Source organism: Mirounga leonina, unplaced genomic scaffold (assembly GCF_011800145.1).
Source record: "Mirounga leonina isolate KUSES-001 unplaced genomic scaffold, KU_Mleo_1.0 Mir_129, whole genome shotgun sequence".
NCBI classification, from domain to species: Eukaryota; Metazoa; Chordata; class Mammalia; order Carnivora; family Phocidae; genus Mirounga; species Mirounga leonina.
In genome coordinates, this window is record NW_023270323.1 from 43,210,315 (window position 1) to 43,354,493 (window position 144,179).

The window sequence follows — 144,179 nt, forward strand, 5'->3', positions numbered from 1 at the left end:
AAGTAAAGTGTTCACACCAAGAGATGTTTAGATTCCCTAGTTGCAAGGTTTTAAATGGCGTGCTTTTTATCTTGGTGAATTTCAATTAGACTCTGCAATGGGCAAGTCAGGAAGGGAATATTAATGATGGGGGAGAAGGCTGGGGTGGTGTTCCATTCTTCACAGAGCCAGCTAAATAGGAGAGCAAATGTTTGTTTAGGTTGTAGCCCGTTAAATGCTCATTCAGAAAGTGGTGATTAATAGGTTAAAAAGAACAGCTTGAAATATTTACAATGTAAAGGTTTTACTCTCCTCACATAATCTTCAAGGCAAAGCTAAAATTTACTGTAGATTAGCAGTGTCTGTTGTTAGGAAAACTGCACCATCTAGGAAAAACATCTGAATTTTTGGTTCATAACTAACGAAATTGAAGTGTTTGGCACATATTGACTCTGAATGTAATATGAGAAAAACATATCAGCATACTTATCTTTTTCCCCCTTTTAAAGTGTCTAACGTTTATAACAACTTCTTGAAGAGATAAACACCCGCTCTGCCTCGCCTTAGTGGGATGTGCGTAACATTCTGTCTTACGTGCAGTACAAAAAGGAAAATATCTTTTCTCTCCTTTTTTCTGTTCAAGTTGCACGTTTGGATTTTATCGCCTCAGATAAAATAGAAGATAAATGAGACAGATCAAACACAATACTGAAAGTGTACTATGGGAGTGGAATTACAACAGGTCCCCTTTACCAGCAAAAAACCCTACAGGGGGACAACCTCAAACCCTGCGAGACTTCATCTGCCCTCCGCCCCCCCTCCGTGCCCCCACCCCAAGAACTGCAGAGGTAGTAGAAGCACAGCATGTACCTTTTTGCTGGGGTGGGGTGGGTGCGGGGGTGCGGAATGTAAACTTTTTTAGAGCTTTGTTGGTTGAGTTTGATCATCACGTAGGGAGGACGCCGGTGAAAAGACGTTGGGGAAAAGAATTGCCGGGAGTGAGCGGGAGGTTTCCCCAAGGTGCAAAATCTGCAAATGGACTGGAGAGAAGTTTCCAGCCCTCTGAGCTTTGAGGGGAAATTGGTCCTGATTGCAGAGTGTGAAGGAATGAGTGGTATACCAAGAGGGCTCAGGAAATCAAAGAAACTTCCTGCCGTCTGATTCCACGCAACGTGCGTTGAACTCGATCCTGCGTGGATGCGCTGATGACTAAGTAGAGGCTGATTAGAGTCCCCTCGCCCTCCAGCGGGAGTGGTACCTCTTTACCTCTCCTCAGCAGCCACGTCGCTCCAGAGCCAGGGGGTGTTGGGGGGCGGGCGGCAGGGCGAGGCCCCGGGGATCTAGGGCCGCACAGACACGCTGCGTTCGCGACTCCGCACCAACACCCACTGGCAGCCCCCCTCCCAGGAACCTCGGGGCCTCGGGGGAGCCCCGGCGGGCCGCCGCGGGGAGCAGTCGGGGCGGCGCGTGGGCTCCGCTCCTCCGGCGGGGCGTGGGCGCGGGGAGCAGCGCTCGGGGCGCACCGGGCAGCTTGCCGCCGCCCGGGCTGTGCCGCCGCAGGTGCCCGGCGGGGGGTGGGCGGTTACCCCGGATCCGGGCGGGGGCGGGGGGGCGGGGGTCCCCGCGTTCCCGGGAACCTCGTTAGCCCTCCTCCCGGGCCTGGCTCCTCCTCCTCCAGGCGTGGGGCTCGTGCCCGCCACAGCCCGCGCGCACCGCGCCTCGGCTCGCGTGCCCCCACCCCGCCCGCTCCTGCCAACGCTTCCCCTCCTCCTCTTCCTCCTCCTCCGCGCATCACCGCCACTACGGACGCCTTTGCCTCCGTCTACTCCTCGCACCGCGGCCGCCGCTCTCCGCGCTCCCCTCCGGCTTCCACGAGCCCATCGCTCCCCGCTCGCTCGGCTGCTGCAGCCGCCCGCTCGCCCTCTCACCCGCGCTCTCTCTCGCTCTCCCGCAAGTTTCCTCTGTCCTCAGATCGGGGCAAAGGGAGGAAAACAGCCGATTCTGCTTGCTGCTTCAGGTAAGGTCGCTCCCGTCGGTCCCCGGAGGGACCCCTTCCCATTTGCCTTTGCCTCCGGCGCGTGCCTCGTCTCCCCCACCCCACTCTCCGAGGCTCCCTGAAGCCCGGCAGGTTCGGGTCCCCTCCTGCTCCACAGCACATCTGAAAAAATAATTTCGATACTCATCGCCAGCAGCGTATCTGCCAACTGCAATGAGACCCCAGACGCCCGCCCGCCCGCCCGCGCGGCAGGCAGCACGTCAGCCTGGCTCTTCTCTCGTCTCAACTTTGCACGCTGTGCTCGGCGCTGCGTGCGGGCCGCGGCGGGACCCGGGAGCCTCACGCTCCTGCCCCGATTGCGGTCCTCGGCTCCGGAACAGCTGTCCCACGCGTCGTTTCGCAGCACTTGATCCGCGCCCGGCTGCCTCCACGACGCGGCCTCGGGCAAACTGTGCCCGGGCAGGGAGGGAGGTTCTTTTCTTTTCTACTATTTTAGAGGGAGTGAAGAAGACAAGACGTGAGGACTGCAGTTCCCTGTAATGAAAAGAATAATCGAAAAAGTGGGCTGGCCGCCCCTTGCTTTCCACGCTGGGGTTGCGGGGGTGGTCTTGGTTGTTGAGGAGCTTTGCCACCAAGTACCCATCTCTCCTCCCCTTTGCACCCTCCCCTCCGACCCGGTCTCTTCTCTAGCTCCTGTATCAGTTCAGGGTCCCGTGTGTCATTATTACGTGTGTGTGAGCACAAAACAGTTTGCTGCCGAGGGGGCTGGGTGTAAGTTCCTGGCAGAGCAAAGTCTGATTATCTGGTCATCTTGCTGTCAAAAGAAAAAAAAAAGAAAAGACAAGAGACCCCCCGCACCCCTCCCCCCCCACCCCCCATCATCACACCCTACACTCGCTCCGTTGGACTAATTCTATAGCCTTAACTCCGATTCTCAGTTGAATTGACATTCTTTGGGGCTATTCGGATGGTGGAACTGAATGTAATTTTAAGTGAATTTTATTTTTCTTCCATGGCTTTACAAAGAGTGGCAATGAAGACGAAATTGAACACCTACAACATGCAGTTGCTGCTGCTGCTTTTCTTGTTGTGGGACCCAGCCAGGTGAGACGTTGATTTATTGTATTTGATTTTTTAAATTCAGGGTAACGGTGTGTTTCTTGAATGCTATCAATGCTGAGGTGGCCTTTGAGAAGCTGAAGTATTTTGAAGAGTCAGTTCTAATGAAAAAAGGTTGTATCAGGAAACTGAACTATGAAGTGGCAGAGGCTATAAAAGTTCACTGCTTCTTGTTTTTAGTGCTAAAATACAAAAGTAATCAGAAACATTTCCTTAAAAAAAAGACAAGGAAAGAAAAGAAAATCTCCAAAGAAAAGACTTATCTTTTGAACGGCACATTCTTGCAAGGAATTGAACTGGTTAATTTATATGCGTTTATAATAACACCAAGATTCAGTAAAATAGCCAACAGTTTTTCTTTAAGCTAAACAGAAAAGCACAAGCTAAAATGATTTGATTAACTTATTTTTTTCTTCTTTTCTTCTTTCTTTCTTTCATCTTTTTTTTAATGGTCTTGGCTCTTTTAGTCAACGTAGAAAACCCAAAGGATGTGTGAGTCTTTAACCTCTAGGTGGAGGTAGTATACAACTTCAAAATCACAAACAAAAAACAAAAGCTTGATTTATTAATCAACTTTTCATATTATTGATTTAGAGATCTTTTATTCCTAAAATGGTTACTGTCATAAATAGTACTTATTTTAAGCATGTAACTAATTTTGTTTTGCCTATGTTCTACAAACATGAAATTAATTCTTATTGCTTTCCATAACATCATCTTAATTGTAGTCTTTTCTGATTTTTCTCATCACTGGGCATTTTTTATTTACGGTCTAAATTTAGGAAATGATTTTCAAAATATTAGGGGACTTAAAATATAAGAGTTATAAGAATGTTCATGTAACCATTCCTTTTAAAAATAATGTCTTTATTATATCTTTATTTCCCTTTTAATTTTTCATTTTCCTGTCCAAGTAATTGTCAAAGTATGAAAATACTTTCTAGAATTGAGAAGAAATCTCTTCATTAGGCTTATTTTTAATTGGAAAATAGCTCCTCATGTAACACCTTAATACTGAATTTAGAAAAAGAATATGACAGGTGATCAAATAACACTTTTCAGTGAAAACCTCTATGTGGAACTTTATAATTATCATAGTGATTGGTTTTAAAATGAGCTTAAGGTAATATAGAAACTTTTGGTGCTGGAGTTTTGATGAACTAATTTGCTTACATAATTTTTAAATGTTTATCTTTATATCAGTGTGTTAATATTTTCTCTGCCCTCAAGGTAATATTTGTTTGAAGTTGGTTACCAATTTTTTTAATGTATCATGACTATTTTTAGTTACTGGCTGTGTAATCATTTAAATGCAGATGGACTCTGTCAATCATACTTCATACAATACACCTTGATCAGAATGCAATTACGTATAATCTTTGATTTTAAAGGAGTGAACACACCATGGTCAATTATTAATCATTGACGATCCTAAGTGCTTAACCATATTTCCCTCTACTAGTTTTCTGTTCTATATTTGACCAGTAATGCTCATGCCAGTATTTTATTCTATTATATAAATGATTCTTTTTTGGGGCCAGTAATTTAAATCTCTGAATCATTCTAGGGGAAAAAAATGGCAGTGAAAAGGGACATTGTGTTTTATGCATCCAGTTCCTTCTGCACCAAATTGCTGGATGTCACAAAATCAGGTCTCTGGCTTTCTGATGGAGAAATAATGGAGGAAATCATGGTTTCTAACCCCATGCTGGCGATATTTTAAGACCATTTGTTCTTTCCGCAAATTTATCACGCACAGACACAAAAGTAGCGAGGCATTTTAATCTTTAGGCAATCCCTATCGCTCTCCTCAGAGACCAGTCAGGAGGGGTACTCCTCCAAGGCTCTCTGCAGCCCTGTGTGTGTTCCTGTTCCTTTCAGACCCCACCTCCACTGCCTGGCTACAGTGGAGTCTGGAATACAGCCAGCGGAGTTTCCCTGATGTCTATATTGCACTTGGCCATTGGGTGGAGGTATACCCAAAGTAAGAAAATAATCTTGGTTTAAAAGAGAAAAATGACATACAGAAAAAAAAAAAAAAAGAAGAAAAGAAAGGCATTTATTAGGAAGATAGAGAAATTTTCTGCCTCCAAGGAGGCGACTTATTTTCCAATTAATATTCAGAACACTGAGTATTATTTCAGGAGGCATTTTGGTTATTGTACCTTTCTTAATGCAGAATAACATTACTAATAGTGTCTGCATGTGATCATCTACAGTCATAATATATTCTAGGGGTTGGCGTTTAGGAAAAAAATGAATATTCCACACTGAATGCTCAGTGGTAGAAACCTGAAATAATTTTGACGTTAAACTTCCTGATAATCTTGTATTTAGTGTCCATTTTCAGCAACATGTTTATCTCCTCCACAGATATTCTGGTATTTATAGAAGTGATAAAAGGAGAAAATGGGTGGCCCTAATCTCTTAGAGAGACTTAAAATTCAAACCAAGGAAGAAGAGCATGTTGGCACTTGTACAACCTACATATGTGTGTGTGTGTGTGTTTGTGTGTGTGTATATATATATCAGCTTGTAAAATTATCTGTCTAGGTTGGTGCTGGCTAACATCCAAGAAGACGAAGCTAAAAATAACATCACCATCTTTACAAGAATTCTAGACAGACTCCTGGATGGTTACGATAATCGGCTTAGACCAGGACTGGGAGGTAACAGTAGTTTTACTTTTTTTAAACTCTCATGAAATAATGCTTTAAAAAGTTAAGAGTAATATTCATAGTCTATTACATTTTATATATGAATTCATGTATTAAAAAACCATAAATAATAGAAAGGTATATGAAATAAACATTATCTGGGATTCCTTTTTACGCACGCACAATGTACTTAACATATTTTTTAAGACTGCCTAAAATCACAGAGAGCCCAGACTTCCTGCATGAAGAGTTCTTAAATTAGTTTATTTATAATAGGTAAGTTTTTCAAACTTAAAGTATATTAAAATGAAACGTTACTGGGCAGCTATTCTTGTGTGGTATCCTCACATTTTACAGATGCCTATTTTCACAGCAGTATAGATATGAAGAATTGAGACGCATTAAAAAAAGTATCTGGGTTATAGTTCAACAAATACACAGTTTAGGATTCTATGATGGTGTTTCTTTACACATACATATGATATTTCTAAAATTAGCACTGGCTTGGCATTCTTGAAACTTGCAAAGATATTTTAGCTACACATTAGCTGTAGACCTAACTTTATTGGACTGTGGCACAGGTTGATTTTGAATTTAAATGTTAATTTTCAACTCAGAAAAACAAATCTGTTTTTATCCATAATGATAAAGGAAACAAGACTCGGCTAAAATGTTAATTTTTTTTAATATGTTAAGTTTTAACTATCCTCTAATTATCCTTAGCTAGGTGATACTAAGGCGATTAGGTGAAGGTAAAGTAGGTGTGTAATTCCTAAAGGAATCAAATATTTGATTTGATGCCTAAAGGCATCAAAATATTGTTACCCATCATTTATAAATGAGATATATATCTCCATACACACATTTATCACCTGTATGTTAAACTTACTTGGATGTTTAGTTTAACCATTAATTAAAAATTAAGAAAAAATAGTTGAACAGTTGATACTAATCGAAGATTTATATAGGTCGCCAGGTTATTACTGGCAACTTTGTAATATGAAATTGCTTATAAAGATGTGCATTGACTAAATGCCTAGATGTTTATATACATACTTTCTTTGAAAAATGTAGGTGTTGGTTAATTCTATGTATATTTGCCAGTGTATGGTTTGGAGTGTCTAGGAGTCCGAAAAAGTCAGAAAAGACCCAACTTATTAAATAAGATGCCATTTAATGCTGTGAGTTTTTACTGGAATCCCTGTGAGGTGTATCTCACTTTAAGAGAAGTACAGGGAGGAATAATATTCAGAAATATGGCCCACTGTATCATTCAGATCAAAGTCAGTTGTTTAATATACACTTAGTTTTCTAAAAAGAAAAACTAAAAGGAAAATAATATTTCTTTAGTAATTAATATTTCTAATGAGCATGAATATAAGGAATCAGTCTCTATGTTAGCATATGACAGTGAGCTTTTGCCAGACTCATACTGTAGAGGTATGCCCAGCATAAATCTGTCATAATTCATGATGGTGGTTTAAGAGGTAGATTGCCCGAAGGCAGATATTTTTCCTAAGTCATAGATTTTATTTTTTTTAAATAAATAATGTGCTGTCAAAAATCTTAATATTTGAACTAGACCTTGGGTTTTGTGTCTGTGAGTTTTTAGGGGAAATATCTACACTGTGGGTGTGAAGCTGGGGAGTAGAAACTACCTGTTTCAGGACGTGGGTCTTGCCATTTAGCTCTTCATATTTCTTTTGTAATGTCTCTTACATTCTTTTTTTACTTCTACTGTCACCACTCAAATATGGATCCTTGTCACTATATTACTTGTGTTAAGTGGCTCTTCTCTTGTCTAGTGTCTTCCTTCCCCAATCCTTCTCTGATGTTGGACATATGCTAATATTTCCCAATCAGATTAGTTTTCTTTTATTCTTACAATGCTTTCCACATATCCCTCACTTTTCTTTTTTCTTTTAAAGATTTTATTCATTTATTTGAGAGAGAATGAGATAGAGAGAGCATGAGGGGGGGAGGGTCAGCGGGAGAAGCAGACTCCCTGCCGAGCAGGGAGCCCGATGTGGGACTCGATCCAGGGACTCCAGGATCATGACCTGAGCCGAAGGCAGTTGCCTAACCAACTGAGCCACCCAGGCGCCCCCTCACTTTTCTTGATCATATACCTTCAGGGGCTTTCCTTTGCCTTCAGCAGGTGGCAGGAATAGAAGAAGATAGTAGAAGGAATATAGGCCTTGGAGGCAGATAGGTCGAGGTGGAATTTCAATTCCATCCACACACAAAGCTGTGCCTTGGCCAGATAATCTCTGTTTCCTTTCATTTAAAATGGCCGTGGTCTATCTACCTTTCTGCATTACAGGGTTGTTGAGAGGATTATATAAACAAAAAGTGTATACAAGCCCGGTGCCACATAGTAGCAATTCAACAAAGGTCTAGTTCTTCCCTCCTCCCTTAGATTCCTAATGTGCCAGTCAAGTTTTTCTACATTCTATTTCTTGGGCTTCATTTTTATTTTGCCTCCTTCTCATCCTCCACTTCAAATGCATTTGTTCACTTTCTCTTGATAATCCATCCCTATCTGCTCCCTTGGCCTTTGCTCCTGTTATTTCCTCTCACTGGAAGAATTTTTCTCATCCTCTTTGATGATCGAAACCTTTCCTTTTCTATGAAGACCACCTCAACACCTCCAGTAAAGATCTTTCTTTTTTTTTTTTTTAAAGATTTTATTCATTTATTTGAGACAGAGAGAATGAGAGACAGAGAGCATGAGAGGGAGGAGGGTCAGAGGGAGAAGCAGACTCCCCGCCGAGCAGGGAGCCCGATGCGGGACTTGATCCCGGGACTCCAGGATCATGACCTGAGCCGAAGGCAGTCGCTTAACTGACTGAGCCACCCAGGCGCCCCAGTAAAGATCTTTCTTAACTGAATTGAAGCACCCAGATTCAGTTTTCTCTCTGTTGGATTTCTTCAGCCGTTGTGGGCTCTGTGTCTCATTTGGTACTTGTTACGTGCTAGCTTGGATTATTTATTACCTTTTTGTGTGTCTCCTGTTACCTTAACAAGATTGTAAGCTCGTTGAGGCAGGATATTGTATCATAAATCCTCTATGCTCTCAGCAACGAAATGTTGATTTGCATATTGTGGCTATCAAATAAATGTTGATTGCTTGATTAACTTTTCTATGACCAGTTAATCATCTATAAAATGGGGCTACTCCTATTTAGCTGACCTTTTAGTTAGAAGTGTTGAGGTGTTATGTCGGGCATCATGCTGCAGGATGATAGTGGGGCTTAGTAAAGACCTACCTAATTTTAGATGGTGAAGATTTAGGTAAAATCCCAGCTCTGGTACTGAGGAGTCCTATGACTTTTAAATACTCAGCCTCTCTGGGTCCACATCTGTCATTGATAAAGTGTGGTTACTCATACTATTCTTAAAGTATTTGATGAATATGAAATACAATGGTATATGCAAAGAATTTAGCACAGTGACCGGCATATAGTAGAGAGTTAATAAATAACAAAACCTAAAGGACTTTCAAATACTCTCTAAATGTACTGTTGTAAATTTAAATTATTAGGATTACTTCTGCACCCCACATTCTTAGCCTACATGTTCATATGTCATTTCAAATAGAAAGTCCAAGGAAATTATTTGCATCATTATGTACCAGAAACTAGTAAGAAGGAAAAAATGGGTTTCATTCAATTTTAATATATCAAGCTGAACATCTCTATTGATGAAAAATCTGGGTAATTAATCTCAATTATTATTTTCTTTCCCTTATAACTTTAATATAAATGAGTATATAGGAAAGAACAATCAGTTTTGGACTGTGAGTTAGAAAAACTTCTTTTCACTTGGCTCTTCCACTTACTAGATTATACCCTTGCCAAGTTACTTAGGCATTCTGCCCCTTGATATTTTCTTTGGGAAAATGGCAATAATGGTATTTTATCTTGAAAGAAGGAGGGTAAATTGAGATTCATATATATGATGAGGATTATACAGTACACTGAGTGATAAAATTTTAAGATATTTTATGACTAATAATAGTCTCTTACATCATGCCACTCAAGAGCTCAGAATTCTGCAATCGTTTCTACTTCATTCAGAATAAAAATCAGGTTTCTTGTGGTGGTCTCCAAGGCCCTATATGATCTGTTTCCTTATTCTTTCTTTGACCTCACCTCACACAACTCACCTTCTTGCTTACACTGCTGCAGTCACATTGGCTTCCTCTCTCTTCTTTGAACGCACCAGGATACTCCTTAGAACTTTTCCCCTGGCTCTTCCCTCTTTCCTGCATAGCCTTTGATCTCACCTTCTCAACGAGGCCTACCCTGACCAACCAAATAAATACTATAACCTGTCTGCCTCTTAATAATTCTGATCCCACTTACACAGCTTCCTTTTTTCCCTTTTTTTCTTAATACATATTATCCTTTAATATCTAAGATAATTTATTTCCTTATCACTATTATGTCAATTGCTTATTTTTGTCTCTTTTGCTAGAATGTAGGCTCATTGAAGTCAGGGATTTGTGTCTGTTTTGTTGCTCGATTCACTGATACATGATTTATCCCAAGCATCTAGAACAATACCTGGCATATAGTAAGCACTCATATATTTCTGGATTGAATTTTAATTTTATTCCTTTGTTTTATTTTATTTTTACTGTGCTATCATGAAAAGAATTGACTGTAGAACTTACCTGATCCTTAAATTAGTGGAGCAGTTATCTTTTAATTAACACACTGGCCTTCCACTATTAGCATCAGCATATTTTAAGCTGACATCTTGGTGAATTAGAGCTATTATTACACCAGTTACTCAAACCCTGACTTAATGGTTAGCTGTGATTCTGCCCTGAACGGTGTGATTTTGGGTGATTCATTTATCCCATCTGTGACTTAATTTACTCATCTGTGGAATGGCAGGAGAGGATCTACCTATTCTATTTATATCTCACAAGGATATGATGTGGTTAAAGTAAATTAACATTCTCGAGAGAGCATAATGTGACATACAATTGATGAGCGTTAGTATTGTCAAGAATATGAAGAGAATTCTTCCAGAAGAACATCTTGGGAGGTAGTGTCCTTTGAAAATATGCCATGAAAATACTGGTAGGTCTTGTACATTGGGTAGGCTTCCTTCTTTGTGAGCCTGGAAACTTGAGGTGGGCTTGCCTTGATATCTACCAAGACCATGCATTTAGATTAGCTAGAACTAATAACTGAATTAATTTTTCCTCTTGTCTTCATTTTAGCCATTAGAGCTAACAACTTGGAGTATCACACATGGATTTTTACATTCCATAAGAGGCTTTCAAAATGTTAACTGAATAAAAAGAGCAGCATTTGTTTTTTGGACCAATTTTATGGGGTCATTGGAGAAATGAAGGTGTAGACAGGCCTCGTACATTTATGACAGCTAACATCCACAGTGCTCAACAGTGACAACTATTAGAAATGACAAGGCTTGGTATCTAAATTATAGATTCAATCTGGAAAATCTAGATTGAGTACCATGCTTAACTGCATTTTGAAAAGCTGTTTCGAGGAGGATGTCCAGATAGATTTTTTTTTCCTTCCATGCTCTTGTTTTATACTCTGAAACTTTGAGGAAACTTTATGCTTAAAGCCATGAAAAATATGATGTCAGATCACAGGCTTAGGGTCTGAGGGTCAGTTTCCAACTTCACTCTTGGATGTTTACCTTCAGGCTGTAGAGAGATGGATGACAACACATTTCTATGAATGTTACTACTCTCAAATTTACAAAAACAAAATATAGTCTATTCAGTAGGAAAAATTAATATAGAAAAATCTGATCTCTTCCAGAACCTAAGAGGAATTCTGATCTCAAAATAGCATCATATTACCTTATAAAGTAATGCTTCAGATCATTGCCTCTGGATACCAACACCTTTGGGTTTGAATTCCGTTGCCACCATATGATAACTACAAAACTTTCAGCATGCTACTCAATCTCTCCTTGCTTTGGTTTATTTTATTTGTAAAATGGGAGTAAAAATATGGGACTTACTGGTTTGTTGGGTATTTAATTTTTTTTTTTTTTTGACATTCAAATCCTTTGGACAGTATATGGCAAGCAGAGTAGGAACTCAATACATGTAAGTGTTATTGCTCCTGCTATTGCAATAGAATGCAATAGAGAGCATCAGCCAGTGTTTCACTTATTGTATAAAAGCTAAGACTTCTTAAAAAATGATAAATTTATAGTACACATAACCCAGTCTTATTTTATTTTTTAAAAGATTTATTTATTTATTTGAGATAGAGGGAGAAAGAGAGAGAGAGAGTGAGAGAGAGAAGGAGCACGGGGAAGGGGCAGAGGAAGAGAGAGAGAGAGAAACTTAAGCAGAGCCCACGCTGAGCGGGGAGCCCGACTCTGGGCTCCATCTCAGGACCCTGAGATTACGACCTGAGCTGAAACCAAGAGTGGGACGCTTAACCGACTGCACCACCCAGGGGCCCCCACATAACCCAGTTTTAAAGAAAGGAGAAGTTGTAATATTTCTTATGTCATTAGGTTCATTTTGTAGACACACCTTTGTATATGTACAGAATCTCTGGAAACAAAGCCAGTCACCAAAGAGGTATGACATATGTATTGCTCTTTATAATTATTATCATGGCATGTAATAATTTGGCATCGTCAATTCATGGTAATAAATTTGCCTACAGGAGAAAAGATATAGTTACAGAAGAAAACCTTATTATATGACATTAATGATGATTTTAGGGACATACAACTGAAAGCGTGGTCATCAACCTTACCTGGGATTGGGCTAGGTCCTTGAATGGCAAAAACTCTGGGTCTTGCAGCCACAGAGTATGTGCCTGATGCTTGACAGCGTCTTTAGAGGTGATGGGTGATGGAGGCATTGGGACTAAAAGAACGTACAAAGAATAGTCAGAAATGTCTACATAGAACTGGGAGTGAGGAGGAGGGGAAAAACGGGTTGCAAGATGAGCCCGGAAAGAGACCTTGAGTGTTAAGAAGTTCTGGTCTCAAATGGAGGCAGGATAAACTCCAGGGGCAGGCCGCCCCTTCTCTGTAAAGCTGTGATATTTGGCATTCTGCTCCTCTTTCAGCAGCTGTGGTTGGGGCTGACGTTCCCCAAGAGGCCTGAGGCAGCTGAGAATATGGTCTCCCTCCCCTTTCTGACTCAGCCTTCTGGGGTTCCCTGCAGTGTCTGGAGTAGGATAACCTTCAGAATAAGCTCTAGTAGGGAAGAGAAGATTTCAGAGCCTTTTCTGCTCTCAGCCACCATCTAGTCCACCCACTTGAGTTTGCCCAAAGGTCCCAGGGAACGCTGCATTTGATTATTTCGTGAGTGAGGAAATGGAGATCAGCTGGGGAGATTTCACCCAAGTATGCAAAAGAGCTTTTGATACAAGTGTAAAGGACCATTATCATTTGTCATTTCCTGTCTATTTAAAATGATTTTGTGGGAGGCACAAAAGAAAAAGCAGAAAGGTACTGGCTGCCTGAAGTGGGGAGCTTTGGGGAGGCTGGAAAACTCTGGGTCTGACCTCCAAAAATCAGTTCCTTCAGTTTTGTCTGGGACCTGTTGTACTACTCTCCCTCTGGCATGGAAGTAATAGGGCTTCATCACAGTGCGTGCTCGCTTAAACTGGAAGCATGGGAACGTTAGGTACAGTTTATTGGATTCTTTTAATATTTTGACGCAAGACTAAAGAAAGTGTTAGCGTTTCTGCACACCCTCTCTAACGCTGTGTTGTTTGTTCACTCCCCGTCAGATGATGGCAGTAAGGCAGGCTTCTTCAGAAATGGTTAGATTGAGGTAGTTTTGCAGAATTCTTTCTCAGTTTGTTGTTTGAAAGGTACATAGCTTGTGATTTATTTTATAGGAAAGGCAGACTGTATACATGGTAGCAAGGGTATGCATTAGATCAGATGGTGGCACTTTCTTCCCAAATAGCATCTCTCCAGCAAAATTCAGGGTGACATCATTGAAATGCATGACCAAAAGAAAACTACTTGGGTTTTCATAAACTAATGCTAATGCTTTGTTTTCACCTTAAAACATACTTGGTTAGCCATTTTTTCTTTCAACCATTGCTGCTAGAAAATCATCGCCCTCAGTCAGGATTCTGAGGGATTATTATTTTTGCTTTTTCAGGCACAAGCATGCCTCACTCACTGCATTTTCTGGCTAACATTTAAGCTCAGGTGCAATCAGCGTTTCTCTTTTTACCCCCTTAACACAGTGGATAAATTGGACCATAGGCATGACCGATCCATTTGTTTTAGTGTTATTTTTTGATTGCTACAGCTCAATCATATTATAGAAATCTATATTGGTAGTGGAGATGGCCAAGTGAACAGCTTGGCCAGTCAGCAATTCATTACTTTTCAATGCGTTAACATGGAAAGAGTCAAATTAAATTATTCTAGTAATCTGTTTCTTAACACATGTCTATTGAAGGCTTATGATGTGCCAGACATTCTGCAGAATATAAAGATGTACAGGGTGTGGTATTGGTCTCTGGTGGTTGAAGTCCCTCAGAGGACAGATAAGGTAGATACACTATGATTCTCAAAATAACTTGAAATATTACAACATGTGTTCCATTATGAGAACATGCTATTGAAGTTTAGAGAAGTAAGAATGCATTTTTCTTGTACCATATAACCGTTCTGTATCTATAATCATGTTTCATGCATTCGACTATTTCTTATTAAGGGCCAAGTATTTGCTGAGTCTTATTTTAAATGCTGGAAATATTTTGATGAATAAGACCCAGACTTTGCAGAAATTCATGTCACACCATATTTTGGTTCTTTCTGCCTTTCAGGTGTCCTAGATACTGGTTTCTTCTTTCCCTCCTTAATTAAAAATACCATATAACCACCCTATGTTTTTTTTTATTGAACATTATTGATGTCTTTTCTCATAATGGGAAGAGTGATTTTTGGTATACTTACTGTCAGGCTGAAAATTTAGTCTGTAGAGGAGTATAATAACATCCAGAGAGCATGTCTTTTGGGCTCTGTGGCAGAGGCGTTGAGGTTATTTATGTTAAGAGTAGCATTCTCAGAAGTAGTAAGGTAAGTGTTAATTCCAGTTGAAACTTCTAGACATTTCTCAGTTCTCTTTTTAAAGAAAACTTGTTTGGCCTTATTTTAATTTCTTTTGAGCTAGAGATGAGTTAAATAATAACTAGACATTCCTTGTGAAATAAAACAAATAAATTACATGATATGTAATGTAATGAGTATTAAGTTTATTTCTTTTGAATTTTTAATGGTCTTGACACCATACAGAATTCTGAAAACTTGTTTTTAACTTGAAATATCTCATTGCTTGAGGTACAGATCTTATCATTTAAAAGTAATGTATAAGAATAACATTAATGTTTAAATCTAAACATATTTCATATAGAAGTTCATCATATCAGAGATATCACTTATGATGAGATATAAATTCTCAAATTCTCCATAGTTGTTTGCATTTTAAGGAAGTTTGAGCAGTAGTTTTGATATCTTTGTATGTTTTTATTATACCTTTTCAAAAAATTTAAAAACTAGTATATAGAAAATATGAGTCCCTTTCCATCTTAGTTTGACGTAAGTTATGTTGTCAATTTTTATTTTATCTTTCTTATGTGCCTTCTTGTTTATTTCAATATTTAAAACATGTTAAAACAGAAGTTTTCACATAAAATTAAAAAAATAGCATTCCATCATAAGAGCATTATTTTAAAAAGTATCTTTATTAGCATTCAGAATGTTAGTTTTTTTTAGGGGAATGAATGCAAAATGTAGCACAAAGATTGTTACAGGAGCATTTGTGATGACATTCTTTCTGCATAAATGTATTTCAGTATTCTTGGAGGATATGTTTAGTTAGGACATTGTTAATTTGATTTAAAACACAATGAAAGAAAACGTATGGCTCTTCTTCTGATATAGTACCCACAGGAAAAATATGTCAAAAAGAAGATACTGCTATTTCAAATATTTTTATGGCAATGGTTAGTAAATTTTAACAGATTTTAGGGATATTTCAGGAATATGATATAACGAGTAGTACAATTGGATTTTGTGTCTGAAAAGAAAAGTCTTTGGGTCACAAGATTAAAGAAGGTTGAAGAGAGGATAAAAATTATAAATGTTTTTTCATAGCATTCCCAAACCTGTATTTAGACTATGTTTTGTGGGGATACCTATGGTATTTTTGTAAGTATTAGGGAGACATTTGACTTTTATTTAAAAAGTAAGAAGATTGGGTGCTTTTAGAATGGTATGTGTTAAAAGCTTTCCAAGACAGAAAAGATCTCCAGACTTGAATTGGAGGAGTGATTTGGAGAGGAAGAGGAATGTCATGGGGGACTTTTAGAAAAGGATGAAAAAAAGATAAAAAAGCGAGAGGTCCACTTTACCTCTAATTACTCATAAGAAGATTTTAGCGTTTGAAGCAGAAGATGCCAAGGTACTACTTAGATATTTGGGTTGGAGAGTCCAGATGTAGTCAGTTATATGAACTCTTTAGAAGCCTTTATGATAGAAATTAAGCAAATCAGCCATAGTCAGAAAATTAGGGTAAATGGAACAAATTCATTTTTGTTACCACGATTACATAAACTCTCCAGTTTCTCAGGAAAGGAAACAGTGGGCTAAAATGCCAGCCAGATTTACATGGAAGATTAAAGTTTGGGTACCAAGAGAGAGGGAGGCTTAATTAAAAGAAAATGGAATCGCAAGGCTGGAGTTCAGGTCGGGTAGAGGGGAATATGGGAGGGTAGATTTAATTAGTTATCTAGGGCATGTAAGAGGATAATCATCGAAGCAAAAAATGTGAGGCTGGCTGATGGTTGTGCTTTGTAGAATAGCATAAGAATTGTCCAACAGATATCGGAGGAAGAGAAACTGTAGACCCTTAAGAGAATAAGTGGGGTGGCTTGAGGTGATGAAAATGTCATAAAGGAATGGGAGTGAATGTAGAGCCATTTTAAAGGAAGTCGTCATTGGAGCATTCCTGGGAGAACAGTAAGTCTCTTGACAACTAAAATTAAAACTAAGTATCCTTTCATCGTCTTGAGTAGCTTCTGCCTTAATAATGATAACAGAATTGCAGGATCAAAGATAACTAACTAGAAACTATATATAGAACCACATGATTAGTGGTGCTTATATTAAAGTATGTCGGCATTTAAAATAGATTAAATGTAAAAAAAAAGACTCATTATTCTTAAAACATACAAAATCGAGTAATAGTGTCTGAATTCTTAAAGGACCAGGAAGATAAAGTAGCGAGGAGAGTATTTCTGTAGCAGAAGTCTTTTCAACTGCCCTTCTTTCAAGGTTCCCAGATAATCTGAAGGGCTCTTGAAGGTGTTTTTGGCTGCCACCAAACTGATGGTATGACTCATAACTTCAGTGGGCAGGGTGGGTCATTTAGGATTTACATTATTATCTGTGAAATACGGGGCTGTTGGAAAGTCCCATGGGACCCAGCTGCTGACTCAGATTTATACATTTAGATGCAGTTCTGCTTGTTACACTGGTGTTGCCTGCCTTTGTCACTCTCCTTTGACTGCTGCCACACCCAATCTAGATGTTGTCATTTTTGGTGATAGCTTCTAATATAGGCATCTTACTCTCAGACATCCGATTGCCACCAGGTGCCGAAAGCAGTTGCAGGTCCTGCCTTGGAACAGCTGGGGGGTTAAGCAAAACCTACCGGCAGATAAGGAAAGTGGGCAGGTGCATGTTTAAGTGAGTGGATATGAAAGTTAGTGGGGAGGAAAGCACATGTCTCCTCAAATCCTTTCCTTTTAGGGAACTGTGTTGTCATCTGTCGCTTCTATAATTTTCCCCACCTGGTCGGAGAGGGTGGTATAACACTTTACCTACTTCTGTTTGAAGACATTAGAAGAGGATATAGTAATGCCAAGTGGCTTTTTATAGTGCAAATTTGATGCCAGTTGGAAATATAGGAGGGAGCAAGCCTTGGAATAAAACAACAAAATATAGGTGAAAGAATATTGTCATAGCCTATATCCGTTAGGGATGTGTTTGTCAGAAGCTAACAGAAAAACCTATCGACAGCGACTTCAATGGGGGTCAGTTTTTCTCGTAAAAAAAGGTCCGTAGGTAGATGGCTTCGAAGACTGAGCTTTTAAGTGATGGCACAAAAATTTCAGGAACCCAGACTGTTTTTATTTTTCCACTACCTCTTCCTTAGCATTGGCTTCTGTCCTTATGCTGTCACCTCATGATCCTAAGGTGGCTGCTGCAGCTCCAGCTATCATGTCCACGGTAAAGCCTGGAATATAAGGAAGGGATGGCACTAGCTCTGTTAGTTCCTTTCATTAGAAAAATAAACCTTCCCAGCTCTTGCAGCTGATTTCCACTTTTAACTCAGCTATTTCAAGCTAGGAGAGCATCTGGGAAAATTGGAGATCTATTAGAAAGAAGGAAGATGCATTTGATATTCAGTAGGCTTCGAGCAATGCCTGTCACATCTACTGATGCTAATAGAAAAATTACTTAATCTCTTTGTGCCTCAATTTCCTGCTCTGTAAAATGGAAAATATCAGTTCCAATGGTTAGTTGATTTATCCGAAGTACTTAAAACTTTAATTTGCATATGAATAACCTGGATAGTGATTGTCAAAATGCAGATTTTGATTCTGTCTGTGACTGTGGAGCTCAAGATGCTGCCTTTGTAACAAGCCCCCAGGTGATACCAGTGCTGCTGGTCCTTGGGCTACACTTTGAGTAGCCAGGAAGTACTCAGCTAAGGCTACCATGTTGTACAACCTTCAGGGGCCTCCATAGAGAATATAATGCAATGGAGAGGTTCTTTGAGTGCTCACTAAATGTTGTTGTTGTTGTTGTTATTATTATTATTATTATTACTACTACTACTACTAGTCATGGTTTACTCTGACAATTAGGAATTCATAATTTCTGTTTCTAAAGGTTGTGGTAGTAAACCTTATTTTGATCAGAGCATAATCACAGACAAATTTATTCCTTATGATATGCTTTTACAACATTGCTAGTAAATATTAGATTGACCATTAATTCCTTTGAATATGCTGCATAATATTAAATATAATTTCTTTATTTAGTTATCAGTATGCTCTAATTCTACCATATTCTGTAAATAAGAACATATCCCTGTAAAATTGAAAACACTAATCTCTGACAATGCCATGGTGGTATTTGAACTCTGCTTAATTAAAATATGTTGGATATTGTAGCTCTTACTAGTTGTGGCAAAAATAATATTGACATGAAGGTTGTAAACTAAACTAGTAAAAATAATTGATTATAAAAAACGAATTTAATCCTTAAATATAGTATTGTGGTAAATAAAATTTTGTCACGTGTGTTATCTCCAGGGTAGAAAAATAATAGAACTCTCTTCTTGTTGTATTTTCTATTTAAGATGCTTCAAAGTTTTCTTTTTGGACAGATAAAAAATGTGATTTCCTTTAAAACATATTATACCTGGTTCGTATTTGAGTACCTGCCAGAGACCAGATTATAAGTCTGGAGGATCCTAAATTCTTAAATAACTGATTCTATTTTAATTTTAAAAGACACTGGGTGGCTCAGTCGGTTAAGCGTCCACCTTCGGCTCAGGTCATGATCCCAGGGTTGTGGGATCGAGCCCCACATCGGGCTCCTCGCTCAACGGGGAGCCTACTTCTCCCTCCCCCCGCCGCTCCTCCAGCTTATGCTCTCTCTCTCTCACTCGCTCACTCTCGCTCTTGCTCTCTCTCTGGCAAATAAATAAATAAAAGTCTTTAAAAAAGTAAAATAAAATAAAATAAAATAAAAGACACTAAGAGGGAAAGGGCCTTTGCTATGATCAGAAGAGGCTGTGATGGCAAAGCAGTGTATAAAAACATGAAAACCACTATTTATATACGAAAAACCCCTTTGTTTTTATAAAAGCTCTATGACCTTGAGCAAGCTTGTTAGCATTTCAGTGCCTCCGTTTCTAAAACACGAAGAGGAGGAGATGTAGCTAAGGCCTGCGATGTTCCTTCCATCTAAAATTTCTCTCCTCTTTTGTGGCTTGTTTCAAGGCAAATAGAGTAGAAAATAAGGTTCTTGGAATAGAAATCTAAAACCAATTTTTTCTTCATTGTAGAGAGATAGAGTATGGGCCTGAATACAAGCAAGCAGAATAAGGCGGCTAACCCTCTAAAGTCTGGCCTGCCAAGGAAAGTACAAAGGCTGTTTGGTCTTCCAACTGCCAGCAATTAGAGGAGTTTGTACAAAACTAGGTAGTTTCAGTGCCTGAAGATTTCAATTAAGAGCTTCTCTTAAAGCTGAGTAAGGTTTGATTAGGAAGTGATTGGTACAGTGAGGTAATGATAAATGTACAAAATTACATTGACCAGTATCAGGGTTTATGTTCCTAAACATTGTTCTACACTCTTGGTGTAGGTGATGTGAATGGCAGCATCTCTTCAAAGCTTACCCTCTGTGACTTCTCCACTCTGTTTGATATTATAGATCTACCCCTCTTGAAACTCACTCCTGTTAGCTGGGTCTTGGTCTTTTTCCCCTTCTTTATCTGTCTCATTCTTTGGTTTCTCTTTATCTTCTCTCTTCTTAAATGTGCTCCCCCAGGTTCTGTACTTTCAGCACTTACCGCTTATCACCTTAATGATTTTCTCAGAACAATCTCATTCAATTCCTTATCCTCAAATATTGACCCATATGTAGACTAGCTCTGGTTCTGAAGCTGTTTTCTGATGTGGATTTGCTTATTGTTGTCCAGATGAACTCCCTTCTATGACCACCCACGGCTTTCAGGAATAAGTCCAGAGCACTTAAGATAGTCTCTCCGGACTCTGGCCTCTGCTCACTTTTCTCTCCTCGTTTCTCGCTCCTAATCACTACCTTTCACCAGGTGGTTTAGATCAACTGTCCTTGTTTCAGTTTTTATTTTTATAATGCATTTGGCTTTCTCTAGCCTTTACACAGGTTTTTGCTTCTATTGGGGATATACATTATCCTTTCTTCAGGTTCTAGCTTAGACGTCACTACTTTCTAGCCGCCTTACAGGACTGTCACCCTTACACCCACACACACAAACACACACCTCTGTGGAACAAGTCATCCATTACTACATTTGGCATAACATGAGTGTGATGTTTTGTAACTCTGTGTTCCATCTATTGGAATCTAAGATCTCTACAGGCAGAGATTTGTGACTCCTTGTCTCTTGTTCTAGCCCCAGTACCACGTGTAGGAGGTAGGTAGTAATCGTAATACCTGTTGAATAGATGACAAACTAATGATGAACTGTATCCTTTCATAGATGGATTTCTTAAATTTCCAGAGACTAAATTCATAATTTTATCACCTAAAACTGCTTTTCATCCTGTGGTCCCTAATGGAGTCCGTATTTGTCAATCCATAAGGGCTAAAAATCTATTGAGAAAAGAATGAGTTGAATTATAGAGACCAGACCTGAGGCACGGATATGCCTTGTGCGAAGGTGGCTGAGTTTTATCTGACTATTACCATATAAGTGTTTGAGATAAGAGTTGCCAGATATTCCACTTATTTTTCAAAAGTGGAAATACCAGTTTTTATGAGAAGTTTCTTAATTTTTAAAGGCCAACCAATTCTAATTTAAATCAAAACAAACAAAATCTTGTGCATCCCGAACAAAATACACCTGAGTATTATTAGTTTACAGCTTCGGGGCCTAAACCAAGATATTTTATAAAGGTTATGAAGGAATCAATTGGAAACTTGTTAAATACAAATTTAACCAATCCTCAAAAATTTGGGGGGCTTTGGTTTGGGCCCAGGAATTTGCATTTCATCAAATGTTCTTGATTCTGATGCAGGTGTCTGGATTCACTGGACGCAATCACGTGTCTTTGAGTTTCTGTTTAAAAATGATGGTGTCTTCTTCATTCTCTCAGAGTACTTTATTTGTATCCTTTTAGTTAAAAGTGAGAAATCAGTGTGTATAGTAAGATCATTCTGTTACCAGATAAGTCTGGTAGCATTTTCCTCAATAACTTTAAAGAGGGGCTTTTGTGCTCTACTCTTCTGAGCTAGTTGTTTCATAAGGGTCAGAGACCTAGGTTTGTTTATTAAGTTGATTGGTCTGAATTAATTGGCTTATGCTGTGGTAACAACTCTTAAGCTTAAAAACATCAAGTTTTATTTCTCTCTCATTTATCTTGCTTACGACCCAGCACTGTCCACTGAGGGTGGATGGGTCTGTAGGGGTTGGGCTCTCCTATACATCATCCTTACTTAGGGTCTCAGGCTGATGGATTTCCACCGTTTAAAATATTGCTGACATTGTGTTAGGGAAAGGACACATGGTCAGAAGCATAGTGTTCCTTAAACCTTCTGCCCAGATGTGACACTGTGTCACCTCTGCTCAGATTCTTTGCTCAAAGGAAAGTATATAGACATGCTTAACTTCAAGACTGAGGGGAAGTACAACTCAGAAGTAGACTTGGAGATACTTGGCAGCTTAATGACTACCATAATTAGCAAGAAGTACCCCTTTCTCAGGGGGCAACTCATCTTCGGTAGTGACAGCGAATACACCGTCTGGTGGCACAGATCATATCTTGTTTCAAGATACATAATTTATGACCTGTGTTTTGTGTATCACATACATAGCATGTTTATTCGTTGTTATGCTTCTTTGACAAATTGACTTGAGATACCTTCAGAGCCTTTCCCAGCTCCCAGGAATAAAGAGCTTTGCCCCTTGGGCTGTAAAACCATAGCCTGAATTGCAGGTATTCAGGAGGAGATAGTCTTTGAAGTGTTAGCCTGAAATCTCAAACCTCTGTGACAGTAATTGGCAGGGAGAGTGGAATTCAGTGGATGAGAAACAGAGGCTCTGTGGTTCTAGATCGCTCCTGTGTCCTCGGTGCCTGGCATAGTACCTAGAATTAATTATTTGTCAATGTGAATCCAACACTTCTATACATAAAAATACATAGACACAGCCTTCTTTAGGACAGCTACTGATCTGGGGTTTTCACATACATTTTAGGCATTTAACAATCAGTTTTATCTTTAAATTTTAGTGATTCAGACATCTGGCATCCCTTACAATGAATCATCTTTCTCAGAAACAATGTTGATTGATATATGGGTTCAGTGGCTGGGCTGAATGTGGAAGTCAGTAGCACTTACTAGAGCCATTAGGATGGGCTTGTACTTAATACAGGACAATAGATGAATGCACTGGCCCTTGCTGTTACTGGATTGGGGACTATGTGAGCGATGAACAAAAGGCTGTGTGGGTGCTGTTGTCTGTGGTGATATGGCCTGACACTGCATTCCAGCACTGAAAGCAAAGCTCCGGGAGAGCCACTGGTTGCATAGGATAGAAACAAAAACAAAATGACACAAATGCTTTTCCAAAGCCTGAGTGGCCTAAGTCTAAAATGTTTTTTTATGTTGAGATTATGCAAAACCATTATTGGCTTCATGCGGTCTATTTAAATTTCTCAGTTGTCTTGTGGAGGCTATCTAATTAAATATTATAAAATATTGCTAATCGTAATAAATTAATAATAATACCTAACAGGTTTCAAGTGCCAGGTGATATGCTAGGCACTTTACCTATGATTTAATACTCATTATTAGTGCCATTAGTTGGTAGGTAATTTGATGATCCTCACTTTCCTAGTAAGAAAAAGAGAGCCAGAGACCAATTATCTGCCCTTCGTCACATAATTATTTTGTGATAGAGTAGGCATTCCAATGGATGCATCTTTATCCAGAGACTTTGTCTGATAAATCAGAAATTAAGAACCCCCTAATCCAACAAAGGTGCTGAATAGCAATGAGAATATCTCTGTTTGTCAAGAGGTCGTTGTTTATTACACTTGTGTAACCATTAGCCTCTGGATAAGTACTTCGGGAAAGAAAAGGATGGTTTGTAACACTACTCATTTATTTGCTTGGGGATTCTTATTACCACATTTCTCAGTCAGCCTTGACTTTGACATATATCTGGGACTTGGATCTGAGTTGAGATATGAAGAGACAGAAAGAACATTTATTAGTAGAAAATCTCTTAGGGCATTGGTGAATTAAAGCCAGGCTCTTTGATTTTCACTCGGCTGGTTTTACCCCTTACTTGATGTGAGTCAGAATTTTTACTGTTACTGTGCTCAAGAATAACTAATGAGGACACAAGATGACCATGTGGTTTAGGTAGATAATTAAACATTGTTCGGTACGTAATATATTGGTCCTTAGATTATTTGTACAGTTAATAATGTACTGATGCGATCATTCATATAAATTTCAGCTTTGATTGGCTTGTTGTAAGTTAAACTTAAAGAATAAGACATGTGAAAAGGTATAAGTCTATGGAAGCCAAAGAAATGAAGGATTGTTAAATGTAAGAGATCTTTTTCTTAGATGCATTTTCTTTTGCCACCATTTGACTCATGTTAGTCTTATGAGGCAGCGTAGTATACTTTGGAAAGAGATCAGGCTTTGGAGTCTGATAAACCTAGGTTTGTATTCTGGCTTTAGAATGTTCTCTTTATGCAGTTTTTGTACACATTAGTTACCTTCTCTGAGCCTCAGTTTCTTCAGAGGTAAAATAGGTATAAAATAACTACTGTTCACAGGACTGTTAAAAAAATTAAATGACAACGCGTGTGCAGTGTTCCCATGAGTATGTGGCATGTGGTAGGTATTCATTAGTGGTCAACTTCCCAGTTGCCCTTTGATTTTTGCTCACATGTCATAACACGGAAATTTGTTCACAATTTAGGAAATAATGAATTTAAATGAGAGATCCTTTAAAAATAGGACACGAGTAGCTATTATAAGAGCGTTCATGAAATTAGATGCTTTTTAACTACTTACCTTGGGGTTAGCTGTATTAAACTTGCCCTTTATGGGATGCCTTTTCAGTAGAAGTTTGTTATAGAATCAAACTTCAGAAATTTGTCAGAATCTGTGAATCACATGGTATTTCTTGTCACACACTGGAACTAAAGGAAAGAATCTGCCTTTCAAAACTATGTCTATGGAAGTGCAGAACAAACCAGGAAAATAAGGTGTTCTGGGAAAACATGAGCTAGCAGGGAAAAGATAGTCTAGTTTCTTCTGGCTTTTCTTTAGAAATTCAAATTCCCATAAATACGTTGTATCCCCTGTGTATAAATATAATTAAATACTAATGGTATGACAACAGAAGGGGTTTTATTGGGTTTCTAATCATAAGTACCTGTTTCTTCTAATCTTAAAAATGATACCTTTTTAAAATGATTGAAAGTATTATGCAATAGACAATTATTAAGACTGCTACCACAACTACTGTGGTGGATAGATTCTAAGTTTCTAATTCTAAGATGTCCCCCATGATTCCTGCAGCAAGTTTTACAAGTCCTTTAAAATCCCTGGGGCTGTGAATATATTTAGTGTCATGAGTAGGCTTTGTTATATGGCACTTTGCCTTTAAGAAGGAGAGATTATTCAGGTGGGCTTGACCTAATCTTACAAACCATTTAAATCTGGTTCTGGAGGTCAGAGGTGGAGAAGTCAGGGAGAGTTGAAACAGGATAGGGAGTTAACGTGAAGGAGATTATCTACTGCTGGAGGGGAACACGTGGCAAGGAATGTGGACAGCCCCGAGGAGGTGAGACATGGCAGCCAGCAAGGATGTGGAGACCTTAGTTTTACAATTGCGAGGAGCTGAATTCAGTCAACAATTTGAATGAGCATGTCAGCTGATCTGTCCCCAGTCTCCAGAAAGGAACAGAGCCCAGTGATACCTTGACTTAAGCCTCAGACCCAGAGCAGAGAACCCAGTTACACCAAGCTGGATTTCTGACCTATAGAACTAAGAAACATGTGTTGTTTCAGGCTGGAATAATTTGTTATGCATACAAATTTAATACATTTGTGATTAATTAATTAAAATATACCATTTTCTTAAAATTGTTTAACCTGTGCACCAGACACAGTATATTTCACAAACATCATTTCATTTAATTATTATAAAAAAACACTGTGAGATTAGCATTCTAAACCCATCTGTGAGAAGATTGCTAACACATACAATTTAAGTACTGTGTGCACGTCCACAAAATTCTTAGTGTATAACTCTGATCTGAACTTAGATTTCTCTGATTCCCAGTTTTGGCATCTTACATGTCTCATAATTGTGTAGGAATGGAATTTCATGGAGATGATAACATGCCATCTATAGGATGAGATATGACATTGATGTGATACTCGATCTACAAAATATCTTATTTATGAAACCTTGGCAAAAGATAAAGAAATTTCATTTTATTTTTTATGTGGCAAGATTATCCACTGTAGATATTGTAATTTTAAGCCATTATGTATGAATGCATTTTTCCTTTAAAACTGTTATGGGAAAGTTGAATTAGGTTCAACAATGTTTTTTAGATGTCAGTTGTTGCTCAAAATTGATGTTAATCTGAAGGAAATTACATATTCTGAAAGGATTGACTTTTAAAGTGCATTATTGATCATTCATAATGACTATTTTTATTTTTATCACCCTTGCTTAAATTGAATAAATGCCTTTGGAAACCATTTTAAGATTGTTAATGGTTTTGTCTCTTTATTAAATATTTTACGAAATCATCTCAGAATATTAACTTTATAGCTGAAAGGCTAAATTATTACACATTAGAAATTCTATATAATAAAGTGTATTTTTTCTTTAAGTGTTCCACTGCTAAATTCATCTTTAAGTTAGTTAAAAGTCATTATATATTCTCAAATAGGTCATTATCTTGTGTTAGTGCATTTCTGGCTCTTTTCTCTCTGATGACCTCTTCTCTGTCAACACATGTAGATAATTCTTACTCCCATTTTCATTCCTGATGGGGGTCTCATCTATTCCCAGGGATTTAGCTGCCCTTATGTGTTCACATTTCTAAAGTCTTTTCTTAGCTTGGAGACCTCACACTTGCTGTACCTCTGCAGGTGTAAACATCTCCTAGTTCTGCCCATCAGTGCTTATCTACTGGCTGTCTCCACAGACTTTTAACACTCCCCCCTGCCACCTGTCTCCTTTCTGACCTGTTGAAATACTTTATTCTTTCATTCCCTACATTCATTATCCATCCTTTGTCATCTGTCTGACCCACTGCTGCTTTACTCATTTTCAAAAACACCTGATTTTGAGTATGTCTTGCAGTGAGTGCATATATAACTTGTTAGACTAAGTGAGCCAAGGGTGGCTCAAAGGTTTCTGACTTAAGCACATTTGGTGGAAAAACACTTAAACAGGAAAATCTGAATTATTGTTATTTTTGTACATGCCTCAGCTTCCTGAAAAGATTATGAATTTCTTGACTGTAGGAACTAAGTTTTCTTGTCTTATCCCCACAGCACTGAGCACAAAACCCTGCACAGAGTGTCACTCAGTAAATGTTTAATCATTGAATAAGCTGGTTTAACATCATCATCTTTGTCCTTTGGCAAACCATAGTTTTGCTGCACGTAAGTCGGCTAAGGCTTGAATCTCTCTCTTCTTAATAATGACCAGCAACCATATGGCAGATGCTTATAACCAGTCATTAAAAGTTTCGAAACAATCCCAAATCATTTGCTTAGTAGCATTTTATGGTTTTGTTGTGATGATATCATCTAAAGATGTTTGAATCTAGCTCTGTTTCCAAACTGTGCTTTTCTTGTTGGATAGAATATAAGTTAATCTCTACCGTGCAAATTTTTTTTTTTTTTTAAGTGAAGTTTCTTTTTTCAAGCTTTAAGGAATGCCATCTTTATTATTTTTGGATTTCCTGAATGTATCTTATTTAGGAATGTCTCTTTCCTAAAGAGCTATAAGGCACTGTATCTAGTTTCATTGCCCCCAGAAGTAGGAGGGCAGGAGAGGGCTTTTCATCAGTTGGTTTTCTTCTTTCCACCCCTATCTTTTCAGGGGTGTGAGTGGAGATCCCACTGCTCTTGCTGTCACTTAGCATTGCATTGTAAGTACAAATGAAAGTCACTATATGAGGAGTCCTTCCATGCTGAAAGTAATGACTTTTGAAAAAAAAAAGAATTCTGAACAGTAGGAAGACCATCAGATGCTTTCCAAATGTTACTTGGTTTATTAAAAATATATTAGAACCAGGCAATTGTAGGTATGTTGTTTAACATATACAACACATAACCAAATAGAGAAAGGTAGGACACTTATTGATTATATTTGACAGGGCTGCCAGTGCCTTTGTCTGGGTCCTATAGGGTAAACTATAATGAATATCACGAGCGGCCACAATAAAAAGTGGACCCCAAAGTGGTAGAAAATGTTAAGTCCCATTAAGGTTTAAGTTTAAGAATATCGCCTTAAATTTGGAGTGAGTGATTTGCATTAGACTTCACAACGTAAGTGGAGAGAATGTGTCAGAGAGTGTTAGGTCTCATAAGGGATTTGTTTCAGAATATCCCCTTAAAATTTGCAGTGAGTGATTTTCATTAGACTTTAGAACATGAATGGACAATTTTTGATAAAATTCTGCAGATCGGTGTCTGTAGTTTCATAGACTTTGGGTCAGGAGGAACATATTTTGGTTAATGCCTCCACTACTTACTATCTTTATGACTCCGTATACACTGTAATATTTAAGTTCTCCAAGTTTCGATTTCCTGTTTCAAAATGAAGATAAAATTGCAGATCGCAACGTTTGTAAATAACAACGTGTCTTGATGATTGAAAGAATGGATGAAGAAATGAGCTGTGTTTGATGGTTAATCCATTACCTGTGAACACAATTCATCAATCCTTCTATACAGAACATTAGTGTAGCTGAGATAAATAGATCTGTCACAGATGGTTAAACAGGAATTCAAATGGACAAATTCTAACAAGTAACCAAGCTAGTACATAAGATCCTCATAACTGGCATGGCATGTAGGTAAAAGGACTCTGATAGAAGAGTATGCAGAGAGTTTTGTCTGACACGAATCTAGATCAGTTGCATGGGAGACAGTGGCTATACTTGGACCTAAGGTCAGGAGTGTCCTTGTATAGCCAGTTCTATACTAGAACCAACGCAGCAGATATGTTAGCCTGGAATCCCTAACTAGCAAATGTGTGTAACTGAGATAATAATTAGAACACGCTAAAGGAAATGCCAATTCTGTGTGCAGAAGCGCTGGGTGGGGTGGCAGGAGGCCCAGGGGGTACCGAGCTCTGTGGTTGGGATGACGCTTGTGAGGAGGAGGAGAAAATCCAGTGAAGCCTAATGACCTGTCTCTGCAATGGCAAAAACAACTTGAATGAGCCAGTAATTGTGCAAAGAAAGGCCTCACTGAGATCTTCACCGTCCCCCACCCGCCAAGCATCTTCCTTCCCTCTCTCCCTTCCCTTCCCATCCTCTCCACTCCCTCTTTCTCTGCCCATCTGCCCGGTTCCTTCAACAGTTAAATAAAATCCTAAATCGTGAATTAAAAAAAAAAAAAAAGGAAAGAAATGCCAGCTTTGTTTGTCAACATCCTCATTGACTTCATAGCTGTATTTATTTAGCAATGCCCTATTGTCATAAAGGAGACTATGAGAAAATAATTTCCTCAGTATTGCCTACCACAATCCAACTAAAAGTATGATATACAGAGCATGCTTTACTTGAATGTTGCAAAGCAAAACACACATGCCAAATGAAAGCCCTGTACTTTTCAAAGTCAGAAAAAACTCCTGCTGACACAGCATGGCATATTAAACAACAGCCTCCTCTAAGGAGCTGAGTGTAGGGTTTGCAAGTGGAGTTGAGAAATCAGAAGTTATAAAATATTTTCACCTAAGAAGCATCATTACATCCTGGGGCTTCTGAAGCTCAGAGATAATCACAGAGAAAGAAGAACGAATTAGTAGCAAGAATTGTTCAGTTAGGTTCAGCACTGCTTCCCTAACTGGAGCAGAGTGTCGTCATCGTCATCATCATCATTAATTGAGTGCTTACTATGTATGCTCCAGGCATAGTGCATCTGTAAGTGCATCTGATATGCTAACCCATGTAATCTGATATATTGACCTTAAGTCATATAACCATTTCAGTTGTACAAAATGAAAGCTCTGTGAATGCAGACATTTTAGGCAGTGTGTGTCCTCTGACCCGAGAACAGTGCCTGGCACTCAGTATGTGCTCATCAAGTATTAGTTGAATGCACAATTGAGGAAACTGAGGCACTAGTGAAGTGAAACTCAACATTTTGGGTGAAAAGCATGTAGAATTGCTCCTCTCCAGTTGTTGAGGGTCTATGAGGCCAGTATTAAGATTCTTTTATTTCCTTCCTAAATCCCCAGTCAAATAGAACCTAGACATAAAAAGCAGACCCATGGAGATCAGAGTGTCGGTTTTGTTACTGACAAGGCTAGACTGGAGAATGTGACTGAGATGTTGGGTATCCTCAGTCTCCCTAATACTTCACCCCAGGGACTGTTTGGGCCTGAGGATGCAGACACATACTCCTGGCCACTGTTCCACGTGTGTAGAACCCCAAAACATAGAACCAGAAAGGGACACTGTCGGCTCTGTCTCTAGATGACAGGCATAGACTGATGTATGTTTAGCATGGCAAGAAAAAAGAACAGAGGGTACAGTTCTCCTGGGGCAGGTAGATGGTAAACCAGAGAAGGTGGCAGAGCTGTGACATGTTCAGTTCCTTCCCGTGACCTCACTTGTCATAAAAATTACTTCTCTCTCAGGGGAGGTATGAACGAGTAGTTACTGGGGCTGGAAGCGTTATTTCTTTTTTCCTCAGTGGGCTTCTTTGGATATTGTTATTATTGTTGTTATTATTATATTTGAGTATAGTTGACACACAATGTTATGTTAGCTTAAGGTATAGAACATGGCGATTCAGCATCTCTACACATTATGCTATGCTCACCACAAGTGCAGCTAAAAAGGGTTGTTTCAAGATGGTTCCCTCTGGGTAGGGGAAGGTCTGTGAAAATGTGAGGAAGGGGAAATAAGCATTCTCTCTAACACTAGATCAAACTTCTGCCGGGCAGCCGTGTGGTCTTGTCCTTCCATCTCCTTAGGAAAATAGACTAGGCTAATTCTGAAACCATTAGATTTGTCCCTGATTGTCCTATGACAATCTCTGCAGATCCAGGGCTCCTGTAAATCTCAGTGATTAGATATGCAGATTCTAAATCCCTCAAAGGCTTCCTTATTGTCCTACAGCTGCTGCCAACCCCCCGTAATTGCCTGATAAACATCGAGGAGAGGAGCTGGTCGAGGCCATCAATTTGGGAAGCTGGAAAGCATTGGTCGCTTTCTGCTCAGTGGGTTTGCCGTACCCGGTAGATAATTGCAAGATGCTTTGTGCCTGGGCAAGAGTGTGAAGAAGAAGAAGCTGTGGCAAAAAGATTCTTGAATGGGAGATTTCAAGAAAGTCAGAAGATCACCTGGCAGACTGGCTTTGGCAGGTTTATAGAGAAGGACTGGACAGGATAAAATCAGAGGTCTTGGGAAAAGAGATTACAAGCTGAACAAAGGAAAGCGGATTTTGATTTTTGGAGAACTCCAGAGTTATTAAAGTTCTGTGAGGAGCATAGTAGAACAGCGGTTGATGAAATTGATTTTAGAAACTTAAAAGGGTGCATTTGGAAGTAAGTGGTATTCTCCCATGAGGACTGATGTGGGCTGGGGCACCGAGGGCCGTGATCCAGCTAGCAGTTAACAGGGACATGATGTTGAAGCCTTATGTGAGGAAAGAGATGTTACATCCCAGCAGGTTCAATGAAGCTGGAGATGAGTGCTCATGGCTCTTGGAATGGGTAATACATCGGTGCCGTTATGAGAATAATGGAAGAGAAATGTAAACAAAACTGTTTTAACCACATTTAGTTCCAAGTGGTCTAATAAGCTGATGGCACATATATTAGAAAGAGCCTTTAAGAGTCTTACGGTTGAACCACCATTCTAATTGACCCAGTTATACTTTAAAGTAATGCAGAAAATGATAAAAAAAAAAAAAAATGAAAACAAGGCAGAAACCTTGTAGCGTATTAGACCATGATGTAGTTTCTTCTAATAGTGCTCTGGTAGTGCCGTGCTTAGCATAGTCCTGATTATTTGAGGGTTCTTGTGGTTAGGGGGCATGTTTGGCAGTGGGAAAATCAGGAATCCTACATACTTAAATAAGCCACCCTGCAGGAAGTGCTAAAGTGAATGCTTTGTACATGTAACAATTCTTCTCTTATTTTCTTTAATTTAATGATAACTTTGATTTAAAAAGAAATTTGAGAATCCATTTAAGAAAAGTTATTTGCAGTTAAAGGGTCCACTGGGGAGAAAATGGAGCATAGCCTGACCCCAAAGGATATATTATCTCTTCACTGAGCTTGCAAAGGAAGGGACAACTGCTGTTTAAGGCACCATTTAGAAAGACAATCTGTTGAAGTATTTTTAAAGCATGATGGATGTTTAATCCTCAAAAATATTGTTTAGCTCCTTGAAATGCTAGGAGTCTATTGACTGCTGTACATTCCTCCATGTTTAGACCAGAAGAAGCAAACAACTGCAGTTAGAAGGACTATTCGGGTTAAGAAAATACGGACAAAAAAAGAAAGCAAGAATTTGGGATTGAAGCATTTAATATAAATTGCCAGTGCTGATATGACTCACCAGGCAAATGAGAAGAAAGTGAGGTGTTGGCGTGGGTGGAGGGTGCCTCCGAAGGGAGTAGACCAGGATATTTTTATCAGAATGCACATATTAAGAGTCTACTCAGTTGATGGCTGCCTGTAAGGTATGTATAAAGCGAGTTAGTGTGTGTAATTATATCCAGGCCTTTCCTCCTCCAAGGAATTTTGGAATCTAAGACACAAGGGGTGCCAGGTCTGACATAGATGGGGCAGAAGTAGATGACAAATTCAAACTGAAATGAGCTAATGTGCAGAAGAAGAGGGACGAGTATAGGTATTGCATTAATTGAAGGCCAAGAACAGGGGTCAGGCATTAGAGAAGCTTAGGAGTAATTCCCAGGAGAAAGTTAAGAATCAAGATATGATGAAATGAATTAAAAGGATAACAGTTAAAATTCACTCTTGTTCCTTGTGTTTTTCTTGCCTTTTTCTATAAAAAATTATGAGCCAGTATCTTCCTTTGAAAATTTTTGTAAATTAGGATTAGACTCTGGGAATAACCTACCGCTTGATAATTACTTTCTGCTTCCCAGTCTCCAAAACTTAAATCCTTTCCTACACCTAACAGAACTTATGATTATGCAGAACTGTGTAGTGCATCAGGTTGCTGTTTTCGGTGTGTCACAGTGCTAACATCCAAAGTGTTGGACTTAGTGTTGGACATGAGTTTCAATCCTGGCTCTGCCACTTACCTGCTGTGTAACCTTGGACAAGTAACAAACTTTTCTAAATGTTAGTTTCTGCATCTGCCAAGAGAAGGAGGAGTACCTATCTCACAGGGTTTTGTGAGAGGAGGCAAGGTAATGAGTGCGAAATACTTAGCAGAGCACTGGCAGATAGTAAGCATTCAGTAAAAGATAGCTATTTTTAATGCTTTCTTTCATAAATGTATTCATTGATTTAATAAGTATTTATTGGGTGCCAAGTACTGCCAGCAACTGTTTTAACCCATTAGAATGCATCAGTGAGCAAAGCAGATTACTGTTCCTAAGTTTACATCTTTGTGAGTGGAGCAGAAATAAACAAACATAGTAAATAAGTGCAATATATAGTCTGGACGTAAGTGATGAATCCTATGGAGAAAATAAAAATAAACAAAGAAAAGTAGAGCAGGGACATGAATAGTGGGGAAACTGGGAGTAAGAGAGCATTTTCCAGTTTATACAGGGTCGTCAATATTGGCCACATTGAGATGTTGACATTTCCATGAGGATTTAAAGAAGGTTGAAGGAGTCGCCTATATGGACAGCTGGGAAAAGAGCACTTTAGGATGGGGAAGGGTGCAGTCAGTTCTAGGCTTTAAGGTGAAAGTGTGCCTAGAGAAAGGAGGCCAAGTTGATGGTAGGGGAAATTAGTAGGAGATGAAGTTAAATATGGAATGAAGAGGATGGCTGCATTGCTTAGGGCTTTTTGGCCATTATATGAGCCTTGGCTTTTACTCTATATGAAATGGGTAATTATTTCAGAGTTCCAAGCAGAAGGGTGGCATGATTCCATTCCATTTTCTTACGTTTCATAAGATCCACTCTGTGTGAGGTGATGAAAGTAGATTGTCCAAGGGCAAAGATGGAAGTTGGGAGACCATTTAAGAGGGCATTATTGTTATCCAGGCGAGAGACGGAGATGGCTTGGACCACAGTGGTAACATAGAGATCGTGACAGGTGGTAGGATTTGGGATATTTTGAAGACAGAGCCAACAGATTTCCTCATGGATGGATGTGGAAAATGAAAGTCAAGAATAATGACAAGGTCTCAACCATCAAGACCATCAAGAATGGTTATAATAAATACAATAATTATTTTCTTACAGTTTGTGGCTTCTTGTTTTATACACTTAAAAAAGAACAGTGAACTCACTTGTGCTTCTTTGCATCCTCCACAGCATTGTGAAAATGATATGCCCAAAGCTGGTGCTGAGTAAATAATTGTTGAACCTTTGGGGGGCATGGGGACAACTCTATTGCTCAGAGAAAACATTAGGCATGAAAAAATAGTAGTAAGGCCTTTCAGAGAAAACTTCCTTACAGCTTGATCTAGGTCCAGCCCTGACTATTCATCCCCCATCAAATTGTCTGATCCAGGCACTCTGCTCCAGACATTCTCCAAAATCAATATGGATGCACACAGCCTTCTTGATTGCAGACAGTAGTCTCCCTTGTTAAGAGCCTTAGTGGTGATCTGACCTCATTGTTTTTTGGCCACATAGAGTCAAGTATTATGCATAGGAGTGGACACTGGATGAAATTACCTGACTAAGTAAGTCCTAAAAAGTCTAAATTTCCTCTTACAGGTGCAGAAGGAGATTCCAGTTCTTCTCTTTATGTGGTGATATATTCTTAGGCACTAAAGAGAACTGCCCAGTATTTTCTGGAAATGATGTATTTCATTTCTGCATTGGATTTATATTCTTGTGAACATTTACAGATGGGATATATAAAAACTTTCACACTGAGAGGAGAAGCAAACATTATTTCTGGGAGGACCAAAGGAAAAATAAATTATGTAGCCCACTTACTGTTTCTGTTTCGTCATCGTAATCAGTGAGTCACAAATATAAGCAGATTGTTGAAGCTCAACAGTTGTAAATAGAGTTCAGAAATGTAGTGTCCGTTCCAGACAGGAGAGCTGAGGGTGAGGAATATCAGGGCACAAATGAAATACCTTGATTTAGCTATAACTGTCCCTGTCACTATAAACTGGGTGTTTTCATTGCATGAGGTGCAAAGGCTCATTTATCAGTGGTTTTCTGCCCTTCCAGCGAACGGCTAAGAGTCCCACTTCTGAACTCAGTGAAGGCAAACATGGGGTGAATCTCTTTGATCTATTAGCTGGGGTTGTACCACAGCTGCCTTTTAAAACTGTCTGGAGAGTTGAAATAGCACTTTAAAAGACTGCCAGGAATGACCAGAAGAAGTAAAGGTGAACAGTGGGAATCATTTTCTGGTAAAATCCCAAATGTATCAACTTACAAATTTATATAACAAGTATTTTTGTAGGAAGTGGTGCTGGAATCTGAATATAGGATGGAGGGAAAATCAACTGTTCATAACATTGTATCAGAGCACAGAAGGAAAAGGGATAAAATGTAAGTGCAAATGAAAGAAGAATAAAGCAACTTGAATACTTACATTGAAATATTTATGTGAGGGATGTGATCAGAGCTGAGAAATTAAAGGTATGCTCTACACTAATAAATAGTAAATCCAATGTTGATTTCAAATATGGTCTGTAGTTGCTATTTTTGAAAGGTCAATTTTTCCTGCGTAAGTCTTGAATGTTATTACATATATATCTTTCCAAATATTCTGACTTTAAAAATTTTGATTGCAAAAAAAAAATTCTGGTATCTCTACAATTTTTTTAGTAGCAATGGTTTAAAATAAAAATATTTTCTTGTGGGGCACCTCGGTGGCTCAGTCGTTGAGCGTCTGCCTTCGGCTTGGGTCATAATCCCAGGGTCCTGGGATCGAGCCCCACATCGGGCTCCCTGCTCTGCGGGAAGCCTGCTTCTCCCTCTCCCACTCCCCCTGCTTGTGTTCCCTCTCTCACTGTGTCTCTCTCTGTCAAATAAATAAATAAAATCTTTAAAAAATGAAAAATATTTTCTTGTTTGAAAAATGTGTAGATGTAATTAGGATTCAGGGACAGGCCTAGAACAGATCGAAGTAAAACGATGCTGTGAATCGCAAAGAATGCTGAGTTTGGGAACTTGAATTAAATTAAAATGAGCATTTCCTGACCACATCTAGGTGTAGCATCCAAAACAATTTTAAAAGACTACCAGAAAATTCTGTCATCATTTTAATTTCATCATTAAATTTTTAAAAATCTTTTCATTTCTCTCTTGCATCTAGTGAATCTTTTCTGTTAAGTTCCTTCTACTACCAGTTTCATTTTGAGGTCCAAATTCTATGCTGTGATCTACTTCCTTAGGATTTTCTCCTTAGGTAAAAATCAAGGTTTACTAAAATTTCACCAAAGGGGACTATCACAAGTATAAATATTTCATAAAGGTGATAGCTATCCTGCTTTTCTTCTTAGCTTGCAACTGTGAGACTATAATAAAATGAGTTGAAGTGATGGAAGGGAAATGTTCTGAAACCAAAAGAAAAAATAGGTAAAAAGGAGCATGCCTTGTCGATAAAAGATTGGCTTACAAAGCCTTTTCTGACACCCCAGCTCTGAGTTCACTCCTGCTGCTTTTCTCCTTACCGTCCCCCACTCCCAGCCTTCTCACACCGCACTTTCACACATTTGATGATTTTTACCATTTGCGCACACTTCTATTTATTTGTTTCTTTTCCCTCCAAGACTATGGTGGCTACATACTATGGTCCTCGTCTTTTATCTAAGTGAATTGCATAGTGTACCAGGCACTCAATTATGTTTTATTTTGAAGGAAGAAAAACAGGAAGAAAGAAAGGAGAAAGGAAAGAAAATTCATTTCTCCATGTCTTTCTACAGGTAGCTCTCTTCAGAAGTACCAGATTTCAGCTAGAGTGTTATGTCTTTTGATTTAAATAAGGGGCGGTTCAACACCAAAATTTGTATATTTATATGTGTGCACGCACACACATACATATAACACCTGTTAAAATCTTTATCCCAATATAGAATACAGACACATTTATATAGGGCATGTATGTGTGTATACACATGATAAGATACATATATGATATATATGATAAGATGAAAACTATATATGTGTGTGTGTCACATACATATCCATACAAAGTTTTCATGCTGAAGTTTCAATGACATTATGTTTTGCATAAAACTAGCACTGATTACCTAACTAGATGACAGGTTTCTTTATTATTTCTGTATTATTATAGCCCTCTAAATACGTAACAAGGCTGGTGTCTGACAGGTGTGTAATAAGTGTGTATGGTTTAATTTTACTGGTACTACTGAAGATACCAAACAGTTTTAAGCTAAATGAAAAATCCTTGTATTTTTGAATAACATTTTATTACTGGAGTAGTTACAAGGATGAGATGTAAGCCAGAGAAAAATGTTTCAGTGCAGCTCTGTGCCTTATCAGCTATTGAGTTTAAATGAGGGATAAATTGAATATAATTATGTATAGTTCATAGGATGATCATAAAAATAAATATTAACTATATATATATATTTTAACTATATATATATATATAATTAATCTAGTCCAGGCATACAGTAAATGCTTAATCGGCAGTTCAGTTCCTTTTATTATCACACAATGGGAATTCAACAGATAGGACAAGTCTTAAAGGTTGCTACCTAAGTTTCCAAAAGTTCCTAATTACAGGTTAAGTGTAGAGTAGTCATAACATTTTCCAGTGCACATGCCATCAGGAAATAGCATCCAGTGACAGGTGATAAAGTTAATTACTTTAGGAGATTTCTTTTTTCCTTCTATACCACTTTAAGCCAAATTTATTTTTAAGGAGAAAAGTGATACTATCATCAAATTAGAATATCAATAAGCTCTGTGTTGTAAGTGCAGTTTCTTTTGAGGCTGATCCAGGAGATTCAGGGGAAGATAGCAATGGTTTGTACCAGTGCCAACAAGGCTCCCCATGCACTTAACTTTGTAATGTTGTAGATGAAAAATGTTGGATTTTTGAATGTGAGAACTGCGTTCTACTTGAAAAAAGCAAGTGATCTAATGTTTTTAGCACATAAATCTAAAACTCTGCCTTAAAATTTTTCTATATATGATTAAAGTAATTCAGAATTTTACCACCACCATAATACTCCTACATGTAATTTATTTCGGATTATCTAAGGCATAAAGAGAAACTTGATTTATTTCATATTTAAGTGTGTCAGGATTCATAAGGCCTTATCCTTGATCATAATCTGCTGTCCATTTAGAGTTGAACAAGAGGATCAAAATGAATTTCGTACATATTTCTAAAGAAAACGTAAACTACATGATAGCAAACAATGAATGATAAATGATTGTTTTTAGGATGTTGCTTTATATCATTCTATGATTATCTGGGATGCTCCATGTTACTCATATAAAACAAAGTGCTGGGAGCTTTTGAGTAGTGAATAGAGTGGGGGGAACACAGGACCATTTGATAACTTCTCATGCATTAAAAGTTACAAGGTGATTTGATTATTTCATTCGAAGGAGTAAAAACTTCTGGAACCAACAGAAAGACTAATTAAGTACCCCAGGGATGGCAGGGACAACTTCATAGAGGATGTGTTGTCTGAGCTTACTTTTTAAGAACAAGGATTAATTGAGAGGACGCTTTATATGGAGGAAAAGAGCAAGTGTGAAAAAAACAAAGAAATGAAGGAGAATGACATGGATGGTTGTATGGCTGAGGTAGGCATTATAGAACAGCATTGGATCAGGCTGGAATTGTGGACAAAGACAGATCATGAAGGGTCTTATGTGCCATGCTCTAATCTTCAAACCTGATCTTTAGGCAAAGGAGAGTCATTGAAAAAAAGTTTGATCAGATGATCAGAGAAGAAACATCACACAATTTCTACTTAGGAGGGAATACTCTAGTAGTATCATGGAAGGTAGATAGGAGTTGGCAAAATGGGTGGCAGGAGGACTAAAGGAGGCCATTCCAGAGGCCATTGCTAGTGAGGATGGGAAGGAAAGGAAACTTCAAGAAATATGTAGGAAATGTAATCAACAGAGCCCAGTGAGCAATTAAAATGTAGAGTATGAGTAAGGAAGTCAGACTGAGTTTCAGAGTTTGACAACTGACGTGGTACCTTTTACCAAGACTAGAAATAGGCAGAATTCTGCATATTTGAAAGCCATCTTCAATATGAGCTTTTGAAATTGTTTGGATTGTATTTTCCAATAGTTATATTACATTTAAATGCTTCCCTTCTACAAAATAATAAAGAAAGAACAGAAAAGTTATTTTGCAAGATAAACATTATTTTGCTGTCGACAGCAGTATTCTGTGGGGATGGGGAAAAGATCATAAAATAAAGTCAGTTGTCATGCTTTAACTTATGTACCTTTTTATAATAAAGAAAATGAAGGGCGCCTGCGTGGCTCAGTTGGTTAAGCGACTGCCTTCGGCTCAGGTCATAATCCTGGAGTCCCGGGATCGAGTCCCGCATCCCGGCTCCCTGCTCAGCGGGGGGTCTGCTTCTCCCTCTGACCCTCTTCCCTCTCGTGCTCTCTGTCTCTCATTCTCTCTCTCAAATAAATAAATAAAATCTTTAAAAAAAAATAAAGAAAATGAATACAGTAAGGTTTTTGATCCCTTCATATTAGCAACATATATGAATTATATTTCTTAGTGCATTAAGAATTTTCAATTCCTGTTGACATAAAATAATTCATTATCTTAAAAATATAAAAGTTTATCTTTATTATATGTTGGATATGAGGATCCTTTCTTATTAATATGCATTTTGGGAGCAAAATGTAAATTTATATGAGCATAGTTTTCATTTTTAAATTCTCACAAGTTAGTTGTTAATCTGGTTTCTATCGGTACTTAGAGAACAACTAATAAGCTCCAAGTTACTAACTCAGGAATACTAGATTTGTAATAGCCTGTGCCCAGACTGAAATATGGATTCTTAGTGTTCTAGCATATCCCCTGTGATCTAAATATCATCTTTTAAAATTTGAAAGAATAGGGTCACTAGAATCTCCTCACAAGAGAACGTAACTTGAAATAGTAGAAGTGATATCTTTGAGCACATCTTCTGTCTTTTGCTTGTCAGAGTCCCACACTGAGAATGTAGCAACTGCTTGATGAAACATTACCTTGAGGAACATAAATTGCTTCTGGTACCACATACAACTTTCCTTTGGAAACAGTCTCTCCCTTGTCTGTGAGGCTGTGGATGTCTCTGGACTGTACTTAGTAAACCCTTAGTAGCTATTTGTTAATTGGGCCAAATCGCCCCACTAAACTGATGGGAATCAGTGTGTATTCAGTCTCCCCTTTGCTTTCCTATTTGATTTCCTTTACTACTGCTTTGGGGAGAGAGGTGTGTCTTCAATTTCCTCACCAGAGTAAGCTGAATCATTAGATATTAAAGAAAGACATTTCAAAGAGAGAGAGAGGCACTAAGATGTTCTACCTGGTGATGGTTCTAAGGGCCAGAATAGTCAAAAACCCTTTTGGGGATAGATGAAACCTGCAGTGATTTTAATTCAGGTTCATTGTAACTCAGAATCAATGACTGTCATGAAGGGATGTATTTAGTTTACTCTTTCAGGACTTTTTGTTTCCTTTTCATAAGCATATAGTCATCTTGATAGTTGTTCAGAATTCTTTTTTTTTTTTTCAGGATTCTTAAATGAGCTATACTTTTTAAATTAATCCATTTTCATTAGTAGGAAAAAAACAAGGTAAACAAACAAACAAAAACAAACAAGCAAACAAAAAAAACAAGGTAAAACAAAACTACAAGAACAAACAATATATAAAGAAGCAACAATTAAAAAGCACCAGAAATCTAACACTGAGAGGGAATGTCATATATTTAATATATTTGATATATTTCTAAATTATCACAAAGAATCTAAGACCAAAATGTAGAGCTATAATGAAAAATGATTGTACTGAAACACAGTACATACGGGTTTTATTATTGTTCTTCATTCTTCCTACTTTTATAGGCACTTTGCTGACCATTCAAATGCAGCTCTGTACTGTTCACCATTACTTTTTATCAAACACGTACTGAGTGCCTACTGGGAGGAAGGTATTGGGCAAGGTACAACAATTCCTTGTGGTAGAATGGCAGTAAATTGCATTATCAAATTCAAAGTTTCCAGCTTTTAATAGGGAACACTAAGCGCCATATACACAAAAGTCACTTAAGTATTTTTTGGCTTTAACAAAATTGAATGATGACAAATGGCACATGTAGGTGTTATGGGAGTCATCCCAGGAAGCAAAATGTCTTTGTTGTTGCTGAGAGAGTTAAAGCAAAAGACAGCAATGACTAACTTGTTTTAAAATATATGCGTGACACTCTATTTATGATATATGATAAGCAAAATTATTAGTATCCTGATCTTCTTGAAGGGATGTCCTCCACAGTTTGATTTTGCTCTCAGGATTGTGAGCTCATGTCCTTATTAATATCACTCTTAATATCCAAATTACAGGGGTAAGGACAATATAGCTTCTTGCTCGGATAGTTAGCTCCCAGCGAATACAGTTAATATCTCTCCTGAATAATAATATTTAATTATTATCATTTTTTCCTTCTTCGAATAACTGAATGATGTTTGCATTTAGCTTTGGTTTCTCTCAGAAGCAGACTGTAAGATATGCATCAACTTCGGAAGTCCTATCAGGAGGCACTAGAAGAGGAGATGGCTAAGTGACAAAGGGAAGGGAGGGGAGCCAAAACAAGGTACAGGTATTGAGCAGGTTATTGATGAGGACTAATGGGATTTGGTCTCCCCTCCCACTGACGTCCTCTAGGAAATGTGTGGGACATGCCTTAGGGGTATCTCCATAGAGGAGAGAAAGCTGAGCTATATTTCCTCCAACACCCATCAGTCACTGATTGATGGTTTGCTCCCAGGAGCATGAGCTTCTGTGCACTTCTGGTCTGTCCTGCACAGCCAGAGAAAGCCCCCAGGCAGAGAATCAAAGGTGATTGCAGCAGAACACCGTAACAGGTAGAGCAATTGTGATTGTCAAGGGAGTATGGACAAAGAACTGGCAGCAGATGTGACATTGGTCTTCTGTGGTTATATGCTATTTTAAATGTTGTTAATATAATCACTTAAATATCAAACTTTTTACTTGAAATCATTATCTAGTATACTAAGAGTGATGGACAGATATTTTGCATGTAACTTGTAATTTCTCTCCTTTTCAAGAACTTCCTTAACTTTCCCACCACCAGACCTAAAAATATGCTTCCATTCCTTTCCACACTCTTTCTATTCACTCCTGATATAACCAAGGATATTCCCTCCTCCTCCTTCCTTCCATGTATGCATTGTCAGTCCCTTAATGCTTGCACTGCCTGCTTACCCAGGAATGTTCCTCTCTCACTGATCTTTTTCTCTCTACCCCAGTCCCTCCATCTGTATTGCCATGTGCTCAAACATCTTCCACCTTAAACAAGCACAGAACTGCCTCTTTTCCCTCACCTTCCTCTGTTGCTAGAGTTCTCTTCCCCTTCACAATCAAACTCCTCAAGATTTGTTTCAAATCACTCTAGCCTTTTCCTCTTCTCCCCCTTCTCTCACTCCATGCTAGTCTCTCCACACATATTCTTTCCTCCACTAATGGCTCCCAGGTCTCCAAATGCAGTGAATATTCCATACCTCAGATTACTTCATCTCTCAGCAGCAGTGACTGTCCATCACTCTCTTCTCCATAGGGGTTTAAATTGCCTTTGTAATACTCTTTTTTTAAAAATATTTCTTTATTAGTTCCATCCATGTTGTTGCAAATGGCAAGATCTTTCTTTTTATGGCTGAGTAATATTCTACATATATATGTATATGTGTATATATATCTATGTGTGTATATATGTATATATATATCACATCTTCTTTATCCATTCATCTGTTGATGGGCACTTTGGTTGCTTCCATATCTTGGCTATTGTAAATAATGCTGTTATGACCTTACAGAAATACTGTAGGGGAATACATTTGTATTGCATTTATATGACATCAAATTAAATAAACTAGATGAAATGGACAACTTCCTAGAAAGATTCAAACTACCAAAACTAACTCAAAAAGGAATAGAAACTCTGAATAGACTTAGATAAGGAAAGAGATAGAATTAATCATAATAATATAAAACTTCTATCAAAGCAAATGGCAGGTTTATATGACTTCGCTGATGAATCTTACTAAACTTTTATAGGAGAATTAATACCAATACTTCATAAATTCTCCTTAAAAATAAAGAAGAGAATTCTTAGCTCATTTTATTAGTCCAGTATTACTCTGATACTAAAGTGAAACTAAAATGAAAGACCTTGTAAGAAAAGAAAACTGTAGATGAATATGCCTTATGAACATAGACGTAAAAAATGCTCAACAAAATACTAGCAAATTAAGTACAGCAACATATAAAAAATTATGCACCAAAACCAAGTGAGTCTTATCCCAGGAATGCAAAGTTGTTTTAATACATGAAAATAAATTGGTGTAATATACCATATTAATAGAAAAAAGGGCAAATAATTCATGATCATATTCATATTCCATGGAAAGTATTTGGCAACACCTAACACCTACCTATTCATCAGTTTAAAAAAAAAAAAAAAAACCTCTCTATAAACTAGAAATAGAAGGGATTCCATTTGTATGAAGTGTCCAGAATAGGCAAATCCATAGAAACAGAAACTGAATTATTAGTTGTCAGAGCCTGGAGGAAGGGAGGATAGGGAATCTGTGCAGGGTTTCTTTCTGATGATAAAAATGTTCAAAGTTTAGATAGTAGTGATGTTGTACAGCCCTATCCTAAAAACCACTGAATTGTATACTTTAAAAAGGGTGTATTTTATATTGTGTGAATTATATCTCAAGAAAACTATTATAAAAAAGTAAGAGACTGTATGGGTGAATGGGTAGAAGCAGTGTTACTATAGAGAGATCATGGTAGCTTTAACAGTAGTAACGGAGAAAGGGTGAGAAGTTGTTGGATTATAGATATCTTGGAGAGCCAACCAGACTTACTGTTAAAAACAGAGAAGTTGTGGATGAACTAAGATTTGTGACCCAGAGCATTGGAACAACAATCAAATACAATAGGGAATCATTAGTATGATTGGTTTTGGAGAGACAAATCGGTTTTGTTTGGGATATGAGTTTAAGAATCTATCAGATAGTCATGTGGAAATGCCAACTGGACAGTTAGGTAGAGGAGCCTAGACTTTAGAAGAAAGCTCTGACTCAAAATAGAATTTCAGGAGTCCTTGACTACATGAAATAAATCATCAAGAAGTATAAATAAAGAGGACCAAAAACTGAATGTTGGGACATTCCAATATTAACAGGATGCTGGTATAGGAGTAAAGCAACCAGTAAGGTTGGAATAAAATCAAGAGATTATGGTGTTCCAGAGACCAGGTGAAGAAAGTTTCCAGGAGAGGGAGTCTTTTCTTACATGTTCTCATAGCATATTATCACGTCGGTAATTATGTATTTATTTGATTTTGCATAGTATCTCTCTTCTCTAGGCTATCGCATTATGATAGCAGAGGCTATGTCTACCTCCAGTGACTCTGAACTAATAATGATAATTCATTTACTCATTTATTTGACAAAAAATTATCAATTATGTCAGGGGTTGTTCTGTGCTGGGGTTTTACTTTTCTGAGCAAATGAAAGTCCCTGTCTTCGTGGAGCTTAACTTCTAGTGGGAGCATGTAGACCAGTACTATCTAATAGAACTCTCTGTGATGATAGAAATGTTCATCCTGGCTATCCATTGTGATAGCAATAGTTACATGTGGATAAAATGTGGCTAGTATAACTGAGGAACCAAATATTTTATTTTAACTAATTGAAATTAAGTTTAAATAGCCACATGTGTCTATCCTATTAGTAGATATAGGCAGTAAACAGTAAACATAATAAGTCAATGAACATATAGAACCAGGGAGAAATGTGAAACAGTTACACTTTAAAATAGGATTTGACAGAAATTTAGGGGGCGCCTGGGTGGCTCCGTTGGTTAAGCTTCCAACTCTTCGTTTTGGCTCAGGTCATGATCTCAGGGTCGTGAGATGAGCCTGGCATCAAGCTCCGCTCTCAGCATGGAGTCTGCTTGAGATGCTCTCTACCCCCCCGTGCCTCCCCCCTCTCCCCACTTGCACATGTACTCTCTCTCTCTCTCTAAAAATAAATAAAATCTTAAAAAATATAGTATGGTAAGATGGACCTCGTCGAGGTGTAACGATTTCCAGTCCTCTTTCATGTTTTATGTTTTGTTTTATGCCCTTGCAAATCTACTGCAACTGCTCATTTCCAGGCTCTACGGATCACTTATACTAGTCAAAGAAAAGGGCCTACTTCAGCATCTTTTAACAATACTCCTTTAAAAAAACCCAAACTTTATTCTCTTGATTTCTACACTTTCCTTTTCTCAGTATCATTTTTTTCTTTTGCTTTAACCATTGTAACAACATGTTCCAAACTGGATACGTTGTCTTCAGTCTCCTCTCACTCAGTTTGCCCACTGTTACAAATGTAACATAACATTTATAGTACAGTATCCTTGCAGGTAAGATTCTCCCAAAGTCCTTCAGTGAATGCCCTGATGCCATATATAGAGAGATAGCATCCTCAACATTGTGGCACGTCAGGTCTCTTTTGATACATCTTCTCTTTCTTTACAACTTGATACCCCAACCTTCCTACATATGTTAACTGTATTCATGAACCAAACTAAACTCTTTGCAAAGGATTTTTGAAAGTGAGTTTGGTATATATACATGATGAAATATTACTTGGTCATCAAAAAGAATGAAATCTTGCCATTTGCAATGATGTGGATGGAGCTAGAATGTATTATGCTTAAAAAATAAGTCAAAGAAAGGCAAATAACATATGATTTCACTCATTGTGGAATTTAAGAAACAAAACAGAGAAACATATGGGAAGGGGGAAAAAAGAGAGAGGGAAACAAACCATAAGAGACTCTTAATGATAGAGAACAAGCTGAGGGTTGATGGAGGGAGGTGAGTGGGGGAATGAGCTAGATGGGTGATAGGTATTAAAGAGAACACTTGTGATTGTGCACCAGGTGTTGTGTGTAAGTGATGAATCACTGAATTCTACTCCTGAAACCAATATTGCACTGTATGTTAATTAAAATTTAAATAACAATTGAATTTTATTGTATGCTGCATTATCCAATGAAGAACAATTTTTATCAATTAATTTCAGCCCTTCTTGAAATTATTTATATGTTCATTTTGGATATCCTTCAGGGCCATTTATTATTTTTTCCTATGAAGTATTTCAAACATTCAAAAGAGTACAGAGAGTTGTATGATTTATTTCATGACCAGCTTCATCAACTCTTAGAATTTGCCAAAATTGAGATCAGTTTTAAAAGAAGGAAAATAATAGAATACATTAGAAACCCCCTCTGTAACCCTAAGCAGGTTATTCCCCATTTTCTTTCCCCAATGATAACTGCCTTTCAAATCCTGAATTTGATGATCGTTCCTAAGGATCACACCTTTTTTTTTTTTTTAAGATTTTATTTATTTATTTGACAGAGAGAGACACAGCGAGAGAGGGAACACAGCAGGGAGAGTAGGAGAGGGAGAAGCAGGCTTCCCGCCAAGCAGGGAGCCCGATGCGGGGCTCGATCCCAGGACTCCGGGATCATGACCTGAGCCGAAAGCAGACACTTAATGACTGAGCCACCCAGGCACCCCACACACCTTTTTTTTTTTTTTTTAAGATTTTATTTTCATTATTATTTATTTGTCAGAGAGAGAGAGGGTGAAAGCAGGGGGAGCAGGGAGAAGCAGGCACCTCACTGAGGGGGCCTGATGTGGGACTCGATCCCAGGACCCTGGGATCAGGACCTGAGCTGCAGGCAGATGCTTAACCTTCTGAGCCACCCAGGTGTCCCAGGATCACACCTTTAACTACATGCAGTCCTTATTTCTCCTCAAGTACTTATTATTAACCTCATGGTGTTTTGCCTTTGGAAAAATCTATATAGAAGATCCTTTTTTGCATATTTTGCTATTGGCATTTCTAAAGCCAAGAATTTAGCTTATAAGCAATTATTTTGAGGTAACTCGTGGTATACGTTTCTGTTAAAAGCCACTTACTGTTTGTTCAAAAGTTAAATTTTGGTTTCCACTGAAATAGTGCTTTCCCTAAATATATTCTTTCCTTTTGCTTGATGTAAAGTTTCTTCGCTGGGATCCAGTCCCCTAGGCTTTCAACCTCTTTCTATCAATGGGTAGTTTGGACACTGTCTTCACTAATGACAGTACCCATTTCGCTGTTCATGGCCATTTGTAATGTTGGTGGCATATTTTGGGAAAAGGTGTATATTCTACATGAACTATAATTAGAAATTATTTGTTAATTCAAACGTAAGACACCTAATATGTGGCAGACATTGTGCTAAGCACTGTTGATAGGACAGTGGACAGAAAGGTCATAGTCATTGTTTTCATGAATCTGAATCCTGACTGGGGAGATAGATCAAACAAAACCAAAACCAAAAAGTGGATAAAAAACATTAAGGCATGAAAATAATGGCAAATTCTAAAAAGTCCTAGGAAAAGGAAGTGTCAGGGAGAAAATGAGGGAAACAGACTTACATTATACAGGGGGCATAGTGAACCTCTGCTCTGAGGAGAGGACATTTAAATAGAGACTTGAAGGCAGGTAAGCAATCAACTAAGAAGGGAAGAGAAAGAGGCAGTAGCCAAGGTGAAGGTCCTGAGTCAGGACAGTGCAAAGTTAGTCCACTCAATGTGATCAGGGCTTGAAAAGGTAACTCATGGTACTTAAAGTGAAGAGACTGAGGTTGCTGCCAGAATATCAATTCATGTGTTTACTCTGTGACAGACATCTGTCACACGGATCTGAATATTATAACAGGTATTAATTAGCAACACAATTTAACCGTGTTCTAAATCCATATGGGAAAACAACAATTAACCAGAAGATACTATGGACTTTGACAAATTAGTGTCACAAGATCCCTAAATAACCGATGTGCATAAAATCTTACTTCTTTTCTCCTCCCCTCCTCTTTCCTTCTTTTCCCTTCTCTTCTCTTATGGAAAGCCAAATCATAATCAAAGACAGCATTTTGAATATAGAACCTTAGAAAGCTGTGTTAGATGTATCAAACATTTGTAGTCATCACCCTAAAATATTTTACTAATTCATGTTGATTGTTGACAACTCTGTTGCAACAACCAAGAATCACTTCCTCAATCTCCTAGCTATTGGGTATTCATGGTCAGTGTTTGCCTTGCTGATTTTCCTTTTTTTTTTTTTTTTTTTTGAACTTGCATAGCTGGAGAATATTCCTTGCAATGCATACATTCTTTCACTGTGCTTATGAAGTTGATAAACCATGAAATCATTTATTTAAAGTAATTTTGCGTGTCTGTGTTCTATGTCTTTAGGTGTTGCTCTTACTGCTTAGAGCTTTGAGGGTAATCTTATTTTTCTCTTTGGATTCTTAGCTGCCATTTCCCTGCAGCCACAAGGTACTGATAACAACCTTCCGTACCCTTTACTTGCCATTTGGCATATAATGGATATTCTTCATATCCTTAGCATGAATATATTCACACAGTTTGTCATCTCTCTTCTCTAGTTTTGCTACTCCGCACTAAGGAGAATGATTTCATTTACCTCTATTTGGGTGAAGACTACCTCGGCATTTACATTTTTCTTCCCTGGAACATTTTAAATCAATATCTATAATGACTAAAGTTTTACTCAATTGTTTATTGAATAAGTGTGACAGTATTGATTTGGTATGAATAAGAGGAAAAAGCAAACAAACCTGAGTCCCATTTTCATAATTTCTTTCTAATAGCTTATATAATTCACAACTAGGACCAGCTACATAATTTGTGAGGCCTTGTCCAAGATGAAAATGCAGGGCCCTTCATTCAAAAGGTAATTAAGACTTTTAAGAGAGAAAAACAGAACACTAAAGCAAGCGTGGGGCTTTTCTGAGCACAGGGCTCTAGGAGACAGCACAAGCTACATGCCTGTGAAGCTGACCTGTACAGGTCTTTGGGGAAGCTGGCAGCTGAGAATTAACTTTATAAACATATTTATGTCCCACATGAGTTTTGTGGTAAAATTTCATGAAAACAGTTTTTGGAATAAAATAGAATAGAAAATAATAAAGCTGAATAAATATATTTATTTGAAACACTACATGTTTTTGGTGCAGAGTATTATGGTGAATAGAAATATGTAGTTAATGAGAAAACACTTCTAGCTTTGGTTTACCATTAGGGCTTAGGAGCCAGATTGCTTGGGTTCTAAAACCTGGCTCTATTTACTCTACCAAGCGTGGGTTGTTAGGCACATTTCCTTACCTTTCTGTATGTACATAAGTGTACGTGTACAGATTGAGATGATAACAGAGAACCTACTTCACAGGATCATCATGCAGATTATTATATTTCAAGACATTTGAAGCCTAAGCATTCAAAGTCTGCTCTGTTATTTCCAAATCCTTTTGGCTTTTTATTTGGGTCTTAGTGGATACAATATCCCCAGACTTAGTTTACTCTCTCTTTTATGGTTGTGAATTAGTGTCCAGTATAGTATTAAAAATATTTTGTGATCTTGTTTCTGTGGAATTACAAATTTGATAGTAGATGAGGCATTCAGTTCATGATGATAGAAATTAATGATGTATTGCTTTTTTCTATAAGTTACATTGGAAGAATTTTTCTTTTCAATCCTTTTCTTTGAGCCTCTCCCCCATCACCATTTGGCTTATTTAAAATCAGAGATCTAAATCACCTGGTTAAAAGAGCTATCCAGGTAATTGTGTTACAGTTAATAAGTTACATAATACTTGAATCTAACTCAAGTCAATCTTAACATTTCATACATTTGTAAATACCTTTAAAGACAAGTTTGTTTGGAAGTAATCCATTGTGATTAATGTCTGTTAATTGCTTTTATTTTTATGTCATTGAATAATGAAGCTTTTTATATTAACTTGAATTATATTTATTTTTAATAAATAACAATTCATTTCTGTGCTTTACTGAGAAGATATACTAATTTCCAATCTACAGACTAAACCTCTACCATCATGAGGTACCATCTGAAATATTTAGTTTAAAAACCAAATTTAGGACTATATCAAACAGCAACCATATTAACACACTGTATTTTTAGTACTGGTAGTAAATTTATTGTAAACTAGTTCAGTTAAGAGAAATTCTAAGAAACTATTAATTCTCAGAAATATGTTTAAAACAGAATGCTCTAAATCAGGCATAGTTTCCAAGTAAGAATGCCATAATACTTATAAGCATTTAGCATTTAGGATTGTGAGAACCTATGAAATAATTGAACAATATAGAAATTTTTGTTGTTGTGAAGGTTGAAAAGAAAGTAAAAAGCCATATTCCTAAATACCACACAGCTTTCTAATCATTCCATGTACTTGACCCCTTCTCTTTCAGTGGTTCTCATTATATATTATCTATATTTAATCTTTTTTTCTCATATCAGACAGTATTACTGAAGTCTTCACTAACATCTACGTGACCAGTTTTGGCCCTGTCTCAGATACAGATATGGTGAGTTTTTCATTAAATAGTATTTTTACTTCATATTATGTTCCCATTATATGGGGGGAGGTTAGAATAAACAAGCATTTTTAGTGTTATAGAATTATGTGTCTATCTCATGCCTAGTCGAGCCAAATACTTAGAGAGTTAAGGAAACTTGTTTGTATCAATGGTATGCTATTCCTCCTTGAGTGTTTATATAACCCTTTACATTTTATATTCTTTTCAGAGCTTGCCTACCTAGCTACAGTGTGGTAAACAATTAGTTAAATACAAATAATCATGTTACTGAGAACCAGTTTCTAGGATTCAAGCACCTGGTTGGCCTTTGATAAGTAAAATCTGTATGGTTTGGAGACAGCCACTTCTTACAGAATGTGCTCATGGTCAGTGTTATAAATGCAAACCTTCCATTGGCAGTAAGTGAGGTGGGTTCCTTCTCAAATTATCTAAACACATACAATACCTACAAGCTACATACATAGTAGGCATATATAAATCAATCTAAAGAAAACTAGAATCTTGACATTCTTGGATTCAATGGAATTGGTATTTATTTTTCTCTAAAATGAGATGGGTAAAAAGAGGGAAATTGGTCTGTTGGGTTAGAAACTGGCAGGCTAGAAACATCATAGATAATTAGTGATTAAGCATCAAAGTTTTAGTATTCAGTCTTCCATTTCTACTGCAAACTGTAGTGCTCAGTAATAGAAATTTTTGTTGAAGTACTTTTCATCCACCTTCCTTATGGCCCAGGAAGTGAGAATTAGAGGAACTGCCCTTATCCTTTCTTTGCTTGGTCATCCTCCATCATGTCACTTTTCCCCAACTTCTTCCCTTTCTCTGACAACCCAAGGGGAAGGACACCAAGTTTGGTGGCTTTTCACTGGGATTAATACACAAAAACTAAGTTTTCCTTTAATGCAGACATCACCAAACATTAGCCAGTTCATTGGGACCTCTCTACCTCTTCTTCAGAAAGCAGATTCGCCTTTTCTATCATTGAAAACATTCGTTTTGTCTTCCACCAGAGTCTCTTCGCTGACTTCATGGTCCTTTTCTTAAATTGACTTGGATGGCTGAAACTGTAAGGTGACACAAGGATAATGACCCCCAACTTTGGGGACATGGTTGATACCAAACGCTGGCAGGTCTTTGAAGTTCTTTCCAATTCTAATGTGAAGACTTAAGTGTTGTATGTCCCCCTCTTAACTCTAGGCTTTAGCCACAATTCCACAGCAACAGAAAAGAATCCTGCTTTCAACATAATCCTCCATCCTCCCTTGCAGTCTTCTGTGGTGACCTGAAATATTAATCTGCCTCTTTCCATAGGTCAGTTTTAAATGTACAGGAACTTGAAAGGTGACGGAGACATATTTAGCAAGAATATGCATTCCAAACATTATTGGTTGGCTATAAAGACAATGTATCTGTGCACTGTCTCAGTAGATGCTCCCAAATATTAGAGAGACTCAGTGAGAATGAGCACCTAACCTCTATATGGAATCGAGGAGAGTTAGAATTTCATCTGACACTGAAAAACTAGCAAAATAGTGTATTCGTAGTTCTTTTATGGTGATATTTGGTGCCTCATTACCAGTCAAAACAGAAAGGCAAATAATATAGGACACCAAATATCATAGTTTTCAATGTTGTGTATCTTGTGTTGTTAATATTAGTGCTCACAGTTACTTTTAATGTTTTGGGTTTTTATTTTTAATTTTTTTTGCAAAAGAAATTATTCTACCTAAAAAATCAATAATAGAAAAATATATACCTCTTTTATACATATGAAATATTTGTTTTCTGGAGGTTTTGGACAAGCTCACTCATATATTTTTGGCAAAATGTGTAAGGTGACTTTTTTCCAGTGGTGACAATGGATTAGACTAATCCTCCTCCTCTTTGTTCTCACCATACGGTCGGATTCCTAACACACATTTAGAAAGCAGGTAGGTTCAACTCAAAATGGATTAAAATCTTGAACAGAACAACTGAAACCATAAGACCACTAGAAGAAAACATGGGAGAAAAGCCACTTGACATCAGTCTTAGTAATGGTTTTTTGGATCTGAGATCAAAGGCAAAAATAAAAAAATGGGACTACATCAAACTGAAAAGCTTTTTCACAGCAAAAGAAACCATCAACAAAATGGAAAGGCAACCTACACAATTTGGGAAAATATTTGCAAATCATGTACCTGATAAGGTGGTAATAACCAAAACAAATAAAGAACTGATATAACTCAATAGCAAAAAAAATCCCCCAAACAATCCTATTTAAAAAAGGAAGACAAACTGAACAGACATTTTTACAAAGAAGATACACAGATGGCCAAAAGATACATGACAAGTACCCAACATTACTAATCATCAGGAAAATGCAAATCTTTACCACCATGAGTTATCACCTCACACCTGTTAGTATGGTTGTCATTAAAAAGACGAGATTAAGTGTTGTTTATGATGTGGAGAAAAAGGAACACTTGTGCACTGTTGGTGAAAATATTAGTTGGTGCAGCCACTATGGAAAACTGTAAGGAGACTGTTTCTCAAAATTTAAAAAGGGAACCCATTTTTTAAGATTTTATTTATTTGAGAGAGAGGGTGAGAAAGACAGCGCACAAGCAGGGGGAGCGGCAGACAGAGGGAGAAGCAGGCTTCCTGCAGAGCAGGGAGCCCAATGTAGGGCTCAATCCCAGGACCCTGGGATCATGACCTGAGCCGAAGGCAGACGCTTAACCGACTGAGCCACCTAGGTGCCCCCAAAAGGGAACTATTATATGATTCATTAATTCCATTTCTGGGTATATATTCAAAGGAAATGAAAACAGGATTTCAAAGAGATTTCTGCACTCCCATGTTCATTGCAGCATTATTCATAAGAGCCAAGAAATGAAAACATTATATATATTATACATATATATAGTTCATATATAATTCATATGTTATATATATGCGAATATTTTTTGGCCATGGGAAAAAAAAACAAAATCTGGATTTGTGGCAACATGGGTGGACCTTGAGGGTATTAAGTGAAATAAGCCAAACAGAGAAAAACAAAAACTGTATGATATCACTTACACATGGAATAAATCTTTTTAAATTCAAACTCAGAAACAAGAGTAGATAAGTAGTTGCCAGGGGTTGGGGGTGGGGTAATAGGGAGAGGCTGGTAAAAGAGTATAAATTTTCAGCTACAAGATGAATAAGGTCTGAAGATCTAATGTAAAACATGGTGACTATAGTTAATAACACTATTGTATAATTGAAATTTGCTAAGAGAGTAGAGCTTAAATGTTCTCACACACACAAAAAGATAAATATAAGTTGATGGATGTGTTAATTAACTAGATGGGGGAATGCTTTCACAATGTATATGTATATCAATCACTATTGTGTACACTTTAAATAGCTTATAATTTTATTTGTCAATTATATCTTAGTAAAGCTGTTAGAAAAAAGGAAAAGAAACTGTGATCACTTAGGATCATTTAGTAAGTGTTTCCATGTAGAAATTCCTTGCAGGCATTTGTTGGGAAATTTATATGTTTTTACAAATCCTAAATTCTGGGAAAAAATCAAGTAAGGAGAAAATGGGAAAAGCATTATAATTCTCCAGCAAGAATGAAAGCTTAACAGTCAACATAGGAAGGAATCCACTGATGTCAAGGTGAAATGCAGCTCAGGGAATGCTGACATGTGAAGTTGAAGACTCAAAGGTTAAGGACAGCCTGCCCCAGAACTGGGACAGGATCACGTGCGGGTGAAGCAGTCATTATCAGGCAATCATGCTCCCAGCGGTTATGGGTCTGTGGTTCTGTTTGCTGCTGTCATTCTTAAAAATAGGGTACATTTTAACAAGCTGATGCAAAAAAAATAAAAGTAAAAAGCTGGTAGCTGTTGTTAGGTATGCGGTCATTAGCAACAGAACAAATTTAAACTCTTTCAACTGAATTGAATTAAAAATTTTGCCCTCTTCAGTGAATCTAGCTCAAGAACTTTAAAACATTTCAGCAGGCTCCAGATCTGCTTCATATTTGGGAGGACCCTCCTACACATTATATTGAACATTAAAATGCACTCACAATCCAAATGATATAGGTTAAATTGAGCTAAAGTAGAGTTGTAGTTGGAAACATTTAAATAAAAAATTACTTTGATTTTTTTACTTTTCCTTTTCTATTTTGTGGTGTGTGTGTGTGTGTGTGTGTAATGTGCATGTGCACTTGTATGTAGAGATAGTCCCTAAAATGAAGTACCTATTTAACATCTTGATAGGCTCTTGAGACATTTGAAGGCCCTAGACCTTTTTCCTAATGATTCATTTTCCTTGAATTACCTAGCCTAACATGGTCCTATAGAATTCTTTTGGTCATGTCAGATTTTCTACATTATTTCCATCTTTTTTTACCTTGTTTACTCAGTCTTACCAGTAGTTGGCTTGGAGGAAGTCTGGTGAATTGCAAGACCAACAAGGGGGCACATACTTTGTCATCAGAGTCCAGTCAGAGGAAAGGATCTATAACAGTAGTATGAACAGGGAAAATCTAATAAAGTGAATTATTAATTAGAACAAGGTGCTTTAATAATGAAACAGGGTAAAAGAAGGCTTTAAGTAATTCAGAACTAGTAAATGCAGAAAGCAGCATCTACCTTTAGGGGTGAAGCATCAGAAACAAGGAACACACAGACACACACACACATATTGTAAACCTATTAGGGAAAACAGAACTCAACTTAAAAATATATACATTTTATAAAGAGAAATGACTTGGTCTTCATCATCACCAAATGGAATGATTTTCAATCTTGATATTACTTTTGCTGGAAAGCAAGATAAATAATGAGGAAAAATTTGAATTTATGTCAGTATAGATAGCCAAGAAATGAAACTTATATGTAACACTCTAAAGAGGAAGAAATTGATTATATGTGGAAGGAAGACACATTATTATTAACCATACGTGCAAGTGGACATGAAGATATCTAACTCACGTCTTACAGAAGCAGTTTGGTAATGAGAAAAAAGTAAAGAATAAATTTAATTTCACTTTTAATAGCTTAGCTGATACACTCATTTCTCTGCAGTGTGCATAGACCCAAACCCCTACATCCTGTTCAGGTCAGTGATGTAGATTCGTTGTGACATTAGCCTGAGAGGAAACAGCGGCATAGCAAAAAGAATTAAGAACCAAAAGAACACATGCACACACGTACACTCTGCTATCTCAGAATCATTAACTAGTGTGATTGTCCAAAGAAAGTTGCAGATCTAAATTATAAAGATTCTAATTACAGTGTCTGCGATTAAGTTTAAAAATCTTTTATTTCAACATTAAAAAAATTCATGAGTAAGAAGGTAATTAAAGCAGGGAATGTACTAGTAGACAGTTGACAAAGTTTGTAGTGGGCATGTGCATTTTAGCAATTTATAACTCATTCCTCTGTTATTTTGTTTTTTCTTTGATCCTTAGTTTCTATATAGGTCTTTTCCCATATTAGTAAACATTTTCACTGTGTGTGCATATTCTTCAGTCATAAGTGGTATGGCTACCAATAACTGCACTAAAACCTAAACTAAGAACCTCAGCCCAAATGGTAATCTCTTGCAGTGTTAGGGTTAGAAATGGATCAGTGCAAACTTTGAAATCACCTCAAGATTTCTGAACCTGAGTTTCCCATTAGGCTATTAAGAAGCAAGCAGTCAGGTCAGTGTATTGATCATTTAAATCCCCTTGGTTAATACTTTTCTGTCCCTTTGAAAACAGAGTGCATTATCTCTTAGACTTGCCAGAAGCTGTGGAGATATTATGTATTTTGGTGGTTAACGTCTTAAGGAGGTTTAGAGAGTTATTAGATCTCGACACTTGGTCAAAAATTGACACGGGACTTAGGTGTTAGCCCTTATCAGAAGTTGTCATTTGTAAATGTAGCTAGATAAGGAAACATGTTATAAACATGGCAAATACTGTTTACCACAAGTAATGTAGTCATTTTACTTCAAAGTTGGCATGTAGAAGTTGATTACTGGAAAGTTATTGATATTTTGGAAGGATAGAAATTAGACTTTGAGAGCATTCATTCACTCAATCAATATTTTCCAGTATCCTCTTAGAGTTTTTAATAATGCCCCTTAAATTGTGATTCATAGACACTTGGATTGGATTTTTTCCTGGGTTCCTTCTACAATCTGTGGAATCATAATTGCTAGTTGTGGGGTATGCCAGTCTGTGTTTTAACAGGTTAAGGTATTTGACTTTATGCTGAAGGCAGCAAAAAGCCATTTTAGGGTAGGGGGTTGGGGTAATATAGAGAGCATGTGATGGAGTCAGATTTTCTGCAATCCAATAATTTGTATTAGAGGATAGGGAAAGGAAAAAATAGTTTGAAAGCTGTTTTATTACACACAAGAATGACTGTGGACTGGGCCAGAGTAGTGGTACCAAAGATGGAAAAACTGAAAAGATTTAGAAGATCTCCACATGGTAGAATTAGTTAGACTTGGTGATCTGTTGGATGTAGGGGTTGAAGGAAGCACAGGATGAAGTCTTGGGAGATTGGGTGGGTGGTACCATTCACTGGGATACGATACACAGGAGGAAAACTTTACTTTGCTGTTGTTTTGGTGTTCTGACTATGAGTACTTAGGTTTTGGATACACTGAGTTTGGGTCTTTGTGAGAGATTTGATTGGAGATGTCTAGGTGCAGACATATATCCAGAGCTTGGGAGAAAGGCTGGAGTGCAGAGGGTTTGGGGAGCCATCTGATGGTAGTTGAAACCATGGGCATGTATAGCTTGTGCAAGAAAGAGATTTCCAGTGAAATGGTCGTTGTACTTTCACAGAAACTCTAGAATACAAGAGAATAAAACAGATTTTAGAGGAGACTGAGAAGCAGCTATGGGTGTCTGTCAACATGAAAGGGGATTTCCTTCTCTGAAACAGACTGTTTTGATCCTTAACAACAAAGGTTAGAAACCACTGCTTTTCTTCCTTATCAGATGCAATGATGCACAATAGTCAGATATTTGTATCACTTACAGCTCTCTGTCAAGGTAGGATTCTGTACACTGATGGTGATATTGTTCATTTGGTAATCTACCCTAGGGAGGGGGTTAACAGTTTCAGAAAAGAGGGCAAATAAAGGCAGTTTGACGAGCTTGACTCCATCCTACCTTCCTGCAAGAGGGAGGGTTCAGGTGATAGTTCTCTTGACTTCCTATGGAGAGGGGCATTGCTTGACATTCCCCCATTCCTTTTTGTAAACCAAATAATAAACAGCTATAATTTCTGAACATGAAATGATTTTTTAAAAATTAAAATTGCAGAGGTTGTGTGTTTTTCCCCCAGGTTTCAAGGGTAGAATCTGTCTTCCGGGGGGAGCCACATAGAATTTGTTTGCCCTAGTCAAGAATAATAAATATTGTCTATTGGTGCTACTCCCGTATATTTACTGTTACGTGTAGGTTGTTGGCAGACACAAAAGGTCTCAGATCCCATGGCAAGGATTTTCCCAATGGTTTCCTACAACACCAGGAGAATATAGTTGAATACCAATGCAAGAGAGCGCTACAAAAATAGGGAGAGAACAAGGGTGTCATATGTTATGGAAAAGCCAAGAAAAGGATTCAGATGTGTCATTAGATGAAGAACACGGAGGTATTTGCTGATCGTGGTAAAAGCAACCAGATTGCAGTGGGTTGAGCATGTGGGAGGTGAGGAAATGGAGAAATCGTGGAGGCACCATTTTTAAGCAACATGGTTGAGGAGAGGAGGCGAGACAGAGGGCAGTAGCTGTAAGGCATTATAACTATCAGTGAGGTTTTTCTTTTTAAAGATTGCATTGAACTTCTCACTGTTTTCTGAACATGCCATTATCTTTAACAACTCTGTGGAGATGTTTTTCACTTTTCTTGTGATGCTTCCCTCCTCCTTTGCCAACCAGAGATCTTTCATTTATTGAAGGCCAAGCTCAAATTTCATCTTCTCCCATGTCTTTGTCAGCTACTCCAAGTAGGGTCAGTCTTTCTTGTCCTTGTGTTCCACCACATGGTGCACTCACGTTTTTATGCCTTTACATACTGGATTATAAAAATCTTTTATGTGTCTTTCTTCTTTACTGCCGTCTGAGCCACTCTAAGGCGTGAGTTGTGTTTGTTCATTTCAACAAGACTTACTAAGTACGTGCTCTGTGTCTGCCACCATGTGGGAGCTGAAATCCCTAAGTGTAACCAGTGCTTGCCCTCAAGTTGTTCACAGTGATGTGGGGAAACAGCTAAGAAAAGTTATCAACTTTGAAACAGTGGGATCATGCTTTTATTGAAGTATTTATAGATGACAGTGTAGTAGAGGGTATGTGGGTATAGGATATCTATATCTGAGAAGGTTTCTAGGAAAAGATAACTGAAGAGGACAAATGAGGGAGTGTTTTAGCACAAACTGGAAGGGCTGGTTGAATTTAGTAAAATGCAAAAATTCAGTGTGACTCGAGCCTACAACGCTTTAAGGGATCTGGCGGGGGGGGGGGGGGGAGATGAGGCTAGAAAAGAACACAGAGCCAGATCACGAAGGCCTTATGGCCAATTGCCCAAAAAAGAGCTGCAAAACCATCCCCAAATGAAACTTTAACTAAAACACAGTAGATCTCTTTTACCAGAGGATTGGTTATGGCATAGCTTTTTTGATATGTGTCAACATTCTTTAAAATGTAACTACTGTAAAGAATAAAAGACTACTGTGGTTAGTTTAATATAGTTACACAAGCACACACATGCAAACATTACACACTTCACACTTGTTAAATTTAAGGATTGGGGTATTGTGTGCAGGTGACTGTTTGCCATAAGATATCTGGGAGCTTACCTACCATATGCCTTCTGCTGATGCCTTTCTCCTTATGGAATTAGAGCTCTTCTTGCCCAGAATCCTTGTTACTACATTTAATTTCTAATGATGCCTCTCTTTCATTCGTTCATTGACTAATTATTATTTCCTATGTTCCGGGCAGTTTGTTAGATGCTGGTGTTAGAGCATTGAAGAAGGTGATCACAGTCCTTGTTAGCGTGAAATAAAAGTTGGCCAAATGTAGGGACTGGCAGGGAAGAGCCTCTGCAGCAGAGATCAGTCAGTTTGGGGAGTTAGTTGGAACATCACACATCAGAGGCCCCACAGTATCAGTATTGCTCCAGGCAGAGTGGAGTGGGAGGGTGGGGATTGCCAAACACCAGGCTAGAGAGGAAAGGGAGGGAGAGATCATGCTGGGACTTGGATGCTGTAAGAAAGTGTCTGGACTTCACCCCAAGGGCTTTAGAAATTCAACTGACCAAATTCAACAACACTTCAGTTTTGGATCTCCTTCCCCCTGCAACATCGTGACAATATCTTGAGTGTACCCTGCACCTTTCTGTTCACTTTCAAATATCAAAGAGTCCGGTGCAGGCCAATTCAAACATCAGTCTTTTATGCTAGTTAGATCTTCTTTCCTTTTTGCAGCCATGTTCACAGCTAAGGGATGTGCAGTGGGCAAAAGGCTATGATCTGCTCTTCCTCTCCTCTTTCTGGGTCTGCCAGAGTTGAGGCAAGGGAAAGAGAGATTATTAAAATGGAGGAAAATATGTTTTTACTTAGCTTGTCCTGTTGGTGGTTCTCTCTTGGCAATTCGTTCCATTTGTCTAGCTGGCAAATGCAGGCTCTCTCATGGAGCGCATTTGTGACTTCTTCTCAGCGACCTCTTTAGAGCCCAAAATACCACCACACAGGTGGCTTATTCTTTAATGGACTTTCTGTAGCTCAGCCCACGCTCTTGGCACTTTACTTTGTGACCTTTTGCTGCTGGGTGTCCCTCACTTGTAAGACGGTCCTGTGGTTGAGTATGGGGAATGGGGGGAGAAATATATTTTGAAGGTGATTTATATCAAGCTACCTTCCTTAATGTCTAAACTGTTTCTAAGAACTTTACACATATTGTCCACTTTGTCCTTATAAGAAGTAGGTTTTATTATTACCACCATTTTATAGATAAGTCAACTGCAATAGTGAGATTAAAAAACCTGCTCAAGTCAAGTACTCTAATCAACCCAACCTCAGGGCCCAAGCTCTTAACATCTCTTTTATATTACTTAATTTATTATTTTTGTTATCTTTTGATCTAATGTTTAAGTCAGTTTTCAATGTGGAAAGAGGACTTTGACAGAGATTCTAAAACTCCATTCTCAGCTCTGCACTTAAATTCTCTCTGTAACCTTCCATCGTCCGTGACTAACATCTATTTACTGGTCTATAAAAGATGGAAATCTCACTCTGACGTCCTGCCTTCAAGGATTATTTTTACGTATGATGTAACAAAAAGGGCATGGTGTTAGGAAGCACAACTGAATTCAAAGTCTGGCATTCTCTCTCTTTTTAAATGGTTACGGTTTCTGAGGTATTTTCCACCTGTGAAATTAGGATATTTTGCATATTTTAATATGGTTATTGTGAAGTTTAAAAATTATATTAAAGTGAATTGCAATTAACTAATAACTATTCATCATTTTGAATATTTTATTTAGATATATTTTGATAATCTACTATCAGATTCTGAATCTGTAGTACCAGTTTTTAATTTGTTCGTGAAACTTGCCTAGCCCCTAGTTGCAAAGAGAAAGTCTAGACGCCTTACTTGCACAATGGTTAGAGCGTGCAATAGCTGTGGTATTCTGAGTCTCTGTTTGTGTGAGTTTCTTTGCATAATAGGGTTTTATGATCTTGTATTAATTGATTGGCACTCTGCTGCTCTGTTCTAAAGCTTCTCCTTTTTTTTTTTTTGCAATTTTTGCAATGCTAATACTGGGCTACATGTACTGTTCATACCCCTTTTGAGTACCAGCTGGAAGTGTTTGAGCTTAACCATTCTTGTATATTCCAAGGGTGTTTTTTCTTTAATAGCTACATACCTGCTTCATGAACCACATTTTTCTTTGTTATAGAAGAAATACACTGGTTGGAATTTACTCAAAGGAGACTAACATTTATTAGCAAAAAGGTAAAATGAAATAAATTTTGGTACTTTAAAATATGTTCAGTAAATCAAGGTAAATGAGAAATCACCCCAAGAGCAGTCCTGCAATTTGGTTATGTTTCAGTGAGTAGATCGAATTCTTCAGAAATTGGCTACATGCATTGACGTATAATTAATGTAGACAGGCACTAAAAAATACTCTGCCTTCACTAAGTTAACATGCTCTTGAAATCATGTTTATACAATGAACTGTGCAATAAAGAGTGATTTCCTTGTTTGCAATACCAATTACGGAAATAATACTTACTGGTAGTTAAAACATTGGACTGGAAATTGTATCCTTATATGGGTTCTGCCCCTACCAAGTTTGGAAACAGGAAACTGATGCAATTTATCTATAACCCCATCTATAAAAAAGGAGAATTTGGATGAAGTTTCCTTTAAAGAATTTTTCAAATCTTGAGGTGTGTGGATTCTTCAACTCTTCAGTCTCACCCAACAGTCAGTCACGTCTCCTGAGCATAGACCATGGAATAGCTGCATGCTGATGTCTTTGTGAATTTTTTGGTTTCTTTCTAATTTTGCTTCTTAGTTGTTTGTATATTCCCTGAGGGACTTTGTAGTTGATCTTGTAGTTATTTATTCCTTTTAGAATCTCAATTCATGGGTCCAAGTCTTAAGTTTATATGAAGAAATTGCATTATTTTTGATTTCTGGCAATTTTCTTGTAACGCACGAATCAAGCAATGACTTACTCTATTAGTACATATTCATGGCAAACCTGAGGTTTATTTTAAGGAATCTTTCAAGAAAATTATTTTCAAATGCTGAGAATTTAAAGGTGATCAAGTGCAAGTAATTTGGAAATCCTGTTATTCTTATGCAATAATGGATATGCAATAAATATTATTTGATTGAAATACTCCTTACCCTGCCTTTTTAATCTAGAAAATAAAACCGCAAAAACTAGTGAATCAACTGTATTTATTTATATATTTATATATCTGTACACTTTTTATTAATATATTAAAATATAAGCACCAATGCAGAAATTGGAAAAATAAAAGGTAAAACGCGTATTATTTCATAATTATATTTATTTATTAAGTAGATTTATTTTTGCTCTCACTTAAGATTGCTATTCATAATATTTTAGCAATTAATCTATTTAAATGTACTTTATTATTTTTTTTTAATTTTTTTTTTTTTGGATTTTTTTTTTTTTTAAGATTTTATTTATTTGCAAGAGAGAGAATGAGAGACAGAGAGCATGAGAGGGAAGAGGGTCAGAGAGAGAAGCAGACTCCCTGCTGAGCAGGAAGCCCGATGTGGGACTCGATCCCGGGACTCCAGGATCATGACCTGAACCGAAGGCAGTCGCTCAACCAACTGAGCCACCCAGGCGCCCTGCTTTATTATTTTTAAATATCTTTCTTAAGTACTTTAAAATAATAACAAAGATCTGATTCTAAATTTATATTTTAATACTCATTTTGATTATTTGTAAATGAAAAAGATATATAAATTCAAATTTAAAAAATGCATCATTGGCTATTGGTTACTGAACCATCATGCTAATTTTTAAAAACTCATCCACCAATTCTAGATGCTTCTCATGTTCTGAATGTTTAGTTTTTAAAACAACTTGCCACTAGCAATGGCCTTATGCCACAGTAACCAGTATTTCAAGGTACAATATGTGCTTAAGATGAATGTCATCATTAAGAAACAGTGGTTATAAATTCATATTTTAAATAGCCTCATTGATAATTATAAATTTGCTTTGCAGATTTCTTTTTAGACTTGATTAGTTCACTATTCTTTATGTGGCTAATGAAGACCTCATGTTAGGCGTAGAACTGATATTCCTTGTTTGCTGTTGTTGTCCACTTGCGCTTGTGTAATGATTAGTGTTTTCTTCAATCCATGCTGTCATTTCACAATGATCTTTTGAAGCCATTTATCTGTGTTAGAGTTAGTTTAATCAAAACTAAATACTATAACTTGCAAATTCACCTGATTCCAAATCATGAAACACTGAGAGCAAATGGAGGAGACATCACTTGACCATTCCTCTTGTGTCTTCTTCTCTTCCCATAGAATGGCTTACCTATATGACCAGCATTGACTTATGGGCAGAGTGAGAGAGCCAATATCATTCTTTTTTTTTTTTTAAGATCTTATTTATTTATTTGACAGAGAGAGACACAGCGAGAGAGGGAACACAAGCAGGGGGAGTGGGAGAGGGAGAAGCAGGCTTCCCGCGGAGCAGGGAGCCCGATGCGGGGCTCGATCCCAGCACCCCGGGATCATGACCTGAGCCGAAGGCAGACGCTTAACGACTGAGCTACCCAGGCACCCCGCCAGTATCATTCTTTATATTATCTATTAACAAAGCTTCACTTCTTATATTTAGATAAGAATTCTATTTAAAGATAAAGATTCTATATTTTCTTCTTACAGCTAAAAGGATGTACATACCACACTTTGTAAACCAGTGCTCTAAGCTGAATATCCTGTTTGTGCTTGCAGTATCTCTCTTCATTTAGCTACAATACAGTTGATTACAGTTATATTTACTGACTTAAAGCCAACCTGTCCCCCTGATATTAGACCCATGTAACTTTCATTAGAGTCACATGATGAAGTAAGGTTTCATATGTTCTCAAACTCTTTATTCATTCACAAAAATCTTTAATTTTCTCTTACGAGGGCTAGTGTGAAAGGTTGCAGTCATGGCCCCCATTCTTTACCCCTTTTTATATCCACATCTTTTTCCATTTAACTATATAATGCCCTTCCACTGAGAGTGGGGTGACTTGCTATAATACTTGTCACTAAATTCAACCATGTGACTTGCTTTGGCCAGTGGGACGTTAACAGACATTATACAAGTGATGACTTGAAATGCCACTAGGGTTTGTTCTTTGGTACTTCTGCCATTGTCATGAGAAAGATAAGCCCAGGGTAGCCTTGTGGTCCCTGGTGGAGAATAAGAGGCACATGGAGCAGAGCTGAGTTGCCCCAGTGGTCCTACACAATGACAGCCTAAACCAGCCAATGGCCAGTTAACCCACAGATGCACGAGCGAGAACTGCTGAGGTCAACAGAGTCCAGGTGAGATCACCTGACCCCCAGTCTTCTGGGGTAATAATAAATGGTTGCTGTTAAAAGCTACTTCATTTTAGGTGTTTTTTTTTACACAGCAATATCTAAATGATATTAACTAGTTTCTAGGTTTTACTGATTAAACTCTGATTTCCCTTAATGCCATTTACAACCTCAGGAGTAGGGAGAGTACTTTAACTTCCCCATTTGTACCTTCTGTTCACTCTTCGACCCATTGCATTCTGCCCTCTGAACTCTCTTTTCTAAACTAAGCTCAAGATCTTTCAGCACTGTTTGACACTGTTTATTTCTACATGCTTCTTAAATTTTCTTTTTTCTTAGTTTGGTATTTTTCTTTCCTGCTACTCTGTGTGTGTGTGTATTTGTGTTCTTCAGTGGTTCATTTTCTTTAATTTTCTAGAGTTTTTTCTTCTTTATTTTCATAAGTTAATCATGACATCTATACAAGTGATCCCTTCTATATTCATAATTTTAATTGTCACTGCTAAAAACAATATAGCCTGGGGATATGTCCGATATATTAGTGATCAAGTTAAATGTAAATGGACTGAATTACTATTATCTCCAAAGCTGTTTTTAATAAATTGGAAATGGTATCTTCAGAACATAGTCTCTTATTAAAACACAGTAAAATTAAGCATCAATGACAAAAACATAATTAAGGAAACCAACATACTTGGAAATACAAAAACACTTCACAGTATTTCCTACATAAAGAAAAAGAAAAGTCATATGGGAATTAAAAATTGTCTTTGACTGAATAATCCTGAAAATACTATTAATTATACTTATTATATAGCTGTAGTAATCATGACTTTGGAATTAATGCAGGGATAGATAAACAATAGAAAAGAAGAGAAATCTCAGAAACATGTCCATACCTATATGGACACTATATTAATGAGAGAAATGCCATTACAAATCTGTGGAGAAAGATGAATCAGTCAATAAATGGTAGTAGAAAGTTGTTTTTCCATTTGAAAACAAACAAAAAAATAACATTGAATCTTTATCTCATGGAATACATAATAATTCCATGACCTAAAGATGTTAAAAAGCTGAACTTTTACATCTTTAGAAGAAATGTACAGGGATATATTTATGATATTTGCATACCTTTATAATCTTTATTATAATTCTTACTGAGTAGTATATTTAATAAAATATTTATGTGTAGAAAATGTAAATAATTTCTATAACTCAATAAGAAAAAGGCAACCTAAAGGGAAACTGAGTACATGAAATAAACAGACTCTTCCTAAAAAAGTTGAGTGTTTAATAAATATATGAAAATGTGCTGAATTTCACTAGTCAATAGAGAAATCCCAATGGTAGCAGTATCAGCCATTTCACACTAATCATAATGGCTAAAATGAAATATTCTACTTATATCAAGTTGTAGAGAAACAAGAGAGTTCATGTGTATAGACCTCTAGGATTTCAATTTGAAAATATCTTGTTACGTTGAGGATGTACATATAATACATTCCGGTAATCCCACTTGTAGATTTACTCTAGAGCAGTGGTGGGCATACCGTGGTCCATGGGCCAAATCCTATCAATTACCTATTTTTATGGGAATACAGCCACTCTGACTCATTTATGTATCATCGGTGAAGGCTTTCACACTACAGTAGCAAAGTTGGGTGGTTGTGATACCACACGACCTGTAAAGCCTACAGTGTTTACTAATTGACCCCTTGTGGAGAAAGTTTGCTCTGGTTTAGAGTAACTCTTAGGTCTTTGCCCTAAAAGTGTAGTATAATAATGCTTATAGCAGTATTGCTTGCCATAGTGACAGATTGGAAGTAGAAAAAAAATTAAGAACATAAAAAAGGATGAATGTTGTGAAATATTCTTAAAAGATAATGCTATGTAGCGATGAAAATGAATCAAATACTAGATAGGTTGCCATGAATGAATTGTAATAATGTAACTAAAAAAGTCAGGGTTAGGAAAGTATATACACTATGTGATACCATTTACATAAATGTTGAAAATGTGACCTGGAAACACATATATTTATGCAGTAAATATTTAAGCACATGTATGGGAATGATAAACACCAAATCCAAGATAATTATTTTCCCGGAGAGTTAGGGGAATATGATTGAGGAGGAATAAATGAGAGAGAAGTCTTCAGTAATATTTGTGACGGCATTTCTACCGGTAATAGTTCCAAGATGTTTAGGATAGTCTTTATATTCTCATACATGTCTGAAAACTATCTAAGATAATACACAAATGAAAGCCACGGTGCCTTTTGTGAAGATTTGCAGGCTTGTCTGGAGACAGAGGAACAAACATAAAATTGCAGCATGGTATCTTATAGTAATAGAAGGCTTTACGAGTAATGCAGATACACAGACATCTGGCTGTGTATTTTCTGGATGTTCAAAGGACTGGGAGTGTGATTGTGAGTAGTTCCTGACTCACGCAGGCAGGAAACTTACTTTAGGTGAGAAATGGTAAGAAGTGGAGATTGTTCAAATTGCTTACAACACAATGTGAGTGCCTGGTTGGAGTGGATGGGGAAGAAAAAGGCACAGATCATTCTCGATAGGTTGACAGACACATTCGGGACACCATGGATGTTCAGAAACAGGGTTCCTGAAAACACTTTTTCAAAAGAACTCGCCTGAAACTTCCTGTTTATAAACCTTGCGTATCTCCTATGGGGTAAGTCTGCAGGAAATGATTGCCTTAGCAACAGCTTCTGAAACAGATAAAACCTATCATAATTTTATAGAAATGGAACATTTGAGTTTGATGTTTTATCAAAAGTTGTAAAATGCATTCAATTTTCCTGGACAAATAAATGTCTTATGGATTCAGATTAGGCGTGGATTTGAGGGAACCATAGTTGGAAAGAAACACTTGCATAAAAACTTAGATAGTGAAGACTCATCACTTAATCTAGATGTTTTTTAAAAACTGTGTTATATCTATAAGGAATTAAACATTTTAAAATAGGACTAAACCACTGAGAGTGTGTCAATTCAATCATGACGTTGTCTCCTAAGGATCAGGGACACAGCCCCGAGCCATTGCTTATTTCCTGTTCATATGTCATGGCTTATGGCTGATACTCTCTTCATCGATTCTTTTTGAGAGATCACTGGAATCGTTTACTTAATTAAAGTTTGTACAAATAATTTGATATTTTCATAAGTATATGGCCTTTTTAATCTGTCCTTTTTTATATGCGTAATTTTAGTTGAATGAAATTGCCATTTGTTACGGTGTTATTTCAAATGTGATGACTGACTTTGGGCTCAAAGGAAAGTTTCTGAATTCCCATTCTCAGGTGTGTAATTGAATATTTTGGTGATCTATCATGTGAGTGCACAAACACACATTGACAAAAATTTTAATATCGAATAGATTGTCAGTATTAATCACAATTGTGAATTGTACCTCTTGTCTAAAATGTATACATTCTCTTCTAAGACAGAAAGAGAGAGAGAGGAAAGCAGGGAGCAGGGGAATGAGAAAGAGAGGGTGAGAAAGAGATATTGATTGATTAAGCTACCTTAAAGTGTTGGACAATGGTAATATAGGAATGGACCACTAGCTCATCTGTATGAATATTCAAAAGTACATTTTAACCTGAGGGCATTTACTTGCAAAATATTTGTATTTTAAGTATTACACTAACTTGTCTAAGTATTTTTACTACAACTAATTTAATAAAATAAACTCTATTGACATTATCATCCCCTAATACATTCTTGCTAGCAATATGGTATCTCACCATTTTTTAGGATTGAAAAAGAAATATGATATTTTGTAGTTCCTTTGGCAACAGCAGATGATGACTCATACAGATTTGACAGTATGTTTAATAGTTGTTTCTTTTTTCCTTCTTTTTTTTTGGCTACTGAGAAGGCTGCCTGCGTACTCTTTCTTGAGATAAACTACTTAGAACAATAACCAAGACCCTGCTCCCAAGCATGCTCCCCTTGTAAGTTATAGGATGCAGAAAAGCAGTTTAAGACCTTGTTCAATTGAAAGAAGCCAGAATAAAGTAGATTTATTCTTTTCTTTTTCTAATATGTAGCTAACTGTGTAAACACACATGCTAATCTCATTGTAAGTGACAACCTTTATTGATAAATAATCTTTCAAAACTTACTTCTGTCAGTAATCTCTCTTTTTAAACTATTTTTATTATTATTTTTGTTGGAATTTTATAGTGACCTTGTATTTGAAACATTTATTATTTTCCAAAGAATTCTATTTTATATTTCAGGAATATACAATTGATGTTTTCTTTCGACAAAAATGGAAAGATGAACGCTTAAAATTTAAAGGTCCTATGAACATTCTTCGACTTAACAATTTAATGGCTAGCAAAATCTGGACTCCTGATACCTTCTTTCACAATGGGAAAAAATCAGTAGCTCATAATATGACAATGCCAAATAAGCTTCTTCGAATCCAGGATGATGGGACTCTGCTGTACACAATGAGGTATGTTTTCAGGTTTGGTATGTTGCATTTAAATACTGAGAAATCCACGTATTAAACAACCAGCCAACCTAGCTGTCAAGTATTAGCACAAATTGAACATTTTTATAACAGATTATTGAGGTACCCATAGCATGCTTTGTAAATCCCTGGATATTAAAATATGATAAAATAGGGGCGCCTGAATGACTCAGTCAGTCAAGCATGTGACTCCTGATTTCTGCTCAGGTCATGATCTCAGGGCCTCGAGATTTAGCCCCGTGTTGGGCTTTGTGCTGGGTGTGGAGCCTGCTTGAGATTTTCTCTCTCTCTCTCTCTCTCTCCCTCCCTCTGCCCCTCCCCCGCAACTCATGCAAATTTGTGCACATGCTCTCTCTCTCTCAAAAAAAAAAAAAATAGTGTTTATGAGATTGATTCTCATCTTAGTGTTAAAACTTAAGCATCTTAAGTTTTAAGAATTGATTGTTTTTGGCTATTTCTTTTTCACACTACTATTTTAATTAAGTACAGCTTGAATATCATGATTTAAAATGTCCTTTATACCATCATGTAATTTTATTTTTAATATTTCATCAGATATGCCATCAAAATTTTAAGTGATTTAAGCAAGGTTTTACTTAATATTTTGATCCTCCTTATAAAGTTAATCTAAAGAAAAAAAACTTTTTTTAAAGAGGTAGTTTTTATTTAACAAGGTTTACAAGTACCATAAGCATATGTATTAGATTGAACAATAATAATTGCCATTTTGTAAGTCAGATAGTATCATGTAGCATAAATTTCATATGATTCAACCTTTAAAAAATTATCTAAAGAAGGGCACCTGGTTGGCTCAGTCAGTTAGACATCTGACTTTGGCTCAGGTCATGATCTCAGGGTCCTGGGATGGAACCCAGTGTCAAGCTCCCAGCTTGGTGGGGAATCTGCTTCTCCCTCTCCCTCTGCCCCTCCCTCACTCATGCTCTCTCTCTTTCTCTCTCAAATAAATAAATAAAATCTTTTTTAAAAATTAAAGAAATATACAGTTGCTGACTGTATATTTATATAGTGTAGCAACTATTCCATTTTAACTCTTCTCATGAATTAAGCTTTTAAAATAAGTTACATATATATATATGTAACTATATACATACATACACACACATATATATATATAAGTTATATATAACTTATTATATATATATATATATATATATATATATGAAGGGGGTGGAAATCAGAGGGAGAGACAAACCATGAGAGACGATGGACTCTGAAAAACAAACTGAGGGTTCTAGAGGGGAGGGGGTGAGAGGATGGGTTAGCCTGGTGATGGGTATTAAAGAGGGCATGTATTGAATGGAGCACTGAGTGTTCTACACAAACAATGAATCATGGAACACTACATCAAAAACTAATGGTGTAATGTATGGTGATTAACATAACAATAAAAAATTTTAAAAAATAAGTTACTTATATAAGAAAGAAAACAATCACAAATCTAATAAAGTGATGTGTAATCTAAAATTTAAATGCTTAATAAAGGCTTTAAAGCATGGGTAACTTTTACCAGCATTAAATATAGATTAGACATGTGTTCTAGACATCTGATGTGTTATTATTTCATATGAAATGTTAGGTGGTGGGTTTCAGTTGTGTAAGTTATTTAAGAAGGGGCAAAAATACAATCTTGATCTTTAAAGAAAAAACTCTTGAGGATTCATTACTAAATGACCATTGCCGAAAATAAAAGTGCTAGCTATTCTTTGCCTCTCTCTCTGAATCTTACAATACAGATGCAGTATCCCGGTTGGTTTTACACTTTGAACATTCCTGTGGATTAAGACAATGATGGAAATTTTGACTTTAAACAAAATGTTGGCAGAGAACACACAGTTTTGGAAAATATTGCATGGAGCTCTACTTACATACTATCTTAGAAGTATATAAGTTATAATTAAATGTTGGCCACATTTGTTTTGCTCATCATAAGAGTCTTCTATAAGTTCAATTTAATACCATTTCTATCCATTTTACCTGTGTGTGAAATGGAATAATTGATGACTGTCTTTATAAAAAGTTTGCTATGATTAATCTTTTTTTTGCTATGATTAATCTTTAATCCATGTACCTGTATACAGTATGTGATATTCATTCACAGTTGACATATTTTTGGAGGGAGTTCCTGTGAGCTAGTATTGAATTCTTATATCAGTTTTGCTATATGGTTGCTGATGACATGAAGGAGGAAAATAGCATTCTTTTCATGATAGAGATTTTTTTTTCTTCTAGGATTTCGAATGTTAATGGTGAAGTTAATGTGAAAATAGCCCTTCAAAAATGCGTATATAACTTCTTTACTTCTTTACTTCTTAATAAAAAAAACCAAACTTCTTCTTAACAAACCAGAGTTCCAAATGTTAAGTATATTTGTAAATAAATATTGTTATTTGAGCTCAATTTTGTATATGCTAATGTCTTTTGAAGGATCACCTAAATATGAAAGAGCAAAAACATTTAAATGTGAATTAGCCTAATACAATGCTATAATGAAGGTCCTACCTCATCCCTGATGCTGTTGACAACAGTAAGGAGTAATTTATCCTGACTTATCAATTTACTTAAACAAAGAGTGAAATTTTTGCTTTTAGGCTTACGGTTCAAGCTGAATGCCCAATGCACTTGGAGGATTTTCCTATGGATGCCCATTCATGTCCTCTGAAATTCGGCAGCTGTAAGTATGGGGGTGAAGTTACGTATTTTGGGTCTGTAAAATCAAGGCATAGTCAGCAGCATTGCTTACCTGTATAGTTTCTTCTAATATTATGGAATGCTTAATATTTGCCCAAAAAAAGATACAGAAGTAAAAGCCTTGCTGATTTCCCTCAAGGAACTAATTGGCTAGCCCTATCGCACTCTCAAATACCATTATATTTTAATCATGATGTTTAAATTATCACTTAACTTGGGGCGCCTGGGTGGCTCAGTCGTTAAGCGTCTGCCTTCGGCTAAGGTCATGATCACAGGGTCCTGGGATCGAGCCCCGCATCGGGCTCCCTGCTCCGCGGGAAGCCTGCTTCTCCCTCTCCCACTCCCCCTGCTTGTGTTCCCTCTCTCACTGTGTCTCTCTCTGTCAAATAAATAAATAAAATCTTTAAAAATAAATAAATAAATAAATAAATAAATAAATAAATTATCACTTAACTTTACTGCTAATAAAGAACATCATGTGTTTTTGTACATGGGGAAAGGTAGTCCAGGAGCTCCTTGTGAAGGTCAAGACCATGTCATTCACCTTCTTTTCCAAGGCTAGCACCTTAAAAATGCAAAATACATTTTTTTTTTTGTAACCAAGAATGAACTGTAAAGGATAGATGGTATTGTTTATTAAGGTAGTAATCAGCCTGTTGCAAATGGTAGGCACAGAAGCTGGCTCTGTGCAATTATTTTCCTACTTTCCAACTAATGGAAGGGCTTTTTTTTTTTAATTTCCTAAAATAAATTTTAAGGAGATGATGTAACTGGACTGCTATGTGCAGGCATCTTCTGCTTACATAAAATATTTCAGAAAAGGCTCTGTGCATTTGACTATTCTCTAGGTTACTGAGGTTATATCTTGTATGTCAAGCAGAAGCGTTCACTCTCCCGGAATAATTGAAAAGAGGGGAGGTCAAATCATCTCCGTAGGCTCACACTTAGGGCAAGTTCACAATAAATTCACAGACACATCTACAGCAGCTTCTCTCTGGTGTTAGCTTGTCCCATCACCTGACCTTTTCAGAAACCTTGCTCTTTCTGGTATCACCATCTCTATCCATTCGGGGCACTTTTGACTTTTCATTCACGTGAACAGAAATGCCGTTCCCGGGCGCCTGGGTGGCTCAGTTGGTTGGGCGACTGCCTTCGGCTCAGGTCATGATCCTGGAGTCCCAGGATCGAGTCCCGCATCGGGCTCCCTGCTCCGCGGGGAGTCTGCTTCTCCCTCTGACTCTCCCCCCTCTCCTGTGCTCTCTCTCTCTCATTCTCTCTCTCAAATAAATAAATAAAATCTTAAAAAAAAAAAAAAAAAGAAATGCCGTTCCCTCACCTGGTTAAAAATATGTATGATTGAATAGGTGCCGTCACCCCACAGACTGGTATCAAGTGAAAGAAAATAAGAATGATGGCTAAGATGAATGCAAACTCCTCTAATTATTTTGATGACCATAGTTTTGTGGAATGAGAAGTTCAATCTTGTTGATTCTGTTCATTCTTACAAAAGGTATCAGCCCTCAGTTTTCTTTGAGAATCTCTTCTTTGTTTAACTACAAAACCTTCTTTTATTGTCATGGGAGCCATCACTTCAATACTGGCATTTTTCCCAAAATTATTTAACATAGTCGATCATGTTATATGACGTAAACATGATGCGGAAAAAACTACAGCAGATGCAGCAGAGAAAAACTCATTTGCATTACATAAATGGCATTAAAGAGAAAATTGAAAAGCCTTGATAACCAACGAAAGGATTTATTCAAAATGCAGTAATGGTATAAAAAGGAAAGGGATTTTTCATTGGACAAGTTAGTGCCATTAAGGCACCAAATATAAATGATGTGATGTCTTAATTCTGAATATGAAATAAATATGCCTGAAAATATTTTAAATAAAATTAAAAAATCCCTTGTAGTGTATCTACAGGACAGTGAAATACTGCATGCGTGACTTTCTGTATCTAGAAGTGATATGGACAACATGCAAAGTTTATTGTTAGGCATTCTCTAAGTAATTGCTTTTTATTTCATTTTCTTCATGTTTATTTTCCGGCACACTGAATAAACAATTTGATTTGTATATTCTTTTATTTATCCTTGCCAGTAGTAAGTGGCTGATACGTGTTTAAAAGTATGGACTTTAAGGGCCACCTGGGTGGCGCAGTCGGTTAAGTGTCTGACTTGATTTCAGCTCAGGGTCTTGAGATCAAGCCCTGCCTCAGGGCTCCTCACAGAGCATGGAGCCGCTCTGCTTGAGATTCTCTCTCTCTCCCCCTGCCCCCACCCCCGTTCATTCTCTCTATCAAAAAAACAAAAACAAAACAAAAAAGTATGGGCATTAAGCATGGTAAAATAGATTAACAAGCCAATCCAAGCCTTAAAATGTTGGCCCAGCAGATTTTGGCAGAAGCAGCCATGGCTTTTTCTTCTAGTCTTTTATTCCTCTCTTGCTTGAAAGCCACCTAAAATGATAGAATTTCTGGAAATTTATCATTGTTCTTTTTTTTTTTTTAAGATTTTATTTATTTGCGAGAGAGAGAATGAGAGACAGAGAGCATGAGAGGGTGGAGGGTCAGAGGGAGAAGCAGACTCCCTGCTGAGCAGGGAGCCCGATGTGGGACTCGATCCCGGGACTCCAGGATCATGACCTGAGCCGAAGGCAGTCGCTCAACCAACTGAGCCACCCAGGCGCCCAATTTATCATTGTTCTTAAAGAAGCATCTTTTGTATAAGTTTATAATTTTGAATTCATTTTTGTTTTGCTTTATTTCTGTTGCCTCACATCTTCATATATTTTCTTGCTGTTTAACATGATTTAAAAGTTCCTAAAAGGGAGTCTGGATGTATTCTGTGCATTAGTCCAAAAGAAATTGTAAATCATCTTTTGGGATGAAAATTAGTAATTAAAAATGATTTGGAGATTTTTTTCTGGTTACCAAATACTAAGAATCAGTCAGTATGCATTTGATGTTTAATGCAGATTATGATTCAAAAATGGGTTATTTAACAAAATTAAATTTTTCAATGAAAATTTGATTTAGAGATGGAATTTATAGTGAAATTTGTAAAACAAACTATCTTTCTCTCCTTTATACTTTACTGAAAAACACTGCAGTGGTCTCTTGGTTTATATGTGTGTTGGTAGATCAGGAGTGCTTCTAAGCTGCATGACTTTCTGCTCTGTCTTCTCTTACTAGACTCAAAATCTAAAAAACATATTCTCATCTAACTAATGAAATGCTATAATTGCTTTTTCATAAAAGACATGGGGCGTATCAGTCACCTTCTTTAGCATATTCTTGGGCTCCTGTGCAGATTTCCAACTTCCATAAAAGTAAATAACATAATTAAAATATTATGAGTTTATGGATTAGCAAAAACAAACTGAGAACTTTTTCTGGGTGACAGGCTCTGTGCCAGGTGCAAGCAGTGTAGATATGGACAAGATAGAGTCCCTGCCCCTCAGTGTCTCACTAGTTTCTTAAAAATGTCACTGCATTTGTAGGGTTCCATTTTCTTTTCTTTATGTTTAAAAATAAACATCAAATTTAAAAAGTGGAATCATTATACTTAAGAAAAGTTCATAATTTATTAATATTCACAACTACTAATGTGTATTCATAGAAAAAAAAAACACAAGCCACTTGATAATGTGCAAATGGATTGCTAGGTATCCATATTACTAATCTCCCTTATTTAATCGTAGCAGCAGAATCATCAATGATTAAATAATTGAAATTAATACAAATTTAGACCTTAGAGTAACTAGAATTCATTCATATGCAAACTATAGGAATATATCTGCTATTAAAAAATATATATATATACACACACATATATAAAGATACACATCTACGTATTTTTAGAGTCCTATTTTCAAAAATTGTTTCACAGAATATAATTTAGTTATGGATATAGGTGAATATGTGTATAATGAAAACAGTATTTCACTGATATGAACATTTAGTAGTAACATGCAGAAATCAGACAACACTGTAGTATATCATTAAAAGACCACACAACAGGGCGCCTGGGTGGCTCAATTGGTTGAGCGACTGCCTTCGGCTCAGGTCATGATCCCGGGGTCCTGGGATCGAGTCCCGCATCGGGCTCCCTGCTCTGCGGGGAGCCTGCTTCTCCCTCTCCCACTCCCCCTGCTTGTGTTCCCTCTCTCGCTGTGTCTCTCTCTGTCAAATAAATAAATAAATAAAATCTTTTTTTTTTAAAAAAAAGACCACACAACAAATAAGACACAAACTCATAAACATTCACTTTATTGTGACTGATGCTTAAGTGTGAATTGGTCTGTTGTCCGTAGACCTTGGATCAAGGTAAGTAGCAGGGCCACCCCAGAACAACATTATCAAACTAGAAAACTTGGCGGGTAAATGAACTTTCCAGAGTCCCGGAGATCTAGGGGCAGAGATATCGCTGGGGACATCTACTCCTTTCTGTCTTTCGATTGAGTGTAACTGTGATGTTGAGTTTTGCTCAAGAACCAGGAGTAACTAATGCTTTTAAACATCCCCATGAGCAAAAGTACATAGAATTTCTTCAAAAGGTCAGTAATATAGCAGGAATTGTCTGTTAATTCAGCTGTGGAGAGACTTCCCACATGGAGAGGTCAGCTGTTTCCCACTGGGACAGCCATAAAGGAAATGCCAGAGCCAGAGAATGGCTAAGACAAGATATGTTGCCTGCCCTCCAGGGCTAGAATTACCTAACTTCTGCTAAGTTCTACATCTTTGGCCAGATAAATCAGAACGTTATACCTGGTCTGTATGTGTTTTGTCTCCTGTCAGTCCATAACTGGGATGCTGTGAAAGTATAGTCCAGTGAAGTCTGTGTGCATTAATTTTAAAACGAACATTTTTTAAGGAGTATTTATGTCTTGATGAAACTATAGCATTCTGATTTATTTTACATGTTCTGCAATAATTAGTTCTCATTCTTATAATGGAATGCATTGTATCATGATAGCTGTCATTTAATTCTTAACTAGGTGAAGTTTTTGAAGAAAAACTTACAAAATGAACTACAAAAATAGCACTTAAAATACAATGCATTTCATCAGTATTCTCATATGATAATAAGTTACTTTTATGTCCAGAGAGTGATACCATTTTGAATTATAAATGTTATTTCATGAATGATTGCTATTTCCAAATAAACAATTTAAGTGGGCTTTAGGCGTTTATAACCTGTGTACTACAATGTCTTCATCTACTACCTTGGAACTATGGAGGACATTTTAACCATCTCAGGGCCCAGTGATTTTTGCAGACTCCGAAGAGAAATTTTCTGTTCACTTCTCAAAGTAGTTGCAATGGAAATACTTTATGGTCATGATTTTCTCTCTTGGTCCACTTCACACTCTTCATATTGAAAATTGCAGATTTCAAAGATATTTTTTACTCTACAAAATATGATCTGTAAATATCAATTTTTATAATAAATAGTGATTCTATGCAATATATAACCTTTGATGTTGCAATTTATTGATGGTTCTTACTAAAGTGCTTGAGTTTTTTTTTTCTGACTTCCTACAGATGCATATACAACCTCAGAGGTCACTTATATTTGGACTTATAATGCATCTGATTCAGTACAAGTTGCTCCCGATGGTTCCAGGTTAAATCAGTATGATCTGCTGGGCCAATCAATTGGAAAGGAAACAATTAAATCCAGTACAGGTTAGTAAAATGATTCTTAAACTAGTTTCTAAGAAAATTGATGGGTTGAAGTCACTGAAATATGTTAGTTTGCTTAAAAAGTTTTGTTCTTGGGGTCCAAGAACTAGCAGCATAGATTGTAGGAGCTTTTTACATATTTACAGTGTCAGACCTGACCCCTTACTAAGTCAAAATCTGCATTTTAACAAGATTCTAAGGAGGTTTGCAGAAAGTTTGAGAAGCGCTGGTCTAAAATATACTGTCAATTCAAAAATGTGTGACTTTGCAGACAAGCCAATTTTATCTTCAAACAGTGTCACAGTTTTCCTAGTTTTCTAATTCTTTTCCTCCTATTCTGGATAATTTGTGACTATTCAACTCTTGATTTATGGATCATTACTACTGGCCTTTGTGGGAAAGCTGATGCCCTTTCTAAGGGCCACAGCCGCCATGTTGAACTAATGAGTTTACCTCTGGCAGATGTAACCCCAGATAGCAGAAAGGAAAGTAACTCTTAGGATCGGATAGAAATGACGGCAGTAAATTAGAGTCGACATACAACATTGAGAGATTCAGAATTGGTGACAGGGTCAAAGGTGGAAAATTTGGGCCAAAAGCCTGACCCAATCTTAGAGATGTGGCCAAAGACTGACACTTTAAAAAGCCAGAGAGTTAGAACAATCAAAGCAGAGACCTAAAATTGGTACCAGTAAGAATGAGAGACCTGAGCAAGTAAGATAATTCATGGTCAGAGAGCATTGCGAATCCTGTATCTCCTTGGTCAGTAGGCATGACCTGGAGAGAAAAACAAATGTTGTACCTTGGACATGTAGTGCAAGTTTCTTGGTAGTATTAAAATTCTCTTTTAAATATTCTTGCTATGTTAAAGAGGCATTTAAAGGCTTATGCATTTCATGTTGTATATGTGATAATTTTTTTTTTTTTTAATCAGGGACTGTTCCTTCTCAATCTGTTCCATTTCTAAAATGTTCAAACTATTGACTATTACAGTTCCTTAAGCTTCTTAAATTTTTCTTCTAGGTGAATATACCGTAATGACAGCTCATTTCCACTTGAAAAGAAAAATTGGGTATTTTGTGATTCAGACATATCTGCCTTGCATCATGACTGTCATTCTCTCCCAAGTGTCATTCTGGCTTAACAGAGAATCTGTGCCTGCAAGAACTGTGTTCGGTGAGTGAATAGCTACACACTCTCTTGTGTAGCACATTATGTTTTGTAGCATACTTTCAAAAGCATTCTCTCTCTTGATACTCACACCAGTAATTTGTGGTGTGTGGGGCAGGGCATATTGGCTCCACCTTATAGATGAGGAAGCTGAGGCTCAGAGAGGCAAAATACAGAGTCAGTGCCACATTATTAATAAGAGATATAAACACTACTCAGATCTTCTGGAAATACATTCAGTCTTCTTTCTGTTTTGCTCCTCTTTTCATTTTGCTTTCCACCATTTGTCTTCATGTTAGTATAAGGAGAATATTCTTAGAGGTTTTGAGTTGGAGTATAAAAGTACCATATTTCAGGGCGCCTGGGTGGCTCAGTTGGTTAAGCGACTGCCTTCGGCTCAGGTCATGATCCTGGAGTCCCGGGATCGAGTCCTGCATCAGGCTCCCTTCTCGGCAGGGAGTCTGCTTCTCCCTCTCCCGCTACCCCCTCTTGTGCTCTCTCTCTCTCTCTCAAATAAATAAATAAAATCTTAAAAAAAAAAAGTACCATATTTCTAGACTTTCCATGGTTTTTTTTTGCCTTGTTTTGTTTTTAGATGGACAAAGATGATATTTGTATTTTAGGTTAGAGAGAGAAAGGGAAGAAGAGAAATAGACCCCTCATTCACTAGCACTAGTGTGTTTAATAACAAAGTTAATTCTCTTGATTCAAACCATGCAGGGGGCGGGATTCAGCTTCTTCCTCAGTCCCTCCCCGCCCTGCTCTCTCTCATGCACTCTCTCTCTCTCATAAATAAATAAAATCTTAAAAAAAAAAAAAAAATAAACCATGGAGGGGAATGACTGCATTTCAGATGAATGGACTAGGCTGAGCACATTTTGTGCAAAGCAGATTGTCTTTTTGTGTTTGGTACCCTCATTCATTTAGGTGAGTTTTATTGAGAATCCAGTCTGTTGGATATTGCACCAAGCCCTAGAGCTCAAATACATGTATAATATAGTCCTTACATTCAAGAAGTTAAGTATAGTGGAGGGCAACAGAATAGGCAGAAAAGATAATGGCAACACAGATTAATGGGTTATACAAGAGGTACATACAAGTTGTTACAAGATAACAAGAGAACTGATTAAGTAGCTTAGTTAACATTTGAGCTAAGTCTCTTTTTTTTTTTTTTTTTTTATTTTAATTCCAGTGTATTCAACATACAGTGTTATTAGTTTCAGGTATACAATATAGTGATTTAACAATTCTATACATTACTCAGTGATCATCATGATAAGTGTCCTCTTAATCCCCTTCACCTATTTCACCCCACACCCACCCAACTCCCCTCTGAAATGCTTTATTTTAAATGAGTAACTTCAGTTAAAGTTATTGGGCTAAGGCTTGAAGGATGAGTGGGAGTTTCTCAGACAGATGAGATGGGGTAAAAATCCTAGCCTAAAGAATCGATTGTGCAATAACATCAAAGGATGAAAGCACTTAGTGTGTTCAGGACAGTGAGCTGTTTCACTGTCAGTGTAGATACATTAGACAGAATCATAGTTTGAGGCCTAGATGAGAACGGCCTTGTAAGCCATGCTAATACAGTGTACCTTTATCTTATAGGCTATAGCAACCCATTTTAGTATTCTGAAGGCATAAATATGTAAAACTTTTATAACAATGCCTGCCATTTAATACATGCTATATAACATTTCCACTGAAAACTAGCAAATTTTGCCGAGAGAAATTAAAGAATACCTAGTTAAATACCTAATTAAAAACCTAATTAAATGGGAAAGACATCCCATGTTCATGGATTAGAAAACAGTACTATTAAAATGGGAATATTCCCTGAAGAGATCTATAGATTCAATTCGGTACCTGTCAAAAGTCCAGTGGCCTTTTTTGGGCAGAAATGGAAAAATCCAACCCTCAAATTCATATGGAATTATAAGAGGCTCCAAATAGTCAAAACAATATTGATAAAGAAAAACAAAGTTGATGACTTCACGCTTCCCAGTTTCAAAACTTAGTACATTACTTACTACGTTAATCAAAACAGTGTGGTAGTGTGATAAGGATAGGCATATAGATCAATAGAATAAAATTAGGATAGAAACAAAATCAAACATTCATGGTGAATTGATTTTCATCAGATGTGTTAACATTTTATGGGATTTTCAGCAAGGATACCAGCAGCTTGATGATCACCACATTCAAAGGAATTAAGTTGGACTCCTACCTCACTCCAGATATAGCAGTGAACACAAATGGATACAAAACTTTAATATAAAATCTAAAACTGTAAAGCTGTTAGGAGAAAACATATGATAAATCTTTACCATCTTAGATCTAGCAATGGATTCTTAGATTTGACACCAAAAGCATGGGTAACAATGAAAAAATAAATAAATTGGATTTCATTAAAATTAAAAACTGTAGTGCCTCAAGGAACATTATCAAAAATGTGAAAAGACAACCTACATACGGGAGAAAATATTTGCAAATTGTATACCTGATAAGGATTTAATATCCTGACTAAATAAAGAATTCTTAAAACTCAAAAACAAAAAAACCAAAAGCTAGATTTAAAAAATGGGCAAAGAACTTGAATAGACTTTTTTTCTAAAGAAAGTATACAAATGGCATACAAGCACGTAAAATGATATGAAACACTGGACATTAAAAAAACGCAAATAAAGGAGCGCCTGGGTGGCTCAGATGGTTGAGCGTCTGCCTTCGGCTCAGGTCATGATCTCAGGATCCTGGGATCGAGTCCCGCATCGGGCTCCCTGCTCCTTGGGAGCCTGCTTCTCGCTCTGCCTCTCTCTCTCTCTCATGAATAAATAAAATCTTAAAAAAAAAAAAAACGCAAATAAAAACCACAATAAAATACATTTTACACACACCGGGATGGCTCTAATAATAATAATAAAACAAAACAAAAGACAAGAAATAAGTGTTGGTGAGGATGTGGAGAAATAGAAACCCTTATATATTGCTGATGGGAATGTAAAATGATGCAACCTCCGGGGACAGCAGTTTGGCTGTTCCTTGAAAAGTTAAACATAGAATTAATTCCCATATGACCCACCAATTCCGCCTTGAGGTATATATCCAAGATTAGTGAAAATATATGTTCACATGGAAACTTGTACACAAATGTTTATAGTAGCATTATTCCTAATAGTCAAAAAGTAGAAACAATCTAGATTTCCTCCAGTAGATGAATGGATGACCAAAATGTGCTTTATATTTACAATAGGATATTATTCGCCCATAAAAGTGAATAAGTACTAATAGCATGCCACAATGTGGATGAACTTCAAAAACATCATGTTAAGTAAAAGAAGGTGGACACAAAAAGTCACATACTGTATGATTCCTTTCATAAGAATTATCCAGAATAGGCAAATCCATAGAGACAGACAACAGTTTAGTGGTTGCTAATAGATGGAGGCAGGGGAAATGGGGAGTCATTACATAATAAGAACAGGATGTTCTTCTAGGGTGATGAAAAAGTTTGAAACTAGAGAGAGGTGGTGTTTGGCAGAGCCTTGTGAATGAATAAATGCCACTGAATTGTACCCTTTAAAATGGTTAATTGTATACTTATGGATTTCACCTCAGTGAAATAATTTTAAAAAGTCATGAGTTGAAAAAAAAAAAAAGCAAGGAATGAGTGCATCAAACCTTTCCCAGGATTTAGACTCAGAAGTATCTTTTCAGATACCTACTTCAAAAATTGCAAATTTTTTAATCAAAAACCAAAAAAAAAATCATGTGGGCCAAAAATAAGAGAAAATTTCCATTTAGATGGTTTAAACAATAAAATTGCATGATTTTCAGAGCACAAATAATACAGAAGAAAATTTTTAGGAACAAATTATACAATTGATGTTGAATGGATATTCCAGAAAGATCTAAATTTATATGTAAATATATAACAAGTCCGATAAAATAAAATAATGAAGTATTTGTTTAATAAAGGTTGTGAAGAAAATAAAATATTGAGGCGAAGACAGAAATTTCATAATATAAATCACAAAGATGCATGTGTTAAAAGAGGCCAATAGTAGTCTACCTAAACACAGAGGAGAGATAAATAGATGAATAAATATTTAACTTTGAATGAATGGAATGTGTTAGTGTCAGGGTTGCTAAGTTGTACTATAACAAATGTACAAAAGGTTTTAAAGATTTGTTATAAAAGTAACATACATAAAATTAAAAATCCAGGCTATATTTGAATGTGTAAATTTTATATGAATTATTTACAATACAGGTGTAAGGATCCAAAAGTCAGATTTTCATATTGATTGAAACCAGTAGGTGGTAAGAGCATTTTTAGTATTATCTCTGCCAGTTATTCTGTGTGAAGTTTGTAATAAATGCAATTCCGTGTGAGTGTGTGTGTGTGTGTGTGAAACAAAAATCTTACATCTTGCCTGGAATGGGCCTTGAAAGCTGCCTATCCATTCTACTCCACACCCTCATCGCATCTTTCACTGTTTTCTGCCTCTTTTTGAGTTGAACATCATCATCTGACTGATACACAGCAGTTACCTCAGCCAAATTTCTGCCCTCTTCAAATTTCTCTCTCTGAATTCATAGTCAGGTTTACAAGCTAGTGAGAGATCATTAAATCATCTGTCCTCCTCATGCTTGTAAGGCTTTCTGTGAAATGCTACAGTTAAGAAATTAATATGCCCCGAGAGACAGCTGTCAAATTTTTCAACCTTTGAGATCTGGTTTCATGCTGTGAACAGAATAAGAAAGCAGAGGAAAAGAGATGGTAGGCATAGGAGTTGAAATTACAATGCACATCCCTTGATATCAGAGACTTTGTTCCATTATATTGGGTTTTATCTATTCAGTTTTTTGTATATTGCATTTATTTTGTGGCTGAGGAGCCTTCTTGATTTTTTTCAAAGATCTTTCTTTGAAGGGACTGCCTGTGTGTCTTGTGATGATAAAAGCCTCCTTTGGCTTTCTCTGGGTGTTCATGACCAATTCATTGAACACTAACAAAATATTTATTGAGCATCTATTTTTCAGCACTGTTGTAGATGTTTGGGGTAAGTCCCTAAATAAAAACTGAATAAAACTGTCTTAATGATGAGGTAATTGCCCTCTGTTGTCAATAGTATAAGAAAGGACTTGGGAAACTTTTACCCTTATACCTCGGGTTTTGTGCTTTCAAAACTCCTGTGAGCAGATGGTGCATTTGCAATATACCAACCTCATTTTGTGTTTGTATAAACATATATATTCCCTCATTTTGTGAAATTGGCCCTGGTTCTTTTAGTTGATTAACAATATTCAGCACTTCATATAAATGAGAAATAATCATAAGGAATTTGCCAATTATTATCTCCATATTTGAATCCAAATCATTTTTCAAAATGTATGGATAAGTTTATGAATATATGATTAAGTTTATATATGAACACGTGAATATATGAATAAGCTTATGTGTAAGAAGTATGTATTGGTATTTTTGTCTTAATATTATATTCGGTATGGAATAGAGAATTTTAGCTATTTAGAACTAAAATCAGGGGTGCCTGGGTGTCTCAGTTGGTTAAGCATCTGCCTTTGGCTCAGGTCATAATCTTGGGGTCCTGGGATCGAGCCCTGTGTTAGGCTCCCTGCTCAGTGGGAGCCCGCTTCTCCCTCTCCTTCTGTCCCTCCCCCATGCTTGTGCTCTCTCTTGCTCTCTCTCTCTTAAATAAATAAAATCTTTTTTTTAAAAAAACTAAAACAAATAACAAATATCTGTTAGGGTTTAGGTTTGTCAGGTAAAAGAGTACAGGAAGTTCAAATGCTTTTTATTTCATGCATCGTTCATGGCATATGCAAGGGCCTTAGCTACTTATATGAATTTTGGAATAATTAAAATCCCAAAAGGGGTATGTTTTGATTGCTCATTTTTCTTCTTACTTCTATAGATTTCCACTATTAAGTTTGACTGTTTATATCAGGGAATCCCAAACATAGTGGCTTGAATATATGAAGTTTTTTTTCCATGTGAAAGAAATCCACAAGTAGATGGTCCAAGACTAGTGTGGCAAAACTATGGGTATCAGGGACTCAGTCTCTGTCTTTCTTCTTTGATACCCTTAGCATGGAGTTTTGCTTCATAGGCCAAAAAGGCTGTTGGTTCTCCAGCTATCACATTCATATTCAGGAAACAGGAAGGAATAAGCAAAAATGTCAAAAGACCTCTTCCAGCTCTCTGTTTGCCATTAATAAGCTTTCCCAGAAGTCCCTCCCAATAATTTATTTATATATCATTAGCCCAACTTGGTCTGATAACTGAGACTCTGAAAAATTGCCATCTGGAATAAATTCAGTGTTCTAATATTATAGACGAACTAAATATTGGATTGTTAGTTCGTGGGTTCTGCTACCATAAGAAAACAATAGTTGTTTGCTATAAAGGCTAGAAAATTAAGAACACATATTCTGGAACCACAGTATCCTCGTTCAAAATCTGGCTCTGCTATTAATCAGTTAGTTCACTCTTGGTAAGGTTTTTTTAACCTCTTTGCACCTTAGTTTCACCCTTCGTAAAATTGGGATGATAATATCTCCCTCATAAGGTAATCTATGGAATAACCACACACACACACACATACACACTCACAACACTTAGAACAGTTCTGGCACATATTACTATGTAATTACTTGTTATTATTGTTACTATTTATCACCTACTACTAAATTTTCTCTTTCTTGTCAAGATATACATTAAGGCTGGTCAGATCTTGTTTTAGTTTGAGTAGCAGTAATCTCTTCCCAGGGTGGCATATTTCAAGAGTCTTGAACTCTATAAACCTCTGGGGAAGACAGATCTGGGCAGGAATCCAGCTTCTTTGACATATTAATGTTTGGTTTGTTTGAAGGGAATTGAGAATCTTTCCTATTCCTTTATTTAAGTGTAATATGTCAGTGTATGTTCTAAGTCAAGCTGGCTTGCATCTCCTTGTTAACTTCATTCTTAATTAACCATGAGCTTGTATAGAAGTAGACAAGAAACACATCTTAGATGTGCATCCCATCTCAAAGTCCCATAATTGAGTCTTACTGGTTAGACAGGTTCACATTCTCATCCCTGATGCAACTTTCATGGCCACGCACACAGTTATTAGCAAGGCCACTCCTTGGGTCAATGGGTATTGTCAGATCCACTACACAAATGGAGAAGGAGTAGTTCCTAAAGGAAAGAAGAATTGCAGGCTTCTATTAGAAAGAAGCAATTCCTTGCACATCCTTACTCTGCTCTTTGTATCTCATTTATATCTCATTTAGCTCTGTGATGATGACCTTGATTTCTACTTCACTGAGAAAACTGAAGCAACGAGAATGAACCTCCCTAGAATCCCATAGCCTCATCTGTTCAAGCATCTACACTCACAAACTCTGCTTGACTGCATTTCTATATGATGCTGACCCTTCCACCTGTGCACTAGGATACATCTCTTCTCAGCTGCTTTAAGGACATCATTCCAACAATCCTCTCCATTCTCTCTAATGTCAGCAGTGTCTGCTATCATTAATCATCCTAACAGGAAAACAAATATGGTGTTATTTACCCAATCCTCAAATCAAATTCCCATGACTCTACTAAACCCCTGGCTTCCATCTCATTTGGTTGCTCTCCTTTTCAGTAGTTTGACTTGGAAGAGTTATGTTTATTTACTGTCCTCAAGTTTTCTTCTCCTCTGATCTCTCAAACCTACTCAAATCAAGCTTTTGTCCCCAGTGCTCCAGCAAAACTACTCCTGTTGAGGTCCTTGTCATTGCTAAATCCAGTGGCTGATTCTCAGGTCAGTTTACTTGATCTAATAGCAGCCTTTGACAGGGTAGTTTCCTCCCACTAAATGAGAAGACATTTGTTGGAAAGAATTTCTGCATTTGGTTTCCAGGATAGCCACATACTCTTGATGTATCCCTTACTTTTTATGCCTTCCTAGTCTCCTTTGCAGGTCCAAACTCTTTCCCAGACCACTTAAATATCAGAGGGCTCCAGGCTCAATATTCAGCCATTCTCTTCTCTGTATTTTCTACTTTGGTGACCTCATCCTTTATCATGGCATACTACAATTTTCATGTGATAATTACCAAATTTATAGCTTCTGTCCAGACCTCTTTCCTTTAGACATCTTCATCCAGTGGTCTTTCTTACTTCTCCACTTGGATTTCCAGTATACATCTCAAACTCACTATGCACAAAATTGAAATTTCAGTCCTCCTCTCCTCAAAACCGGTGACCTTGCTTATACCCTAGACCGAACCACCATCATTTCTCTCCTTGATCACTGAATGTCTTAGTCTGCATGGGATGCCATGACATAATACTACAGACTGGGAGGTTCAAAAAACAGAAATTTATTTTCTCACAGTTCTAGAGGCTAAAGATCCTGGATCAAGGCCCAGCAGGTTTGGGTTTTGCTGGGAGCTTTCTTCCTGGCTTATAGATGGCTACCTTCTTATTATGTCCTCACCTGGCCTTCTTTGGTGTATGCACATGGGATTGAAGCAGGAAGACAGAGAGAGGGAGAGAGCTCTCTGGTGTGTCTTATTATAAGGATACTAATCCTATTCAATCTTATTGAATCAGGACCCCATCCTTACAGCCTCAGTTAATTTTAATTACTTCCTTAGAGACTCCATCTCTAAATACAGCCACACTAAGGATTAAGGCTTCAACATATGATTTTTGGAGGGACGTAAACATTGAATCCATAACACTGCACTAGACTTTTTACTGTTTCTTGCTTCCACACTTGTGGGACTTTGTTCCCAACATGGTAGCTATTGGGATACTTTCAAAATGTAAGTCAGATCATGTCATACCTTTTCTCTAAACCCGTTGGCTCACCATTATACTCAGAGTAAAAATGAAAGGCCCTTCAGAGGTCAAGAAGTCCTAATGCAGTATGAACTCCCTCTACCTCCAACCTCCACTTCTGCTACCCTTCCTGTCTCTTCCCCTTCCCCTAACATCCATACTGGCCTCTTCCTTATGAACATGGTAGTCATTCACTTATGCACTTTGTCTCTTCTCTCTGCCTGGACCTCTTTTTTCCCCAGATACCTGTGTGGCTCATTCCTTCCATTTCCTTAAGGATTTTCTAAACTCTCATTTTTTCAAAGACTACCTAACAGTCTAACTTAAAATTGTTAACTGCTTCCCAATCCTTTTTCTGTTCCCCACCCTACCCTAATTTTGTCTTCATTGCACATATCATCTTTGAATATGTTATAGAAAAATATTTTTTACGTAATTTGTCTCCCCCTCTAGAATTTAAATTTCAGGAGTGTGGTTATTTTTGCTTCTTTTTTAAAGTGATATAAAATAAGTAAGTTAAACTGAGATAATAAGTAAATGCAATTTTTTTTTAAATAGGTAAATGATAGATAAAGAGATACTAACATACATTCGTGAATTCAAAAGAGGTAGATTGGCAAAAGCAAAATCATATAAACTAAAAGGTAGTTCTCTAATTCTTTAAATTTGGAAGTCAGAGGACTATTTCCAAAAGAAGTTCGGATGACTATTGGTAAAAAAAAATAAATCCAATGAAAATTATCCATTGCAATTGGTTAGCGAACTGTGTTTAGAAGGAACACAGTGCAGAGGGCTGCAATCATTCTGACATTAATTGTAAGATCAGGGGATTTCCAAAACTACCCTCAGGTTTGATAATTCCCTGGAACTTACAGAATATACTGAAAGCTGTCACACTCACAGTTATGGTTTATTACAGGGAAGAGATACAGACTAAAATCAGCCAGGGGAAGAAGAAGGACATAGAGTGCAGGCAAAGTTCAGATGCAGCACTTCCATTATCCTGTTCACATAGAGCCATGGACAACATTACTTTCCTGGCATTGATATGTGACAATACATACAGAGCATTGCTCACCAGGAAGACTTACCTGCACCTTGGTGTCCAGAGTCTCTGCTGGGGCTCTGTCACAGGGGCATGATTGACTGGTCTTGTGGCCATCTGTCTCCAGCTGCTTAGGAGGATAAGCTGATGTGGCCTGCTTTAACAAACAAACAAACAAACAAAACCCCCCCCCCCCACACACAAAAACCACAAAACAAAAAAAACCCCCAAAACACCCTAAATCTAGTTGTTACTGGCTGGCTGTCCCATAGCTCCCAGGCAAACTAAGCCACTCCTCTCAGGTGTATCATTCCAAGGCTTTGAGATTACCTCCCAGAAGCTGAGGGCAAAGGCCAGACCTCTCTCAGGGTAAGGTTAAAATTTTTATTAAACATACAGTATACATTATGAAACCAAATGTTAAATATCTAATTATTAAATTGTCATTTTGAGTTATCAATATATCTGCTTAATTCATGTCTCTCATTTTCTCCCTCTCTTCCCACATTCTTACCTTCCCTTTATCCGGTTTCCTTCATATTGTCGAATTCTCTCAACATTTACTCCTACTGTGCCGTATTCCTTTCCCCTCACCAGCATGTCCAACAAGTCATTTAATATTAGAAACATCTTGTTTACAGTGGGACTGGTGAGTGAAAAACATGCTTCTTCATTTAGTTCTAGAAAGCAATACATCGAATGGGCTCTGTGCACCTGGTATATGAAACACAGCTGCATATGGAAGGTGGTCATAGAATTGGTACATAAGAAGAACATTCCATTAAAACTTTGAGAGACCAGTCATCTGTCGGGCAGAAAATTCCCTAATAATGAGGGGGTTGTCGCTTAATAAAGAGAATCATGATCTGAAGTAGACAAGATCTGAATATAAACTTTTTTTCCTTAATAATACAGCAGCTAACACTGTTGAGTGTTTACTGCATGTCTGAAAAAAAGTATTGCATCAGGAACAAAGAGAGCTTCTGTCAGGTCCTGTCTCCACTTCTAGATTAAGCAAGTGTGGAGCCTTTTTAAACATGATTTTCTCCACTGTAAATGGATGTAAAATGTGTGCCAGCTACCTCATCAAGGTGCTGAGAGGATCCATAAAACAGCATGTGCCACAGGGCTTATTAAGTCTTAGAGTAAACATAGACTTTCATTGTATACTTTATATATTCAACAAACAGCAAGTTTGAGTATTTCCTGAGAACCAAGGATACTGTAGGATAGTCTCTGAATCCAAGTGATGTGTGTGTGTGTTTCTTTCTTTCTTTTTTTTTTTTAAGATTTTATTTATTCATTTATTTGAGAGAGTGAGAGAGAGAGCACATGAGAGGGGGGAAGGTCACAGGGAGAAGCAGACTCCCCGCCGAGCAGGGAGCCCGATGCGGGACTCGATCCTGGGACTCCAGGATCATGACCTGAGCCGAAGGCAGTCGCTTAACCAACTGAGCCACCCAGGCACCGTGTGTTTCTTTCTTGAATTCAAATTCCTTTAGCCAGAGCTTATAATCTCCAGTTCTACCACGTTTCAGCTACTTCCCATATTCGTATACAAAACCATTCTCTGAACCAGCTGCTGAATACCATAGGGTTACATAGGACATAAAAGATGATAGATAGATTTTACATATAGAATATATCTTCTATGTCATAATATATGTATATATAATTGTGGGCACATATTTATATGTATAGATGCTAATAGTTTTCATTTTTTAAAAAATCAGAAAATTTGGTGAAACAGGGACTCTGTATTCTTGCATGACAACACGGAAGTAGAACTGAGTATCGACAGTCCCTTCGGACATGCAATCTCTAGTCTGCCACAAACCCTGCCATTCCCTGTTGCCCACCTTACCTGTGTATTTTCCCCACCTAGTCCCTGTGGACACTGGAATTTGCAGCCTATGATCAAGGCGTGAAGAGATAGGAAAGAGTATTCCACAAGAACTGGACAAAAATCAAAAGCAAGGTGAAAGAAAGTTGAACTCACAGAAACAGAGAGTAGAATGGTGGCTGCCAGGGGCTGGTGGGTGAGGGGAATCGGAAGAAGCTGGTAAAAGGGCATAAACATGGTAGCTGTGGTTGATACGACTGTATCGTATTGAAATTTGCTGAGAGACTAGAACTCAAGTGTTTTCACAAAAAGGGGGGGGGGAGGTAAATATGTGAGGTGATGGGTGTATTAATTAACTCTGGCATGGATTCTTTTGCCATATATATCAGTTTGCCACATGGTACACTTTAAATATGTTGCAAGTTTATTTGTCAATTGTACCTCAATAAAGCTGAAAAAAATTAATTCAAAAAAAAAGAGAGAGAAAATCAGAAAATCTCTTGGGCCAGCCTTGGAAGGAAACATAGATGCTTTTAATTGTGAAATAGCGAGAAGGTGGCACCGGGAGTAGAACGCCTGGGTGGTAGCGGGACATGAAACCAAGTAATGGAAAGCGGGTGCAGGGCATGCACAGTCTCTGCAAAACGCATTCCAGATCCCTGCCTTCCACAAGGCTTGGGCTGCGCAGTGCTGACGGGAGACACACCTGGCATCCCAGAATTGACTTTGGCACAAGGTAGCACATGCTAATCAGCAAGCTGCCGGCCCACCAGCCGCCCTCCTTCCTGCTGTCAGAGACGCATCCTAGTCAGCCGCTGCCAATTAGGAAAGTGACTGAGGCAAAACACATTAATAAACCATGGCAAGGAAAATTAGAAAGCCTTGCTAGTCCTACTCTGGAGGCAGATTTAGAAGTTGTTTCGGGATTCTAGGTGGCCTGGTTAAGCTTGATTGATGAGAATGAAGTATTAGTAAGGGCATGGGAAAAGAACTAAAAGTGTATGCTAATGTTTTGTCTTTTTTTTTAATTTTTAGATTTTGTCCAGGATGTGCAAATATCACTTCAATACAGTTATAACCATTCAAGTCACGAGGGCAGGTTATCCAGTCCTATTTTCTGCACTGAAATCTCATAATAATGAGAAAAAAATTATGTAATAGCATTTATTGAGCACCGTCTATTGGTCATATACTTTCAGGCACTTCACATTTACTCATTATTTAATCTGAAAACAAAACAAAACAAAACTCCAGTTAGGAAAGTTGATTATTCCCCCTTTTCAGACAAGAACATTGGAACCGGAAGGTATAAGCAACTATTTCATTATCAGACAGCAGGTCAGTAACAAAGAAAGAATTTGACCCTGCAGCTCTCTGACTCCAATGCTTTCGTGTTCTCCTGCACTGTTATGTTGTCAACCTACTTTCTCCTTCTTTTCCCTTCTTGTTTCAGAGCCTGAAGTTAGAAATATGCTGGATAACTGCTTCTTACACGGGTAATTTCTGTTTGAGAGTCAGGCTTGTTAAAGATAGCTCAGAACTTGAGGGGAACATTCAGATTTGAATTTGCTAGTTAACTATTAGGATCAGCAGCTGCTTATTGAGGTATTCCAGATTCCTTGCCCTGAAGTTGATGCCATCTGATTATGGTACGGCAACTAATACATTAAATGCCTTTTCAAAGTTCAGTCTTTCCAGGTGTCATATTCTGCATTTTTAAGCAAAATTAACCCGGTTAATTCAGGTCTTTAAAAGTATAGATTCTTAAAATAGCATCACCTTAGTCATTAGAAACTCCTGTTTAGTCTTAAGCGAAGAATTTGATTATTGCTTTTGACTGCAGTCTATAAAACCATTTCTTTGATTTACTTTGTCTTGGAACTCATCTGTGAAAGTTTGATAACCTTATAGCATATATGAGAGAGAATCCAGGTGTTTCAAGAGGAGGATTTTTTTTGTTTTTTGTTGTTTTGTTTTATTTTTTTGTAAATATAATTTTTTTCTTCCCTTAAGCTTTGAAATAACAAAATGGAAAATAATGGTTTTTTTACTCTGATTATTTTACTGTTCATACAGGTTTAGGTCATTAAATATTTAGTTTCACTGTAGCAAAATTTTGACTGCATATTTATTCTTAGGTTTTAAACTCTCAAAAAAAATTAAAGCTATTATTTATTTTCAAATATCCTAGACGTTCAAGGAAATGATTTCCATTTGGGTGACTTTTTTGTGATAAAATATTTTTAGTAATGCATTATTCATCACAAATAACATAATATCTCCCCTGTTAAATCACCTCAGGGAGCTATAAAAAATCACCAAAACTATTAACATTTGAACAGCCACCCTGCATTTTATGGCAATGCAATTACAAGACTGAAATAGTAAAAGGATTTGGTAACAATGGAGTTTATACAGGATAGTGTTTTATGTAGCCTCCTATTCTTTTATTGTCTTATTGTCATCATACTGAATATATTATTTTCTTTTAAACTCATGAAATCAGAATATTACTGTTTTAGTTCAAGCTGCTTCAACGAAGGACATAGACTGGGTGGCCTGTAGACAATAGAAATTTATTTCACACAGTTTTGGATTCTGGAAGTCTGAGATCGGGATGCCAGCATGGTGGTGTTCTGGTGAGGGCTCTCTTCTCAGTTGTGGATTTGTCAGCCTCTCATTTTTCCTCACGTGGCTCAAAGAGAGTTAGCTCTCTGGCCTCTTCTTATAAGGGCACTAATCCCACTCATAAGAGCTCCACCTTTATGACCAAATCACCTCCTAAAGGCTCTATCTCCATCACATTGGGGATCAGATTTCAACATCAGAGGGGAACACAGGACATGCAGTCCATAATAACTACTATGACCTTTAGCAGTGACACCAGAAAGGAATTTCTTGGGTAATGGAGTAGAGTTACAGGAATCCCAGAGTGATGCTCCTGGCAGGCTGTATTCAACTATTTTTAGATCTAGCCTTACTTTAATCCAGAACTTCCATCTCATTCCTGACATTATTTGAGCTTAGATGTGAACCATGCTAGGTTTCTTGGAAGTTACCTCTCAAATGTAATAGACAATGAGTTATGGGTAGTTCTTACAAGAGATTGGTCTTAAGTCATAATGACACTAGTGAATCGATTTGATAGCAAAAGGTTATCAAGGGAGCTCAATCATATCCTTTTAGAATCCTAGGAATAGGGTAGTTAGTCATGAAGAAGATGATGGGTTTAACAAGACCAGCAATATGTGGATCCACTCTGAAAAGACTTGGGGCTTTCTTGGAACAATGGAAGGATGGAGGGCGATCCAGTTCAAAACTTTCCTTTCTCTTCTCTTGTAAGTTACATTAGGCTATTTCTCAAGGTGGGAAAGGAATAACTAAAATAAAATAGCCCGAGGCTTTCTAGGCATCCATTTAAGCAGTATAATCCATGTGTCTTTTGATTTTACTTAAACCACCACTAGATGGGACTCTTGCATCCTTGGTTTGGATTCTTAGCTTCTTTATCCACACTTTGGGGGCCTAATAAACTCAGCAATAACAGGGAAGCTATAGCGCTCTTTATTTGACAGGTTCTAAATGGCACATTTGCATATATCATTTAACATTCAAGCATATAAAATATATATTATAATTCCCATTTTAGAGATAAAGTCACTGAGGCTGAGAGGGAGAAAGAAAGAGAGGGAAGGGAGAATTTAATATTTGTTGGGCAATTCTATGTGCTGGGCATATATGCTTGTACCATCCTCCCAACATCTGTAAAAACTATCATTTCCATCTGGCAGATAGGGGAGGTACGGAAGCTTAGCAAAGCCACCTAACTGCTGTGGCAGAAGCAGAATCCAAACGCTTGCCTGATTTTAGTGCACATTTGTCTGTGGATAGCCACTTCTCAAGCAATCTAAACACTTTAGTGCATGATATAACTTTTAAGTTTATTAGGATCATAAGGGCTTCAGCAGTAGAATGCAAGGGTTAGATGCATGATGTTGGACATACATGTCTGTGGTATGGACATACAACTGACTACTGATAGATTAGGCAGTATAATTTAGAGTATGGACTTTTGAGACACACTGCTAAGTTTGTATCCCACTTCTCCTGCTTGATAAAAATATGATCTTCAGTAAGAGGCTCAACTCACTTGGCCTCAGTTTGCCCAACTGCAAATGAGGATGACAATAATACCTATAGTAGACACTTCTCAGTGACGCTTTTTATTATCCAATCTGGAGTAATATAAGAATGTTATATATGTGCCAAAGATATATGCTATCTTTACATCACATTTATATTACAATGTTCTGATTAACCCTCTGTTTTATTTTAAAACTTACTAGATTCTGAACTTGCATGTTCCTTCCTATAGAACTATAAATATGGTCCATGACTGTTACTGTTAAATTTGTAAAATTTGTTTTTTTGGTGAACCAACAGGTAATGAGTATTCACTGTTGCCAGAATCTGAGTTCACCGGCAGCATTTTATTGTTTTTATTTTTCTTTCTTAAATATTTTGTCTATTTATTTGACAGAGAGAAAGAGAGAGAGGAGGAGCAAGCACAAGCAGGGGGAGCGGCAGAGGGAGAGGGACCAGCAGGCTCCCCACTGAGTAGGGAGCCTGACGCAGGGCTCGATCCTGGAACCCCGGGATCATGACCTGAGCCAAAGGCAGATGCTTAACTGACTGAGCCATCCAGATGCCCCTCAGTGGCAGCATTTTAAAAAAAGACACAATGAGCCACATGGTCACAAGCCCCTCAGAGTGTGGAGGAGTGAGACAGATGGGTAAATAAGTAAGTGAAGTAAAGGATCATGGGTGCCAAGAGAAAAATATATTAAAATGAGGTAAGAGCAAAAAGAAGAAACCATTATATCTGAGGAAGAATCCTTCAGAGAAGTCCAAAGGGAAGAAGAATCAAGTCAAGTCTTGCAAATTAGCATTATGGAAAAGGACATATTCTAAGCAGAAGGTACATAATTATCAAAAGCAACATGAAGCATATGGAGAACAACCAATTATTGACCGGTATATCTTAAGCATGGGATTCATTTATTTGTGAGGATGGTTGGATAGATAGGGCCAGTTCATGTATAGCCTTACATCCCAAGCTAAGGTCATGGAAACTGCTTAAAAGGTCTTTTAGCAAGGGAGTAAAATTGACATACTTGAGCTTAGGGTAGAGTATTATGAAGAATATTGGATAAATAGATTGAAATGGTATGAATGATACAGGGTGATTGTTAAGAGATTATTGGCATCATCTGCATGGGAAATAATAAAAGCATAAAATAAGACAATGAATATTGGTGGAAAAGGGCGTGATAGATTTGAGAGATACTAGGGAAGGAAAATATGCAGGACACAGTGAATCTGAAGGGGTGAGAAATGTAGTCATTGCAGAACACACCTAGATTTCTAATTCAATAACTAAGTAAATGTAATGTTATTCCCTACAATAGAGAATTATGGAAGACATAATAGGTTTTGGTTCAGGTGTGAATGTTTAAAATTTGAGGTTTCTGTGGGATTCATCTCTGTCAGATTACTATAAAAGTTTTCTCCGGTCTCCCTGTACTTAGTCTTACACCTTCCTCCATTCCATTCTATACAGTGCAGCAAGAGTGATCTTTCTAAAACTCAGTTTAGTTATGTAACCCTCTCCTGCATGAAACCTTTCTGTGACTCTACATTGTAGCCACTGACTGAAACTTTATAGATTTTTACTGAGTCCATGTAGAGATATTCAGGAGGTGGTCAGATATTTGGGACTGGAGCTTATGAGATATATCCTTGAAGATCTTCAGGGTATGGGAGAAGGTTAGGAAATGGGCAGAAATGATATTGTCAAGAGAGAGCAGTAACATAAGAAGAGTAGAAGAGCAATACGTTGCTTTGTGGACTCTGAGCAGTTCAGTGACCACTGGCGAAGGACAGCCTACGAAAAGAATGCAGGAAGAGTGGTTACGGGATGGAATGTGCATGGAATGCTAGTAGCTGTGCAATCTCTGCTGGGATGGGACCAGCTCTCTGGAAGTGGGACTGGGGACTACCTTGAAGCTGCATTTGCCCAGCAAGCACATTGACATGGCTAGCAGTAGGCCCACGTCTGCATGTTTAGTTTAGTTTTGTTTATCAGATAGTTTGGCCTGTTAGAGAGTCAATACAAAACACTCCTCTCTTCCTTTCCTAAATTTTCATCAGAAAATTTCTGGACTGTCACAGGCCTGCATCTGTCAGAGATGATTCTCTTTCAGTGAGTCACAGAATACTAGAAATTTTTATTCTAGTAGGGTACACCAAATCAAGACTACCATTCTTTGCCTCTCTTGCTGCTAGTTGTAGTCAGATGACTAGTTCTTTAAGACCTAGGAGTAAAAATTAGGTGTATAATTTTCCCTTTGTGGCCTTCAGCTCAGAAACATGCCCCTAAAGGGAAAGGGTGTGGCTCTCCTCCCTTCCCATTCTGTTTGCTGCAATGCAGATCAAGTGTTGGCAAGCCCTCTCAAACCTCCAGAATATGGGCAATACCTTAAAAACAGCAGAGGAATAAGAAAGAGGAAGCCTAGGTCTTTGGTACCAGGGCCATCATGGCCTTGGATGTCTTATAACAAAATTGTCAAATGAAAGTTGGGGGCTTTCATTGTATTTTATCTGCTTTACTACCTGCTCATTGCAGAGAATCGTCTTTACCTGGTGTTTAGCTTAATACCTTTTCTAAGATTTAACTGTAATGTTATATATATTTACATATATATTTTATATATCCACACTAAATATACTCTATATACTATATACACACTCTTACATATACAATATTTTGAATAGGGTTATTTAGCACATAAAATGTTTACATAAAACTCTTGCAATGGTCATACTTTGCTCTAATATTAAATATTACATGGCATCCATTTCCCTAGTTATTGAATTCTAGAAAAAATAGCTGGCATCAGGCTATTTTTATGTATTTATGTATTTAGCTCCAAACACACACAGATATACCCACTCATTTCTGTGTCTATATCCACACAAATAGTTGTATTTGCTTCATAAACTATATTCATTGATTCAACTTGAAAATATGTGCCAGGCACTATGCTAGACTTTTCAGATACAAAGTGAACAAGAAAGATATGATCGTTACTCTCGTAGAGGTTACAGCCTGTTTGAGGAGGTAGGAAGGTAAACAATTGTATATATTACAATATATAATCTGGGAATATGCAGGGTGTTCTCTGATGACATGGAAGGGGCACTCAATCTAGATTTGGAATATTAACTGATCCTTATAGCTTGAGGCTCCACTCCTGATTCCCCAGAGTCCCTGAATATTCATATACATTTTCATGTATGTAATTCACATTCGTAATGATTGCAAATAAATTTTAGTCTATATCCATGAAGGTTTTTAACCTATTACTAATTTAACAGTTAGTGTACATACATGTTAAATTGGGGTCAGTACCATTATTGTACGAACTTTCTTCTTACTTTCAATCTTAAAATATAATTTTGATTATAACTATGGTGAAAATATTAAATAATTAAATAATAACTTCATAGATAATAGTTTTGCCCAAAAATACAATCAAGCCAGTTGGTGTGTGTGTTGGCGGGGGCAGTGTGTGGAGAATATTAGGCAAGCTGATTGAATAAATCAGGTACAAAGGTTTAAAAACTTGGTTGAATTCTTGAATTTTTCTATTTTTCACGAGTTATTTTAAAATGATGTAGATACAACAATGTTATAGCAATACTCCCATATTATAATTCATTTTGATTCATCTTTATATGCTTTCAAAGTTCCCCTTCTAAGATTCAGCTAGCAGGAACATGGTGGATTGTTAGAGCACCTATGTTTCAAATTTAATTATGCTGGCCAAATTCAGAGATCTATGAATTTGCCTTGTTGACTATCAGTCATTTGCTGACATCAGTTCCAGAAGGTTGCCTATATTATATTGATTGTGAAATATTCCCCAGTTTTTCTGATGATCTGTCAAACTCAACTACCCAGAACATTACCAGAAATTCAGAAGTAGAAAAAAATAGACATTTGACTATTAAAAAATCTTGTTATAAAAAATCTTGTATCAACATCAAGGCACTGGGCTTCAGGTTTCAGCACTGACACGTGAAGAGCTTGCAAACTGTCACTTTCATCCTTGCAACAAGAAAAAGCTGAACAAACTGAAAATTAAAGACTTTTATTGCATTTGTAGGAGAATCAAGATGACAGGCAAACTGTCATCCCAAATTGTGAAGAAACAGGCACATTCGGAAAGACACAGCTAAGATTTTTTTTCTTACCTGGAAGAGATGCTGCTTAAAGCATCATGCACTGGTAGAGGCACTTAAATGCTCATTCTGATGAATTGCTGGAGATGGATAAGGACATCTTCCATGAAACTCTCATCTTCTGTCTTTACACCTTGCAGGTTTCTTTCCATTCCTTTTTTTTTAAGATGTTATTTATTTATTTGACAGAGAGAGACACAGTGAGAGAAGGAACACAAGCAGGGGGAGTGGGAGAGGGAGAAGCAGGCTTCCCGCTGAGCAGGGAGCCCGATGTGGGGCTCGATCCCAGGACCCTGGGATCATGACCTGAGCTGAAGGCAGACACTTAATGACTGAGTCACCCAGGCTCCCCTCCATTCCTCTTAAATGCCATGTTTCCTCATGCCCCTGGCTTCCTGTGCTGTTCTTTCCCCAGTCTAGCATTATCCTCCTCCCTTGCCTGGTGACTGCTTTAACTTTTCCCCTTATTTCCTTAGAGAAGCCTAACTCAAATTCCCAGTCTAGGTAGATAACCTGATTACAGTTCATCATAGACCCTGCCCCATTGTGATGTTAGGTTTCTTTATGCTCTTTTAAATAATATCTTTTATCTTTTTTGGCTTTGCTCACATTCCACTTAAGCTCTACCATGTACAGCACAAAATGAGGATGAAATACATACTTGCAGTAGAAAAGAAGGAATAATTTTCTTATGGTTATCCTAATGAATTAATTCTTATCAATTGCAGATCATTGGAGAAGTAGTTTCAGTAAATATTTATTGATTCATTTCAGAACTATCTAATGACCTCCTACTCTCTACTGAGCACCCTTTTACCACTGGGGGAGAAGACAAACAGGGCTCTACTCCATATAGTTTCCTGGGGGGATACAGTCATGTAAACGAACATAAAATTCAAGAAAGACACAATTTGATAGAGGTATGTGTAAGACCAGATCACAGATGCCTTTAGGGGTGAAAACCTGCAGAATGAGCAAACTGCAGCCTTAGCAGGATGTGCGCTCCCAGGGTGCAGGAATCTTTGCTATTTTGTTCATTGGTGTGTTCCCTGTGCCCACAAAAATACTTGGCATTTAGTAGGCACTCAGTAATTTACTTAGGGAAGAAATAGGAATTAGCTAAGTTTAAAAAGAGGGATTAGTAAGAAGGAAGGATCTGAGATAGAGGAAACAGTATGTTGCCTAGACTGACAAATTACCCAAACAGAGAAAATATTCATGTCACTGCAACTTCAGCCTCTAATATGAAAATGGCTTTAGATCGTAGGTGCCTGGGACCTTTCACTGAGAAAGGGGCTTCAGGAAGAAAAGGATTGAGTAGAATGATACGAGTTTTAAATTTATTAGATCCAGGATACATTCAGGTAAGCAAAAGAAAAAAAATATAATCCTTCACAGTATTGTGCACATTAAAAGTACCCTTTCAAACACTTTCTTCTAGATTCTAATTGATAGTTTCTAAATTCTTACAAATTTTAAATTAATGGAGTTTGACTTAATTAGGTTTTATGACAAGATACGGCATCTAAGTTGTAATTTCTGTCTCTAACATGAAGTTTCAATGTTTTTATCACTCAGATGTAGCACAGTTATGAGTTAAAATTGCAACCTTAAAAATAAAATAAAACTGTAACCTTTCATAGTTCACTCATACTCTATTTGTAAGTGTTAAAAAAATCTAGCACTTGTATTATCAGAATGTCTGTTTTTTTCTGCCATTTCTAGCAGTAACCAGCAGGTGGTATCAAACAATTTTACATTTGTGTTCTATCGCAGTTTTTGTGCCTGTTTGGTTTCTGAGACTTCTAACTTCCACCCCACACCCCAACCACAAACATGCATGCACAAGCATTTGATGGGGATAAAGATCTAAAGGAGGATTGTATTTTATTTCATTTCATTTCATTTATTTTTTAAGTTAACATATAATGTATTATTTGTTTCAGGGGTACAGGTCTGTTCATTTCATTTTATTTCTCTGACTTAACTCTGTCTTGACTTCGCTTTCAGGGTAATATTTCTTTTGCACATGCACTGAGGTATCTTTTTATAATAGAGGCACTGCTTTACATGCAGTAACTCATTTGGTCACTATATCAACACTATACGAAAACACTATTCTTTTTTTTTAAGATTTTATTTATTTTAGTAGAGAGAGGCGGGCAGAGCACATGTGTGTGCGTGAGCAAGCGGGGGGGGGGGGCAGAGGGAGCGTGAGAGAGAGAGAATCTCAAGGCCGATGCAGAACTCCATCTCATGATCCTGAGATCAAGACCTGAGCGAAAATCATGAGTCTGATGGTTAACCAACTGAGCCACCCAGGCGCCCTGGAAAATGCTATTCTTAATCCTCACTTCACAAATGAGGATACTGTGGAACAAAGGGGCTGGGGAATGTCCCCAAGATCACAAGATTAAGACTTAGGCATCTGGCCATGATGCTCACGATGTCAGTCTCTGTGCTGCAGTCACTTCCCCTGATTTGATTTTATTCTTCTGGAGCATATTTGCACCCAGCACTTAGCATTCCTTCCCTTTGGCACTATTTGCTGGGCTAGGATGAGTCGAGGTTTTGGCACCTACACTTCGAAATAAGAAATATTAACATAGAATAAAACCAGAATATCAAAAAGCTGTATGCGAGATATTGCCTGTGTATGGGGAATGGTCACGTATTTCACAAATATGCATAGAATTTTAGTGCTAAAAGCACTTTAAGATACTTGCCTTTTATTTTACTGAAAAGGAAACTGAAGCCTCCCAAGGAAGCATTGAACTATGGCAGTCACACTGAGGAGATCAGGAAAGAGTCTGCTAAAGAAATGTGGGAACATTCATTTTTGGAGGCCCTAGTAGGTATAGAAAAATGCCCATTGTTGGGGGGCGGGCATGTGGAAGGTCTGTGAGCTTTCCAGGTAAGTGCACCTCTTTATTTAATGCCCAGTTTTTCTATTATAGTGTGATGGGAACAGGCAAAGCTAAACTAGCAGGCAGAAAAGCTGGAGTATGAGAATCACATCCTTCCAGTGGAAAAAAAAGGGGGGGGGGGGAGGAGGAAAAGAGGTAGAAGCTTATAGTCAATGTTAACAATTTTATTCCCAAGTTTACAAAATCAGATGAAAGAAAATAAAATTTAGATATGGGGAAGATTTGAATATGGTGAAAAATAGCCTCATAGTAGATAGATTGATATTGAAATTGCTATAATATTTTATTGGTTTGAATGGCTAAAACCAGATCTAATTTTAAACTAGCAGTGTAGAATTAGAATCATAATTAAATTTACGGTTTGCCATAATTTGAACTTGCATTTTTTGATAGATTTTCTTTAAATTAGCATTAATGTATCCATCAGTCATTCCCAGAAATTCACACTTGAACTGCAAATGATAAATGTCATCAAGTAGCCCTTGTTTAAATTAAAAATTTTGTATTTTTTTTTCTTATCACAAAAGCAAAGCAAGTTCACTGTAGGGAAAAAAAAAAAATGGATTCCCTTCAATGTTAATTCCCCAAAGTAACTAATACTACCATCTTAGATTATATCCTTACAGATTTTATCTTTTCATGCTTTTCTGGTAAAATACCAAAGAAATAAAACAATAAAAAATCAGTCATAAGTCCATTTTATATTTAATCCATCCAAACCACAAAATACCTTCTCCCCACGGTGATAACTGAAGTCTCCTTTTTTATTTTTTGTTTGCTAAGTTCATGCAGGTATATCTATACTGATACACAAATCCAAGTGCTTATATTTTCATGAAAATTGAATCATGAAATGTTTTTAAGCAAAATGTATTGTAGGTAGATTTGTAGTCAGTGAATAACCCTGCTTAACTCTCTGTAATATTGTTGTGGTATTACTAGTGTAGGTAATCAACAATTTATTAAACTATTTCCCAATCAATGAATATGCCAGTGTTTGCCACTTTTTTTACTTTTACAACTGTGTTCATGTAAAGAGGCTTGTGTATCATTTATCGCTATATATTTTCCTATTGTCATTTCAGTAACATAGATTTCTAATAATAGCAGTAGTGATAACAACAAAAACAAGAAGAATTAAAATAGCTAACATTTATTGAATACTTACAGTGTGCCAGGCTTTGTGCCAAATGCGTACTTAACCTTCACAACACACCTCTGAAGAAGGTATAGTTTATAATTCTGTTTTGTAGTTTAGGGAAGTAATGAGAATAGTTGAGGAACTTGCTCAAAGTCACATAAACAGCAAGTAACGGAGCCAGGATTCAAACCCAGGCCATCTGACTGTGAGGCCATCTGAGGACATAGCAACACTGTTAACCAGTATCTTATACTGCTCTGCCCCATCTAGGAGAATTGCTGGGGCTTAGGGTAGATACCAGCAAAAATGGTGGAGTAAAACATTCCAACTAAAAGTCTCCTGGTATTAGGGGAAGGAAAGTGGAGTTCCTTCACAAAGTATTGTCATCACTTTATGGTGTCTTTCTGGAAGACATTTGCAAAAAGCTTGTCTTTGTATATTACCTGACTCAGAATTCCCTAGTGCAAAAGTTGCTACGGGGGAGATGCCACTGAAAGCATTTACAGGCAAATGTTTTCCTTGCTTCTGCCTTTGCTTCTGTAAAAGCAAACACAACCCAAAGCAAAAAGAAGGGAATTAATACAAATTTGACAGAGATCAATGGAATAGAGAATACAAATAACATTAGAGGAAATCAACACACTACCGTAGAGATCAACAAAATTGACAGGGGTTTAGCTAGACTGACCAAGAAAAAAGTGGGAAAACTCAAAACTTTTTAAATTTAGGAAGTAAGAGGGGACATTACTACCGACTTTATGGAAATAAAAAAGATTCTAAGGGAATCTGTGAACAGTTGTATCCCCCCCAAATTAGATAACCTAGAATGGGCCAATTCCTAGAAACAATAAATTACCAAAAATAACTCAAGAGTCTGAGCAAATGTATAACAAGTAAAGCTATGAGATGAGCAACAACAAAAAAATCAATGGAAGTCCAAGGCCAGATGGCCTTGCTGGTGAATTTGACCAAACATTGAAAAAATAATTAACACCATTCTTTCTTAAACTCTGAAAAAATAAATGAGGGACCTTGTTGACTCATTCTGTGGGACCATTTACCGAGAAAACCAAAAACAGACGAAGAAATAACAAGTGAAAAAACAAAAAAACAAAAACAACAACAACAAAAACAACTCTACAGATGAATATCCCCATAGATGTCTTCAATAAAATCCTAGCGAACTGAAACCAGCCACATATAAAAAGGATTACGTGTGATGACCAAATGGGATTTATCCCAGGAATGAAAGTTTGGTTCAACATACAAAAATCAGTTAATGTAAACAACAGATTTATGGGGTATGGAAAAAATACACAATCATCTCAAAACACTAAAAAACAAAACATAATATCCTTTCATGATAAAAACACCCAACAAATTGGCATGAGAAAAGGACTCTCTCAACCTGATACAAGTGGATAGAAGAAAAGCCCACAGCTAACATCATACTTAGAGGTGAAGATTAAAAGCTTCTGTGCTAACATCAGGAACAAGATAGGGATGTCTGCCTTCATCAATTCTATTCAACATTATACTGCAGGTTCTAGCCAGTGCAGTTAGGTAAGAAAAACAAGTAAAAGGCATCCAGTTTGGAAAGGAAAATTTAAACTCTATTTACAGATGACATGATTTTATATATACAAAACCCTTAGTAAACCACATAAAAACTATTAGAGCTAATACATTCAGCAAAGTTGCAGGGTACAAGGCCAACACAAAAAATCAGTTGTGTTTCTATACACTAACAATGAGCAATCTGAAAAGGAAATTAAGGATATATTTCCATTTATATTAACATCCAAATAAAATACCTATAAATAAATTTAAGTTTAAAGGTTGAAAGACTTGTACACTTGTACACTGAAAACTATAAAACGTTGCTAAAAGAAATTAAAGAAGCTCTAAATAGATTACATATATATATATATATGTGTGTGTGTGTAAATGTTAAATAGGTATCCCATGTTCAGGGATTGGAAGACTTAATATAGTTAAGATGGCCATCATGCCCAAATCGTAGCTTAAATACAGTACCTATCAAAATTCCAACAATTTTTTTTGCAGCAATGAGCAAATTTATGATAAAACCACGTGGAAATACAAGGGACCATGAATAGCCAAAACAGTCTTGAAAAAGAATAAGAAATTTGGAAGATTCAAGCTTTCCAATTTCAACACCTACTCTAAAGCTATAGTCCTCAAAACAGTCTGAAATTTCCATAAGGATCAATGTGCAGATTAATGGAATAGAATTTAAAGTGCAGAAACAAACCCATATATCTATGGTCAGTTGATTTTTTTAAGTGTTTATTTAAATTCCAGTTAACATACAGTGTAATATTAGTTTCAGGCGTACAATACAGCAATTTAACAATTCCATACAACACCCAGTGCTCATCACAAGTGCATTCTTTAATCCCTGTCACCTATTTAACCCATCCCTCCACCGATCTCTCCTCTGATAACCATCAGTTTGTCCTCTATAGTTAAGAGTTTGTTTCTTGGTTTGTGTCACTCTTTTTTCCCCCTAAGCTTGTTTGTTTTGTTTCTTAAATTCCACACATGAGTGAAATCACATGGTATTTCTTTTTCTCTGACTGACTTATTTCTCTGACTGACTTATAGTTCCATCCACTTTGTTGCAAATGGTAAGATTTCACTCTTTTTTATGGCCTGAATATTCCATTATATATATACACTGCATCTTCTCTATCCATTCATTGGTTGATGGGCACTTGAGCTGTTTCCATAATTTGGCTATTGTAGATAATGCTGTACATACACAATGTGTACATACACATTGGTGTGTATGTATCTCTTTCAATTAGTGTTTTTGTATTCTTTGGGTAAATACCTAGTAGTGCAATTGCTGGATCATAGTGTAGTTCTATTTTTAACATTTTGAGGAACCTCCATACTGTTTTCCAGAGTGGCTGCACCAGTTTGCATTCTCACCAACAGTGTAAGAGGGTTCCTCTTTCTCCACATCCTCGTCAACCCCTGTTGTTTCCTGTTTTGTTGATTTAAGCCATTCTGACAGGTGCGAGGTGATATCTCATTGTAGTTTTGATTTGTATTTCCCTGATGATCAGGGATGTTGAGCATGTTTTCATGTGTCTGGTGGCCATCTGTATGTCTTCTTTGGAAAAACGTCTATGTCTTCTGCCCATTTTGGGGGGTATTGAGTTGATAAGTTCTTTATATATTTTTGGACTGACCCTTTATCAGATATGTTGTTTGCAAATATCTTATCCTGTTCTATAGGTTACCTTTCAGTTTTGTTCATTGTTTCCTTCGCTGTGCAGAAGTTTTTATTTTGATGAAGTTCCAGTAGTTTATTTTTGATTTGGTTTCCCTTGCCTCAGGAGACATATATAATAAGTTGCTGCGGTATGGTCTGTTGATTTCAACAACAATCCTAACACCATTCAATAGGGGAAGAAAAGTCTTTCCAACAAATGGTACTTGTTGTATAACTGGCTATCCACAAGCCAGAGAATGAATTTGGACATCGACCTCACACCATACATAAAAATTACCCCAAAACGGGCCAAGACCTAAATGTCAGAGCTAAAAGTATAAAACTCCTAGAAGAAAACATAGGCCTAAATATTTATGACTTTGGATTAGGTAACAGTGTCTTTGCTATGACTCCAATTTGTAATTCTTATTCAGAGGGGATGTCCATTGCCCCTCAATACTACTAGTATAAATCTTTTAAAGTTTGCTAATATTTTGCTGGCTATATGGTTTTAAAAAGGTATGTCATTATCACTTTGTATTTCCTTAACTGCTAGTGAAGTATATTTTCATATATTGATTTGTCATTTGCATTGCTATACTGTGTGGGCGTGCGTATAGGGTTGGAGGAGGATATGGTTTCGGGTGTGGGTGTGTGTGGTTGTATCTGTCATGTCTTCTATTTAATTATCCTACTGTACCAAATTCTCAAAATAAAACATCCTCATGATCTAAAACCTTTCAGTTTGATGCATGAAAGGGCAATGTGTTTCTGTAGATGTGTTTTTTAATATTGACTTAGTAGCAGGTGAACTGAGTTTATTTTTCTACCTTTTGTTCCTGCTACTACTATTATATTCCTAGATGCATTCAACGCATGATTAAATAGGATTATTTTGCTGTTTTGAATTACTAACTCTATTGTAGATGAGAAGAAAAAGCTGCCCTATTTATCCTAAGGGAAAGCAAAAAATACAACACAATAAAACTTTAATATATGAATGGACATTTCTTTAACATTTTAACTCTCTTTTAATTTAATGTATTCACTATGTACATAATTAAACTTCTATTGGATCTCTGATAAAACAGGTAATTGCAGACATTTTGACAGCTGATATTGCAACTTACCTCCTGAGTTAGTGCTTTCTTTTTACTTAATTATTGTGACTTCCCTGACTACTGGCAGAAAAGCTTTACAATGAAAGGGACTAAATTACTTTCTAAACCAACAGAGGCATAAAATATTCCTTAAAGGTAGTGATTTGCATTTTTATAAAGTTTGAGGTTTAGTTGCTTGTTTTATTTTCTATAGATTCTAAGCTTCATTATGAAAGAAATTCTGTCCTCACAATGCCAAGTGATCCAAATTAAGTTCATATTTAGGTAGCTATACTTAGAATAAAGAACTTCTTAATCATAGTTCCATTGTGATCACTGGTGTGGATGATTGGTCCATTGCTGAGGATGATTTAAATAAATGATGAACAAATTCATGCCAGGCTTTGTGTAGCATTTTAAAAAAATTAATGTTAATGCTCAATGGATCAGTTTAAAGTAACTGCTTTCCTCATAGGAATTTCCACTCTCAATATCACCCGTTGTTTTCACCTTAGCAACATTAAAGAGAGAAAAAGGAGATTCATACAAACAAAAATGAAAACTGAAGGCATTTCAGAGTGATTACTTCAAGAATTATAATAGCCATTTGTGATAATTAACTTTGCACTGTTCTTCCAGTTGTTTTTTTTTAAGATTTTATTTATTTTGGGGGCGCCTGGGTGGCTCAGTCGTTGAGCGTCTGCCTTCGGCTCAGGTCATGATCCCAGGGTCCTGGGATCAAGCCCCGCATCGGGCTCCCGGCTCCGCGGGAAGCCTGCTTCTCCCTCTCCCACTCCCCCTGCTTGTGTTCCCTCTCTCGCTGTGTCTCTCTCTGTCAAATAAATAAATAAAATCTTTAAAAAAAAAAAAGATAGAACTGGCAGTGAAAGTAGCTTTGAAAAAAGAATATTTCCAATTCTGCCTTGCTAATATCTGTTGGTGTTTTTGGTTCCTGTCTTTCTGCAGGAGTAACAACTGTTCTAACAATGACAACTCTAAGCATCAGTGCACGGAACTCCCTCCCCAAAGTGGCATATGCGACTGCCATGGACTGGTTTATTGCTGTTTGTTACGCATTTGTGTTCTCGGCCTTAATTGAGTTTGCAACTGTTAACTACTTCACCAAGAGAGGATGGGCTTGGGATGGGAAGAGTGTAGTGAATGACAAGGTAAGTGAGAACTTCCTTCTCACCACGATTAAGAGAATCCCCTAACAGATTTAGCTTGTAACAGATACGTTCCTAAAAATTGACATGAAGAACATTCAAATGTAAATTGTCTATGTCTTTATATCTATGTCGTAGATATAGATGTTTATAAATAATACAGATTTCTTTTAAAGTATGCTCTTGCCTGAAATTCTTTAGGAGTGCTTGTTACAGTAATAATTCTGTTCAAACTCCCTAGCCTCTGTGGAGCTCTGACTGTGTGTCAGGCATTGTGCTAAGTTTTTTACAGATGTTCTATCATGGAACCTTCAAACTTTATGATTAGGGTCTCTTTTTAATTCTCATTGTTGTAATGAAAAAGCTAAGGCTTAGTGAAGTTGGTTACTTGCCCAAACTCACACAGCTAGCCCATAAGTATAGTTGAATGCAGATCTATCTGACCATTAAATTCATGCCCTTAAATACCACACTGCTTTAGAATTGAGAGATTTGGAAAAGAAAGTGAACATTAGCTTTACCTGTTACAGAATTTCAGGCCCTATCAGTGGATTGAGTTACTCTTCACCTACCTCCATCTCTATCGCTTGGATATAAAATTTCAGGCAACATTATTTTCTCTCCCATGTTGTTATTCCCATGGAATAAGAAAGTAGGTGCTGGAATGCCTAGAAATTTTAAGTTGCTCATGTAGTCTGTGAAAGTTATTTGTTTTTAAGTTTAATTTCTTTGGCAATTATTGGTGTCCCTTTTTAGGTTGCAAGTACTGAAGCTAATGGGAGTTTTGAGCATTAATATAATAGCTGTTCCATTTATTTTATAGATTATTATTCATCTGCATTAAGAGGGAGCTTTGGATATATTATGATGAGATAGAAAGTTTTCTCAACAGTTGCGTTCTACTGGGAGGGCTTCTTTTTAACAATATATCTATTAAAATACTTCTTCCATTAAATTTGGAATAACATACTTGATGATTTTACTTCTTTATCAGTTATTTAAATACAATTTTTTTCTCATTTCTAGGACCATACTGCAGTTTAAGCATATAAGTGGTTGATGTTATAATTTAAAAGTCTTGCTCTTTTTTCTTAATTTTATAAACTGTCAGATTTAATAAGTGCTGGGTTTTTTCATTTTATAAGTGATGTTTTGCATAATAACAGGCACTGAGTGACTATTAAAGGGAATCTGATTAATTTTCTGTGCTTAACTTCTAGGCTATTTCAACATTCCCATTACATTTTACTATTGATTTATGTTTTCATTTTCCATATAATCTACTGCTTTTTCATTGTTATCTATGCAATTACTTCTTTTTAGTTGTTTTAGTTATACATGTGCTTTCATACTAACTTTTCTGGAAGATTAAATGCTAGTTATATTTATAAATGCCAGACATGTTTATAAATATGTCACAAAAGATAAATAGTGGTTTGTGGTATAGATGCTCTGTATAGATATTTATTGATATGTCACTTTTTAATGCTATGAGGGTGCCAGTCAAATTGACATTATTATTTGGCATATCAAATAAAATACCTTCTCTCTGAACTCGGAAAATAGAAGTACTTATAAATGCAAAAAACACATTCGTGATAAAGCATTCTAAAAGCAATAACCTAGTATAAGGAATATTGGATTTAAATCAAACCACATCCCAAATCACACAGAGCAAAGACAAATCTAGGACAAAATCATTGATGTTCCAACCTAATCTGCAGGAAAATAATAAATTCTATATTATTTCAGTTTTAAGTGGTTTAAGTTCATGGTTAAGTTAAAGGGAACATACATTCAGCCTGTTGCTTGTTCTTAATCACTTTTCCATAGCTAGAGGGGCCAAACACAATGGCAGGCACTTGTTAGGTGCTTCAGAATTTTTGTTGAATAAAAGAATAAATAAGTTTCTCTTATTAAGTCTGGCAGTGTAACACCAATGAGAAGACTAATTTGCCTTCATGGAATGGATTTTAGAACTTGACAATGGTGAATTTATTAGTGGGTACTCAACCCAATTTCTTGATTTCAAATGAATTTTGGGAGGTGCTTCCTAACCTAGCTTGGAAGTAGCCAGGTCTTTAGAAATGAAAGGAAATCAAGTAGAGTGCCCCAAACTAGCATATCTGCCAAAAAAAATATTACACTATAGTCTACTTTCAGCTACGTCTGCTTTAGTTTTCCTTAGATTTAATTTTTAAGTGGAAAATGATAATTTGCTTGAATTACAGAGTTTTTATCCACTGCCCATATTGGCATCCTTCCAGTTTTATCAGACAGGTAGAAGTCCTCTGCTTTTGAAGTTGGTATCATAAGCAAATGCAGTTAGATTATCTGTCAATCCAAAGAGCAAATGAAAAGTTCTTCAACATTTGTAAACTGGCAAATATTATGTTGCCTCATAAGAATAATGTCTTAAAGACACATATCAGTAGTATATGTTTGGAAAAAAAAGAAATACGTATTTAACATACAATTTTTTTTTTTTTTTAAAGATTTTATTTATTTGACAGAGATACAGCGAGAGAGGGAACACAAGCAGGGGGAGTGGGAGAGGGAGAAGCAGACTCCCGCCGAGCAGGGAGCCCGATGCGGGACTCGATCCCGGGACTCCAGGATCATGACCCGAGCCGAAGGCAGTCGCTTAACCAACTGAGCCACCCAGGCGCCCCTTTAACATACAATTTTTATGTAGGTTGTGCTCTGATGATCTTTAAAGTTAGTTTATGCCAATACATAAATCCACTCAATCCATAGTCAAGCTGCATTTGAGCCCTCTGTTAGAGGACACAGCCTGCCCTGCTCTGTGATCTTGGGCAAGATGTTATACGACTTTTAGTCTCAGATGTGAAACTAGAGAACAAAACCTTATCATCCTAAAAATGTAATGCTGGATCAAATGATCCAACTCCAGTTTTTATGCCCTTCCATATATAAAAGTATCATCTTGTGAAATTCCCCAAGTTCTTTTGGAATCTTCCCTGATACCCAACATTTTTCCACATGGCCAAGACTAATTCTTCCACTCCAGCTCTTAATCTCTTTCTTTCTTGTTCTTTTCTCAGCCTTGAGAAAGTCATCTTCTACTTTTTGACTGCCTCCTTCCTTTCAGTTAAGGAGTATGCTTCTTACGCTTAATTTACCATGAGGCGAAATCAAAACTCTCCAGATCCTAGGTCACCCATTCCCCCACCTTCAGATTCTACCCTTTTTCTCCATTCAAGCTTTTTGAAAGCATTTCTTACAATGTCTCTGTTCTCACTTTCAGTTTAATTCTCAGCCCACTGTAATCTGATTTCCTTTCCATTTATTGTCCTGTTAACTGAAGAACACCAATAACCTCCACATATTCAGATCAGATAATAATTTTTCATTTTTCTCAAGGAATCCTCACTGAACCCACTGAATACTACTGTGTTTCAGAGCTCCATTACAGGCCCAAGTCAGCAACATTTTCTCTTCTTTCCCTCTTTAAAACTGGCCTCAGAATACAACCACTTGCCCTCAGATCCTGACAGCTGCCTCTATTCATTCCATTCTGAGAGTTTCTGCCTGTGTTCAGAGTAGATCCAATCTCCCAAACATCTGCCCTTGTTTTCCCCAAAGACAGTCATTTGACTTTATTTTATTGTTGTTTTATCTTTACTAATCACTATGTGATTCTTACTTTAAGGGATATTTGTGGGAATGTCTGCAACACTAAGCACACTGTCCACCCATTTACTGTCCCTAAATAGATAATCCTTACTCATCCTCAGCACAAATGCCCATCTTCAGGAAGCTTCTGAACCCTGCGTCCCCCAAATGATTCGATCCAATTGTAAGTGCATGTAGTACCCTGCCCTTTTGCATTAAATCCTTTATCACAGTTTGTAATTGCATATTTATGTCTCCTTTCCTTCACTGATAATTATAACAATGACCATGTTTATTTCAATAAATCATTTATCCTTGACCCTTTCACAGGGTCTTGTATACAGTAGTTTCTCAATAAATATGGAATGAATGAATGAAATAGAACCAAATCAAATCTACAGCTCATGCCTTTATCTTACCTTCCACAGTTTTTATCTACAACTGCACCCATACCTTCCTTTTAACTTCCAGGATCATATATCAAACCTGTTCCCTAGGCATTTCTACGTGAATACGACATCCCGATCTTTATGTGTCTCTTTTTTTTAAAGAAAGAACAAACAAAAATAAAACCTTCTAAATTGATTTTCTGTCTTTCCCCTGCCCACATGTACTTATTTATTTATTTTTTATCTATAAAGTAGATAGATATTATCTACTTCCAAGTTGTGGAACAACTTGGAAGTATCCCTTAACATCTGACCTTCCATCAGATTGTGCCTGTTTTACTGTCTATGGCATGAAGTATGTCCTCACTGTCTCTCATTATTTTGAGTCTCTTTATTTCTCACTGTCCCTAGTCATGTTTCTCTCTAATCTGTCCTCCACAATAGTGCTAGGGTCATCTTTCTAAATGGGAATCTGATCATTTCATTTTTCATCTCTTTAAGGAATTGTTGAATTCTTAATGTTAACTGCTGAACTCTTTAATGAATTCTTCAAGCTCTTCAGCTAATATGGTCTAACTATATATAGCTTTCTCATAAGTTTATACATATATATACATATATATATAGGTTGAATAATAAGGAAAATATTACTGTTATTTATTGTGCACTTCCTACTATGTGCCTGGGAATATCTCTGTGTTAGAAATGAGAACCTAGGGATGCCTGGGTGGCTCAGTCGGTTAAGTGTCTGCCTTCAGCTCAGGTCACGATCCCGGGGTCCTGGGATAAAGCCCCACATCTGGCTCCTTGCTCAGCGGGGAACCTGCTTCTCACTCTGCCTGCCACTCCCCCTGCTTGAGCTCTCTCTCTCTCTCTCTTTCTCTCTGACAGATAAATAAAAATAAATAAAATCTTTAAAAAAATAGAAATGAGAAACTATAGGATTGGTTACATAAAGTTACTTGCTCAGGATCACATCTAATAAGTGGTGCATCCAAGATTGAACACAGAGCTAAAGTGCATGCTCATATTCTTCCTCTAGCCATTACAAACATCCCCAAATATCCATGCCACTACACATCTCTGTGACATTAGATGTGCTGATCCCTCTTGCTAAAATGCCCCCTCCTTCTTTCCCTAACTGATGGACTCCTATTTACTTCTTAATATCCATCTGATTTTACTTAATATTGAAACTTTTTAAATGAATGTAATTGCCACCCAACACAAATTCCTTTTGTGTAACCTTATTAAATTATACTTTTACTATAAGTATTTTTGTTTTCAACAGTAGGCTACATGATCTAAGAGGATAATAGTTTTGTCCTACTCATCATTTTCTCTATTACCTGGCATAATAGTTAGCACATAGTTTATTTGAATTAAATTAAAAGTAAATAACTCTAGTCTCTAGATTGTTTCCATTTCTAAATCTAAGTCAGTGGTTCTACACTGGCCAAAAGAAGTATATTCTATGGAAACAAACTAGGTATTAAATCACTTAAAACACAGACTTAACAACATAATATCTGAACTAACATGGAATGTTTCATTGTTTTGTGATTCACGCCGTGCAATTCATAGAAAACATCACATTTCAAGTGTTTTATTCATTTATTTGCATTTTTTAACATCCTGCCTTGTTCCAAAAGCATTTCAGGCAGTTTACCAAAAGAATGCATGTACTTAAGCTCTTATAAAATAAAACATAAGTAGAAGTAGGATATCAGGAGGAAGGAAAATAGATGCAAATATGTCCACCATTTGGGCCAGAACATTAACTGTAGTCCAGAGCTAGAGAAGCTGAGCTTTAAATTCTGAGCTTCTTGGCTATCAGAGTAAACCATGGGCCTTGGGGGAGAGGGGGGAGAGTTACTTTTTTTTTTTTTTTATGGAAGCATAAATTTTCTTAGGGAAAATATTTTCCTACACTGAATTATATAAAACAATATCATATGGGTTTTATATTAGGGAGAGCTGGGTACTGTTGAAAGTAATGTCAACATTTTCCCAATAAACGCAGTAATGAATTTCATATTGATGTTTCTTGTAGTCCCCTTCAATAAAAGCTGAAGGCATTACATTAACATACAACTCAGTGAAGGCAATTCTTCAAGGAGCTAAGCTAATATGGTCCAAGTATATAGCTTTCTCATGGCCCAATTTAATCCAAGGAAAGACTTTAGAGTACTTAGAGAAGTGGATGGACTGTATAACCTTCAAACAATCTTCTGTAAGTATCACTTTTCTCGGTCAGGATGGCTAGCAGACAGTTAACAGCATATTATCAGACCAAGGAGCATGTTGTTGCTTTAAAATTAATGGGCTTGGTAGTGGCCACAATAGACTAAAAAAGCAACATGGTATATATAGCAAGAGCATAGATTTGCTACTTTGGCTACCTTGGATTTTTTCCAAACACTGTTTTATTTAGTGTTATATTTATGAGAGCTCCATTTCCTTAGTCTAAGGACAATCTCTGCTATTCTTTCCAATTCTGAAACCATGTGATTATTATTTTTATTTATATCCCAGGTCACTTTGCTAATAGATGGCTATATTTTAGATAGGGCATTTGCTCAAGTTATTAACACATTATTTTATCTAATACTCTAAGGAAGCTGAGATTGGTTTGCCCCATGGTGTAAGACATTTTGATTTCTATAATCTGAATTTTCCAGACTTGAAATCTTAAATACATATTCAGACATTCTAATAAAGTAATAAATTCAGAATATTCTGAATCCTATAAAACATTGTTTAAAAAAATAGAAAAATTAATTAGTTTGGACTATATTTCATTTTCATTCCACTTCAGTAACATCATCAACAAATTCTATAGTGGCATTTTACTCTTTTCCCCAAATAATGTCTAAAAATACATAATTTACTGATTTTGTGTTTAGCCACATTTTCCCCCTTCCCACTTATATGAGTCTCAATTATAGCAAAACAACTTCCATAAACATGTGGAATAATAAAATTGAAGACTTTCAAGATCATTACATAGCAGAATTGTAGGACATACAATGGGAATCTAGTTTTTATGAATCTAATAAATAGCTACTCTATAAAATACTTCATATTTTATATATTATATATTTTCTAAATATGTATTTTTGGTCACAGCAGTCATTCTCATACATGTCATTTGCTATAAAGTAAACATTTTTTGAGCCTTTTCCATGCTAGGAACTATGCTAGGATCTCTGCATTGCACAGTCTATGCTTTCAAGGTGCTTACAATCAAGTGGAAGAAAAAATAAGTGAAAAAAGTATTTTTCATTATTGAGACAAACACTAGGGTGCTATGGAAGCACATGGAAGGAGTACTTATTGCAGTAAGAAGTGATTTTGAGCTGAGTTGGTATAAAATGGATCTGACTAGGGGGTCAGTGTGGGTTGTTTATCAGTTCCTGGCTCAATTGTGGTTTCATTCACAAGTTAGGGAATGCAGGAAGGTGTACAGAATTAGGTTGGGAGTAAAAGTAACGTGAGTTCATTTCTGGATATTTTATGTTTTAATTACCTATAGAATATGTTGATAGAGAAGTCTAGTGAAACATAATGGGTAAGAATTCTGGTGAGAAGTATTATGTCAGTCATCTGTGTATTGGTAACAAAAGCCTTAGCAGTTACTTATAATTAATAGAAAATAGCAGTGTCCATTTGCTTTCATGTCCCCCATTCTCCTTCTGTTTGGTTTCATTCTTCATGTTTAACATTGTTTTCTTTACTTACATTTTCAGCCGTTACCTGGCCTTATTCTTCATATGAAGTGGCCTACCTAAGAGACTTAAAGCAGAAATACAGAATGATCAAATTAGACTATGAGAAATTAGGTAGAAATGAGAGTTTGCCTAATTCTCAAAAGAAACAAAAACTTTATATAGAAACATGAACATTAAAAAAATTATCTTGTGGCAGTTAGTACTGGTTTGAAGAGTTAACGCAACAATAGACTTCATTGCACTATTTCTCTTCAAGGCTCTGAGGGTCTGAGTGTAGGCCAAGGGTCACACTGAATAAAGTAGAATTAGTCTAGAAAGGTCAAAATCATTGGCCCAAGTACTCAGCCTGCTGATGGTTTGCCTTGATCAGAGGCTTACATAGATATTCAAAGAGGATTTATAACACAATATATCAGTTTGGTTCTTTTTAATAGAAGTTAGTAATGAATAGGGCAAGGTAGTATCTTCTAGTAATGGCCCAGAGTCTGAATATTTTTTAATACTATCACTAGCGATCTATGTCTTACAAAGAACAGTAGTAGAATATATTATGTGGATTTAATCTGTGTACTTTGCTTTAGCAGATCTAAGAACTGTAAGTCAGCTATGAATTCAATAGTATTTTTTCTCTATATACATGATATTAATAATTTTAAATAGGAACAATTTGCTTTACTGTAGATTTGTGACAGTTACTCTCAAATGGACTGAGGGGAGTTATTTTATCCTTCAAAACAAGATTTTGTAAGATCTGAGCCAGAAAGGCTTTACGAGGCTATGGCTGGGAATTGAGAAGGTTTAGCACCGTGAGGGTACCCTGTGCTTCATTTAATGAATTGATGAGAAATTACAGGTGTCCACCACTGGGTTTTGACTACAGATAGTACTCATGACTGTTGCGCTTTTGCTTGCTGTTGGTTCTGAAAATAATCAAGTTTCCAAGTTCCAAGAGAACATTGTGAAGTCAAGCCATCATCTTGTCAGGTACTGAGCTTGCCTCTGAAGTTTATACTTATATTCAGAGATTGAAGCCATACTTTGAGCAATGAAGAAAAAATATGAAATTTTGTTCTTTGTAGTTTAAGGCAATAAAAGTTACAAACATACATTAAAATTATTTTTAACACTGCTTATTATAGTATCCACAGTATTGGGATAAAAAAAAAAACACCAACATACAAACATGCAGGGGTGATATTTGGTCGGTACATACTGATACAGCCCTCTGGGTATTTACAGCTGATACTCATTCAGATTAGTTAGAGTACCTGTTCTGATTTGTTAGTGCATCTGCTTCAGAGTTTGTTAAATAATTTTAGCATCACCTGTGGGTTTATATACAATTGAAGGTTATTTGCATTGGGCAGGAAGGAGGTTGGTAAGAGTCAGTGCAGAGTTTCTATCCATAGATTGCTCTTGCAACAAAGGACATTTGCATTTAAGTTTCTTGTGAAAATGTCTAAGCCCTGCACCATAAATCTTAACCTAACTTAAACGTCACTCTTCCTTTCTTGATTTCCTCCATGCAATGTTTATGTCTTCTTCCAAAGATATAAAGTATATTGTCTATACATTTTATAAGCCAGTATTCTTGTTTAGCTTGTAATAGAGTTATAACTGTTACTGCTCTCCACTAAGAGGCTGTGCTTTTCAATGTGGTTTGAATATTCATTTATTCATTTAATTCTCACAGCAGTTCATTGTGGCTTTGGTATAATTATCCACCCCCCCTTTTTTTCCCCAACTGGAAGCTGAAGCAGGGAGAGGTTAAGGAACATTCCCAAAGTCCAAATTCTCTGTAAGTGCAATTTGATATTATTTTAAATGATATTTAGGTAGAATTGAAATAATGATAATATAAACACTACATGTTACATACTTTATGGTTTAAAGAGTCTTTTTAGAGGATTGACCTAGTGATATAAACTTCAATTGGAGAAATTTAGGAAAAAGTGTACTCCCAGGTTTCAAATAGCTTCCTCAAAGAGAAAGTCACACAGTATGATGTTTAAAGCAGAAGTTCAGAAGTCACACACATCTGAGTTTGTGTGCTCTTTCAGCCACTTGGTAAACAGGAGACCTGGTTATGTCATGAAACCTCTTTAGCCTCCATTTTGGAATTTATAATATAGGGTTAACAATAGAACTTACCCCCTATCCAGGAGTGAAGTTTTTCACAAATGACACCCTCAGGCTTAACATTCAACCTGATACATCCTAGTGCTCAAAAGGTGTTAGCTATCATCTGGCTATCAGTTATATACTAGGGGGTGACTCTCCATTTGTAACATGGGAACTGCATGTGTCATTACAGAATAAAAGCTGTTTTGTAGCTTTCATAATGGTGGACCCTGAACCCTTTCCTTCTGTACTCCAGCCAGGTCTGGAAGAATGCCTCATCAGCAAGGGAAAGAGGAGAGGGAGAAACCCGATGCCAGTGAAGGACAAGAAATCCAGGCCTGTTTTCAGATCCTGCTGGGCTTTCAGAGGCCCTTTCTTATCTCATTTTACCTGAACATTTTGAGAATACTTAATTGAAAATAACTGATATTAGAAATTCTGTTCTAGGCCAGTTGATCCTCTAAATCTGTTGATTTACACTCTTCATTATTTTGGATAATTAATAGGTGGCTCAATTTTGTTTGCATTTAGATAACTAAGAAGACATTTATATTAGTATAGAAATGCAGGTAAATATTATTTATATTTTAAGGTTCATTAATTCAGTTGCATATTATGTGCCTACCTGGTGGAAGGCATCATGCTAAGTGTAAGTTGATAACAAACAAAGCAGAAGTAGCACCAGCCTTTATTGAACTTAGATTCTAATGAGAAAGGAAGATGTCAATCAAATAATTACACAACTAAAAAAAGAATTTATACATTTTGAAAAATGCCATGATGGAAGTAATCTGAGTGCTGTGAAGAGTGCAGATGGCCAAAAAGACTGTCCTAGATGGAGTGGTTAGGAAGGTCTTTTTGAGGACCAAGACTAAACCAAGACCAAAGTATGAGAGGGGATTGATGACATGAAAAGCAGGATGGAAGGAAGGCCCTCCAGGCTAGGAAGTAGCATGGCCAAAGGCATCAAACAAGAAAGTATTCTTGAAAACTGAAGTTATTTCATGGGACTAGCATATAATTAATGAAGCAAAGAAGCCATGGTAAGAACTACTGATTTCATTCTCAATTCCATGAGATAGTGTTTAAGAGAGTTAAACTGAAGAGTGACATGACCCCACTGATGTCTTAAAAAAAAAAAAATCCCTGTGGCTATAGCGTGTCTAATGGTTGGACAAGGTCAAGTGAAGCTGGGAGAGCACTAAGCATGTTATTTGGTCCAGGCAGGAGATAATAGTGAGTCATATTCGAGTGGGTGGGGATTAGGAGGAGAAACAGGTTGTGGATGAGCTAGGCAAAAAGCAAAGTTTGTATTTTATCTTTGTCCCACATTTTTAATATTTATTTCACTGCCAACTGTATATGGTTAGGTTCCCATCATATGAGTAAAGCGTTTGACATGAAAGAGAGAAATCCTGTTATCTAGTTAAAGAAGTTAAATTTCTTTATTCAGAAATTGTGGTCACTGTAGATGATCATTCCTCTTGTTAAAATGTTTCTACATTTCATTTATTCATTCTCTCATCCATTCAGCAAATATTTGAATAACTTATAAGAGTCAAAATGTTGCATTGTTTATTAGAATTGTGGTTTTGATTGTTTATTTTCCATGTAAACAACAACAACAAATGGTTCTCCAAGAAAATGGTATCCTTGATTGTACTCTGGAGCTTTCCTCATGGTTTCAGGGCTCCTTTTATTTATTTCCCTAAATTTCATCTTTCTAATGGATAATGATGTTTATCAAGATACACTTTTCTTCAGAATTTGAACTGGAGTTTGGAAAATGTTAAGTAGCAGGCTCAACCCACATTGTGTTAATTCTTGTATTTCTCAATAGAAAAAAGAAAAAGCCTCTGTCATGATACAGAACAATGCTTATGCGGTGGCTGTTGCCAATTATGCCCCGAATCTTTCAAAAGACCCAGTTCTCTCCACCATCTCCAAGAGTGCAACCACGCCAGAACCCAATAAGAAGCCGGAAAACAAGCCAGCGGAGGCCAAGAAAACCTTCAACAGTGTTAGCAAAATTGACAGAATGTCTAGAATAGTTTTCCCAGTTTTGTTTGGTACATTTAATTTAGTTTACTGGGCTACGTATTTAAACAGAGAACCTGTATTAGGGGTCAGTCCTTGAATCTAGACACAGGTTATCTTTGGGATGTATAGCAACATAGAACTTTGTTTGTTTTGCTATGTACAGTCTGACTAATAACTGCTAATTTGTGAACCAACATGTACAGTATGTATATAGCTATAAAGCTTACCAGTAGACCTCTAACAGAGACACGCATTTGCTAACTTGAGGAGCTACGGGCAGAAGGCACCCCATTCCCAAAGAGCCATTGCCTTTTTTTAAAGATTTACCCTAGGAACTCGTTTAAAGTGGGTTTCACATGATCTGATTTGTTTCCTACTAGTGATGAAAGTGGGGACCCACACCACACTTGATGAACTCTTTGGTTTCGGTCTTAAATAGGACTATTTTCTACTGTTGCCTAACTATAACGTAAGGTAACACTGTCGTTCCAAGATTAATTCTTCTAAATCACAGAACCTTGTATCTGCCACATCAGTTCCCTTCATGAGTGCTCAGAATCCCTGCTAGTGTAATTGGAAGCTTAGCACACATCAGAAGAAAAACTAGAGATCTAAAATCAGCTTTTAATTACTCTGTATAGCATCTAGAGCAACATATTACCGCATGACAAGCTCAAGTAATTACGAGTCACTCCTGACAGGATGTTAATTATGCCTAGAACTTAATAACTATCGGAATGTCATCGTCATTACATTTTAGCATCAGAGTTCATTTGGGAGTAATAATTGAAATCCTACAGATTATTTTAATCATTGGAAACTACCTTAAATTTAAAAAAAAAAAAGACAAATGTGTCTTACTCTTTCCAGGTATGTGTTGTACTGAAATTGATCAGCTAAATTTTCTTGGTGCTGGAGACTGGAAAAAACATCCAGTTTGGCTGCTGTGGAGCAACATTCATATTGGATTAGAAAATTGTGCCAAAAACTCCCACCGATGAGAATTCATGGGTGTCCCAGCGTATAGATGAGCACTTACACGATTCTCTTCTTTCCTGTTTACTGCAAATTCTGCCTTAAGGCTTCTTGTCATCAGGACTCAGAAGCCACTAATTACAAAGGAAAGGGCAGTTAGTTGGCACATTTTTCTGTCTTGAAGCAGTGCTTTCAGATAAGAATTAATGTAAATCTTCTTTTGTAAATTGCGACTTTAAATTTCACTGACTCAAATTTACAACAGCTTTGTATACCAGAAGAGGTTTTGGTAAGAGTTGAACATTTTTAAACAGAAACTTTAAAGCATCACCAACGGATTCTGGATTAGTTCACATGCGCACAACATGAGCGCACGTGCGTGCACGCACACCCACCCCCCCCCCCCCCCCCCCCCACATGCACGCTAATTAAATTAGAACACACACACGCCCACAAATAGCTAAATTAGAAACCACAGTTTTCAATTTTATATAATTACTAATTATTAATATGTAAAATTCATTTTTCTTTTAATATTTAAAATATACTCTCTATGCCCCTGAAATGTATCAGGAGAAGTTAACAGTTGTGTCTCATGCCTAGATTTAACATTTTTGGCATACCCCCAAATCCTTTTGACTCACATCTACATTAGCAGTTATTGGTTGACTTTTACTAATAGATACACCTTTATGATGGTGTTTTTGTAGAAACATAAGTAGTCAAATAGTGGCATTTCTTGCAGTTTTGTACAGTATTTCAGTATAGTGCATAAATAAGTATGTTCATAAAATCAAATAAAAGGAGTATCTTACGGAAATAAGCAAAATCACAACAAAAATTGCTATTCCTTTGCCTCGTTTAAATTTTATTTCTTTTTCATTTTCTTTGTTTTAGTGTGATTCTATTATGTGCTTTGCATGACTGTATTAATACCAAGGTCACAAATGCATCTTATTAACAGAATTTGCCGTGAAGACAGTTTTGACATTAAAAATTCCCTCACAAAAGGTAATCCATAATCCTTAATAAAATAAAATTGTTACATGAGCTAACAAATGTATTTCTTTAATTCCCTTCCAATTACAGCTTCTTTGTTATCTAAACAGTTCTAACACATACACTTTATTCATATATTGAAATAGAAGATATCCTATTTTCCTACACATTTAAATATAACCTAGATCCTCGGTAGAGTCTAAGAAAGTGCACCATGCTTGAGGGCAAGCAATAAAAATGCTTTGGTATTCATTATTAGACACTTTAAAATGTTGTTCTTGTAAGTTCTGCATTTCCCCCTTCATATCTGACTGTAAATTATTAATTTATAAATATGTACATATGTAAAAATAGTTGTAAATAGCAGTTTCTGTGTGACAACAGAAAAGACTCATCTTTACCTTTGACAAAGGGCTGCACCTACATTGATGGCAGCAGTTTTATTAAATTTACGGTAGATTGGCCGGAAAAGTTACTCTTGCTGTTATCCTTATTTTCAGTTTTAATTGCCAAAATCTTATTTGAGCTTAATAACATCCCGGCAGTTCAGATTTTCTGATAATGTAGATCAGGATTTTCTATTATTTCTCCACTTTGCTGTATTTTTTTATGCACTTCTTAATCTTTTAAAGTTTCGATAAATCAAAGGGAGCTTTTGGTCTTGCAGGAGAGAGGGAGGATGCTCCATGAAAGATGATTTTAAATTATAGAACTATAGTGTTTACAATCATTCTCCCTTCCATAAACCATTTTATTTTTTTATTTTTTATTTTTAAAGATTTTATTTATTTATTTGAGAGAGAGAGAGAATGAGAGAGAGAGAACACATGAGAGGGGATAGGGTCAGAGGCGAAGCAGACTCCCTGCCGAGCAGGGAGCCCGATGCGGGACTCGATCCCGGGACTCCAGGATCATGACCTGAGCCGAAGGCAGTGGCTTAACCAACTGAGCCACCCAGGCGCCCTTCCATAAACCACTTTAAAGATGCAAAACAGAAGTGACATGAATTTATTAAAATGAGACCAATTTTTCAGGAAATACAGTTTCAGTATATTAACAAAGGTCTCTTTGGCCCATAATATGATGCCTATTTCATGCAGTTGTACATTGACATAGAGAGTTATGGTATGTACGAAATGTGGATAAGAACATGCGCATATACAGAGATAGAGTCTCATTATTGTATAGCTAGTTGCTGCTCTGAACCAGCTAATATTTATTCAACAAATATTTTTTTACCTCCTACTATGTGCCATACCATGGGGATGATGTTAATAACACTCACATCACACCCACAGAATTTAATTGAAAATTAAAGTGCACCTTCTTATTCTAAAGACTTAAGATCAAAGGCTAAATGGAACACATGAATTAATTTAGCACTGACAGTTGTTCTAATGAGCTACATCATCATGAGTGTGCTTAAGATGGTGGCTGTTTTGTTTCTTCCTCCTATTCATGTTCCTGTTTTTTCAGTACAACAATGGAACAAATATAAGCATTTAGTAACGATTTTAAACGTCAGTGATTTTTAAAATGCCAATGTTACTTTTTAGCAATCTTCAGGGATCTCTCTCGAATTTATCTCAGGTTTGGATAAGTGATCCCCTTGAGTGACATTTTCAATTTTTTTCTTAAATATGTCATAGTTTATTTAAAGAGAACACAGACACTATTATTTCACTCATATTTTTCTTTGATATATAAAAGATGTAATCCAGTGTTTAGTTACGATACGGTTCTTTTTATATTCCTGGCTAAGGGAACTGAATTCTGCCATGGTATCATAGATTCTAGAGGGGCACCAAAGCTCTGTGGATTCTGTCACTACTGTACTTTAGCATGGCCTGTCATCATTTCAATGAGAGGACAAGTGAAGTAAGTCAAGTCACCTTCTGCAAAGTCATGGTTCTTCAGCATCTATTAAGACTTTTTTCAAATGCTCCGTTCCTGATGCCTCAGACAATACCTGTGAAACAGGGAAATGTTTATTATTTAACTTGAATCCGAGACCATATTAATAGGATTATTGATATTAATAGGTTTACCAAACACCAAACTGTATAGCTTGTTCCTGTTGTTAGTCTTCTGACATTCCTACATGCATTTGCATATTTTTGAAGCAATTTGCATAATTATTTTTCATATAAGAAGATTCAGAATTTCAAGGGAATCAAGCTGACCCATTGCTCCCGGTAATACATTTATTTAGCTTTTTTAAAAAAAATTTAATTCAATTAATTAACATATAGTATATGATTAATTTCAGGGGTAGAGTTCAGTGATTCATCAGTTGCATATAACACCCAGTGCTCATTCATCACATGCCCTCCTTAATGCCCATCACCCAGTTACTCCATCCCCCCACGCCCATTCCCTCCTGCAACCCTGAGTTTGTTTCCTATGATTCAGAATCTCTTATGATTTGTCTCCCTCTCTGATTTCCTCTTGTTTTATTTTCCCCTCCCTTCCCTTATGCTCCTCTGTTTTGTTTCTTAAATTCCACATATGAGTGAAATCATGTAATTGTCTTTCTCTGATTGACTTATTTTGCTTAGCATAATACCCTCTAGTTCTATCTAGCTTTTGCAAATGACAAGATTTATATAAAAAGATTCAGAATTTCAAGGGAATCAAGCTGACCCATTGCTACCTTATAGTGAATTTATTTTCCTTTTAATTGAGGTTTCATGGGCACATTGGGTTTCCCTCTTATTAATTCAGAGTATATGGAAGCATACCATTTAAACTGAGGAGGGCTGTGGTTATTTTTAATATCAATGCTTGGAAACCAGAGACACTGTATCAGAATTATGCATAACAGTGTGGACAAGACAAAGTATAATCTTTTTTCTTTATTGAATTCATGCTTTAAAAGATGAAATCCAGTTTTAATGAAATTTTTAATATCCATAATCTTTTGTAACCAGCATTTATATAAAAGATACTAATATTTTCCATTAGTGTAATCACTCACATTTTTATCAAATTCAAAAACAAATTTAAGACCTCTAAAACAGGGAAAGAAATATCAAAGAGAAAAACCCACTAGAAAAAATGAGGCTGTTGCTAATTAAACCTAGTGAAGCATTTTTCCTTTTTAACTCCCAAGAAAAGGGAGAAATTACATGCATGAGTGTATACAGAAATGTTTAACAGTTGTGATTCCATCATGGTAAGCATCATGATTAAAATACTAAAATAGATGAAATTTGTGTGAAAGCATGCAGGAAAGGTAATCAAAAAATTTATTTATTATAAGAATTTGGTATCATGTTTTTCTTGAAAATTCTTAATCATTCAACATATTTATACCACTGTTTTCAACTTTATTTAGTTGAAATAGTCTATATTTGTCTGTATATATGAAGAACATTTCCTCATATACATAGTTATATACCCCACTTTAAATCACCTTCTCTGTGTTGTAATTAATACATAATATCAGTTAATATGGCCAGTAGGGAAGAACAACCAATAGATGTTTCAGTTTATGGTTCCCAAAGAACCCTTAATAAGTTCTTAGCTTTGATTAGAAGTGTGTGTGTGTGAGTGTGTGTGCGCGTATTTCCAGGTATAAAAGAACATTTTGAGAAATTCAGACAATTTTATGAAATCTGAACAATTTATTTTATTAATCGGTCCAATCTCAAATGTAGCTTTTTCTTTTATTAACTAGCCATTAACTTAGTCAATAGGATCATTTTTTTCAATAGATCCATAACAAAATTATTAGTTGGAATTTAGTCTTGAGCCATACATATGGTTAGAAATATCCTTCTTATAAAGTTGTAAACATCTTTCTGCTGTATTTCTAGTTGGCTCAAATGACTCAATTCTGCTTGTAAGGCAGGATAGGAAAATCTTTGAATTCCAAGTTTGTAAATGGAGGTTTGTGAAAGGTTTCATTAAATTAAATATCTGGTTGATCGTATGCAAATGCCTAGTCATCTATATTCATTACTGGTCAGTTTCATACCTTTTTTATTGAAATGGTTCAGAGTTTATTCTTATAGAGAGCTGATCGCATCCCAGTCGATATTCTAAGCCCTTCACATAGAGTACCTCATTCAGTCCTCACAACAACCGGAAATCACTGTGTGATTCTTGAAGTTCTGGAAGTTTAGAATTTCTATGTAGTACACCAACATGCTAGTCTAACACATATTTTAGAAAAAGGAAAAAAAAAACTGTATTTTTCTCTGCTTTAATTCAAATTTATATTCATACCTTTTGGGGGGCGTCAATCATTGAAAAGTCCACCATCTGCTTTTCTATATGATAAAACCAAGCAAACACTGAACTATAAAGCAACCAAGAACCCATTTTTGGGAAACTATCTATTCACAAACATTAATTACAATTTAGTTTCTAAGAGTATGTTGCATTTTTTTTTGAGCCATAGGTAATGATAATGTATAAAAATGCTTAAAATTGATTAAGCATACTCTTTGTTTTCTTTTGGGGGGGGCCGGTTTTGTTAGGAGTCAGAGAGGTTTTGTTTTGTTTGCCATATGGTTGGTTTCATGACATTTAAACTCATTGGATTTAAAGAATTACGTATTGACTTCCTCCGTTTGTTGGAAGTTACTATTTATAGAAAGAAGTCTAAATGGACCCCAAATACATGCCAGAGTTGAGATTGTTAGTGTTGAAATAGCTCAGTTGGTGTGAAAATTTCAGTTTTTCATGCTTTGTTTTAGAAGACTTACTTTACCATAACATGCTGTCAAATTCCAGCCTGTATTATTGTATAAATACGAGTACTTCCCATGAAGTTCATTTGTGAGAACAAATGATATTAGGAAAGCAAAACAAAGGATTTAGGTATGGAATTACTTAAGAAATAATGGCTGATAAATTCGTTCCCATTTATTTATTTTAAAAAATATTCAACATAGTAGTTGAAGTACTTGGCTGTGTTTTAAACTGCATAATGTGTGAAGAAGTTTAATGTATGATTAGAGTGGCTTAAATGAAACTGAACTTTGAGCCACAATTTTTATGAATTAAACTTTTAGCATCCATGGGTAAGTTCTCGATTACTTATTGATCTTAGGTGCCTGCTCCATAATTGATTTAAAGTTTGTTGGTATCCAGTTTTCTTCAAGATTCTCCTGAGCAGATACAAATTCAGGTTTTGGTGTGTTCTAAAATGAGGGATGTGACCTTTCATGAAATATTCCCTTTAGAGTTGACAGCATGAAAACTTACGAAAGCTTCATATTTGTTGCTAAATTTGAAAAAAAAAAAAAAAAAACAGAAAAGAATGAAATGTTTTCCCCTTGCTACATATTAATAATAAAATTACATGCATAGAGAATGTATGATACAGCTCCAACACTAAACTTTGAATATTCACATTAGGTGAAATTTGAAATTTTCTGGGTGACAATATACTTGTATGCTAGGCTTTCTCATTTGAGAAAATCATTCGAGAGCTAATAATATTTGTAATTTGTGACCTTGTTGTAATTGGGAAAAGTCACTATTTTTCACATATGTAAGATAATTTGGCCTTTATTGAATGTGTCATTATGCTTGCTGTTTTAAAAAAAAATACTAATCAATCACATGCAAATTAATGCTAAACATTATCTTTTTGTACTTATTAAAATTAATTTAAATATATTTGATCTGAAAATTGTGGTTTTTTTTACTCTGGTCATTCATACATGTTTGCTGACAAGAATTGAATTTATTGTGACTTTTTTTACATGGGATATAACAGTGATATTTTGTAATACCGATTTTAAATGTTGTTAATTTCTTAAATTTCTTTTTAAAATAAAAAGTTATAGGGTGACAAGGAAAGTATAAAGCTACCCTGAAATTTTAGGGGGATTCATGAAGTGCTAACGCTGATTCCTTTAACACGTTAAGGTGATATGGAAAACAAGTTCATCCAGAAAATTGGCTACTTTCTATCATAAAAAGTTCACATTTACATGAAAACATTCAATAAAATAAATAAGTTTTTTTTTTTGTTAGATAGACTCAAGTTCATCATGCTGTTTGTAAATGGGGAATCTTTCAGCTTTCTCATTCTCTTAGTTGAATGCAGTATTATTTAAATGGCCTACTCTGGATTATTATTGCAAGTATCACTGAAATGAAATACTTTTAAATGTCAAAAAGATATAATAGGAAGCAATTTTTATCAACATGGTAAGTTCTCATGCAATATTTCTCAACTCTACCCACATTTTAAAATCACCTGAGGAGTTTTTTTGTTTTTGTTTTCTTTTTAGAGAGGAGGGATGGAGATGGCAGAGGAAGGGAGAGAGAGAGAGAGAGAATCTTTTTTTTTTTTTAAGATTTTATTTATTTATTTGACAGACAAAGCAAGAGAAGGAACACAAGCAAGGGGAGTGGGAGAGGGAGAAGCAGGCTTCCAGCTGAGCAGGGAGCCTGATGTGGGGCTCGAACCCAGGACCCTGGGATCATGATCTGAGCCAAAGGCAGACGCTTAACGACTGAGCCACCCAGGTGCTCTGAGAGAGAGAATCTTAAGCAGGTTCTCCACCCAGCATGGAGCCATGCTGGGCTCCATCTTACAACCCTGAGATCATGACCTGAGCTGAAATCAAGAGTCCGTCCCAAGCCACAACCCAGGCACCCCTGACCTGAGGAGTTTTCAAGAAAAACATTGGTCTACACTGCTTGCCTATAGCTCTTAGTTTAGTCTATATTAGTAAAGAAAAAAAGAAACACCCATAAAGTGAAATAAATGTTACAAGTTAATTTTTCATATAATATAGTGAATTTAAGTGACAATCTCAAACCTTATATAACAAAGTTCATTCTTGAAATTTAATAATCAATTAATTAGAATTATTCTTACTCTTAATTTGTACCCTGTAGTTAATTATGAACAATATGAGTGTGTGTATGCACACATATATATATTACAAATGTCATTTTCAGCCTGTGTTTTTAATTAAATATTTAAAAAATTATTTAGACTAACATGTTTTTGTTACTATTTTCCTGAAGGAAAGTATACTCAATTTAAATATTGAGGTGAGTATTTACAGCCCCAAGGTCACATCTCAGTAAAATTATAGCCCACAAAATACTACATTCTTCAACAGCATTCAGCCAGTTTCCCCAATATCAATTTATAGTTCAGGCTCTGTCAAATTAATGTAGATGAAAACATGCTATAAATGGAAGCATTTATGTCACCTTTGCTCTGAAGAATTCAGGTAAGAAGCAACTGAGCTTTCAAAGGGCTTACTGTAGAGTTGGAAGTTTTGTCCCACCTTTAAAATGTAAATCCAAGGAAACTGCTGAGAAAGCAATAGGACTCAAATAATAGTAGTCCCCGAAGATTGTTACACCACCACATGGAAAAAGGTTTATATTCTCAGGTCTGTGGTCAATACTAACTCTTGAAGTTTTTCCGATGCAGACAGAAAACTGGAAAAGTGGAACAACCAGAAGCAAGTAGTAAAAATAGCTCTAAATCCCTCATTTGCCCCTTGAGAAAATGTTGATTTATATCCAGTGTTCTTGGTTTAAGAAATCAAGGAAATGAATATTTTTTAAATGTGTAACCTTTCTCTAGTGCGCATTTGGAAGCTTAATTAGTTGGTGTCCACTTACCTGGAAAATTCACTCCTGTGGAACACTTTATTCCATTAATGGTTTAAAATTTTATACATTTCTTCTATGAATCAACAAAAATAATAAAAATAGAGAATTTCTAAATTATGTCTTAACATGTTGAATAATAATAACATCTGAAGTTATAACTGAAAAATACCAGTTTTGAATTGCTTGTACACTTACTGTTTAAAAGTTAGCTTTACTTCCAAACTAAAATGCACGTGAAATCTCAGATAAATGTAAAAGTGAAAGAATTTGTCAGTCTTCGGAAGTCGTCATGCCTGCCCCTCTGATCAGCTTACAGGAAGACCCCACAATGGATGTGTGCTGGAGTCACCCTAAGGCTTATCTCAAACTCCACTTCATTCCACACAACGGCGTCTGTACCTGAGGAGAAAATTTTATAGTTCTCTAGTTCTTTTTCTTGTTTTAAACTTGACTTCATATTGATCATGACATCCCTCTTTTTGATGTTCTGGTATCCTATCCAGTAATTATATTGAACTTTTTAACTTCTCAAGGTCACTTGAGGTAGTGGTGAAGTTACGGTAGAGTATTTTACTGAAAGGTCTATCTCCTTACTGAAAGTCAGCATCTTCTCCGTGACTCCTTTCACTAAGAGCAAGAGCAACTTCCAGCTATCATAAGCACAAAAGGAACCTAGCAAAAGGATATATGACATCTCTGAGCATTAAAGCCCCTGAAGTCAGGGAAGGTAGGACGGGGGTTACGGACTTTATTGATGTGTTAGAGTGACAACTCAGTGCCCGCGTAGCTCCGTTCAAATTTTTGAGAAAATAATCTGATCAGAGCATTTTGGTTCAATCAGCTGTATCATCTAAGGTCAAAAAGACCGGTGCCTGGGGGTTAAGCGTCTGCCTACAGCTCAGGTCAGCATCCCAGGGTCCTGGGATCGAGCCCTGCATGTTCTGGCTCCTGCTCAGCGGGGAGCCTGCTTCTCCCTCATCCTGCTGCTCCCCTTGCTTGTGTGTGCGCTCCCTCCCCACTCTCTCTGTGTCAAAAAAATAAAATCTTAAAAAAAAATAAGCACAGCTGCTGGGCCCACCCCTCTGCAGGGAGAGAGGGCATTGAAGAGGGACAAAGTTTCACCATACAACTCAAACAGTGGCTATTACACTCAACTGAGATTTTTTTTTTATATATACTTTGGAAAACTCCAAAAATGAAAACAAAATTTAAAAATACGTAGAAAAAGAGGACAGTAAAAAGATTATCACTGTCAATGTTTATATATACCATTGTATTTTCCAATCAATACAAATCAACTACTTAAGGATGATATGATTTGTAACTGAGCTGTTAAGATGCATATGCTGGCTGCATCATGTATATGACATAAAAATACAACTAACGAACATGTAGGAGAGCAGAGAACACATGTATCTCATAGACTTTGTCATAGACATCTCCGTTGTCAAAGTTACATGTGCTTAGTTTACATTGGGACGAGAAGCCATCTACTTTATGACATTGACAACCACCCCTATCAGCATTGTCCCTCAAGAAGTATGGAGGTGATCGGTGACCCAGGTTAAGTGGGTCATGATGTAGATGTGGGGTCCTCCTAGAGGACAAATGTTTTTCATCACCAAACAAATTTATTAGAAATTATATTCTGATAGAAAAAATTTCTTCTTGTTGGAAAAGTGAAAGAGAATTATGTTTTCATCACACAATATGGGAGAGAAATGTTCCATAGCTGTTCTCTTTTTTCCAACTTTTTTATTGTGGTAAATATATGTAACATTATATGTACTACCTTAACCATTTTAAGTCTACAGTTTAGTGCTAGTGAGTTTATTCATACTGTTGTGCAACCATCACCACCATCCATCTCCAGAATTCTTTCCATCTTGCAAAATTGAAACTCTGTACCCATTAAACAATTATTCCCCACAACCCCCTTCCGTTAGCCCCTGGCAACCACGGCTCTATTTTTTATCCCCCTTGTCCCACCACATCCCAGCCTCTAATTAGCTCCCATTCTACTCTGCTACTATGAATTCAGTTTTTTTTAATTAAATTAATTTTTTTTAGATTCCATATATAAGAAGACAAAATTTTTGTTATCTTTGCTCTAGAGAGGATTCAGAAAGGGGGGGAACAGAGGTATCAAAGTGCTTTCTATGGAATTAGAAGTTTTGCCTTCTCTGTTTCCAGGACTAGATAGAGACTAAAGCTTAATGTCAAACAAATTATTCTGGCAAGGAATATTATAGAAAAACTACAAACAATATATTCCAACTGCAGGAACAGTGCCAAACAAGAAGGTTAAGAGATGAGCAAAGCGGAATTGGAACATGTAAGTGAAGGAAATACAGTCCCTATTGATGACCAAGAAGGAGCTAGAAAACCTTCCCTGTCTTCATTACCCATTATGCTCATAATGCATGCTGGGTAACACTAACTTTACATAAAATAGATAAGATGAAATGACATTTTGAGAAGAGAATGCAATTTTATTTTAGTGAGACAGTAGCATAAGACAGTGACAAAATAATTACTCTTGGAATTTGAGTACAGGGAATTGGCAATCAAGATTTGAAGACTTGGTCCTCCCTGTTTTCAAAAACTAGAATTGTCCATTTACCTGATATTAAATTTTACAGTTAAATGTGCATGTGATATGTTGTGGGGCACCTGGGTGGCTCAGTTGGTTAAGCGACGGCCTTCGGCTCAGGTCATGATCCTGGAGTCCCGGGATCGAGTCCCACATCGGGCTCCCTGCTCGGCGGGGAGTCTGCTTCTCCCTCTGACCCTCCTCCCTCTCATGCTCTCTGTCTCTCATTCTCTCTCTCGCAAATAAATAAAATCTTTAAAAAAAAAAAAGTGCATGTGATATGTTGCTGCTTCTTTATTCAAACATAATTACTCGGGGTACTTTTTATACCTTTTGAGAAATTTTGATACAGGAAGAGTGGTCACACCTAACATTTAATATAGACGTAAGTTATTTGATTAGCATATTTCACGGTAGTACAGTACTAATTTCTGAAGGAATGATTTTATCATTTCACTTTCTGCTCAGAATGAAATTTTGTTTATACAGGGTGTCACTATTAATGACTTGTTAAGCATACATCATTATAATTTCTATAATACCAAACCCCAGTCAGTACTTTAAATTTGATGGAACTCTAGCTAATATTCTAACAATATTCTAACTGACACACTAGATAATAATTTATAATTTATCATTTGATTTGAGCAACGCATAAACAAACTTTAATAATACTTCTTAAACTTACATTGGGCAAAATTAGGCTCTGCATCATTTTTTGTTTGCGTTTCTCAGTTATTTCACAAACAGACATTGCATTGAAGGGGAGGAGTTCTGTTTTTCTATGAAGCTAGTACTGTTTCCACACTCCTCCCACTGACCGGGGCCGTGCATGAAATGTAAGTCACCTTTGTAGAAGACTTGTGAATGATTGCATGGCCCCGTGCTTATCAGTGGGCTCCTACGTTGCCCGCACTTACCAATATTTGTTTTCCCCATTAATCTATAACATTCTTAATGACCAGGATTATATCCATCTTATGTCGTCAAAGTGTTTGATTGAAATTCAGTGAGATTCTTTGAATCTGTGGGTTGTTTCTTTTATCAGTTCTGGAAAATTCTCAGTCATTATATCTTTAAAAATCATTCTTTCTCCTCTCTTCTCTCTCCGAACCCTTTCTGGAATGTTCATTAGATATATGTTAAATCTCATCGTTGTAGCCTTCATGTCCCTTAACCTTTCTTTTTTGTTTTCCATGTCTTTAACTCCCTGTGCTACATTCTGGATAGTTTCTTTTGAGATAAGGCCAAAAGACTTGCCTAAAAAAATAAAACCACATTTTTAATATTTTGAATTACAAATTCCATGGCATTGCCATTAAATTACACAGTCATTCTATAATTCTCTTGCCTTGAAAGCAATTAATATAAATATAAATACCTTACCTATTTAATAGTATATCACAGGGCGCTTGGGTGGCTCAGTCGTTAAGGGTTTGCTTTCGGCTCAGGTCATGATCCCAGGGTCCTGGGATCTAGCCCCGCATCGGGCTCCCTGCTCTGTGGGAAGCCTGCTTCTTCCTCTCCCACTCCCCCTGCTTGTGTTCCTGCTCTCGCTATCTCTCTGTCAAATAAATAAAATAAAAAAATTAAAAAAAAATAGTATTTCACAAAAATCATGTTAGCCCATGGGGAACCTCTAGGCTGAAACTCTGTGATCTGTGGCAGAGCTCTAGGGAAGGTACTCAAGGAAACTGACTCACTTGGTTGCCCTCAGATCCTAGCCTTTAGAGTTTTGTTTGCTTCATTTTCTGCATGTAATTTCAGTCATATGTAACAGCATGGGTAAGTGTATGTCACCATTTTAAAATAATGTTCTGTTTATTGTTTTCCTATGCTCTATTGCAGACTTCAGTTCTTTGTATATACTAAATGCTCAATAAATGTGAACAGATTTCTTGACTGAATAAGTCTCTAAAAAGAAATCTGGCGGTTGACTTCAGCCAGATTTTACTTGAAAGCTCAAAGGGAAGTGACTTCATCTTGATGATGCCGAAGCATTCCATCTTGCATCATTGTCTGTGATAGTTGTGCCATCCATTATTCAATTGAATAACAAAGCAGACTCATCCTATTAAAGAGATAAGTGCCTAAAAAACATCTTCAGATTGCATACATCAAGATGCAGCTGGGGCCGTCATGTTAATATTTCTATTAAAAAACCCACTTCATTTGTAATTAACTGCTCATGGAAAAACTGCAAGTATCTCCATAAACATTGAAATATGAAACTCTTTAAGAATTCAGTGCCTGGAGGAGACAATTACTCAAAGCCGTAAAATCTAAGTGAATTGATTTTGATTTTAGGTTTGAAGGAATTCGAAATATTGCACATAATTTTAGGAAAAAAACTATAAGAACATGAAGGGTATGCTTATGTGATCTGTGGTCATAGTTTATAGGGTTTATACATAGTTTGTTAAAGGTGTATACTTCATAAATTAAAAAAGAAGCATTTCTTTTTTTGGAGTAAACTTATGGCACTATATTAATCATACCTCAGTTGCAGAAAACAGTCTACGTAGGTATTTTAAGCCGGAACTGTCTTATTACAGTTTTCACATTGCCTATGGAATTGTTAGGAAGGCTAATAAAACCGAATAGGGGATGAATTTTCAAAAAAAATTTTCAATATCTACACTGGAGGACCAGACCAACAAGGCTGTTATCTCTTCTATGATTAAGAAATCACTGATTGAAGATCCATACCACCATGGCCACAGTCAAGAAAACCCCTAATCGGGAAGCTAGTATGATAGTGCTTGGTCCAGAATCACCTTGTGCTACATACAGACTTTGCCAGCTACATTCTGACTTTGTGTCCTATCTCTCAACATCTATCAAGTTAGTGACTGGGATGTCTGATATTGCTACCACCATAAAATCAAGCACCATTATTAATTCTGCTTGCCTGCAGAAAGCTGAGAGAAAAGCACACATAGTCTTCATCCTTCATCCATCTCCCAACTCTCACAGAATTGCATCTGATTGATCATACATAAATCATCCAGAACTTGGGTTATGTAAGATAGAGCTTTCAAACTCCCAAAGTATAGGAAGTCACTCTCTATCAGTTTACTACATTAACCACAGTTTGGCAATACTATTTCCACAAGCACCTTTCTTCTAATACTTAAATTTACAAACATTTTTTAAAAGACAGAAATAACAATAAACTCATACAAAACATGATGAAATCATCACCAAACAGCAAAAAATACATTCAAGAACTCTCCAAAAGGAAAAAAAAAATTCTTTTTTTAAATGATTTTATTTATTTGAGAGAGAGAGAGAGAGCAAGAAAGAGAGAGAGAGAGGGAGAGCACGAGCAGGGGGAGGGGTAGAAGAAGAGGGAGAAGCAGGCTCCCAGCTGAGCAAGGAGCCCAACACAGGACTCGATCCCAGGACCCTGGGATCATGACCTGAGCCGAAGGCACATGTTTAACCAACTGAGCCACGCAGGTGCCCCAGGAAAAGAAAATATTCTAGCAGCCTTTGAGTTTTTCTTTGGGAGGTGTTCAATCTCAATCTTTTATTAGTACAGTCATAATTCTATGTTGACATTCACAACTATATAAAGCCTATCTCCACAACCATAGGCTATGCGAAATATGGACAAAAGGAGGAGAGAAACAGAAAGAAAGAAGGAAAGAAAATACATGTAATAGGGGAAGAGAAATTATGAATAAATACTTCCGTTCATTTTTTGCCAACTGATGATGAAGCTATGTTTTGTAATCATAACTTTCCTCTTCTTCTGGCCATTTCATGTTTATTTTGTTCTCAGCCACATTGGAGGCACTGTCATCCTGTGCCCCTCTCAACTTATATAGGTCCCAGCTGGAGATATCTGATAATTGCAAATGACACTTTTTCCCAAGGGAATCATGTGTGTTCCGGGATTATAATTCTTGCATGGAAACAAGGCACTAACTTGCTCTTCTCTTTAAAACATGGTGAATTGCGCTTTAGAGACCTTCAGGTATTTAAGGAAACACTGCCAGTAGATCATTTAGCGTTCAGACTACAGAACGCTTTCCAAAATGAGGTTATCCTTGATTATGCAAGGAGGCTTCCTGGAGAGATAACGGACTCATTATTTATATGCATCCTGAGGGCAGTTTATCCCTATAATGAGAGTCACCCAATTAGAAAAAGTAGTAGGAAATTTGTTTCCTGACTATTTGAAGTAATCAATGACACCACCTTGACCCATAAAGACATTCAGGTCACCCTCAACTCACTGGCTGGGGTTGTTAAGGATGTGAGAATAGGGGCGCCTGGGTGGCTCAGTCGGTTAAGCGGCTGCCTTCGGCTCAGGTCATGATCCCAGGGTCCTGGGATGGAGCCCCGCATTGGGCTCCCTGCTCAGCTGGGAGTCTGCTTCTCTCTCTCCCTCTGCCTGCCTCTCTGCCTACTTGTTCTCTCTCTCTATCTCTCTGTCAAATAAATAAATAAAATCTTTAAAAAACAAAAACAAAAAAGGATGTGAGAATAGCCCTAAGAGTCCTCCTTGAGGGTCAGGACAGAGTATGCAATTGTTACTACGTTCTGTTCTACATGGATTAATGCCTCAGGACAGGAATAAAGGTTAATACAAAAACTTACAGAGAAAATTTCCTGGCTTCCTAAGATGGGCCCTGATGATTTATGGGTTCTCAAGCCCCCCAAAGACCATTGATGTGGTCAGTACTGCAGGTTTGCTTCATCCTGTTTCTTAAAGGAACATTGACAATAGGCTTAGTTAAATGCTATATGAGATAAAATGAACAGATATAATCCAAGCCTCTATCAGTCAGATTTATCAGAAGAATCAATAAAGTGGTATATACTCATGGAAAAATTCACCAGAAGCCAAGACAGTATAGAAGCAAGGGGAAGATCTTTTTGAAACAATTCCCCACGTGCCTTTCATATTTCTGCACATTTGCAAAGCACTGGCTGCCTTTGTCTCAAATTATCTTTTCAAACATGTTTGTGTAGTAAACAGCCTTGGAAGATAAAGACAGTCACAAAGTCAAGTTGTTTGCTGTAAATATGATAAAGGTAATGTCTTTCTCTGGGACAAAAGCCAGGCTTATTCCCCATACAAAAAAATAGGTTCCCTGAACTTGAACTTCCTCTCTTGTAATATAACTGGTTGTATAGGTGTCTCTTGAATCTCTTTTTGTTGCTCTGTAGGAAATGGGCTTAGGAAATGGATGCTTACATGATGATATGCTGGCTATTTTTACTGCTTTGAGTAAAAAACTGACTTTTGTCTCTGACCCAAGAATCTCATGTCTTCCACCAGAAAATTCAGAAAACTGTGGCTAGTTAACTTGTGAACAAGACTTCAGAGTTCTTGACAAAAAATAATCACCACAACAATAATAGTAACAATAACAATAATACTTAAAATAACAACAACAAAAAACACTCCTGCCAGTCATCTTCCTAGGCACTTTAAATATATTATTTTATTTAGCTTTATAACAAAGCTACAAGTTATTACTATTATACAGATGAGGAATGAGGCAGATAAATTAAATATCTTGGCAAATATCACACTGTTAGTATATGGTAGAACCTGATTTCAAATATAGGTCCTAGTTCTCCAAAGTCTATGACTTCAACCAACACATACACTATCACTCAGAATTCAAGTAACCCGTTTACCATTGCATGTCATAGACTACCCATGGTCCAACTCACGTTAGTAAGAACACTGCCTTCTTAAAGCTCAACCAGGTCACTTAACTCCAAATTCTCATTTCCTTAAGAATCTATTACTTTCCAACACTCTTGCCACCAGTTAGTTTATCTATCATTATGAAGATCCAGCCCCAAAGAATAAGAATGGATTTCTTATAGGATACGAATTGCATAAAGGTCTAGGTTAGGAAAGTCTCTCAAAGATGTGCTATAGAACAGCTACCAAGAAAACTAGTTTCTCTTTTATACTCAGGAAGCCACAGATGCCAGAACAAACACTACGGCCACAATCAAACATCATAACCAAGTCACTGCTGTTATGTCCACATGCAGAAGAATGCTGTGTTATCCACAATCCAAATTAGGGAAAGGTCTGTGCCCTGCTTCTAAGTCCTGTGCTATTAGCGATGGCTAATATTAGTGGAGAAACATCAAAATCTTCCAGACTATGCTTCCCTAGAAACAACAGAACCAGGGGATGCCCTTCATTCTTCTGACGTTCCCTTTTCATATCTTGTGTGAGTCTGTCTGTTCGGCTGAATCTAGATCAAATCTAGATCTCCAGCTGTACAGGAGTCTGAAAAATGAGTATGTTAGCTAGCCTGGCTCCTTAGAGCATGATGTAAGGGATGTTAAGAACTACTCCACCAAATTATTCATAAAACATTGATTTCAAATGAATTATAAATAAACTCTGCTCCAAAGCAACCACAACATTAAAAAAAAAAAAAATCACAGCTACATGTGAACAGATCTTTTCTTTTTTTTTTTTTTGAAAATTGAAAGCTAGTAAACAGCAGGAAAAGGACTTCACGTAGATCTCATTTCCTGATGGCTTCTTGCTACTCCGAAGGTAGATGGGTTGGGAAAGCTACCTTTTGAGCTCATGACTATAAACTAGTATGAAAAAGAAAGTGATTAGAGATGATGGATGCCAGTTCTTTAAAGCAGGGACAACTTTTATCTGCCATATTGCAGGAAGACTAGGAAAAGAGGGATAATTGTGGGAAGTAGAATCTATTTGGTGAGAAAAAAATTATGTATCAGACATTAAAATATAATGTCAGAAATCAAAAGTATTTCAAATTGGTTTGTTCATTAGCAGTTATATAGATCTAGAATAAGGAGATTAAGGAGTCTAGGTCAGAATTTTTTTAGTGTAATTGTCTATATACAGACCACAATTGAATCTCTCTATAAGACTCTTGAAATTATAGAAACGTTTAGAGAACTAAATGATGAACTGCTTTAGAAATGTACCCTTGGCAAATGTGGCAGAAAAATACTCTAAAATTATAGCATTCCTCAAGCTAAAATGACATCAGCAGTGGAGTGCTGTACTGGATAAATTTCCTGTGCTGTTATGTGATAATTTTGTGGGTAGTGAAGGGGGAAATTAAGAGCATGGTACAATCTGTCCCTCAGAAGATGCGCTGTGAAGTACTCTCATGAGACTGAAAAGCGAGTGATTGAATGCATGAAAAGAGAGCAGTTTGTGAACCAAAATACCAATGAATAATGATGGGGCAACTCTTGGGAAAGAAACAAAGCCACAGAAGACAGGTGAATTTTAAACTCCCCAGTTCAATTTCTTATGGAATTATAGGAGAGGATGAATGTGAGGCAAGTCTGAAATTATAATTAGAGGGAAATCTATAACAATCACTTTTGTGAGCACTTCTAAAAGTGGCAGTGGGAAAGAGATTTTTAAACAAATAGTTTTCAGGCCAATTGAAGAGATAATGAAGTGTGTAGTTCTTTCTTGGCACGCCCAACAACTCACTCTGTCCAGAAAATTACAGGGCAAGCAATACAGAACACTGAGGCTTCATTAAGAAGAGTAAGGCACTCTGGTGACTGGGAAACAAGAAGCTACTGGAACAGAAAGCCAGGAAAGGCATCCACATCTTGCCTATTGGCCACCTCATTGTTGTAAATGTTTTAAATTATTCTTTCATCTCATTCTCTGTAGAAGAAAAAGAAAGTTCTGTTTTTTGTAATGAATCCAGCTGTTCACGCAGGTTAAGGATAATGGGATGAGTGGGTATGCATATTTAAAGCTAATGTACAAAGAAAGAGAAGTTATTTATGGTATAACAATTGCAGGCTGAAAGTCAAGAAAAATGGGATTCCTCTTGCTGAGCTTCTGAGCAAGCAGACCATGGCTGCATGTCTTCTCACCTTTTATGTAGTTCCAATTATCATCCTCAGGCTATTCTAAGAATTACATAGTAAATTCGTTTATGGCACACTGAACATTTCAGTAGAAAGATATTTTACTAATCAGAAAATTGACTTAATAGTATATTTTAGAATCAGAATTTTTTATTTAACTCAGGAATCTAGGGGTTCAATTAGGTATGCACCCCAACATCTCAAAGTACAGAGAATCAAAGAATTAAATCTGCTCCCTGATAATTGAACACAAAAGTCAAAAAAGAAGTTTCAAATTCACAGGTACATGACAAAATATCTTCCAGGTCTTATGGACTAGAATATAACCTGATTACAAGTTTCAACATTTCAAACTAGAAAATTTAAAACGTAAGTGTTCTTAGCCACAGAAGCCTAATAAACGAAGATCCTTAGAAGCAAACGTCTGCAGTGCCCCTCTGAGCTCCACCAGAGAAGAAAGAGACTTAGCAAACACATCAGAATATCCTGGTCCTTGAATATGGGCAAAATCACTCCTAGTGCCAGATGGTTGCATCAGGCAAAGTAAGCTTAATTTAAACTAATATTCAAGCTATCATATTCCTTTGTTGTGATTACTTACGCATTGAGCTAACTCTTTATCGGTATCTGGGTTCTCATTTAGTCTAAAACACATTTGTGTTTAGTCTAAAAAAACACATTTGTGAAAATGTGTTAAGACACATGGAGTAGGAATGTTCTTGCTTTCATAATAGTTTTAGTGTTGTTGTTAGTATAGATTAGCATTGTGATTCTTCTGATTTTATACATCACTTTCACATTTTTATTACTTATGAGTCTGTCACCAAGAGAAGAGTTGCCAATGATCTGTTGACTTATTGATGATCTGTGTCTTATTTCTGGATCAGGTATTAGATAGAGGTAAAATTACCAAGGTCACAGGTGGACTCCTGAGAGTCTTTTTGGAGGAAAGCCTGAACCCCCCACCTCTCTATCACTGGATTAGGAAAAAAAAGTCACACATTTATTTTTCACCGGGTCATAACTTATTGGTCTCGTTAACCATAACACAGCCGTGTCCTCATTATATTTCTTCCATACGTTTAATGCTGTTTATATTCATTATCATACACTCCCTGAATTAGATAACACTCAGTTCCCAGGACATACAGATTGTTCCATAAATGTTAGAAATCATCGGCATTCTTGTGGTCATTATTATTATTCTAAATCCAGTCACCTGAAGGCCACTTTTACCACAGATCTTCCTCTCTTCATCCAAACACTTAAGTTTTGGGAATTAAGCTTTTCATGGTGCAATGTACAAGTGTCATTTCTGTTTTCTAATTCCCATTCAACTATATGAGAAGTTGTTAATTAAGAAGGAGTAGTATTAATATTACTATATAGCATTAACATTAATTAGTATGTATAGTATATAGTATTATAGGACTTTCTATTTCAAAGGATATATCAATGGTAGAAGAAAGAATCATCCTGCATCTACTTTTAGGTGGCAGACTTGCATAACTGGTCCATGTTTTGTTTTTAAATGAAGTTTCCATCATTCTTGTAATGAGCAAAAATGCCTTATGGAGACTAGCAACAGGTTAACTGTTAGACCTTTTAATTGTAATAGTTTGAATTTTTAAATTTTTACTGTGTATACATGTGTTGATATTTAAATTTAAAAAGTGGGGAGGTGTGTTGGATTCCATAAATCAGAACCATGTGTAACAGAGGTAATATGTCTACTGCTGACCTTGTTCACAGGGAAATCTCTATTTGCTCATCTCCAGTTCTACTTTGATCATAGGGTAAAGCTGGCAAGAACATGCCAGTATGCCATGACCCCCTATGAAGTTACCAGATCCACACATTCAGAGGTATTTGGGATTATCTTCCATCATCAGGTGGTTGGCTGTCAACAGATTCTGATTTCCAGGCTCTGGCTTCGGAATGAATTCCTCAAGCAACTTGGCCTTGAGTCAGCTTCTGATTCTGCTCTCAAGTCTCCCTTAATGGAGAGGTCTTCATTTTTTAAAAAATATTTTATTTATTTATTTCAGAGAGAGAGAGCAGGGGAGGAGCAGAGGAAGAGGGACAAGCAGACTCTGTGCTTAAAGTGGAGCCCGATGTGGGGCTCAATCCCACGACCCTGAGATCATGACCTGAGCCGAAATCGAGACTCAGATGCTTAACCAACTGAGCCACCCAGGTGCCCCAGTAGGTCTTCATTCTTATCAGCCTCCCCATACAGTCAACCAGAATCCGGATTTACCCATTTCTTTATTTGCTTTTCAAGTGGTCTCATTTCCTCTTCCTTTCTGCACAGTTCAGTTCTTATCAATAATTACCAGCATTATTGAGCTAGGTTTACTTTGGTAGGCACTGCACAAATAATTTTTGACAAATCCACTTATGTAATGATCATAGAAAATACAAGGCAAGTCCTAGTAGCATGCCCATCTTACCAGTGGGATGCCTGTGGCACTGAGGAGTTCAGTAACTTGCCGGGTGTCACTCCACCAGAAAGAGGGTGAGGAAGGGACATGAGGACAGCTTTGGTATTATGCAGCACTGGCTGACATTGTTTCCTGAGGGTGGGAAATCTTGCTTATGTACATGTAGGATAACATTTCTGTCTATTTATAGTCTTTGTGATCGCTCGTGAAGTAAATATCTAAAGCCTAGTGAATTACAAATGGGACAAGGGAAAATTGCCCAGGAGGAAGGATATATCAAAATCATGGAGATGAATACTTCAAGTTAACTCAGCCACAACTTATTATACTAGACTCTTACAGCCACAAATTGTACTAGATTCTTTGTCACATAGTTTTTTCTTTTTCTTTCTTTCTTTCTTTTTTTTTTTTAAGTAGGCGCCACACCAGCATGGAGTCCAATGCAAGGCGTGAACTCTGACCCTGAGATCAAGACCTGAGCTAGGATCAAGAGTCCAACGCTTAAAGGACTGAGTCTCCCAGGCACCCCTGTTGCATGGTTTTGATATACAAAATACCCTGAATTTTACTGACTTATCCAAGCCCTGAGTAAGATAAAATCTTTGCTCCACCTTCCTCTTAAATAAAAATCTAACAAGTTGCTCATGTTCCATGGAGTTAACTCATTTAGCTGTATTTCGGAAGTGTTTTTTTTTTTTAATTTTATTTTATTATTATTTGCAATGACATGGATGGAACTAAAGAGTATTATGCTAAGCGAAATAAGTCAATCAGAGAAAGACAGGTATCATATGATCTCACTGATATGAGGAATTCTTAATCTCAGGAAGCTGTTTTAAAATGTGGTGATGCTATTAAAATGCTTGTCCTCTTATAAACAGTTTCTTAAGGGCACCTGGGTGGTTCAGTTGGTTAGGTGTCTGCCTTTCGCTCAGGTCATGATCTCAGGTTCCTGGAATCGAGCCCCGCATTGGGTTCCCTGCTCAGTGGGGAGGCTGCTTCTCCCCCTCCCTCGCGCGCTCTCTCTCTCTCAAATGAATAAATAAAATCCTTTAAAAAAAAAAGAATTAGTTTTTTTACTAGATGCTCAAGATTTAATTGCATGGTGGTCAAGGAAACCTAGGAACAAATGTAAATATGAGGATTTAATTTTTAGTTTTATATTCATTAATATCATCTTACAATGTAAAGAGAAAAACATTTCTAGTACACAATAAAAAACAATTTTGGTAGTTCCTGGGTGGCTCAGTCCGTTAAGCGTCTGACTTCGACTGAGGTCACGATCTCAGGGTCCTGGGATGAGCCCGGCATTAGAGGGGTGTAGGCTTCTCCCTCGCCTTCT

The 144,179-nt window shown here is 36.8% G+C and overlaps 1 protein-coding gene across 1 annotated transcript; it reads left to right on the top strand.

Annotated features, from left to right (window-relative positions):
• Positions 1-1,812: 1,812 nt before the first annotated feature.
• GABRA2 (gamma-aminobutyric acid type A receptor subunit alpha2) lies at positions 1,813-120,455 on the top strand. The gene is made up of 11 exons (XM_035004417.1): positions 1,813-1,996; positions 3,002-3,079; positions 5,648-5,763; positions 50,578-50,645; positions 69,020-69,240; positions 71,868-71,950; positions 77,519-77,662; positions 78,683-78,835; positions 108,242-108,444; positions 114,520-114,699; positions 120,159-120,455. The coding sequence occupies exons 2-11, from the start codon at positions 3,009-3,011 to the stop codon at positions 120,453-120,455; spliced, it is 1,536 nt and encodes a 511-aa protein (XP_034860308.1). The 5' UTR covers positions 1,813-1,996; positions 3,002-3,008.
• The last annotated feature ends 23,724 nt before the right edge of the window (positions 120,456-144,179 follow it).

Coding starts and splice junctions, on each gene's coding strand:
- GABRA2 (XM_035004417.1), top strand. CDS start 3,009: ATGAAGACGAAATTGAACACCTACAACATGCAGTTGCTGCTGCTGCTT. Junction 69,241..71,867: donor ACTCTGCTGTACACAATGAG/GTATGTTTTCAG, acceptor TTTTGCTTTTAG/GCTTACGGTTCAAGCTGAAT. Junction 77,663..78,682: donor AACAATTAAATCCAGTACAG/GTTAGTAAAATG, acceptor TTTTTCTTCTAG/GTGAATATACCGTAATGACA.